Source organism: Helianthus annuus, chromosome 16 (genome assembly GCF_002127325.2).
Source record: "Helianthus annuus cultivar XRQ/B chromosome 16, HanXRQr2.0-SUNRISE, whole genome shotgun sequence".
NCBI classification, from domain to species: domain Eukaryota; kingdom Viridiplantae; phylum Streptophyta; class Magnoliopsida; order Asterales; family Asteraceae; genus Helianthus; species Helianthus annuus.
In genome coordinates this window covers 166,675,189-166,815,875 of record NC_035448.2, presented here as the reverse complement: position 1 = coordinate 166,815,875, position 140,687 = coordinate 166,675,189, and the positions used below count along the sequence as shown (strand labels likewise).

The following is a 140,687-nucleotide window of genomic DNA, read 5'->3' as shown; positions in this document are numbered from 1 at the left end:
TAGATTAGATATCCAAGATCAACCAACTTCCCCCTTTCACAAACCCACCAAAAAAAAATGGCTACAATTTCCATCACCACTTCTTCTTCTTCTTCTGCAACTTCACTAGCTTCAAACCTTCACATCCCACCAAAAACCCCTTCACATCGACCCATCTACCCTTCAAGAACAACCCCAAATCACCGCTTCAAAATCCAAGCAAAACTAGGTCAACAATTTCCGACAAATTACCATCAAATCAATCTTGTTTTTGTCGTTTTAGAAATGGGTTTTTGGTTATTTTGCAGGTGGGGAAGATGCTGAAGTGGGTAAAGATGGGAAGAAGAAGAAGTTCATTACTAAAGAACAAGAACCAGAACAGTACGGAAGCAAATGATTTGATTATTGAGTTTTAGCGACGGATGATGTTATTGTTATTATTGTTTTTTTTAGTGACAGTTGATAATGTGCAGGTACTGGCAATCTGCGGGTGAAAAGGAAGGGGAGAATCCGATGAAGACGCCCCTACCGTACATTATCATATTCGGCATGTCTACACCGTTTATCATCTTGGCTATTGCTTTTCTCAACGGTTGGATCAAGGCGCCCATTAGATGATTATTTGAGCTAGCATTTGAGCTCATACGATACCTTTTTCGATCTTTTGGTTGTATATGTTTGTATTGCCTATTATATACATATTTTGTATGAGAAAGAAATGAGTAAGGCTTAAACGATTGATTGAGTTTGTTGATTGTGATTGAATTTTGCCTTTGGTACGATTATAATTTATAAAAGCCGATTTGAAATGACTAATCTCCGAAAGAAATTAGACGAGAAAGACATCAACTTGGAACATTTTTGCTTTGCTTATATAAGGCTAAGGCTAGCAAGTAGCAAACATGTACCGTGGTTTCTATGTTTTTGGAGACCCTAAGGAAAATAAGAAGTGGAAGCGTTTTGCAAAAATTTCTTTTTGAACGTATTCACTAACAAAACCCCCTCCTTTACCCGGGCTTGCTACTGGTAAATATAAACTAAAAAGTTTCTAGTCGGTGAAGTTAATTTTATGAGTTAAATGTCATTTTAGTCCCTGTGGTTTTGGCCATTTTGCCAGTTTAGTCCAAATGTTTCATTTTTCACCTGTGGGTACAAAAAGGTTTCACCGTTGTCATTTTAGTCCACTAGGTTAACTTCATCCATTATTTCTGTTAACAAGAAGGGCAATTCTATCATTTATATGTGAGGTATAGTTATGGTGGTTGGAGGGGTTTAAGAGATGGAGATGAGGATGTTGACTTTGATTGATATTATTATTTAACAGTAGGGGTATTCTGGTCATTTCACATCCACTTAACACCAAAACTAACCCCTATCCGTGCCAGGGACTATCCGAGAACGAAATTACAAAAATTAGGAACCATAGTTGTAATTTTTGAAAGTTAGAGGTTAAAGGTAAAAAACAAACAACTATCCAAGCATTTTTTTTTTTCTTTCTAATAATATACCTTGTTTCAACTTCAACCCTTCTCCTATGTTATATTATATTTTAAACTAAAGTATTTATTTACTCACTAAACTCATTAAATATATAAATATACACTTTAACCACATATAAATTAGTCAAAATTGATGGTTGTGTGTGGGGGACTATTTGACTCCAACAATAAAGAGGTGGCTGTGTTTGTTGTTGTGTTAGTATTGTTTTAGCAGTGCATTTATTCACAAATGATTTTATTCATCTATTATACATTCTGTTAATATTGTTTTAATGGCGCATCAAATACACAAATTATCTTATTCAACTATTTATAATAACATTAATACTACCTATACTTCAACATAAAAAGGTCAGAACCCTTATAATAAACACATTAATAAACGGGATCATCGTCATAAACCCATTAAAGCATAGGGCCCTAATGATAAAACCAAATAACTACGCTACAACATAACAAGGCATCCAAGAAAGCTTGGATGACCTAGAACACAACATCATGTCGATCCTATGTGATATAGATAATAGATGCATACAACCTTGTTTCGAGCTAATCCAGTTACCCGACACTGAGAAAATCATCCCCGTGTGATATAGATGCATACAACCTCGTTTCGACCTAAATGTTTGAACTTATTATCTTATTATCTATCATAGTTATTATTATTTACATTTTCATTGCATTTAACACCTATAAATACCATATAACTTTCCAAAGGGACAAATTCCAAAAGTTGGGGGTTAACTCAAGATTCTCGTGCGACTTCAAAGACCAAAAAGCCACATCACCATCCAACCGTCCATACCCCTTCCAATCCAACGGCTCACACACCCCCCACATCATCTCCCCTTTATCATCAAACAAACAGCTCTCATTCCGCCACGTGTCACTCTCGATGCATTATTATCCCCAATCCAACGATCACCAATTCACCACACACCTTTCTCCCAATCCAAAACCTTCTCCAACACTACATCCTCCAACCGCTCCGGCAACCCTAATCTCCGCCGTTGATCCACCGATTCGCGCCAATTTTTCAAAATCCTTCGGTCACCGATCGTAACTGTTCAGTAGTTCAAATCCTCCGGAAGCTATGGCGGATTCCGACAACGAATCCGGCGGTCAGAACGCTGGCAGTGGCGAGTTATCGGCGAGAGAACAGGACCGGTTCCTGCCGATTGCTAACGTGAGCCGGATCATGAAAAAGGCGTTACCGGCGAACGCGAAGATCTCGAAGGACGCAAAAGAGACGGTGCAGGAGTGTGTGTCGGAGTTTATTAGTTTTATCACCGGAGAAGCGTCGGATAAGTGTCAGAGAGAGAAGCGGAAGACGATCAACGGTGACGATTTGCTATGGGCGATGACGACGTTAGGGTTTGAAGAGTATGTTGAGCCGTTGAAGGTGTATTTAGCCAAGTATAGAGAGATGGAAGGGGAGAAGACGACGGTTGGGAGGCACGGTGAGAAGGATGGATCGTCTGGTGGCGGTGGTGGCGCCGCCGCGGGCGGCGGAGGGAGTGGCGGCGGTGTGAATTCGAGCGGTTATAGTGACGTCAGCGGTGGTGGAATGTACGGAGGGTTGCAGAGTAACATGATGATGCCACGTCATCACCAGATGTATAATTCCGGTCCGTATATGGGCAGATCGGGCAGTATCGGCGGTTGCTAATATATAATGGGCAGATCGGGCAGCATCGGCAGTTGCTAATATATTTTTATATAATATTTTTAATCAGGCATTGACATGTGGAAAGTTTAAGTGCATTTTTAATCATTGTATTTTATTATAAGAGTAAACTGCTAAAATCGTCCCTGAGGTTTGACTCAAAATGCTAGATCAGTCCAAAATCAACTTTTTTGCTAAAAACAGTCACTGAGCCCAAGTTCTGTTGCTAGATCAGTCCAATTAGTTAACTGAAGTTAGTTTTTAACTTTTATTTTTTACACAAACAGTCCCTGTAGTTATAATTTACTAGTTTTAACTATGAGTTAATAGCCAAAATGGTCCCTGAGGTTTGCACCACCACCACCACCACCACCACACCGCGCCACCACCACCACCGCCACCACAACACCGCCGCCACCACCGCCTGTGTGGTTTCAAAAAAAATGGACGGCACATTAAACCGAATCGCTGCACGCGTTGCGGCGTGCTAAACTGAATCGTCGCCTGTGTGTGATAACTGTTGAATATGGGTTGCATCATAATCCACATTGTTACTTAAGTTTCTTTATTAGACTGATGTATGATCCAAAACTGTTAACTTGGGCTGAAACATAATTCACCTTCTGTTGTTAGTAGTTAAAAGAAAATTATGAGTTGTTGTTCATGTTAATGATATGCTAGAAATGAGGTAAAACATAAAAACAGTTGTGTCATACGACGATACAAAAAAGTGTGAGATCTTTGAACTGGTGTAACAATGGGTACAAAGCAACAGTGGGTGTACAAAGACTATAGTTGATTTTACCAGGCCCCAATTAATCAAAGCTAAACAACTATAAAAAACAACTGGGAAACCCCAACGTGAAAAAATGTAAAACAGGGGGAAACGGGTAACGTAAGGAAAAGACAATTAATCTCATTTTCATGCTTGAGATATGCATGACCGCGAACATATTTGGTTTCGAACCCATGTATGTACACGTCTCCACCTTGATCAAACCGTAGCGTAGCCATGACTACCCAACACCACCATATCAACACCCAGCTTCTCCACCTTCACATACACAAAACAACCCAGCTCACCAACGCCATCTATTAGATTAATGTTTGTTATTGAAATTCAATATTTTTGAAAAAAAGTGTTACTCCCAGATTTTAATAACAAACATGCAACCCACTGTGGCGATGGTGATGGTGACCAGATGATGGTGGTGGTGGTGGCGGCGGTGCTGTGGTGGTGGTGGTGGTGGCGGCGGTGTTGTGGTGGCGGCGGTGGTGTGGTGGCGGTGTGGTGGTGGTGGTGGTGGTGGTGCAAACCTCAGGGACCATTTTGGCTATTAACTCATAGTTAAAACTAGTAAATTATAACTACAGGGACTGTTTGTGTAATAAATAAAAGTTAAAAACTAACTTCAGTTAACTAATTGGACTGATCTAGCAACAGAACTTGGGCTCAGTGACTGTTTTAGCAACAAAAGTTGATTTTGGACTGATCTAGCATTTTAAGTCAAACCTCAGGGACGATTTTAGCAGTTTACTCTTATTATAATTAACTTTTTTAATTGTTGTGTAATGTTAGTAATAATGATATTTAACCTTGTGATGTATGTATGTTAGATGTGAGATTGTTGTAATATTTGGTCTAAACAAAATATCTTAAAGCAAGTGTATTTGGTGATGAGAGATCTAGGAAGCCAAGAAGTTATTTAAGTATTGGTATCATAAGCTAGGTTATTGTGTCGCACGTCACATTGTTACGAACATTGGATTTGTGTCGGTTCGGTTTGTTATATTATAGTACTGTACATACATGCCCACTCCATATAGAAAGCAACACGTATTTTACATCGACCGAGAACGATAAAAACAAACACATGTACCTAACATCGGTGGTGTTTGAACGATATCGATTTTCATTTATCGATACCATAAACCATAAAAATGAATACATGTCGTACCGATATTGTTTGGTATAGTAAGATATCTACATGGTGTCAGCTTATCCTTATTGTAAAAAAAAACAATAAAAATAAATACCAGTACCGAAATCGATTATGTACGTCTAGTTTCAGCTCGATTCAATACTGTAGCGGCATGATATCTTATCCGACAGAAACCATAAAATGAGTACAGGTTCAGTACGATGTGCTCGGCTTGGGTTGTTACGTTATGATAACGAATGGTGCCAGTTAAATGAAGTAAAAACATTAAAAAATAAATATCGGATCGTTACAAATATTGTTCAGTCGTTTTGGTTCGGTTTGGTTATGTTAATGGCAAAATGACCGTTAGCATAATTTTTTTATCGTCACTTTGAAAAAAAATAAACACAAAATGCAAGTTATTAGAAAAAAAATTCAAAAATAAATGATGAATAAATATTTTAAAAAAGTAAATAAGTGCATCATAACAAGCTACAATTCATCGAAGGTTGTGATTTGATTGATACAAGAATGGCATGGTATCCATTTCAATAAACTTATATCGCAATGTTGGAAAAAAAAAAGTATAGTTGCGGATTTAAATTTTTGAAAAATTAATGAAGCAAGTTATTAGAAAAATATTAAATTGAATGATGAATAAAATATATCAATAAAAATAAATAAATGCTTGAAAATATATGTAAAAATAAATAAAAACTCTTAAATTATAAGATATTAGATCACTCTTCATAACAACTAGTTACTTTTTCACCCGCGCGTTGCGGCGGGACCCAATGACTACAAAAGGCGTGTAAGCAACGGAAAACAGATACCAATATCAAAAACATAAATAGAAATGACGTGGTAAGATAGTCACTACCGTCATAAAAAACGATTTTAAATAACCTAATATATAATAATATGACCCACACGTCCTACACGTTGGAAATTCGGTTGTTTTCAGTTCAGTTATTACGGTGCTAACGACGTTAACGAATATGACACGTTAAGATATATCGATGAGCTCGGTACGTAACGGCAGCGAAAGTACCGATCTGGAAAATTATCGAAATTAGGTACCAGCACCGAAATGCTCGTACAATAGGTATGGTATTTGAAGGTAAAAATCAATAAATACAGGTATGGTGCTAGAACCGGTGTCAAACCTAAAGTAACAATCTGAAACGCCAAAAGGTGGATACCAAATTGGTACTGAAAATGATTTGGTACTGATACGATACCGGTTCGTTTACAGGATTTGATACGATTTGCTCATCAATATTCTAAATATCCAAGTTAATTTTACATGATACAATTCATTCATTACAGAAGAAAACAAAAAAAGAAGCAAAATAAGTTGTTGTGTATATAAAACCTCATTCAAACGAAAAACAGTTTACTTACTGTGTGTATGAAAAGTAATCTAAACGGTGCAATTACTTGCATTGCTGCGTTGCACAGGATTTGTGAGCTCGGTACCAACCGGTACCGAGAAAATACCGTTACCGAAATCCCCATAAGTGGGTACCGGTACGAATATACCTAGTATGGTACGGTTCGGTACCGGACGGTACTGGTACGGCACGGTATTTGAGGGTAAGAACCGGTGAATACCTGTGCAGAACCGGTACCCGCGAAAATCACCGGTTTTGGTAAATTTAAGACCGGTACCATATACCCGATACTATTTGTTCATCTCTTAATTCTAATTTTATATAATTCTAATAATTCTAATTCTGTTTTTAGTTTAATAATAACTAGGTTGTTACCCGTGCCGCGCGTTGCGGCGGCAACATCAGTTTGTGATTTCTTTACGGTTTTACCCATAAGATATTTTTGTTAAGAAAAATTAGGGTTCAAGCTATCTTGTCGTGCAGGACATGAATTCTAACTAAAGCAAACAAACTTACTACTTGCAGAAAGAATTACATAGTTGAAAGAACTCACCGTTGACTCCAGAGTATAGGATAACCGCTTGTTGTGCGATCTAATCGTCTCCAAACTTTCAGCGAAAATCAAGTACCTGTGCTTCATTTCCTCACTACTTTGGTACTTCCTCCCGTACCTGTTCGTTCCATAATTCAAGAAGAAAAAGTCAAACATCAATCTATCCATTTTTAAGTGCTAATTAATGGAAAACAGTGCAGATTCATGATTAACAGTAACTAACCTGTTAGCAAATCGAGCAAAGGTGAGATCATGAGATTAGCTTAACGTATTATGTGTTCATTAGATTTCATGAAGCAAAGTCGATTGCATTATATTAACAACTTCAGATCTTTACCTACGACTTATGAGACACCAATAAGTCAACGGACACAAATACTTGGTAAACATACGCATGTCATCTTGGTCATCTAGGACCCAAGTTGCCCTTTTTACCATTTAATTCAGAAAGCTTCCAGTAAAGAAAAGATAACCACAATGTATGTGGACACTGCATAGAGATATGCATAGCAATAAAATTAAATATAAACAATAACAAAAAAGAGACTTTGCCATCACCGATGCTCCGGAATTCATGCATGTGCCACCAACTGCATTGAAAAAATCTAATCTATGAAGTGGTAACCTAGAATTAAAAAGAGGTCCTAACTCCCAAATGTATGTAAGCTCCTTAAATTTAAATTATTCTTCGGCTCACATATTGGTGCATTATTAGACGGAAATGTCAAGAATAAGATACTCAATTTGTCAAATATTAACTACTGTACAACCCATAGTGAGTGAAGGAACCAAATTAATAGAATTTGTTAGACATTATTTCACATTACAGTTTCTATTATAGCAGTTAACCACAATAACCATGTCTCTTATAGCAATTAGTCCATACTGTTGACATAGTTGACTTAATCCATAATACACATTACTTTCTCTAGTTTCTCTTCTAGATTTCGGTTTACTCTGTAGATTAGAGCAGAGTACACGGATAGTCCCTGTGGTTTTTCAAATAAGAAGCATAAACAGAACTAAATCCGAATAGACAACGACAAAATAATACAAATTCCTAACTTACAGAGTAAATACCATGTCATGTACCGTACTTGAATTTTCATCATTACATAATACACATTACTTTCTCTAGTTTCTCTTTCTAGATTTCGGTTTACTCTGTAGATTAGAGTAGAGTACACGGATAGTCCCTGTGGTTTTTGAAATTAGAAGCATAAACAGAACTAAAGCCGAATAGACAACGACAAAATAATACAAATTCCTAACTTACCGACATTGGAGACAACTCAGAGAGGCCAAATTCCAACATGTAAATAACGAACCCAAATGAGCACTGATATAAGCATAAATCAAACAGGGAAGGAACAACAAAAGATGAAAGAAGATAAGAAATACAAATATTGTAAGTAAGAAAGAACGATCAAGGAGCACATAACCATCAACGTAAGCGGTCTCAACTTCCCGTTAGACCATCAGACACCACTTGTCTGATCGGATTTTCATCGGCAAAAGATGGATCCGATCCCTGTTGAAGATTCGCCAACGGCACAGGCTACGACGACTGCTCGATTTGAAGAACAATTGGTGACAAATTAATTAATTGATGAAATTGGAGGTGGATTTACCTGCGTTTGGATTACGCGCGCAACAGTGGCGAGCCGATTGAAGGATTTGAGAACGCTTTGTGAGAGGATTTGAAGGAAATTGAGAGTTGAAATTTGGGGGTTTAATTCGAAACCCTAGATAAGAAAAGAAGTGAAGAAGACTGGAACGTGTATAGTAAAAGAGAAGGGGCAGTTTTGTAATTTGTTGGATGCTTTATCTATTACCACCGACCTTTCATTTTAATGTTATATAAAATTACACTGTTCATTTAGTTTTAAAATTATCATATATGAATTTCAATTCATATGTATAATGGTTAGCTCCCTGATATAATTAGATCACTCTTCATGACCAAATTTAATTCATATGTATAATGATTAGCACTTTTCAAAAAAAATGTATAATGATTAGCTACCTGATGTAATAAGAATATTGCAGAAAGGAAAACGGATTCCAAGATAAAATATATTAACACAGGAAGAAAACGCCATCATCGAGTTCAAATACAACGACATTAAAAGAAGAAAGTGAAGCATGAACTACAAGTTGCTCATTTTTTTTTTGTAAAAACTATCAAAATAGGCACGTTGACCATCAAAATTAGCAAAATAGACGTTATTTTTTCATTAGAAAAGTAGAGAATCCAAACAGAATCAATCAGAGATAAATAAGCAAGGAGTGCGGACATGGGTGAATCATTGACATACTTGTGGGTTAAAAATCGTCGAAAGAGGGACACTAACATGGGAAGAGTGGAGTCGGTTTAGTTTTTTGGCTAATTTCTATGTAATCATGTACTTGTATTATTGGTGAATGTTTGTAAGTATGGCGTGTAGTACCTTGCTATAATGAATAAAATTTTCTGTCGGTCCTTAAAAAAAAGGGTGTACATGGGTGGCAACTATTTTCTGACACTAAAAACAAAAAAAGTACAATGAACCTACAAAATAATTAATCAAATAATTATGTGTAAAGTGCCAGCAGTATTTTAGACGGATGGCTAAAGGAGTCAGCTCTATCTTTGTTGGCACTGAAAAAGAAGGGGCCCAATTCATAGCCAGCGGGCTAAAGGCGTCGACACTATTTTAGCTGACATATAAAAGAAGGGTCCATTAATCAAATAATTACACGTGTAAAGTGTTTGCACTATTTTAGCTGACGGACTAAATAAAACGACATTATCTTAGCCGACACGGAGAAAGAGCTCCCTCTTTTTTTAGTGCTGACAAAGATGAAAGTGGCTCCTTGAGTCCACCGGCTAAAATAGGGCTAACATGTTATACATGTAATTATTTGATTGATTATTTTGTAGACTCATTGTACTTTTATTGAATTTAGTTCCTGCAAAAATTAAAAATATATCCTGGCAGGGTTCGGTTTCGATTCTTAAGAAACCGGGTATAAAATACCCTATTTTCGGGTTTTTCTATACACTATTTCCAAGTTTTTAGTACCATATTTTCAGGATTTTTTAATACGCTATTGTGTTTTTCTTAGACTATTTTCTTGTTTTTTTTGTTTATTAAATATGCATTGTATAAAAAATATAATAAATGCTCTGACATAAATTTTAAAGATAGATAGATATTAGAATCATGTATCGAACATAGACAGGTATAATCGATTCCGGTTCTTGTTCGATTTGGGTATTAATCAGGTATGATAGGTTTCGGTTCCAGGTATTAAGATCAAAATGTATACCCTATCTAAGTATCTATAGGGTCGGTTTCGGATATAGAATACCCGGATATTAAAAGAACCGGTTCCAAGATTTTTTTACCGGATTCAGCTTAAAATACGGTTTTTTTACACCTCTAACTCAAGTTGATAAACAAACTGGCCCACTAAAAACGTTATCTTCAGATCACCCGTACGACATTTAGATCGATTGGGCCTATAACTTTTTAAACGAATTGATCGTTTAACAAACATATGCTACAAAACAACAATAACATAAACATATGCTACAAAACAACAATAACATTTTTTTCTAATTTTTTTTTCTTTAAGAAATCATACAATTTCATACAACTATTTCCTAAGATTTTAAATAAGATCGACACAGGCAAGGATAACACCTGGATTTTTTTTCCTTTTTTTTGTCTTTTTGTATTTATTTTAAATACTTTTGTCCATCAACTTTTAGCACTAACAATTACAATTTTTTTAACTTTCTAAAGACTTTGTAATCGAGTTTTTTTGTTTATTTTTATGTACATGTGGATATAAATTCAAGTTAATTTACATTTTGATTGTAAGATTAAATATGTTATGTATAATATTTAATCTATAGCCATCTTAATCATTTACATTATAGAGATCAAAATATATTAGAACCTATTATTTAATTAGTTGGTAATTGTTGATGGACCATATTACCCTTAGTAACTAATTAGGTTTCCTCCTGGGTGCTTATATAAGGAGAGTTATGTAGAGGTTTAAGGGTTACTCAGTTTCACAATTCACACCCAATAAGTCATAACATCAATAAGGTTTTCGGCCTCCTCTTCTAACCGATACCCTTTTCGGTTTCTAAGTTCCCATCATCAGTCAGCACCCTAAGGAGGAACCAGATCAAGATGACAGGCATGTCGAACTCCCTTACAGGATTCTCCTCTGCACTATCTGCTGTGACAGGTATGATTTATATTGTTTTCCTTCATGCACAAACAGAACTGAACCAACATGTGGTATCAGAGCATATGTTGATTAGTCAGTTCTGTTTTCGTATCCATAATTCTGGGATTGAAACTTGGAAAACGGAATTTTGAAACCTTTAAAACCTTAACAGCCGGTTTCGAGTCATAAGTATCGACTCGAAATCATGATTTTCGATGAAAAAAGATAAATTGTTTGTTCACCGAATTAACTGGATTATAATTTTAGCCGAAATCTGTTTAGTAAAATTATTAAAATTCAGGTTTCGGGTTCCAGAATTTTATTTTTTTATGATTAGGGTTCATCATGTTCATGAGAAAATTCGAAGATTTCTATTATGTTTTGGAATGATTTAGGATTAATGGGTGTTTTTTCCATGTTTGATCTAATTTTATCTTTTAATTTTATTCGAAACTGTTATTAGATAAACAGTTATTATTTCGAAATATGTTGATAAAATTAGATCACTTTAAAACAGGAAATAATATCCCATAATCCCTTAGATTTCGAATTTTCGGTTATGATATCACAATTAACAGCTGTTAACGAGGTTGCTACTCGCAACCACGAGGTTGCTACTCGAGACCACGAGGTTGCTACTCGCAACCATGAGGTTGCTACTCGCAACCATGAGGTTGCTACTCGCAACCATAACATCATCACTCGAGACCATGAGGTTGCTACTCGCAACCATAACGTCATTAGTCGAAACCGTAGTTGCGACTCGCAACCAAAACGTCATTAGTCGAGACCGTAGTTGCGACTCGCAACCATAACGTCATTAGTCGAAACCGTAGTTGCGACTCGCAACCAAAACGTCATTAGTCGAGACCGTAGTTGCGACTCGCAACCGTAACGTCATTAGTCGAGATCGTGGTTGCGACTCGCACGCTGTCCCGCACACCCAGCGAACTCACCGCGGAGTTCGATCCGCGCTAACGGGTAGTTTGCTATTAAATAAATGGTTTTGTAATTTACTTAGTTAACAAATCAGAATCAGATAATGTTTTTGCAAAACCAGAATAGCTTAACTTGAATGAGCTTTTGATATATCATTTCTGGCCAAAGCTGACTTGATAGATCTACTTATCATTCAAGTATTACGAAAGCTATGCTAAGTGTGCATCATAAGCATGAATGTTTTAATATCTGGCCAAAGCTGATTTAATTCTTTCATAGATGGCATACTTAGCAAGTGCATAACTAAAGTGATTGTTTCAATTTCTGGCCAAAGCTGATTTGTTACAACCACTTTGCACATATGCTTAAATGATTACACTTCTGGCCAAAGCTGTTTTGTTTTCGTTTAAGTAGAATTTTTTAGTTAAGTCTATTATTTTGATGTTAGTAATAGACATTATCACAGCTTCATTATGTAAAATGGTCATTATTTTGCCTGCCTTAGTTTAACGTGCCCATAGATCACATTAGAATTTCTTCCTTAGTATCATAACTTGCTCATCTTATTTCCACTATCAGCACCCAACTGCGGGATTCCACCTTTGACTGGTGATAACTTTGCTGCATGGAAGGATGCTCTCATGCTTACTCTCGGATTGCTTGATTTTGATTATGCTCTAAGAGAGAAAAAGCCAGCGGACCTTACCACTCAAAGTACTGCTGCTGAGCAGTTAACTCATGAAAAGTGGACTAGGTGTAACCGCATGTCTCTCATGTTTATGAAGCAATCCATAAGCAATGCAATCAGGGGAGCTATTCCTGATTCTGAAGATGCTAAAACCTACTTGGAACATGTGGAGGCGCAGTTCAAAGGGACGTCTAAGGCGCACGCTAGTACTCTTATTCTCAAGCTGGTGACAACTAAGTATGATGGGAGGAGCGGCATTCGCGAGCACATCATGATGATGAATGACATGGCCAATAAGCTGAAGGGGCTGGAAATGGAAATCAGTGATGGTTTCCTTGTTCATTTCATCATTACTTCGCTTCCTTCATCCTTTGAAGCATTCAAGATCAACTACAACACTCAGAAGGAAAAATGGACGATGAGTGAGCTGGTCGTTATGTGCGTACAGGAGGAGGAGCGCATGAGGATGGATCGCACTACTGATGTTGCCAATTTCACTACCTCCAATCCTAAGAAAAGGAAGCACAATTATCAGAGGAAGGATGCTTCTAAAGTCCATAAGTCTAACCCTAATGCAAGTGCACCTTCCAGCTCTAAGAACTCCTTAGGCAGTATCCGCTGCAAGTTCTGTAAAAAGACAGGACACATGCAGAAGGAATGCCCTGACTTTAAGGAGTGGCTGGCTAAGAAAGGTAACGATTATTTTATGATACTTGAGTCCTATAATTTAAGTGTTCCTGCTAATTCTTGGTGGTTTGATTCTGGTTCTATGGTTCATGTTACCAATTCTACTCAGGGATTCCTTTCAATCCGGAAGCTGAAAAGAAACCAAAGAACGCTTAAGGTTGGGGACGATAGAGAATTAGAAGTGAAGGCCATTGGAACATTACAATTAGTTATGAAAACTGGTTTATGTATTAAACTTTATGATACCTTATATGTTCCTGAGGTAACTCGGAACCTTGTATCAGGACCAAAGTTAGACATGGACGGTTTTATTGTTTCCCATGGTCATCGCCAACTCTCTATCCATTATGATTCTGTTCTTTATGGTACTGGTGTTCTGGATGGAGGTCTCTATTGTCACACCCCAACCGATGGCGGAAACATCGGGATGAGACGAAATAGATTGCAAGAGACTTCATAACGCTATTTGTGTCGAGGATTTAATAATTACTTTTTTTGAATCGATTGAACTAGAATATAACAAAGTTGAATAACGACAAGTGTAAAAGAACTAAAATTTCATTTCATTAATAACGGTTTAATACAAGGCTTGGAAACAAAATACAACATGTTTGAAAATAAAATACAGTACAACAAGTATTAAAGTTTAAATGTGTTTCTAGGCAATCCTACTAGATTCCTTGCATCATCAAAATCCTGCAACATGTATTAAAAACATAGATCAATACAAAAGTACTGGCGAGCATACAAGTTTGAAAAAAAGATATGAGTATAAAAGTTTGTCTCAAATCCAACATGTCAACTTATATTCAAGTTGTAACTAGCATACATAAACAACCTAAGCATAACAAATAGCATGGATATACAAGTTGAAACTAGCATACATAAACAACCTAAGCATAACAAATAACATGGATATACAAGTTGAAACTAGCATACATAAATAGCCTAAGCATAACAAATAACATGTATGATGGATTGAGTGGTTGAATACGTTTGATTGTGTGTATTGTGAATTTTGTTAATTGATACATGTTACACCCAAAAATATATTAAAGCGTAAAAGGGTCAAGTATGCTCACTTTGGTTGCGTATGCGATTTCTTGTAAGTAACACACGAGTAAGATTGGGAAATTCCAAAAGAACGAACAAGAGCGGTTAACCTAGATATGAATTACGTGAACGTCTTAGTTATTTATAAGTTAAATAAATAAATTATTTAGATATTAGACTTTATCTCATATTAACATTTAATGTTATAAAAAGAGTTAAAAATAACTTGATAGTTATTTAAGTTAAAATGAATTTAGAAGTATTAATTAAAACAAGAGAAAAGAATTTAAAAGTAAAGAACAACAATACTTTAAAAAAGTTAAAACAGTAAAAAAATGCCCAATATTCGGACCAAAACCGGCCATAGCGGGACTCGAACGTACGTCATTTAACACATAAAATCCCGCTTATTGAAAATTAAAATGTTAACTAAATTAGGTGACAAAAGAGAATCCAATACCACATTTTAACTTTTATAAGATTATACATTATATTCTACGGTTCTTTCATGGTTATAGAGCTATATGTAAATTCATATATAAAAAAATTAAATATTAAATAAAAAGAAAAACAAAAGTTCACCCATATGTAATCATGCATTTTGCATCTGGGTGTATATTTAGACATTTCTTTTCTTTAGAATTAAAGAAAATAAAAATAAGTATTTTTTTTTCTATTATGTAAAAAAAAATTGAAATAAACATTAACTTTTCTATTATGTATAAAAAATTGAAATAAACATTAACTTTTCTAGCCCTATATTCCTTCCATTCATTCATAACCCACAAATTCACGATGAATGATTTTATTCCCAAAAGGTAACTTACACTAATTCAGGAACAAAACATTAACCCAACACCCCTAGTTTTGAAATTTATCTTTGTGAATTGTTTGATTTACCATTTCATAACAAGGATCTTGTTTTATTAACATGTTGTCATCCTCCTTATTGGAAAATATGAACTCGACAGAAATCCCAAACAGTTAACCATTTTCAGTTACTTGAAATCTTGAATTATTACATACACTAGGTGAAACTTGATTGATTTGGAAGAAATATTATAATACTCTTTTCATTTAACCAAATGGGTACCCCCTTTCTGTGTGTATATACATTGTGACTCCAACTGCCACCTTAAAATTCCTTATCTGTCCATCCATTTTTCTTTACAATGTATATTATTAAAATATATATGAGTTACTTTCTGTTGTAACTATGAAATCGAAAAAGAAAATAATAAAAAAAAGGTTCATTAATTTAGTAAATCCAAGCCTTCTTCTCCAACCAAATAACCCAACGACAACAAATTATAAATGATTTCCAAACACTTCGCCATTAACGTAGAAAAGTATAAATTTTTCGACGGAGGATTTAACGAAAATAAAGAAAGGGTATACCGCAACTGTGGAGTATCAATACTCGTCGTGATGTTGTCGTCGAGCTCCGGTGACGTCTTCGAGTTTTCCGGTAGGTCTTACTTGTTCCGGCTTGTGCTCCGGTGAGTCCCGAGTCTCCGACGATGGATTGCAGTGGCGACACGAGGTTCTTGTGGTGTGTTAAGGGAACTCCGTCGACATCTTCGTACTCCGACGAAGGTGCAAACTTGTGAGAATATTTGAGACAGAGGGAGGAGTGGTGATCAAGATGTAGCTAGAGGAAGTGATGAGGTGTTGTCGTGGTGTGTCTCTTTATGAAACTAGAGTTTCACAATGTTGAAGATAGCAAGGAGTTTGAAAGGGAAAAAGGTGTGGTAGCGGCTGATGTTTACCAAAATGGGATTAGGGTTTTCTTTTTTTTTTCTTTTTTTTTCACTTAACACTACTTGTATATACTAGGTTAGGTTAGTTGGCTTTGGGCCTGGGTCCAAGGCCAACACGTCCAATTCTTGTGTTTAAAGTGGCCCGATAAATTCTGAAAGTTGTCGTAAATTTTTGTTTTAAAAATCGAGAGACGTAAAAATGGCGTCGTTATCGTTTCTAGTCGGTTCTTCGATCCGATTTTCTAAAATTATAAAAATACGAAAATACGAAGCGTTACATCTATAGATTAGAACTAGATGATGGCTTTTCCAAATCTTTGTTGTCATATAACATTAATGAATCACTCACAAAGATGGAAGAGAAACGAGACTTAGAGACTTCATCCATGTTGTGGCATCAGCGTTTAGGCCACATTTCAAAAGAACGATTAAATCGTCTTGTGAAGGATGAAGTCTTACCTCCTCTCGATTTCTCTGACTTTGGAACATGTGTCAAATGTCTTAAAGGTAAAATGACATTAGCGAATAAGAAAGGTGCCACTAGGAGTTCTAATTTATTAGAACTCATTCACACTGACATTAGTGGCCCCTACCAAATCGCTGGCATAACAGGACATACTTCATTTATCACTTTTATTGATGATTATTATCGTTACATGTACTTGTATCTTATTAAGGAGAAATCTGAATCTCTAACAACTTTTAAAGATTATAAGGCTGAAGTTGAAAAGCAATTAGATCGTCAGATTAAAGTTGTGAGATCAGATAGAGGCGGTGAGTATTATGGAAGACATACTGATGTGGGTCAAGCTCCTGGTCCATTTTATGAGTTTTGTAAGGGCCAGGGGATTGTGAACCAATACACCATGCCTGGTACACCTCAGCAGAACGGTGTCGCTGAAAGAAGAAACCGTACCCTTATGAACATGGTGCGCAGTATGTTAGCCAACACTAACTTACCATTATTCCTCTGGACTGAAGCGTTAAAAGCAGCTGTTCATATACTCAATAGAGTTCCTTCTAAGTCTGTCCCTAAAACTCCTTATGAACTTTGGACAGGAAGGAAACCGAGTCTTAAATATATGAAAGTATGGGGCTGCATTGCTGAAGCAAAACTTTACAATCCTTTCCTAAGGAAACTTGACCCTAAGACAGTTACCTGTTTCTTTATCGGGTATCCTGAGAACTCTAAGGGTTATCGTTTCTATTGTCCTTCCCATGTCACCCGTATTGTTGAAACCAAGCGTGCCGCGTTCCTGGAGGATTTCAAGGTCAGTGGGAGCAGTACCAACCCTTACGAAGAATTGCAAGAAGTACAAGACGCGGGGGGGGAGAGACTCGTCGCTTACCATTACTCCGATTACTCCTCTTGTACCCAATGCAATTATTACACCTGAAGCTACTGCACCAACTCCAAATTCACCTCTACACTCAGAACCCATTATACCTCATGACGAAGGCACATCAAACGCTCAAAACCAAGACAACGCTGAACCCGATAATCTACTCAGGAGGTCATCCAGGCAAAGAAGGCCTCCTAATTGGGATGATTATGTTACCTACCTGACTGAAATGGATCCCGGAAAGCTCAATGATCCTATCTCTTACAATGAAGCCATTAGCAGTGATCAGTCTCATGAATGGAATAAAGCAATGATTGATGAGCTTGATTCCATGAAGAAAAATGACGTTTGGGATTTGGTAGAATTACCCAACGGAGTCAAACCCGTAGGATGCAAATGGGTGTTCAAAACAAAACTGGATCCGAATGGAAACGTTGAACGCTACAAAGCGAGATTGGTTGCAAAGGGCTACACTCAGAAAGAGGGAATTGATTATCAAGAGACATTTTCACCTGTCTCTCGTAAAGATTCATTAAGGATCGTCATGGCCCTAGTAGCTCATTTCGATTTAGAGCTGCATCAGATGGACGTTAAAACCGCTTTCCTTAACGGAGATTTGGACGAAGATGTTTACATGAAGCAACCTGAAGGCTTTGAGCCTGAAGGTCAGGAGCATCTAGTCTGTAAGCTGAAGAAATCCATTTACGGGTTAAAACAAGCATCACGTCAATGGTACCTCAAGTTTGATGAAGTCATGAAGAAGCAAGGTTTTATGAAGAATCAAGTGGATCAATGCACCTACCTCAAGATGAGTGGGAGCAACTTTACTATACTTGTCCTTTACGTTGACGACATTCTATTGGCAAGTAATAGTTTAGACATGTTGCATGAGTCGAAGCGGTTACTCTCGCATAACTTCGACATGAAGGATCTCGGAGATGCATCTTACGTCATTGGCATCGAAATTCACCGAGATAGAAACAAAGGGATCTTAGGATTGTCCCAAAGGGCCTACATAGATCGTGTCCTTACACGGTATAACATGCAACAGTGCAAACCCTCCGTCGCTCCAGTAGTTAAGGGAGATGTTTTCGGTTCGTTTCAGTGTCCGACAACAGAGGTTGAGAAGGAGCAAATGAGCCAGATACCTTATGCATCAGTAGTCGGGAGCTTGATGTATGCTCAAGTCTGTACTCGTCCAGATATCGCTTATATTGCTGGAATGCTAGGCCGTTATCAGACTAATCCTGGCCTAGATCACTGGAAAGCAGCTAAGAAGGTACTTCGATATCTGCAAGGGACGAAAGACTATAAGCTGACTTATAGAAGAAGTGATCATCTAGAAGTGGTGGGCTATTCTGATTCTGACTTTGCCAAATGCAAAGATGACAAGAAATCCACTTCGGGCTATATCTTTATGTTAGCAGGCGGCCCTATCTCTTGGAAGAGTCATAAACAACAGTTGACAACTTCCACAATGATGGCAGAGTACATTGCTGTTTATAACGCAACCTGTCATGGAATGTTGATTAGAAACCTGGTCACTGGACTCAAAATCGTTAATTCCATTTCTAGACCATTGAAGCTTTACTGTGATAATTCAGCTGCCTTTCTCGAACAGTAACGTTGGTATCTCGATACGAAATATCTATTTGTACGTGAACGTGTTGAGGAAAATAATCTTTGTATCGAGTATATTAGTACTAAGGATATGCTTGCGGATCCGATGACTAAATCCTCCTAAGGTTTATAACATGTTCGGAATATGGGATTATGTAAAGACCTTATTTGAGCATATTGTACTAGCTTATGTTTTATGATTAATGAAATTTCCTCAAGTTTGATTTTGTATGTCTGTTAGACTATGTTCAACCGGTATAATGGCATATAGACAAATAAAAGTTACAAATCAAACAAAGGGCTTACGCGTATTTTGATCATAACGGCTAGGTTTTAAATTAAGGCTATAGTATGATTAATGGGGGTCCTGAGTCGCATAATGATTCAACGGCTGTATTTTTCTGCTATAGTACTTGTTTAAGGCTAAAATGAGTGTTAACTCCTGATCAGGCTTAGCTAATACTCATAGTAAATGATTACTCGGCTAAGTGGGAGAATGTAAGATTAAATATGTTATGTATAATATTTAATCTATAGCCATCTTAATCATTTACATTATAGAGATCAAAATATATTAGAACCTATTATTTAATTAGTTGGTAATTGTTGATGGACCATATTACCCTTAGTAACTAATTAGGTTTCCTCCTGGGTGCTTATATAAGGAGAGTTATGTGGAGGTTTAAGGGTTACTCAGTTTCACAATTCACACCCAATAAGTCATAACATCAATAAGGTTTTCGGCCTCCTCTTCTAACCGATACCCTTTTCGGTTTTCTAAGTTCCCATCATCAGTCAGCACCCTAAGGAGGAACCAGATCAAGATGACAGGCATGTCGAACTCCCTTACAGGATTCTCCTCTGCACTATCTGCTGTGACAGGTATGATTTATATTGTTTTCCTTCATGCACAAACAGAACTGAACCAACATTGATGTCTACAATTACCAACTTGGCGTGAAGTAGGGATGAGCTCGGTACCAACCCGTATCGAAAATCCCGAAAAATGGGTACTAGTATGATACGCTATTTGAAGGAAAAAACCGGTAAATAAATACCCGTACCAAAAACACACTGAATGTCCATACCGAATGGGTTCCAAAAATCAATCCGGTTCGGGAATTTCGGTATCAGCACCCGGTACCATTTGTTCATCCCTAGCGTGAACAGTGATTTTTTTTATCCTTTTGCTTTTTTTTTGTTTTTTGTATTTTTATACTTTTAAAAAACTTAACTTTCAACATTGACACTTAAACTCCCTTAACTTTCTAAAGATATTGTAATCGAGTTTTATGTGTTTTCAGTTAGCCTACGTTTTGATGTAAATTTTATTCGAAACGACGTGACAGCGCACAGGGCAGTTTGGTAGTTGAATTACAATGACAAAAAAATGTGTATAATCAAGAAACACCGTATTTACCTATAATAATATAAATTCTTAATAAGTAAAAATTTGTTGCACATGTAAAAGCTTTTGGTTGGCTGAAATAATTTCTCAACTAAAATCAAGTTAAACCAAATTATGCTTTAATAGATATGAAAAAAAAAAGTTAAGACTATTTTGTTAAACTCATGGGTCAATTTGGTGAATAAATAAAGAGTTAAGTGTCATTTTCGTCCATGTGATTTGGTGGAAAATGCCACTTCAGTACAAAAAAAAGAAAAAATTACGCCAATTTCGTCCTCAACATTTTTAAAACGTGTCACTTCAGTCAAAAAAGATAATGCATTGTGTGATATACATACTTATATATAAAATCAATTAATAATAGAAATAACAAAAAAAAAAAGAAAAAAATCTTTATGGTTTACATATGCATGTGTTATGTTACGTAAAGGAAAGAAAAAGAAAATTATATACTATTAACTAGGTTAGTAACCCGTGTATTACACGGGTTGAACAACAAAAATAATAAAATTAGGAAAATTGTAACGCAAGTTGAATAGTCATAGCAATAACAAACATAAATTCAAAAGGATCGTACCAATAACAAAGATAAACTAAAAATATTAAATTTTGGGAATGTAAAACAAAATTATGAAATTAGATACAACAAAAAATTGGCATATATAAAAACTTCTATTAAAAAATCAATAAGATAAAATAGTAAAGGTAACACCTATAACTTACAAATCTTGAAAGACTTCTTGAGTTTATAGCTTTCGAGTAACACATCAAGGTTACTGATGAGAGTAACTTTATTCAAAGCCATTGAACTATGGATGTTAAAAAAAAGTGAATTAATGAAGATGTTTAGAATTATTATTGGCCCAATATAGTCTCATATCATAATTACAACTCATCATAATATGATAAACAGACGAAACATAATAATAAAAAGAATAATCAATTTGCGAAGCCATAACTATATAACTTTAAATTTTATGCTTTATTAGTTGCTAGTGAGGGACAGATGATTTTCATGTATGTTTCTATTGTATCTTTGGCTTCTTTACTCTATTGCTAACCATATGTAGGAGTTAAAGAGAGACAGGCTTTCATTATAAAGCCCAGACGCCAATATGGTTAAAGTTAAATTATGAGCATCTACACAAAATTGATGATTTAAACAGCACCGCTAGCATTATTATTTTATTACATTATGCAGTTACTAAGCCATACATGATTTAATATTCTTTGAACTAACTAACAGTGATAACATATCAATGGCATAATATTTTTGCTTAAAAATACCAATGACAATTACTCAAAATAAGAAATTATATGATTGAAATCGTTGTCACGATTTTAATGATTTCGTTTCATCTCTGTTTTCATAGATATATAAATTAAAAACCATATCAATGAAAAACAACCCATAAACAACATATCAAGCACAGTAGTAACATTAAACCTAAAAACAACATCAATGAAAAACAACATCAGTTACCTCACCAACATAAAAAATGAAAGCTGAAACTTACCAATTTCTTAAAATCAGTTACCTCACCAACATCAGTGACAGAAAATCAGAAACTTACCACAGCACAAATAAAAAAATGAAAACTGGCTGATACAATAAAATAAAAAACACTAACTTGAAATGTAAACCGATACTCACAATTGAGAGAAGTCGTATGCAGTAGATGATAAGATAATAACACAGATCACATATATATAGCTCCATTACTGGGATTGAAAGCAAAAATAACGGGGATTCGAAATTGAAATCCAATCTCTATCTATAAACCAAAGCGATGAAAAATAGGAACAGTTAATCCGACGTCATTGAGCGCGCGGGAGATTTAATTAACGAATCAGAAATATTGAAAAGGGATTGTTTACCCTAACTCTCCGATTAAAAAGCATACGAAAGAGAAACACAAAAAACCGGCAGATTCGTAATTGTGGGCGGTTCGTCGGTTCGCCGATTTGTGCGGCTCAACCGGTGAGTTCGTTTTTTCTTTCATTTTTCCCCTAAAATCAAAAACTCCATCTATCTATTGTTCAATCAAGAGTCCACGATCAAACCTTTGATCCTCATTCAACCTAGATTCGATGTGAATTTTGTAAACAACTCAAACATGCAACAATCAGATCTGAAAATGAGAAACAGCAAGATTTGCACAGAACCATAGAGAAGGGTAGGAAGAAGGGTAAAAACTAAAAATGAGTTTGAAACGGTGAAAAAATAAAAAGGAAACTGGAAAATGAAAAGTTTTAGCACATGCTTTTCTTTATTATTTACAAAGAAAAAAATATTATTTATCTTTTTGTAATTATTTTTGTATTAATTTAGTTATAAAAAATATATTATTTTATATTTGTTAACTGTGTCTTTGATTTTATTATATTGTTTACTTATATGTTATTTTTTTACGGAATTATTATTAGATTTAATAAAAAACATTAAATATCCATATATTCATTTTCCGTAACAATGGCACAACTTACCTTACTTTTAGGAACTCATTTAATCAATGTTTAGATGATAATTAGATTATTAAATAAAAAAAGTGAAAATTCTATAAAATTTTCCCTCCAAATTTGTGGATCGTCAAGGGTGCCAGGTGGCAACCCAAGATCTTTATTTATTAGAATAAGATAGATAGATTATACATAAAACAATTTTCAAATCCTTGTTCCGACGTCTTTTGCGGCAAAATTGTTCCTTATCTCTTTGGCCATTCTTTTTTTTTTTTTCATAATGTTAAGTTACTATATATTATCTTTCAAACCAAACTGCCGAACATTTTGGGATACGATTCTAGGATCGCCGTTCCTTATAAACCTTTCATAGTCACTTCTAAATTTGATCTTCATACCGATCATAACTCGGTCGTTGCACCACCGTCGCAATCCTCCGTAAACCTTTGTCCGCCAAGAGTCAGTCGCCACCACAACACGCGACACTTTACCAGCTATCGTTACCTCCGCACAACCGCCGCCGCATACATCCCTCGCGAACTAGACGTTGCGGATTTGAAACCGCCATACCTGTCGCACTCCATCGTCCGTCTAGCTCCGTCCGCGCTACTCCGTCGTGACCGTCGCCACATCGTTCAGGCCGCATCAATTGTTGTTGCTTGATTCGGTTCGTTTGATCATCTGGAGCTCTAGTCTTTTGTCTCCGATTAGCTCCGTTTGGTGACTAAGGTAACCAGTCGACCCTTTGTTCGATTCTAATTTTTGAATGTTTAAATTCTGGTTTGTTAAGTTGATTCCGGCAACTAAAGTTTAGAACATAGTATAATAATTTTGACAACCTCTGTTTCTTTGGACATCATAATTTTAAGAATTACAAATGTATTAGTCCATGTTTGATTTTAAAAGACAAGAGAATTAACTATTTTTGATATTTATAAATCGTGGATTCAAGTAACTTATGGATAATTGCTCTTACAGTCATATTAGGTGATATAGTAAATGGTGGTGTACAAGTTAGTGTTTGGTTTTGTTCAGCTTCTTGGTCTTTGCTTTCTAAACTATTCTTTAAACAATTGGACTTGGGGGTCACTAATTATTAATATGAAGAAACGAATAAAACACACCTTTGTTGGGTTTTTTTACAAAAGTTTGAATATGATAGCCTATAGTTAGCCCTGCTGAACTTAAATTCTTAAAGGTTGGGGTTGTATCATGATACTTGGTTAATTAAGTCTGAATCGGTAATGGACATTATATAATAATTAAATTAAATATTTACTAAATTTTAGAACACAAATGAAGCCGTGTACTTACCATACTAGTTACAGAATTTTTTGCAGAAGTAGGTGGTCTACAAAAATAAAGAGTGCAATTAGGTGCATTTGAAAAATGTTTTCAGATATAGGTAAGTTGTGGAATGAATTCGCGACCTTCTCTCCATTTTTCTGCCAAAGAACATGATTTCCTGCAAAAGCTGACATTCTCTGAAAGGTTTGATTCTGAAACAGCGACCTTGTGAAGGTCGCGAATTGATGTCACAATCTTGTACAAGGTCGCGAATTCATATACCAAGCTTATTAAAGGTCGCTATTTCATGTCCCAACCTTGCTGAAGGTCTCTATTTCAACTCCCAACCTTGTTGAAGGTCGCAGATTGAAGTTCCAAGCATGTATAAGGTCGCGGATCCATGTACAAACCTTGTTAAAGGTCTCTGTTTTGTGTCACAAGCTTATTAAAGGTTGTCAAAGTTTATGATGCTCGCAGAATGATATTAAATGTGTTCTGAAAATCGGAATTTATAACCCAACCACACATAACAGATGCACACCAAATTCATACTGTGTTTGTTTAAAAAATTTACTTTTGAAATTTAATTGTGTCTGTATGATGTTCTTTATTAAAAAATGTCTTCTGATTGGAAATTCGGTCAATGTATGATGATTCTCTTGGATCATTCGTCATGATGTTTTTCTCAGTTTTTAATTTTCGTATACCTGGTGGAAGATGTTGTGTGCATGAGAAGATTATTCTCATCTACCATCTCCTCCCGTAACGTGTACGAGGATAATAAAATATGCTGCTGTGGTTGCGTCAAGGTCTGCTATTGAGTCTTATGAAAGATCTAGCAGACGCTGAGGCGTTTATTCATCTTACCACCTCCTCCCGTAATTACTCTGCAACTTCTGGTGGTGGCGTCAGCCGCATTTTCGGTATGAACTTAAAAAAAATTTGTAATGTGGTTCGCCGAACATCACCGAGGTTGCAGAATTTTTCAGCTCCTTAACCTTATACCTCTTATTTCCTGTCGGCATAAAAAGTTGCATCAGGAAGCTCGATATATGAATAAATGGGTCGGGTTTAAATTCACTGTATTTATGTTCTAATTGGAAGCCCGACAAAAAGTCTTGCAATTAGAAATTATTTATTAAAATAGTACGAAGTGAACATTGTACGAAGTTGATGTCTGTGTCATCTACCACCTCCTCCCGTAAATTATTCTTCCAGTTTTGGTGGGGAATCAGCCCCACGAAGATCCTCCAGCGACCTCTCATTTCCTTCACATAAAAAGTTGCATCAGGAAGCTCGATATAAGAAGAAATGGGACGGGATTCGCTGTATTTTACTTCTAATTGGAAGCCCGACAAGCAGTGTTGCATATAGAAATGATTTGTTAAAATAGTACGAAGTGAACATTGTATGTAATTAAAAATAGTAATACATTTATGTAATTTGAGTGTTTGATGGATCGTAATGTTGTAAACCTTTTTATATTTGGGTTTGTATCATGCTTTGTTGTAACCTTAATTTCATTGATGGTTGAAAAAAAAAAATTAGAACCAAGACTACAAATGAATAATAAAATCCCACTAACTTCAATGTATTAAAAATCGTTATAAGAGAACTGCCACCATTTTTACTTATTAGAATTTTTAAAAAATATTATTATTTGTCTATTCATCCACCAAGATGGTGGGCTCCACCAACTATCTTGTTACTCCAACACTATAAATACTGGTTGTATTAGCTTCTCCACCCACTACACAACCCACTGAGTTCTTAACATTTCCTAACAAACCAAATCCCGCTTACACAACCCACTCATCCTTATCATATCTTAACATTTCACTTTGTTAGTTCATGGATTCTTTTCGGCCGTACCTCGTAAGACTATATTGGGGCGGTGTGTTTTCCTTTGTTAACGGGTCTGTTCAGTTTGACCAATCCATGCTAACAACCTCTTTCCTTATGCGACATAAATCGTCGTATGACGAATTGGTGGATTCAATCTGTAATCATGTTCAACTTCAGAAAGAATCGGTGCGCCTTTCATTGTTACTAGGGTACACGTTTGAGGGCATATCTCAGACAACAAAAATATTCAACGATGATGGAATTGAAACAATGAACTATTTAGCCCAAGTATCGGAAACCAACTTCATTGCCGAGATCTATGTTCAGTGGGAGGCAGTCAATCCTGTCCAACACTTCAGTTTCACAAACCTTCTGCATGACATTACACAACGTAATGTTGTTGACACCCAAGATTCTGATGAGATGACGAGGGATACGGGCAAACAACTCAAGAACACCACTTGATGCCTCTGTTGATAACATAGTAGGACCGTCCTCCCAGTTTCTGGTGGGTGACAACAATAATGACGGTTTTGATGATTCTGAAAGTTGCAGCACCGAAGAAAGTTCTGAAAGTGAAGAGGCACCACCATCCGACGATGGTACTTCTGACGACGAGGCTGCAGTCAACCAACACACTGAGTTGACCCTGGCTCAGCCGCGGCCTATCATTCCAGCGACACATGACGACCCAGACGACGACGAGGAACTTAGGGATTACATGTGTCCGGATTATGAAGATAATGTGATGGACGTATGGAATCCAAAAGTAAAACATATACGTCTCGGCATGTATTTCAAGTCAAAACAGGAGGTGGACCTTGCTATCCGAGAATGGAACATTCGCCGTGGAAGGGAAATATTTGTGATGGATAGCAAACCAACTTTATACAAAGTTAAATGCTACACGAGAAACAAAAAATTTAAAAACCCTTTCCCTCATGCCCCTTTGTGTGAATGGCGTGCAACGGCATCAAAACAGAAACACCAACACCTTTGGCAAATTACAACTGGGCGCCTGCCCACACTTGTTATTCCACGGTGGTACGCAACAACAACAGGTGCCTTAGATCTAAGGATATCGCTGCACACATCCTACCGCAAATTCGTACAGACATTGCGTTGAAGGTGAAACACATCAGGACGCATATAAAGCAAGCGATGTCTGTCGATGTTACGTATACGAAGGCGTGGCGTGGACGAAGAAAAGCAATTGAGAGGATATATGGAACCTGGGAAAGCAACTTTCAGGAGCTGCCAAAGTACGTGTTACGGCTTCAGTCTCGAAACCCTGGAACGGTTGTTTCATGGTTTCATCACCCGCACTCGGCTCCAGGAAATCCAACATTCAAATATGTTTTTTTGGGCATTTGGTCCTTCTATTCGCGCGTTTCATCTTTGCCAACCTGTCATCTCTGTGGACGGCACACACTTGAAAGGAGGGTACCGTGGTAAGCTGTTGGTTGCGGTAACCAAAAACGCCAACAACTACATAATGCCAGTGGCGTACGCGCTAGTTGACGAAGAGACGGTTCATAGTTGGTGTTGGTTTTTTCCAAAATTTGAGAGAATATGTCACCAAAGACTGTAACAGTAGAATTTGTGTTCTATCAGACCGTCATGCAGGGATAATTAATGCGATGGAGAACCTTCTGGATTGGAGGGAACCAAACGCCTACCACCGTTATTGTCTTCGGCATGTCAGAAGCAATTTTAGTGGTAGGTTCAAGACCAAATCTCTTAGGAAGCTGTGTTGGATGATCGGGAGCACAAGTCAGAGAAGAAAGTATCTTTGGGCTGTTAGGGAAATGCAGATGTTAAATCAGGCTGCTTGGAACTACCTGAACGACATCGACAAAAGCAAGTGGACTATTGTTCATGACCGCGGAAACCGTCGTTGGGGTAACCTTACGACGAACATATCTGAGTCTATGAATAATGTCTTACGGGAAGCAAGACTCCTGCCAGTAAAAGCCTTAATTCATTATACGTTCACACAGGACGTATCAGAGTATGCTCGCCACGCGCAGATGGCCCAAAGCTGCAATACCCCTCTACCCCTAGAATTTGGTCCAGGTTTAACAAGTTGCATTCAGTGGCCATGCAACATGAAGTGTCCGTCTACGATGTCAGAGAAGGTCGTTACGCGGTGGTTTCAAGGGAAGAAAACAATGATGACGGTGGAAACGAGTACACCGTTGAATACAGACGCCACCGTGCTCATGCGGGAAATGGCAAATGCTTAGATTCCCCTGTTCCCATGCTATCGCTGTTTGCGCTTGAGGGGTGAGCAACCACATGACGTTACCCACTCCACTCATATTCCACACCACCACCTATCAGGAACAGTATAGCGGTCATTTTTTCACCCTGGGACACAAAGATGAGTGGGAAGAAGCGGACTGGACAATTCAAGGGGACCCTTCGAGGGTCACAACACATCGTGGCAGGGTTCGTTCAAGAAGAATTCAAAACGAGATGGATGTTAACTACCACGATGAACCCCAGGCACGTCGATGTAGCAGATGCGGAGAAACCGGGCACAACAGGAAGACCTGTGGCCGACGTTAAGTTAGTATCTTTTTGTGGTTTTAATGTTAACTGTTAGGTGTATCCTCCTATGTTTTGTGTTTGGTATTTCTGTTTGAATTGTCAATTGGTGGTGTAATTTAACAATTAAGACATGTGTTCCAAAAAAATGAGTTTTTACGACTATTAATTTAAGAAAATTCACAAACACAAAACACTAAATAAAAACATCAAAGTACATTACGTGGTTTATTTTTAATTTAGGAGAATTCACGAACACACAATACATCTACCAATACAGGAACCCCTAAGTCACTAACGACGGCATCATCTGGAATCAAAAGGATGTATCAGAGTCGCTGTCAAAGTTTGTCATATTGTTCCCATGGATCATCACTAACGACGGCATCATCTGATAACGCATTAGAGTCACGATCACTGTCGTATTGGTGGTAGCACATGCTATGGTAGATGCATCCAAACCTACATACGGGTATGGATCTATAACCCTTGGCGATGCAGTGTTAGGGTTCTGCACAATCCAAGGATTTGATGTTCAACATATGGTGGTGGGCGAGGATGTTGGTTGAGGGGTGAAGGTCTGGGAGGGGCATGCAGGTGTTCAGTGGAGGGGAGCACACTGTTAGGGTTTGGTTGTCGACCAATATGGTTACTGTTGGTTTGGGGTGCAAGAAAGTTACGGTTGGGTTGTGGTTGAACAGAGTTAACGTTGGGTTGTGGATGAGCAGTGTTACGGTTCGGTTGTGGCTGAACAGAGTTACGGTTTGGTTGTCGTTCAACATTTGCAGGGTTTGGCTCCCCTTCATGTATATGCAAATGAAAATGAATGTGTAATTCGTTATCACCATCTGCCATCGGAATAAACTAGTGTGGTGAGGTAAAGGTGTGAAGACATATTGGGGTGATAGGTGGTATTTATAGACAGGAGAAGGTATAGGGTGGTGGTTATTATATACTAGTACAATACATTACTGATAACAATATAGTACAATAACTTCTTCACTAAAGAGATAGAAAAGGACAAAAAACTTTCAAGTAAACACCACTACAACAACATCATGTAGAAACGGAGCAACCCTATTCAATGGCAGTCACCTCTAGATGATAGTTCCGAGTCTGACTCTTCTCCAGAATATGGGTTGTGCCAAACACAGGACCAGTCTTTCTTCTTCTTCTCATAGTTCCAAGCTTCCTTCAGGACTTCTGGATCGTAATCCTCCTCCGGGTTAGGGTTGAAATCAAAACTGTTGATTTTGATAGGTCCAAAGTTTTTTGACAAACGGGGATTCTTCAACCTCTTTATTTCTTCCACGAACGTCCTTCTGTTTCGCCAGTTGCTGATTCACAACTGCACCGGAAGACGATCCTCTTGCTCCACAGGTTCCGATTTTGATGATTTCTTTCCTTCATCCAAAACAGTAACCTTTGGGGTAGTTCCCCATTCCAAAATAGCTTTCTTGTCTTCTTCAGTTAGCAATTGTTTTGAAAGTGGGAGAAAGGAGGTAACCGTTTGCCGGCATTGCGCTTATGCATTACTACGAAATGGTATTGCATAGAAGATGATGAGGTAACTAAAATGGAGGGCCTTTTATAGACGAAACAGCGACCTTGTATAACATCTCTGAATGAAAACAGCGACCCTTGTATAACATCACCTGAATGAAACAGCAAACCTTGTATAACATCTCTGAATGAAACAGCGACCTTGTATAACATCCTGAATGAAACAGCGACCTTGTATAACATCTCTGAATGAAACAGCACCTTGTATAACATCTCTGAATGAAACAGCACCTTGTATAACATCTCTGAATGAAACAGCGACCTTGTATAAACATCCCTGAATGAAACAGCGACCTGTATAACAGAACAGTTACTTGTATAAATAGTCACTCATACCCCCATCTCGAATTGCACCAACGACACACAACAAATGGGGGACCCAGAAGACTCGTTATTGGAGCTGAGAAGTCCCTGATACCCCCCCTGAGAAGATCCCCAGAAAGAGACGCTGGTACTATTACCCAACAGAAGAGTCTAGATCGTGGTCAAAAAATGTAATGGCGTTTTATCATAACGGAGATTCTTCTTTCTGTTATAGCGGCTTCCTTGGAAGGAGACAACTCGGGTCCGAGTTTTGGGGTGCCCTACTTGGATACGAGAACTACGGTTACCTGTCGCCACTGGTAAGGATATAAATTATTAAAACCCCCGGAAATTTATTTTAATTCTCATGTTATAAAACTTTCACCGTTGTAGCATGTGTGTGGGTGGGTAACGAGAATGATGAGGTTCAGATGGATTTTAATAAAAAAATCAAAAAGACCAGAACAACTGTTTCCATGGACGATTCTTCCACCTCAATTTCTCGACCTTTTGGAAGAGAATCCTAACCATCGCGCGTTACCTTTTGCTATTGGAATAAAGGAACATTACCCTCCATTATGGGACATCGATACGGTAACACTATCATCCCCCACTGTATATCTTAAACCAAATACGTTTATCTTATTTATTTTTGTCTCAGGTTTATATTCCAATATGTGTTGACCTTGAAGACTGGTTCATGGTTCGTGTTGATATGCGGACACTTCACCTTACTTTGTATTTTACTGGACGTGTACTTCTAGTGTTTCTGATGGTCAAAACTTGATTCAAGTTAGGGTATACCCAACCCTAATAAAATTTGAATCTTTATTCAAAACTTTTTTGGAACAAATTGCATACTGGGAACATTCTGGACGCCCACATGTGGAAAAGACAATGGTGACACATACTGAAGTTTGCCAACATCAAAAGGAAAACCCAGGACCAGATTCAGGGGTGTTAGTTTGTATGTTGTTAAGTAAACTGGTTAACGACGAGGACGTCGGGATTGGGGGAGATGTTGTGGAGGCTTGCGCGAAATACAGAAGAGAGATGGCGGATGAGTTTTATGCAGCTCGTTTTTCACCCCCAAAACGAGAGGATACTACCTCTGGCGAGACAACGCCAACTCCCCTAGTCGTTAATAAAATGTAATTGTTTATCGTACTTGTATTAAATAATTAAATATCAAATTTTGACTTTTTTTGTCAAAAAAACGCATGGTTTGGCGAATGGACATTCGGCCCTGGTTGGCCCTTTCTGGCCCTTTTTACAAAAGGCCAAAAATGCCCTTTTGGCCGTTTTCCACCACTCATAACGAGAAGATACGACCTCCGCGACACGACGCGAAATGCCCCAAGCCCTTATTACCCTAGCAGACGACACGAACAAACCCGGTGATGGCGAAGATGGACACCCGGTGAGATAACGGACCCAAAAAACGCATGGTTTGGCCCTTTCTGGCCCTTTTTCACAAAAAGGCCAAAAATGCCCTTTTGGCCGTTTTCCACCACTCATAACGAGAAAATACGACCTCCGGCGAGACAACGCGAATGCCCCAAGCCCTTATTCACCCTAGCAAGACGACACGAACAACCGGTGATGGCGAAGATGGACACAACCGGTGAGATAACGGGACCCCAAAAAACGCATGGTTGGCCCTTTCTGGCCCTTTTTCCACAAAAGGCCAAAAATGCCCTTTTGGCCGTTTTCCACCACTCATAACGAGAAGATACGACCTCCGGCGAGGACACGCGAATGCCCCAAGCCCTTATTCACCCTAGCAGACGACAACGAACAACACCCGTGATGGCGAAGTTGGACACACCGGTGAGATAACGGACCCAAAAAACGCATGGTTGGCCCTTTTGACAAAAAGCCTAATATGTCGGAATATTACTAAACATTAAATTGTTTATTATAAAGAAACTACGAAACCAAATTCATAAACAACAAAAACATTAATCCTACATACAACGCCATCTATAAAGCTCGTTAGCCATGTGGCGACGATAGTTGGTACAACTCTCCTCTACATCAGTTTCATCAATGAGCGACTTGCCTCTTACAAGGTTGTCCATCATCATACAGACAAGCACCCCTGAATTAGCAATGTTACCATTGTCCTGAGGCACACCGTCTTGAACATAACGAAAAGAAACTTTTTCTTTGTGCAGTATCTCGAGTTTCGCCAATATTGGATTTGGTCCAGAAAATGCTTGAAGAAAATTGGAAAAATGTCCATCACGTGTTCAACCAGCCGTCTTTTATCATTTCCCCATCTTTTATCAGTCCAATATTGTGTTATTTCCATGTTAAACAGATCAACACGGAATAGTAACCAGTCCTCCTCTTAATCCATATCGGAATATACAAATAATCAACCTCCCAAAATGGAGGTACGGTTCCTCTTTCCGCCATGTCTACCGCTCTTAAACAATCCTTCGTATAACACACGTCTTTATAAAATTGCGGAGGTAAAACCGTCCAACGCAATTTCCTTGACGGGTCTTTTAAAAGTTTAGATTGCGAAGCCCGCATCAGCCTTAGCGTCCACGCTTGAACATGATGCCATAAAGAAAATATATATCTAATCATTCATTTGTATAATCAAAAATTTAATAATGGAAGGATTGGGTTTACAATGTCATTTAGGCATGAGCTAGATTCGTAGCCTAGTAGGCTACCCCAAAAGCCTTCTAGGTAGCTGTATTTCCCCTAAAAAGCGAGAATAACAAAAAGGGGAATCCCGTTAGGTAAAACTCAACAGCAATCCCTTGACCAATTTTCGGAAATTTCGGTTGGAAATGGAAAATTTTTCTTTCTGGAGGGCTGCCACCAGGTTTACTCAACTGAGCAGACGACCCCATGGTTATTTTAACCACGACCTCGTCGCTTTGGAAAAAGACGAAGTGCTAGAACCAGCCGTTGGACGTCTTAACTGTTTTAGAATCGAAAATAACTTTCTCTGCACCAATCAGCTACTTGTTTGTCACCTGGGTTAAGCCATGAAGGTGGTTGTGGTTTTGTGAATTCTCACTCACTATGGTAGGGTATTATAGTGGGTAGAAATTGAGTTAAAAATATTTTTTTCTTTTTGAGAAAAATGCTTATCACTTTAAAATTGTGAAATTGTCCTTTATACCTTAATGACATACAAATATAAATACATCATTATGTGTTTTTTAGCATCGCTTACTTTGAAAAAATAATTAATAATAGACATAACAAAAAACAAAAACAAAAAGAACAATATATTTATTTCACAGTTTATTACACAATAATTTAAACTCAACAACGTATTACACTCTATGGGTCATTCGGTGTGGTGGAAACAGGTTCAAGTCGAGACTCCAGTCTAAGGGGTTTGGTTCAACATCTGCATAACGGTTCCGGTGATCTTCGTACTTTGTTTGGGGCCCAATAATGATAGTCTGTTTGGGGTCTCCGCATAAATGTTATCATCTGTGACGCGGGGGTAACAAACCCTGCCAGACTAGTGTTGGGGTCCATCATATGGGACGAGGGGCTAAAGAACCCCGCCTGACTTATTGTTTGGGTCTACAAACTGATTGTTGTCACCCATATCATTCTGTTGGGGGTTTAATAACATACCCACGTCAAAACCCTCGAAGCATGCCGTAGCCAACGCCGACTGCCATGATGCACCCGTATCAGTATTACCCAAGGTTAACCGCAAAGTTTAAATCTTCGTTACCAACCGGATCCTGTCCCCCCCCCTGTTTCGAAGTTTGGGGCCCAATTTGATGCCCGGCCTCTTCAACGTTTCTACACACGAGCACGACGTCGTTGCCTACCTAACCTCTGTGTACGAGATATGAAACAAGGTCCACCGCTCCTGTGACAGATGAGTCGGATATTGTGTGTATTGTGGAACATTAGACATCTCAAGGGCCCGATAAGCCGCACCATGAATAACGTCCACATCTTCAGATCGGTGAATTAGACCCATCGTCTCCGACTGCAAAAAATAAATTAATAATTAATTTTTTAATAAAAATAAGAATGGATGATTTCAATAATTTTACACTTGTAAATACCATCATTTGGACCCTCGCTCCTTCGTCTTGAAATCCGCTCGTAGGGCCAGCTGACAACTGTGGGTTAGACACATATAACACCGTATGTTGCATGTACCACGACATGTAATCGTTGGCAACTCCAACAGATGTCGTGAGTTCCCCCGTCACCAAGTTTTGATGACGTGCCTCCCACTGACTAACATACGGTGCGTGACGACTTAACCAGTTCCAGCCGGTTTTCCCACTCCGGTTCATGGCAATGAAGTCTGGCATGCTCATTATGATCTATGGCAATTGGGTTAGGTATGTACTGGAACATGCCAAACTGTCTCATCACTCGTTGAGGATAGTGATGCTCCACAACCGCGTAGCATAGCAAAGGGCAACAACTCAGCCAAATTCCCATACCACTCCGACATATATCGGGGAGTCTATCGAGAATGTCGTCGTATGGCCTCCAATTAAACTGCAACAAAAAAAAAATTCATTCATTAAAACCTTTTCAAACAAACTTAAATTTTATATGTCAACAACTAACAACCATACCGTTGCCTCGGTCATTGATTGCAGCTGAGATCTATATGTTCTCAGGCAATGTGTGGAAACATCTGTACACGTTAAGCTTCCCTTCCACCTAAAAGGATAAATTAAAAAAATAACATAAGTCAGGTATATATATACAAATAATAAATTTCATTATTTACAATTCACACTACGAGCAGCTAACGGGCATTGTACTGGAACCGGGCAACAGCAGGAGCAAAACAGCGAACCTCTCCCAAGCCCACACTTGTAGAAGCGCAACTGGGCCCAGTAATGGCTATAGCATTAGGTGCTGTAGCATTACAAAGGTTTTGTAAAGGAGAGCTAACACAGCACCTCCCAACTATACCCGAACATGCGGCAAGTCTACCAGAAATCTAAAAATTTGACATCAATCAGGTTTGTTTGCATTATTAGGAAAGATTGTGCACCTATCAAATAAAATATTATTTGACGTGCACGAAAAATGCAATCTTCATCTGATGCTTCATTTTCAGAAAATTGATGACGTTATTTGTGCTAAAACTCGGGCGGACCTAACCCTTTTGCCCTTCACAAAAAGCTTCTCAGGGGTAAACCCAACACCGTTTGGACACTTGTCGCGTACAGTATACATCGACATACCAGTGTCAGCCCCAGAAATAGGCACCCATACTATCGGGTAGCCCCCACAACACGTTGACATCCTGTAATGTCACGGTCGTCTTCTCCAAGGATGGAGGTGAAACGTGATGTAGTTTCTGGCCGTCCACTCTCAACCAACGCAGTTATTAAGCGTGGTCAAGATACTTGTACCCACATTGCAGTATCGCGCGAAACCTGCTGCATGTTATTAAAGCTTCTACCCTTCCACTAACCGGATTTTTGTTTGATATGTTGCCAGAACGTTCGATCTGATCGTCTAACATCTAATGGGTTATCATACGGTGTAGGATTTTTAAAAACCTCAACGCACGTGATTGTTGCCCAAGAACAACACCGATGCATTCATCGACCAGGATGACATTACAAAATTCATCTTCGGCTTATAACACTTGACTGAATTTTTTTCGTTAATGAAAGATTGACTTTGATCATTGAAAATGTAGCTCAACTCCTTGCTTTATGTTCATATGTAAATACTTCACAGCTGCCTCAATTTTCGAATTCATTGTGTTTGCAGAAGTTTTCCTTACACTACAGTTGGATTCTCTTACACACAACTATTCAAATGTGCAGGTTTTATTTCTTATCATGTGAGAGCTAGGGTCAAGTCATATCACCAAAACATTTACCACTCACATTTCATGCAAGAAAGGGACAAAACTCATACATGCACCTATACACTACCATCCGAAAAGCTTAATAAATTCTGCAACTTTTGTCCATATTCAAAAATAATCTGCCATGCTTTATTAAAGTATCGAGACAAAACAATAAGCTTGTGGTTCAAATCTGCGACCTTTAATAAGCTTGGGATATGAATCTGCGACCTTGTATAAGGTCTGGACATCAATTCGCGACCTTTACCAAGGTTTATACATGGATCCGCGACCTTTATACATGATTGGAACTTCAATCTGCGACCTTCAGCAAGGTTGGACATGAAATAGCGACCTTTAATAAGCTTGGTATATGAATTCGCGACCTTGTACAAGATTGTGACATCAATTCGCGACCTTCACAAGGTCGCTGTTTCAGAATCAAACCTTTTCAAAGTGTCAGCTTTTGCAGGAATTCATGTTCTTTTGCAGAAAATGGAGAGAAGGTCACGAATTCATTCCACAACTTACCTATATCTGAAAATATTTTTGAAATTCACCTAATTGCACTCTTTATTTTGTAGACCACCTACTTCTGCAAAAATTCCTAGTTACATAACAACTAAGCTATGTGATGAGGATCCATGTTATTAATGAAAACTTAAAATGTTCTAAACTATTGTTGTTAGTTGGAAGTTACAATCACTTAAGAGTTGAAAAAGTCAACCCTCATAATTTGATACTTGCATCGGTTTCTTTTGTCAAAAATAATTCCTTGAATTTTGTGAAGCAATTCTAATATTAGTATTATGTATACAACAATTTATCTACAACATATGTTATATCATCAGTAGCTTAATAATACTAGTAAAAGTAGTTATAAAAGTAAAGTTAAACTTTATATTAATGGGAAAAGATGCTCATACATTTTTATCAATAAACTAAAAACAAGATATGCCAATTAAATTTAGCAACAGAGGTTTTATGATTTAGTTTTGGTTGTTGGGAATCTCTTGGCAAATGAATTGAGTAAACTGAATAAAATTATCATGAAACTGATTCTGGTTGTACAGGGATTATAGGTTTTTTGATTTTCGAGGTCGACTTGATTAATTGGGTTTTCTTTTGCCTTGCTAATAAGGTACGGTTCTGTTTTCTTTTCATCATAGTATTATTATTCAGGTCCGTTACTTTTGTAGTACGGATGTTTTTCGCTTAGTTGTTTTCCGTTTCGTAATTAGTATATGTTGAAGCATGCAATAGACCTTGGACCTTGTGCTCATTATTGCATGTTCCCTTTAGACTAATGTCAAGATACTTTTATTTTTATACGGCTTTGTACTCTGTCACCCGAGCCGCTTCTGACTTGTCGTTGGGCGCGTCAACGACATGGCACTCATCGTGACGGTGCGTAACTAAAGTTCACGGCGTTTCTAGTTTGTGCTTGTGTAGCACATGGCCCTTAGAGGCGAATAGATCGATCTTAGCTCTGACTTCCTGACTCCTGTTGAGATGGAATAATGTGTGTTGCGCCTACATGCACATCTCGGCGGCATGGACTATACGCCATGCATGCCTCTGTTTAGGCTCGTGGGTGCTTCTATATTACGTGACTTGTTTTATTGTTATATGTTGTCACGTATGTCTTGTCTCTGTTATGATAATGTTTTGATATGTATATGCATCAGGTTATGTTCAGTATCTGTTATCTGTTCAGTATAAGTTTTGGGATTCAAGTTATATACGTATCTGTTTCTGTGCCAAAATCTAGACTGTTTTGACGTCAGTACCATTCATGTTTCTGTTCGCATGTCTGTCTTACTTTTACTGTTGATTTCTTCCGTTACTGGGCAACTTTTGGCTCAGCCGTAGTTTCTTTCTTGTGTTGTTTTGTGTGTGTTTTTGCAGGTAATCAAGGGAAACGGGGATGAGTGAGAGAAAAATGAAGTTTAAGAAGTTTTTGAAGTTTCCGTGTTTATTTATTTTTCAGTAATTGAATAATATAAGACTTAGGTTTTCTGGTGATTTCGAGACTTTGTTTCTTGGTTCTATCGTTTATTGAAACTCTTTGGTTTTTTGATATCTGTAATAGTGACATGCCAGCCTGTCTAGGTTGGGGTGTTACACATTGGCGCCAGTTCCGTCATCAACGTTTTTAAGGGAGCGTTATCTTTTTGGACTGAAGTGGCACGTTTAAAAAATATTGATGACAAAACTGGTGCAATTTTTTTTTTGAACTGAAGTGGCATTTTTCATTAAATCACAGGGCCAAAAATGACAGTTAACTCATAAATAATGAAAGAAGAAGAAACTAAAATTAAAGGATAATCAACATACATACACATAACAAGAAGCTCTAAATTACCTTGTTCAAACACCAAAAAGAAATACAAAGGGAAGAACAAAATCACAAAGAACACTTAGTTGTTGAAAAGCTGGAGACTTGTGTAAAGTTCCCATTACTTACTATTTATTATAATAAGGGAAACCAGTGTTTGGCATGGGATTAGGAGGAGTATTTTTGACAGCAAGTAACCGGAGCGACCGGCGGACAATTTCCGCCCTACAGAAGCTGCTGGAGGTGGTGGTGGAGTGGTGTATATCGCGCTCCCTTTACGCGGCGGTGGTGGTGGTGGTTGAAGGGGTTGAGGGGTGCATGGATATGGAGGACAGTTGTTTGCAGTTTTGACATGCAGCTGGTGGTTGATACAACCATCACCATAATAACCATCTTGTGGTTTTTTAGAGATTGAATCAGAATATAGAAAGTGACCACCAATATGAAACATGCAAACAGGAGGATGATAAGCCTGGTTTAAAGAACACATGATAATGTATAGTTCTGTTAATTAATTAAATTAAAGCTGAAAATGATAGAAAGTGGTATATGCAGTAGTAGTATTTAATGACCTTTGCATGAAAGTACGAAACTATTCGGTCATTTAACACCTCACATGCAAGGTGGCAACCTCAGATGAAGAACATGATTTCACACAAGACTACAAAAGTTGTTTAAAAATATATAAAACAGCTGCAAATTGAAACAAGACCCGGTGATCCGAAATCTTATCCGAAACGGATGCAATTGACCAAAACAAGACACTGAAATTTGTCACTTGTAAACAAACAACAAACAGGTAATCCAAAAAAAAAGAAGAAAAGAAACAATTAAAAATACGGCAAGTAAGCAAAATCGGTTAAGGAGACTTGGGTGGTACGTATTTGTGTTTTAAGAGGTTAAAATGTCTACAGTCTACGGACCACAGACATCTGTAGAAGAAGAGGTGGACCAAATCTCTGCAGTCTGTAAGAAGAAGGTTGTTTATTTTTGTATGTTTGACTTCAAAAATAAACTGGTGGTGGTGTACGAATGGTGATGGTGCTGGACGGTGGTGGTGGAAGGTGGTGGTTTGGTGGTGACGGTGGTGGGTGTGGATGATAGTGGTGGACGGTGTGGTGGTGGTGGTGATGGATCGGTGGTGGTGGGTTGACGTGGTGGTGGGTGGTGGTGTTTAACCTCTGCAGACCTTAGAAGTTGTTGGACAAGTCTGCACCAAGATGAACTCACGCAAGATGTTTTTTTTAATGAAACGTCTTCGGAAAAACAAACGGTCTGTAGACGGCAATGTCTGCGCGTGGTCTGCCACGGCGCAGACAGAAGAGCTGCGCAGATCTTTTTTAGAAAACAAACACCACCTTAAATTTTAGCTGGCACTAAAACAATAAAAAGTAAATCTGGTTCACAAAACAATCAATCTAATAATTACATGCATAAAATGTCGACGCTATTTTAGCAGGCGGTCTAAGAGCGCCCCGGCTAAAATAGAGTAGACACTTTAAAAGTGTAAGTATTAGATTGGTTGGCCCCTCTTTTTCTAATGCCGACTAAGATAGAGTCCCATTCCCTAAGATTTAGCCCCCCTCTTTTTATTTGTCAACTAAGATAGAGCCAACTCCTTTAACTCGCCTACTATAATAGAGATTCACTTCATTTTTATCTTGGTCCTCAACTGATTTGTGAGTTCACATCTGTCACACCCCGATTTCCACGTGTCACCGGTGGGCCCGGTGTGGGGTACAGTGACGTAGTTGGCATCGTCATAGACAATCAACACAATATAATAATGCACAGCGGAAGCAGAAAAGATACATTTCAACTTTTAAATAATTTGCAATAATAAATATCACAGTAGTTGAAACGGATCCACAGGCGGATCAAATAAATAAGAATAGATAGTTCAACAGATATTTGTCGTCCGAGCTTGCGAGACTATAGTGGACGCTCTTAGGAAACAGCCAGCCTATTTTCGTATAGTACCTGCACTTAACCTTTTGGGAAAAATACGTCAGTTTACACTGGTAAATACAAATCGACTGACTCATTTTGAAAATGATTGAAAATTGATTTAAATGCACAAGGCATAAATATTTTTATTAACTTGGGATAATTATATAATATAAACTTGTGAACGATTTACATGCACTCGTATCTTTGGTGGCCCGGGATCTGCTGTCCGGACTAAGAATTAAATGACACACCACATTAAAGAGTTATACACGCCGAGTGTACGCCTACACCCCGTGCTCTGGTCGTGGCCATCTCGTAAGATAATGCCAAGGATATCCGGGACACGGTCAATAACCCCCCAAAGCCTTTAAGTAAGACAAGACTGTTTAAACGAAGTCGCACAAGCTATTCAAGACTGTACACCCATAAGGAGCAGGACTTGTGCGCCCGATCAAGCGGTATTTTAAATACCGTACCCCAAGCCCGTATAGGGAAAATAAGTCAAAATGTATTTACCTGAGCAAGTATGTAACACAAACGGTAAGTGTGGTAGCTTTTACTGGGCCTCCTAATCTCGAACAAAGGTTTATAATTAACCTATTAGATTCCTAACGGGTCTTTTATTTAAGCCTAAGCTTTGACCGGTTAGTTTTAAGAATGATACGGTTTACGCACGATTAAGCGAAAGACCGGATAGAATGTGATTTAGACCCGACAAGTTTGAATACTTGTATAATATGGGTATACTAAATACATTCTGGATTTTGAAATAAAAATGATATCGTTTGACCCGTTTCGGTCAATTTACGCAAACTAGTTACGTAAATCGAACCGAACGCGAAAAGGGCGATACGGGTAGACCAATGATTCAAATGCAAGTTCCCTGATATAATATGCTTTAATTATGATATAACATCAGTAAGTTATGTTCTGTATTGCCCGGAATAAGTTTAAACTCAATTTATGCCTTAGAAGGGCATTTTGGTCATTTAAAAGATTATAAAAGAGTCAAATTAGAAATCTGAGTTTCGGGTCTGGTTCATACAGTAAATATACCTCATTTAACATATTATAACAGTAGGGTATGACCCATATATCAAATTTATCATTTAAAATCAAACTATGCACCGTAGGGGTATTTTAGTAAATTCACAAGGGCTAAAAATGCCAAAACTGGAAATCTGAGATCATATACTTATACTTACTGTTATTATATGAAAATATGCTAATTACATCAGTAGGTATAAGTCTTACATGTTTAAAACAAGTATAACGCTTACTATGCGCTTAAAACGCTAAATATGCGATTTAGAGCCGTTTCCGGGTTTATATATGAAAGCTGAGATTTTTATATTTCCAGAAGGCTCAAAATAATTTATTTAACATTTGAAATCAGTAGAAAAAGGTTTCGGGTCAAAAGGATGTGTAAAACTCATTTTATGGCTTAAACGGTCAAAACCGACATAACCCGAAATAACTAGGCGATCTAGGATCCGTTCAGCCAAAAATTAATTAAAAATCATCAAAATTCCCAGAATATTATAATACATCAGTTGGTAAAAAGTTTTATACCAAAACGTGGCCAGAAATAGGTCATATGCGAAAAGGGCCGTTTATGTAAATTTATAATATAGTTTTACGCTAATGGCCATAACTCACAATCTGGACCACCAACTGATCCGAAATTTTCGGTGCAAGTTTATATACTAGAAATAAAGATTTCTATCCTTTCACTTTTCCAAAAATCACGTTTTATATCAAAAAGGGCAAAATAGTCAACTTTTAAGCATAATCGGAAACATGCATTCGAATCGGCTAAGCATAGACTTAATCAACAAAAATTTCCAGAAAGTTTTACCAAAATAAAAATGGTCAAAAATACTTTCCAATACAGATCTCGAACATGCATGTACGAATCCGAATCGATAGTCTACGAAATAATCGTTTTACAAGACTTTCGGTTCCGATTCGTGTCTATACTATAGATTGTCGAGTTGATGATGATAAAACACATTCTTATATGTATTACAAGTTATTTATGATGATCAATCAGATTGCATGTCTAATATATTAACATTCAAGCTTATTTTTGCAAAAATCACTTTTGTTGACTTTTTAGAAACATGTTTGACTCGACAATTAGCATGCATATAGTGGGATTCAGATAGTACCCTTTAGAGGGTTTGTTTCCCACATAAATACCAACATATATCAGGTTTCAATTCGAGAAATGACTGAAAGAAATCCGTTTAATCAGAAAGTCAAAGCTTATGAACAAACAGTTTGACTTTTAGCAATAATCAAAGCAAGAACGGATTAGAGAACGAATTGAAAGCTTACAAAGGTCCTATAGGTGCTTAGTGAACACTAGGAATCGGCCTTGATGATCGGATTAGCTCCAGGAAGTCTGCCTTGAAGGTTCTTGCAATGAGAGCTTCTTGGTTACTATGAAAATGCCCAAGAATGAGATAAAAATCTGATTTAAAGCTGGAAATTGAGCCTTGGGAGTAGCCTACTGTAGTAATAGCCATGCATGGCATTTAATTGGAGTATTTGGAGGCAAGACCAGCTGTTTACAACTCAATTTCGGACCCAAATCAGCCCCAAATGCGAATTCTGTCGCTGGCAGCCCCACGCGGCCCGCTTGGGTCAGACCAGGCGGGTCGCCTGACCCCTGGTCAGCCAAACTTGATTCCCTTTTGGCAGCTTTAGTCCCTGAACTTGCGCGCGATGATTCGGCTGCTTAATTTGACCCGTAAACCCCCAAACTTGGTTTTTAAGAACCTTAGGACATTTACCAACATGGTAATGTCCTCGGATAACTTTGCGCTCAACCGAAAAGCCATGAAATCCGACGTTGACGCTTTTAGTCCCTTAAGTACGGTTTTGGCCATAACTTTCTCATACGTTGACGAAACTTCATGAAATTTTTACCACATATTCTAGTGAGTATATTTTAGCTTTACAAAGCTTCGGGTCTGCCAAAAGTTCACTCAGAGGTATAAATTAAACATGTTAACACTTTTGGCCCCTATAGTTTGAAATACTTCACTTTTGTGCAATTTCCGCGTCGTATGATCCATGAACCATCCGTTTAAGGTTATAAACATTATGTAGGGTTATCATAGAACCTATTTATCCATTGTTGACACTTTGGACCCTTACGTTCCATAGATTTCACTGTTTGTCACTTTTAGTCCCTCTAAAGTATGTTTTCACATACCGGAACCTTATGACACGTGTCAAGACATTATTGAACGGAATTTTTTCGAGGTGTTACATCCTCACCCCCTTAAAAGAAATCTCGACCCCGAGATTTATTCAAACAAATGGGGATATTTTTCTTTCATCGTGGATTCCACTTCCCACGTGTATTCGGGACCTCTACGGGCATCCCACTTGACCTTAACAATAGGCACATGCTTCCTTCGAAGCTTCTTTACCTGTCGATCCTCAATCGACAAAGGTTTTTCCACAAATTTTAGACTTTCGTCTATGTGTATATCTGTATGCGGTATAACCAGTGAATCGTCAGCGAAACACTTCTTCAAATTACAGATATGGAACACATTATGAATAGCACTAAGCTCTTCAGGCAAGTTTAACTTGTAAGCGACTGACCCGACACGTTCGATAATCTCGAAAGGTCCTATGTATCTCGGGCTCAGCTTGCCTTTCTTTCCAAATCTCATCACACCCTTCCAGGGCGATACTTTAAGCAATACTTTTTCACCTACATCGAAGTGAAAATCTTTGCGCTTAGGATCCGCATAACTTTTCTGCCTATCCCTGGCAGCTTTCAAACGATCGCGAATCTGAACGATCTTGTCTGTCGTTTCAAAGACGATATCTGGTCCTGACAGTTGGACTTCTCCAACTTCTGCCCAACAAATGGGCGATCTACACTTTCTACCGTATAGGGCCTCAAAAGGCGCAGCCTTTATGCTGGAATGGTAGCTATTGTTGTAGGAGAATTCAATCAGTGGTAAGTTCTTATCCCAACTACCACCCAAATCGATCGCACATGCACGAAGCATGTCTTCCAAAGTTTGAATAGTACGCTCACTCTGACCATCGGTCTGAGGATGATAAGCCGTACTAAAATTCAAACGAGTGCCCAACGACTGTTGGAAACTTTTCCAAAAATGTGACGTATATCTAGTATCTCTATCAGAGATAATAGATATGGGTATACCATGTAGCGCTACAATCTTATCGACGTATAATTGTGCTAACATATCTGAGCTATACGTCTCCTTGATGGGTAGAAAAATGGGCTGACTTAGTCAGTCTGTCTACTATGACCCATATGGTATCATTTCCCTTTTTCGTCTTCGGCAACTTGGTGATAAAATCCATTGTCACCATTTCCCATTTCCATTTGGGAATTTCAGGTTGTTGAAGCAAACCTGACGGCTTCTGATGCTGAGCTTTGACTTGCGCACAAGTCAAACACTTTGCTACATGTTCAGCTACTGACTTTTTCAAACCAATCCACCAGTAGTTTGCTTTCAAATCCTGATACATCTTATCTGCTCCAGGATGAACTGAGTATTTAGAGCTGTGGGCTTCCTGGAGGATAACATCCCGAAGTCCTCCATATACTGGAACCCATATTCGTCCGTTTAGGCGTAGCATTCCATCTTTATCGTAGGATAACTGCTCCTCAGTTACTCCTAACTTTTCTGCAGGATAGTTAGCTTCCAGCACAGCTTCCTTCTGTGCAGCTAACACCCTTTCATTCAAATTATTTCTTGTTTCAATGCGCTTGGCATTGATTCTGATCGGTTTAACCCTTTCTTTTCTGCTTAAGGCGTCGGCAACCACATTTGCCTTGCCTGGATGGTATCTTATCTCACAGTCATAATCATTTAGATTTTCCATCCATCGCCTTTGTCGCATGTTCAATTCCTTCTGATTGAACAGATGCTGAAGACTCTTGTGATCCGAATAGATTATACACTTGGTTCCATACAAGTAGTGTCTCCATAGCTTCAAAGCAAATACAACCGCACCCAATTCCAAATCGTGGGTGGTGTAGTTCTTCTCGTGCACCTTGAGCTGTCGAGAAGCGTAGGCAATGACCTTGCCTTTCTGCATGAGTACACAGCCCATGCCAGTATGTGATGCGTCACAGTACACCACAAATTCCTCTATTCCATCGGGCAACGTCAATACTGGCGCATTGCTCAGCTTTTGCTTCAAAACATCGAAGGATTCCTGCTGCTTAGGGCCCCAATCGAACTTAATCTTCTTACGAGTCAACGAAGTTAGGGGCGCAGCAATTCTTGAAAAGTTCTCAATAAATCGCCTATAATATCCTGCCAATCCAAGGAAACTGCGAATTTCCGTAGGAGTCTTCGGCTCCTGCCAATTCATGATTGCTTCTACTTTAGCGGGATCTACTTGGATACCACGCTCGCTTACTACATGTCCAAGGAACTGGACTTCTCGAAGCCAAAATTCACACTTCGAGAATTTGGCATAAAGCTTCTCTTGATGCAAAAGTTTGAGAATACAACGAAGGTGTTTCTCATGGTCAGCTTGGCTCTTCGAATAGATAAGGATGTCGTCAATAAAGACAATGACGAATTTATCTAGATAAGGCTTGCAGACACGGTTCATGAGATCCATGAATGCGGCTGGTGCGTTAGTGAGCCCAAAAGGCATCACTAGGAACTCGTAATGTCCATAACGAGTCCTAAACGCTGTCTTGTGCACATCTTCTTCTTTGACTTTCAACTGATGATAACCTGACCTGAGGTCAATCTTTGAGAAGTAGCTTGCTCCTTGCAGTTGATCGAACAGATCGTCGATTCTGGGTAACGGATACCTATTCTTGATAGTGACCTTATTAAGCTCACGATAATCGATGCACAGACGCATCGAACCATCCTTCTTCTTAACGAACAAGATTGGCGCTCCCCAAGGGGATGAGCTAGGTCTGATAAAACCTTTAGCTAACAAATCATCCAACTGCGTCCTCAACTCCTTCATCTCCGTTGGTGCCAATCTGTATGGTGCTCTTGCTACAGGTGCAGCGCCTGGTATGATATCTATCCGAAACTCTACTTGCCTATCTGGTGGCAAACCAGGTAGCTCTTCAGGGAAAACTTCAGGATATTCCGAAATAACAGGAATATCTTCAATCTTCGGCTTCGGCTCATCAATGGTAACTTGTGCCATATAAATGACACATCCTTTCTGCATGCATCTGGATGCCTTGAGCATGGACACTTGCTCAGGCAATCCATGCTGGGTATCTCCTTGAATAGTAAGTGACTCACCAGACGGAGTCTTCACTATCACCTGCTTTCTATTGCACAGAATCTGGGCTTGGTTGCTCGACAACCAATCCATGCCTATCACTATGTCGAATCCAGCTAGCTTAAAGGGAAGCAAGGATAACGGGAAAGAATGATTCCTAATGGATATAACACATCCATCTAGCACAGTCGAGGCGGTTTCTAAGGTTCCATCGGCTAATTCCACCTCGTATTTCACACTTAAGGTTTTAACAGGAAGGTTCAACAATTTACAAAACTTATTATCTACAAACGACTTATCGGCTCCTGAATCAAACAAGACTCTAGCAAAAACATCATTTACAAGAAACGTACCTGTAATGACGTTGTCGTCAAGAACTGCTTCCTTAGCGTCCATTCTGAAGACTCTCGCATTAGTCTTCTTTCCTTCATCTGCCTTCCTTGCATTCTTTGGGCAATTGGGCCGAATGTGCCCTTTCTCGTTGCAACCAAAACAAGTTGCATCCTTCATTTCCTTGCAATCCACAGCTTTATGATCTGTGGACTTGCAGATCCCACAACGTTTCTCGAAAGACTGGGACTTAGACTCCTGCCTGCATCTCCCAAAATGATGCCTCTTACAAACCTTGCATTTGGGTTTCTCACCCGACTGATCCCCTTTCTTGAACCCCGACCCTTTCCTATGGTCGTTGTTTCCCTTGTGTCGTTTCTCAGATCTTCGTGAGGTGTCATCCTCACGTTTCCTTTTGTTCTCTTCCGAGCTCTTCATAGCTCTAAGTCTGACGACATCTTGAGTGAGGGAGAGGGATAGATCAGCTACTGATCTAAATGTAGTAGGCCTTGAAGCCTTGACACTTGCCTTTATCTCCGGTGCCAGACCCCCAATAAATCGAGCGATCCTACGCGGCTCCGGGGTCACCAAATAAGGCACTAACCGGGATAAGGTGTTGAACGTAGTAAGATACGCTTGACAATCGAGATTCTTCATAACTAGAGACACAAAATCCGACTCAATTCTCTCGACCTCATGTTGCGGACAGAAATTCTCCTTGATCAGTGCTACAAACTGATCCCATGTCATGCTATACAGAGCGGTCTTTCCAGTAGCTTGTAGGAGCGACTTCCACCATGCTAACGCGTCTCCCTTGAACGACTGGGACGCGTACTTCACAACATCCCTATCAGCACACCCGCTGATATCGACCACAGTATCCATCTCATCAATCCACGTCATACAATCGACGGCTCCCTTTTCCCCAGTGAAATCTCTGGGCTTGCAAGATACAAAATACTTGTACGTACAGGACCTGCTGTACGTGTCATGTTTCAGCTTAATCTCCTGCTTTGGGACGCTGCTGTGGTTGGAGGAGTGATTATCATCCTCAGCTTTCTTCGGCTCACTCTTTTTAGAGGGTGGCTTACTATGAGCCTCAGAATGAGTCTTGGGCTTTGCGTGCGGTTCTGTTCGGGTTCTACTCCGAGTACCGCTAGATTCCCTGAATTGCCTATCCATAGCCTTGGCAACAGCGTTATCTATCAGTGCTTGCAACTCTGCACCGGTAACGTGAATCTTTGCATTATCTGAGTGTTCCCCAGAATGACTGTTGGTCTCCTCCGATTTGGCCATTGTAGCTTTAAGCTACAATAAAGGACAAGGTCTAATTTAGAACCTAACAGTATTATCGTTCTAGACGATTTATTAACCATGGTATCAAGAACCTTAGCAGTTAATTTAATAAATTTCATTCAGGCTCTTAGTAGCAATCAAGGAATGAAAATACGTATATTGGCGCCATAGGCCTAGTCACATGGACAATTACTAAATTATAAAATTTAGATTTTTATAGGATTATAAATTGTATAATTAAACAAATAATCCTTTTTCTAGACAGAGAGTCATATACAGTCATATACCACAACTGTCACTATATGACATCGTCATAACCCGTAGGTAACAAGTCATTAATAGACTTGTATACAGATATAATCTGTAGATAATTTATTAAAAAGGGTGGCTTGTGTGATTCTACCGATCACGCTTAGCCAGGAATGTTAACATGTTTTCAGATGTTAACAGGGAGTTGAATCTTTTCAACCAGGTTTTACCATCATGGCCAGGCCTATTAATAAGGCATTCAAGCTAGGTTATACCTTACTAAGATTCTTATAAAATGGCAAATCAAATAAAAATTGATATTTTCCATTATTTTAATATTATATTTATGCATATAAATAAAATGAGAAATTCAAATTAACCATTTCAAATTTCAAATAAAGTACTAGTACATATTTGCCCTAAACGGGACTTTAATTCAAATAACACGAATAACATGCCCGCGCAGGGGCTAAACAACTAACAACAACAACAAATAAAATAAAACAAACCCACGCAGGGGTTAACAGAACCACATACCCACGCAGGGGTAGAATAAGATAGATATACCCACGCAGGGGTAGAATACAAGAATAGATGCCCACGCAGGGACATGAGTAATGAGATAACAATCGAAGGATTCAATGATCCTTCTTGCTCTTACCCTTGAGCAAGTCAAACACCTTCTTGAACATGCCACTGTTGCGTCGGCGATCAGCTCGCATCTCGTGTTGCAACTCACGTCGCATACTGTCAATCCCATGCAGGATTTCCTGAACCTGCGGCGGCGACATCATAGGCGCCGGTGGCGGTGGCTGGTACTGTTGCGGCTGCGGTGGCTGTGGCTGCTGGTAACCCGGAGGGTAACCAAAAGTAGACTGCCCAGCAGTCCAAGTGTCTCCAAAAGGACCACTAGGTGGGAGTGAGCTGTAGTTCACAGCTTGCCAATAAGGGTCTCCTGTGTAATCATAACCCTGAGGGAAAACATGCTCGAACGGGTTAAACTGAGCTGCACTAGCATAAGCCGGAATCGGCTCTCCATAGTTCTGCGGCGGCAGAGGCGGGATCGGTACAGAAGTGACCTCCGATACGGGATGCTGAGACTCCCCCGTCTCGGACTCCTCGGGAAGAGGTGTGTAGCGGCTGCTACCAACATGTGGAGGGGTGCCTATGCGAATCCCTCCGCGCGTAGACATGCGCGCATTCCTCCTTGGCCTCTGAGGCGGAGGAGGTAAAACTGGTGGCGGCGGTGGTGACGGAGTGATCACGTCACGCCATAGGGCCTCAGATAGGTCCTGCGGTAGAGGCGGCTGCTGCTGAAGCTGCTGCTGCTGCGAGTGGTGCTGCGAGTGCACCGGCGAAACCTGGTGAGACTGGAGCATCGGAGAGTTGTGGCTGGGGGTGTGATACCAATCATGCTGCTTAAATCTCTCCTGAAAGTTGTCCCCACCATTGTAGGGTGATCCCCTAAATGGCGACCCATCCGATATCTCGATGGGATGGTTGGGTGTACCTGACGGTGGTAGTGAGGGGTCCGTATCCTCGTCGACGTCCATCTCGTGACCACCAGAAAAGTGGTCCTCCGGTCCGAGTGGGTTATGACCCACTGGCTCATCCACAAAATCATTAGGGTTATATAAACCCTGGTAGACTGGTGCTGGATACTGGTGCGGTGACTGATGCAAAGGTATGTAGGATCCATGCGAACCATGGGGCCCATTCTCCGAGTGGGGCCCAAACGAGTGGGGTAATGACGGTGAAGTGCTCGCGGATACCGAGTGTCTAGCAGGCTCGGCGAAAGACCTCCAAAGGTCGTTGGCGGCTGTGTTGTGCGTGGCGGATGGAGCTCGCCTATGTGAGGGCCCTGCCTCATGGTCGTGAGATGTAGCAAATCCTCCTCGACCTCTCATACGGGGCGGCATAGTGATCCTGTCAAAAGTCAAACAAGTTGCACAACAAATATATAAGACAAGCAAAATAATAAAAATAAATTAAACGAAATGTTGAACATTTCCTAAGTTCTTTGTCTAGACTCGAAAATCGAGGAATGTGCAATTGTGTAACTGAGATTAAACACAAAAGACTAGTGTTTAATTCACTCAGCGTTGGCTCTGATACCAACCTGTCACACCCCCGATTTCCACGTGTCACCGGTGGGCCCGGTGTGGGGTACAGTGACGTAGTTGGCATCGTCATAGACAATCAACACAATATAATAATGCACAGCGGAAGCAGAAAAGATACATTTCAACTTTTAAATAATTTGCAATAATAAATATCACAGTAGTTGAAACGGATCCACAGGCGGATCAAATAAATAAGAATAGATAGTTCAACAGATATTTGTCGTCCGAGCTTGCGAGACTATAGTGGACGCTCTTAGGAAACAGCCAGCCTATTTTCGTATAGTACCTGCACTTAACCTTTTGGGAAAAATACGTCAGTTTACACTGGTAAATACAAATCGACTGACTCATTTTGAAAATGATTGAAAATTGATTTAAATGCACAAGGCATAAATATTTTTATTAACTTGGGATAATTATATAATATAAACTTGTGAACGATTTACATGCACTCGTATCTTTGGTGGCCCGGGATCTGCTGTCCGGGCTAAGAATTAAATGACACACCACATTAAAGAGTTATACATGCCGAGTGTACGCCTACACCCCGTGCTCTGGTCGTGGCCATCTCGTAAGATAATGCCAAGGATATCCGGGACACGGTCAATAACCCCCCAAAGCCTTTAAGTAAGACAAGACTGTTTAAACGAAGTCGCACAAGCTATTCAAGACTGTACACCCATAAGGAGCAGGACTTGTGCGCCCGATCAAGCGGTATTTTAAATACCGTACCCCAAGCCCGTATAGGGAAAATAAGTCAAAATGTATTTACCTGAGCAAGTATGTAACACAAACGGTAAGTGTGGTAGCTTTTACTGGGCCTCCTAATCTGGAACAAAGGTTTATAATTAACCTATTAGATTCCTAACGGGTCTTTTATTTAAGCCTAAGCTTTGACCGGTTAGTTTTAAGAATGATACGGTTTACGCATGATTAAGCGAAAGACCGGATAGAATGTGATTTAGACCCGACAAGTTTGAATACTTGTATAATATGGGTATACTAAATACATTCTGGATTTTGAAATAAAAATCATATCGTTTGACCCGTTTCGGTCAATTTACGCAAACTAGTTACGTAAACCGAACCGAACGCGAAAAGGGCGATACGGGTAGACCAATGATTCAAATGCAAGTTCCCTGATATAATATGCTTTAATTATGATATAACATCAGTAAGTTATGTTATGTATTGCCCGGAATAAGTTTAAACTCAATTTATGCCTTAGAAGGGCATTTTGGTCATTTAAAAGATTATAAAAGAGTCAAATTAGAAATCTGAGTTTCGGGTCTGGTTCATACAGTAAATATACCTCATTTAACATATTATAACAGTAGGGTATGACCCATATATCAAATTTATCGTTTAAAATCAAACTATGCACCGTAGGGGTATTTTAGTAAATTCACAAGGGCTAAAAATGCCAAAACTGGAAATCTGAGATCATATACTTATACTTACTGTTATTATATGAAAATATGCTAATTACATCAGTAGGTATAAGTCTTACATGTTTAAAACAAGTATAACGCTTACTATGCGCTTAAAACGCTAAATATGCGATTTAGAGCCGTTTCCGGGTTTATATATGAAAGCTGAGATTTTTATATTTCCAGAAGGCTCAAAATAATTTATTTAACATTTGAAATCAGTAGAAAAAGGTTTCGGGTCAAAAGGATGTGTAAAACTCATTTTATGGCTTAAACGGTCAAAACCGACATAACCCGAAATAACTAGGCGATCTAGGATCCGTTCAGCCAAAAATTAATTAAAAATCATCAAAATTCCCAGAATATTATAATACATCAGTTGGTAAAAAGTTTTATACCAAAACGTGGCCAGAAATAGGTCATATGCGAAAAGGGCCGTTTATGTAAATTTATAATATAGTTTTACGCTAATGGCCATAACTCACAATCTGGACCACCAACTGATCCGAAATTTTCGGTGCAAGTTTATATACTAGAAATAAAGATTTCTATCCTTTCACTTTTCCAAAAATCACGTTTTATATCAAAAAGGGCAAAATAGTCAACTTTTAAGCATAATCGGAAACATGCATTCGAATCGGCTAAGCATAGACTTAATCAACAAAAATTTCCAGAAAGTTTTACCAAAATAAAAAATGGTCAAAAATACTTTCCAATACAGATCTCGAACATGCATGTACGAATCCGAATCGATAGTCTACGAAATAATCGTTTTACAAGACTTTCGGTTCCGATTCGTGTCTATACTATAGATTGTCGAGTTGATGATGATAAAACACATTCTTATATGTATTACAAGTTATTTATGATGATCAATCAGATTGCATGTCTAATATATTAACATTCAAGCTTATTTTTGCAAAAAATCACTTCTGTTGACTTTTTAGAAACATGTTTGACTCGACAATTAGCATGCATATAGTGGGATTCAGATAGTACCCTTTAGAGGGTTTGTTTCCCACATAAATACCAACATATATCAGGTTTCAATTCGAGAAATGACTGAAAGAAATCTGTTTAATCAGAAAGTCAAAGCTTATGAACAAACAGTTTGACTTTTAGCAATAATCAAAGCAAGAACGGATTAGAGAACGAATTGAAAGCTTACAAAGGTCCTATAGGTGCTTAGTGAACACTAGGAATCGGCCTTGATGATCGGATTAGCTCCAGGAAGTCTGCCTTGAAGGTTCTTGCAATGAGAGCTTCTTGGTTACTATGAAAATGCCCAAGAATGAGATAAAAATCTGATTTAAAGCTGGAAATTGAGCCTTGGGAGTAGCCTACTGTAGTAATAGCCATGCATGGCATTTAATTGGAGTATTTGGAGGCAAGACCAGCTGTTTACAACTCAATTTCGGACCCAAATCAGCCCCAAATGCGAATTCTGTCGCTGGCAGCCCCACGCGGCCCGCTTGGGTCAGACCAGGCGGGTCGCCTGACCCCTGGTCAGCCAAACTTGATTCCCTTTTGGCAGCTTTAGTCCCTGAACTTGCGCGCGATGATTCGGCTGCTTAATTTGACCCGTAAACCCCCAAACTTGGTTTTTAAGAACCTTAGGACATTTACCAACATGGTAATGTCCTCGGATAACTTTGCGCTCAACCGAAAAGCCATGAAATCCGACGTTGACGCTTTTAGTCCCTTAAGTACGGTTTTGGCCATAACTTTCTCATACGTTGACGAAACTTCATGAAATTTTTACCACATATTCTAGTGAGTATATTTTAGCTTTACAAAGCTTCGGGTCTGCCAAAAGTTCACTCAGAGGTATAAATTAAACATGTTGACACTTTTGGCCCCTATAGTTTGAAATACTTCACTTTTGTGCAATTTCCGCGTCGTATGATCCATGAACCATCCGTTTAAGGTTATAAACATTATGTAGGGTTATCATAGAACCTATTTATCCATTGTTGACACTTTGGACCCTTACGTTCCATAGATTTCACTGTTTGTCACTTTTAGTCCCTCTAAAGTATGTTTTCACATACCGGAACCTTATGACACGTGTCAAGACATTATTGGACGAAATTTTTCGAGGTGTTACAACATCAGTTGCCATGGCAGATCTGATAAAACAAGTGAATTTCATGAAGGATTTTGTAAAATGTTTGACAAAAACAGAAGGAAATGTAGAAGAAGATAGATAAAACAGTTGTTTGTGAGCTAAAACTCACTTAGAAATGGCTGAGACAAGCTCCAAGTGATTTGCTCAATGTTAGCTCGAGAGAGAATTTCGGGTGTTGAAGGTTTGGAAGTGAATGAAAAAAATGGTATTTATAGACTAGACGTGGCAGTTTGGGATGAGAGCGCATTCGGACGAATGGGCCAGGGCCATTCGCACGAGAGTGCCAGGCCCAAAAGCCCATTTTCTAATTTTTCTAGATTTGGCCGGTTTTAAGCGTATAAGTGCAATGTATAAGTGTTGTGCAAAAATAAAGGAATGTATAAATGTATTTTGCATGTATAATAAGTATGAATACGCATGAATTTGCATGTAGATGGTATCAACTATGTATGTATCACGAATAATCAACAAGTATTTATGAATAAAGAGTAACACAAGTATATAAAAGATAGAATTTCTATTGTGATTCAAGTTTCGGATTACAACGTTTGGAATGAAATACGAATGCAAGTTTCCATAAATGGAAAGTACAAACAAACTTGCTAAAAGAGGACAGTTACAAAAAGCGAGGCGTTACAAGTGGTGATTGTCTCGTTAGCCCTCGTCGCCTTTGAGACCGCTCAACCAAGTAGTTAACTGTGATCCTAACCACTTCCAAATGAGATCGTCTTCTTCGGAAGAATCAGATGACGAATGATTCCATTCCATTCCAGTTTTTTTTGTGAGAGTAACGGGAGTATTTTTAAAAAGAATGTGCAAACATGGGTTTGTGTCACACACCGATTTCCACGTGTCTCACCGGTGGGCCCGGTGGGGGATTACCGTGACGATGTTGGCAACAATATAGTCAAACCACACAATTATATAATGCACAGCGGAAGCTTAAGATAAATATATAAACTTCAACCTCTGATTGTAATATCAAATGTATTACAGAAGTCGAATGTATCCACAGCGGATCAAAATAAATAAATATTGTTCATTCAGATACGGCATCGAGTTTGCGAGACTATTCGTGATGCTTAGGCAGCTAATACCAGCCAATTTCGCATAGTACCTGCACTTAATCTTTTTGGGGAAAATACGTCAGTTTACACTGGTAAATACATTCAACTGACACATTTGAAAATGTTTATTAAAATTGATTTGAATGCACAAGGCACAAACTCTTTTATAACTTGGGAAAATTATAATAAAATCTTGTAAACGTTTTACATGTTCTTTTATGCGTTCAGTAGCCCGGGTCGTGCCGGGTTAAAGATTTATAGACACACCACATTGCGTAAAACCGTAGTATAAAAACCAACGGCTACGTCTTTTAATTTAATGTCGACACTTTATACCGGGTGTACGCCTACACCGGGATGTCGATGGTCGTGGCTATTTCGTAAAATGATGCCAAGGATATCCGGGACAACGGTCATTAAACCCCCCAAAGGCTTTTAAGAAACAAAACTGTTTAAATGAGCCGATCATATTATTTAATTAACCACCTAAGCGATGGAAGAATATAATGCTCAATCAAGCGGTATTAATATACCGTAACCCAAGCCCATATAGGGGAAATAAGTTAAAGTATTTACCTTTGCAAGTATATTTCCTTAATTTGGATTAAATCACCGATAGCTTTTACTGGGGCTCCTAATCTGGAACGAAGGTTTTAATTAACCTCTTAGAATCCTAACGAGTCTTTATAATGGCCGTAGCCTAGACCGGTTGGTTCCGATATATATAGATATGGTTTAATCGCGCGAAAAGCGAAAACCGAGAATGGAGTGTGATTCTGACCCAACAAGTTCAGAGACTTGTTTTAAATGGGTTTAGGGTTCACACTCTGGAATTTGGGGTTCAAATTATATTATTTGACCCGTATCGGCTAATTTATGAAAACTAGTTTCATAAGCCGAACCGTGCGCGCAATAGGCGAAACGGTTAACCATGAGAGTCGTACGCTTATTTCCTAAGTCAATATGCCTTAAATGGGTTGTGGTATCAGTAGGATACCTCCCGTGACGCCCGTAATGAGTTTAAGTTAATATTATGCCCCGTAGGGGCTTTTCGGTCATTTTAAAGACTTTTAAAGAGCTTTTCGAGTTCTACAGGAAATCTGAGTTTCCCGAACAGCTTATAAAGCTTCAAATACTTTATTTATTATTTAAAACCAGTAGCAACTGGAATCGGGTCAAAAGACCTTGTAGAACTCATGTTTTGGCCGAAAAGGGCATATTCGGTATTTACCGAACCATAGCCATAACCGCAGGTTATGAGCGAGGTAAAAATTATTAAAAATCTTCAAAATTCCCAAAATATTATTTTAATACAGTGGGTAAAAGTTTTTGTGACGAAATCTTGGGTTAGATGAGCGTTATGCTAATTGCGCCGTTAATTACTAAAATTTACTTTAATTTGCGCTAATTAGCATATCTCCCATTCTAGACCTCGGATTGACGTGAAACTTTACGGACATGCTTATAATTTACTAAGCAAGGTTATGGTCCGTTCACGTGTCCGAAATACTCGTTTTATTTTCGAAAGGCCGTTACGGTCAACTTTTAGGCGAATGACGGAAATGCGCAAAAGACTCGGATAACTCATGAACCGATCACAGAGGTTTATTCCAACATGTGACCTGGTTCCAAGAGAGTCCTAAGGTATATCTATACCTCACTAAAACGGGTCAGAACTGAAGTCAAAGCCAAAGTCAAACTTTTGCGACATTCGGCTCCGAACCGGGTCAATATAGCAAATGATCGATTCAAACGAGCGCAAACAAGTTTATATACTTAATATCATGTTTTATAAGTGTCAAAACAGGTTTCATAACATATACTTTACAGATTATGCATAAATCGCTAAAATAGCTTTCTGTTGACTTTTTAACCGCACGTTTGACTCGATATTTGACATGGTTAGAGTGGTGATCAGGGGGAACCCTTTTAGAGGTTTATTACCCACATAAATACCAACTCATAACCACTTTTTATTCGTCATAAGACTGAACCATCACTGAGTTATTTTAAAGTCAAACCGTATTTACGACGGTTTGGTTCTTAGCCATTTACTAAGGAAATGTGAAACCACAAAGGGTTAGATCCCTTACAGAAGTTGAGAGCTGATTATAGAGCAGAGAAAAGGACTTGAGGGCTCTTGCAATGACCAGAGATGTGTGTTTTTGGTGTTGTGAATGTTATGTGCATAATGTGGCTATTTATAGCCAATGCCAAGCATCTATGATCATTACAAACACCTACAACAGTCCAGAGATGATGGGTAGGTGTCCCAGAGGTGTATGGGTCGAGTAGGGGGCGCCCATGCTCCATTAATTATGTGTATGATCGTTCACAAGCTCCAAAAGGCAAGAAACTACAACTTTCTGCATCTGGGCACTTTACGCGACCCGCATGGACATTCCCATGCACTTTAACGCGGGTCGCCTGAGTTTAAGAAATCAGACGCGTAATTGAGGTGGCTCGCGGCCCGCCTCAACTTATCCCATAACACAACGCGGGTCGCGAGAGGTCAGATTTCCAGAAATTTTAAATCTTTTGTAATGATTATCAGAATCCGGTAATTAATAACGAAATCTTTCGTAATGATTTACCTGACCTTTCGGGTTTGAAGGGGTAACTTTGCGGTTTGGCCCTCGGTTATTTACCGATAGGGGCCTCGTGTTATTTACCCGTATTTATTAAGTCCCCGGCCAGTTTATTAATTATTTGGAAAGCCTTAACTTTCACTGTTGACGCTTTTAACCCTTCTCATACGAATTCGAGTATAACTCTCTCGTTTTAAGACGGAACTTCGCGGAGTTTATACATTATTTTCTAGTGAGTGTATAATACTGTTACGAAGCCTTGGGAACGTTAAAGGGTCACTCAGAGGTATAATTAAACATGTTGACACAGTTAACCCCTGTAGTTCGTAATCTCTCACTTTCTTCCGCGTTTCGCCTCCGTACGATCTATGATTTATTCGTTTGAAGGTACAAGCATTATTTAGGGTTACTATACAGTATATTTACCCTTGTTGACATTTATAACCCTCGAATGTATATACTTTCAAGGTTTGTCAAAATTAGTCCTTTATTTATTATCAATGCCACGTGTAACAAATGACACGTGTTAACACATCATTGGACACAAAAATTCGAGGTGTTACAGTTTGAAAGCGTATTTATAGTTTTTAAAAATTAATTTCGATTTTTTTATTAAAGCCTAACAGCTATAACATACAATCCCAAAGCCAATGGTCATATTCTCTCCCGTTACTAGCCTTGCTTTGGCTCATCGCGCTAGCGCCGGCATGTTGCGGCGTTCGCGACCACTTGCGTGCCAACGTGGCTCGCGCCAAGCTGCTAGCGGTACGACAACATGTAGTCTTAAGCATCTGAACACATTAACCAATTCTTTCCAAAAATGACTACATTTTGAAAACAACTTAATTATAATGCATGTCGCATATACTATATTCACTGTATACGGGACAAAGGCGACATGCTTTGTATCTTATCTCGGCTACATATATGCCTCTTACAACATAACACATTGGATGATTCAACTCAACATCTAACTTTTTATCTTAACGTATAACACCAACCGTTCGAGTGGCCCTGGAGGAAGGTCGGGTTGAGCGACTACACAGTGCTCACTCTCCATGTGAGACAGGTTTAAAAAAACTGTGTGTATATATATACATATATTTTTTTATACATATTTTTGTTTTAAAAAACTATATTTTTGGACCAATTTTTCCTACTCGCATCGAGCCATCAAATTTTTGAGAATTTTTGGGGATGGCCCCAATGGGGGTAAGGGTGGGGAGGGGGTCACTGTATTTTGTAAGCAAAAATTTTGATCCTCCCCTGTTAGAGTTTTGATTAAACCCGTCAATCGCCCACCAAATAATATATCCTGGATCCGTTAGCAGACGATCCTGCCAAAGATACACTTCAAGTACCTATGTACTATTTAAAAGGACATCAAGTATAGGCCGTAGGGGTGTGAATTTCTGACACGACACGAACCTAACACGAAATTCGCGGGTTTGGGTTTAGTCTAAACGGGTTCGGGTCAGTTTCAGATTGAATCCGACAACCCGTTTAGCTAAACAGGCAAGTTCAACTTATAGGCGACTGACCCGACCCGTTCAATGACCTCAAAAGGTCCTATGTATCTCGGACTCAGTTTGCCTTTCTTGCCGAAACGCATCACCCCCTTCCAGGGTGATACCTTAAGCAACACTTTTTCACCTACTTCGAAGTGAAGATCCTTACGCTTTGGATCAGCGTAGCTTTTCTGCCTATCGCGGGCAGCCTTGAGACGTTCCCGGATCTGAACAATCTTGTCCGTTGTCTGGAAAACAATCTCTGGTCCTGATAATTGGACCTCTCCTACTTCCGCCCAACAAACAGGCGATCTGCATTTCCTTCCGTATAATGCCTCGAAAGGCGCAGCCTTTATGCTGGTGTGGTAGCTATTATTGTAGGAGAATTCGATTAGGGGTAGGTTCTTATCCCAGTTACCACCTAAATCGATCGCACATGCACGAAGCATGTCTTCTAGCGTTTGGATAGTACGCTCACTTTGACCGTCCGTCTGTGGATGGTAAGCCGTACTAAAGTTTAAACGCGTGCCCAAAGATTGCTGGAAACTCTTCCAGAAGTGAGACGTGTACCTGGTATCCCTGTCGGAGATGATAGTCACAGGTATGCCGTGTAAAGCTACAATCTTATCAACATACAGTTGGGCTAGCATATCGGAGCTATATGTCTCCTTGATGGGTAAGAAGTGAGCTGATTTAGTCAGCCTATCGACTATGACCCATATTGTATCGTTTCCTTTCCTGGTTTTGGGTAACTTGGTTATGAAATCCATAGTTACGCATTCCCATTTCCACTCGGGAAGTTCAGGCTGTTGTAGCAAGCCAGACGGCTTTTGGTGCTCGGCTTTGACTTGAGCACAAGTCAAGCACTTTGCTACATGGGCGGCTACAGACTTTTTCAAGCCTATCCCCCAATAATTTGCCTTTAAGTCTTGATACATCTTATCAGCACCAGGATGGACTGAGTATTTGGAACTATGGGCTTCTTGGAGAATAACATCTCGTAGTCCTCCATAAATCGGAACCCATATACGTCCGTTCAGCCTAAGAATTCCATCCTTGCTAAGAGTCAACTGCTCCTCAGTTACTCCTAACTTTTCATTAGGATAATTATCTTCCAACACAGCCTCTCGCTGTGCAGCCAAAATCCTTTTAATTAAATTGTTCTTGACCTCAATGCTCTTGGCATTGATTCGAATAGGTTTTACCCTTTCTTTTCTGCTCAAGGCATCGGCGACTACATTCGCCTTGCCGGGATGGTACATGATTTCACAATCGTAGTCATTCAAGGTTTCCATCCAACGGCGCTGCCTCATGTTCAATTCCTTCTGGTTGAACAGGTGCTGGAGGCTTTTGTGATCAGAATAAATTACAAATTTAATACCATAGAGATAATGCCTCCACAATTTCAGTGCAAATACAACGGCACCCAACTCCAAATCATGGGTGGTGTAATTCTTTTCATGCACCTTTAATTGCCTTGAAGCATAGGCAATCACCTTGCCCTTCTGCATAAGCACACACCCCATGCCCGTGTGTGATGCATCGCAGTAAACCACGAATTCCTCTGTACCTTCCGGTAATGTTAGCACAGGTGCGTTGCTTAGCTTTTGCTTCAGTATTTCGAAGGACTCTTGCTGCTTTGGGCCCCAAACAAACTTTTCTTTCTTCTTGGTTAGGGAGGTCAAGGGCGCAGCAATCCTTGAAAAATTTTCAATAAACCTCCTGTAGTATCCTGCTAACCCCAGGAAACTACGGATTTCGGTAGGTGTCTTTGGCTCTTGCCAGTTCATGACTGCCTCTACCTTAGCGGGATCCACTTGGATACCACGCTCACTCACAACGTGTCCTAAAAACTGAACCTCTCGTAGCCAGAATTCACACTTCGAGAATTTGGCGTAGAGTTTCTCACGCTGTAGTAATTCGAGAATGCAACGGAGGTGCTTCTCGTGGTCTGCTTGGTTCTTGGAATATATAAGGATATCGTCGATGAAGACTATGACAAATTTGTCCAAATACGGCTTGCAGACGCGATTCATGAGATCCATGAACGCAGCCGGTGCATTTGTGAGCCCAAAAGGCATCACTAGGAACTCGTAATGACCATAGCGAGTTCTAAATGCTGTCTTATGTACATCCTCATCTCTGACCCTTAGTTGATGATAGCCCGACCTTAAGTCGATCTTTGAGAAGTAGCTCGCTCCTTGCAGCTGATCGAACAGATCGTCAATCCTCGGCAAAGGATATCTGTTCTTTATGGTAACTTTATTTAGCTCTCGGTAGTCGATGCACAACCGCATCGATCCGTCCTTCTTCTTTACAAATAGGACTGGTGCTCCCCAGGGAGATGAACTAGGTCTGATAAAACCTTTCGCCAGCAGTTCATCCAACTGGGTCCTCAGTTCTTTCATCTCCGTTGGAGCTAGCCTGTAAGGTGCTCTTGCTATTGGAGCTGCTCCAGGAATGATGTCTATTCTGAACTCCACTTGTCTATCTGGTGGCAAACCAGGTAGTTCTTCAGGAAAAACCTCGGGATATTCAGAAATGACAGGAAGATCCTCGATCTTCGGCTTAGGTTCTTCTATTATCACCTGGGCCATGTAAATTACACAGCCTCTGTTTAAACACCTTGAAGCTTTGAGCATAGATACGTCCTCGGGTAACCCGTACTGCGTATCTCCTCGAATGGTAAGCGATTCACCACTCGGAGTCTTTAAAACTATCTGCCTCTTGCCGCAAATGATTTGGGCCTGGTTATGGGATAACCAGTCCATGCCTAGCACAATGTCAAAACCCCCTAATTTGAAGGGAAGTAGAGATAAAGGAAAAGAATGGTTCCTAATGGACATTTCACATCCTTCTAGAACAGTTGAGACGGTTTCTATCGTGCCGTCCGCTAACTCTACTTCGTATTTCATATCAAGGGTTTTGATAGGCATTTTTAGTAATTGGCAAAATTTCTGGTCTACAAAGGATTTATCAGCGCCAGAATCGAATAGTACTCTTGCAAATATATTATTTACGAGGAAAGTACCTGTAAGCACATTGTCGTTCTGGACCGCTTCCTTTGCATCCATGCGAAAAACTCTCGCATTTGACTTCTTTGTCTCTTCCGCCTTCTTGGCATACTTTGGGCAGTTACTCTTGATGTGCCCTTTTTCATTACAACCATAGCAGGTTGCATCCTTGATTTTCTTGCACTCCACAGTCTTATGATCCTTGGACTTGCATAGTCCACAGGAAGGAGTCTTTGATTGCGACTGTGAGTTTGATGCAAATCTGCATTTCCCAGAGTGGGGTTTCTTGCAGATCTTGCAGTTGGGCCTTTCACCAGTTTGCCCATCTTTCTTCGCCTCCGACCCTCTTTTTCCTTCACCGTTTCCACGGTGCTTCTTCCCTGATCTTCGTGAGGTATCATCCTCACGTTTTCTCTTTTCAGCCTCCTTGTTTCTTAGTGTCCTCAGACGGACATCATCTAAAGTTAGAGACAAGGAGAGGTCAGTAACTGACCTGAAGGTCGTCGGCCGGGAGGCCTTTACACTCGCCTTTATTGCAGGCTCCAAGCCCCCAATAAAACGGGCGATTCTTCGAGGTTCTGGTGTCACAAGGTATGGGACCAGACGAGACATTGTATTGAAGCTCGTCAAATATGCCTGGCAGTCCAGGTTCGTCATCACCAGTGACACAAAGTCAGCCTCGATCTTCTCAACCTCATGCTGAGGGCAGTAGTTTTCCTTAATGAGAGCAATAAATTCCTCCCATGTCATCTTGTACAAAGCAGACTTACCAGATGCCTGCACCAACGCCCTCCACCATGCCAGGGCCTCGCCCTTAAATGATTGGGACACATACTTCACCACATCCCTCGCTGCACACCCGCTGATGTCCACAATAGTGTCCATCTCATCTAGCCAGGTGATACAATCAACAGCACCTTTCTCCCCTGTAAATTCCCGGGGCTTACAAGATACAAAGTATTTGTAGGTGCAACCCTTAGCATTTGATGCATCAGTATATTCTCTATCGCGATGAACGCTGTTCTCAGTGGACGAGTGTTTGTCGTCATCTTTCTTGGGTTCAGAGGGTGGTTTGGAGTGTGTCTTTGGTTTAGAGGGTGGTTTTGACACGGTTCTGCCTTGGGACTCAGTATATTGACGATCAAGAGCTGCCTGAACAGCATTGTCAATCAGAGCCTTCAGTTGTACGCCTGTCAATTGCACTGGTGTATTGTCGTAGTCATCATCATTAGTATGGCTATTCTCTCCGTTGGGATCCGCCATTGTAACTTGAATCTGTTACAGAAGATAACAAAATTTTATTCAGGAGATTATTATATAATTGTCTTTTATGACAATTTGTCAACCATGGTACAGAGACCATATTTGGTTAACTTATTATTTCATTACATATGAGGATTTGAATATATCCTATTTCAGCTATCTAAATAGTATTGGCGGCATAAAGCCTAATCATGATGATGTTTTATAATATTAGCCGAGATTTCAGAGAATCAAAGGCATAGAGAATTGAACCGTAGTTCCTTTATCTCTTTCTGACAGGGAGTCATAGACCACCACTGCCTTTTGTCGTTATAAGACAATTATTACGGCCCATAGGCACTACACCTCTAATGGATGCTTTAATATGGTTGGCCCGTAGGCACTACATCTCTAATGGATGTTTTAATAATAGTGGCCCGTAGGCACTACATCACTAATGGATGTTTCAATAATACTGGCCCGTAGGCACTACATCACTAATGGATGTTTTAATAATATTGGCCCGTAGGCACTACATCACTAACGGATGTTTTAATAATATTGGCCCGTAGGCATTACATCACTAATGGATGTTTTAGTAATACTGGCCCGTAGGCATTACATCACTAATGGATGTTTTTAATAAAGTTGATCACCTTCATTGGTGATTTAACCCATGATTTATAAATCATTTAGTTGGGTTTTGAAATCCTTAAAGGATTATTGTATAAGAATGACGTGCGTGATTTTAACGAATCACATCTGCCATGATTGTTAACATGCGTACAGAGGTTAACAGGGAATCAGAATCTTTTTAATTAGGTCGTACCATCTTGACTGGATCTTAAAAGACACCAAGCTAGGTTTCACCTTTTAAGATTCTTTATTTAGGCAGATCAATTTAAAAGGAATGGTTTTGATTTATTTTACACATATTAAAACAAAACTCATAACATACATTCCAAAATCTCAAATACAATTACATATTGCCCTAAACGGGTCTTTCAAATAGTACATACCTCCATAGAGGTTTAAAAATAAGTGACAAGTCCACGCAGGGACTAATACAAGATAGATGTCCATGCAAGGACTAAAGATAAGTCCACGTAGGGACTGAAATACGATAAGTGTCCACGCAGGGACTTTATTTCAAAGTAGAAATTACATTAGTACAACTATTAAGGCTAGTGGTCACGTTTCTTCTTTTTGCCCTTTAGTAGATTCGCTAAGCCCTTGAGAAATCCTCGGTGGCTCTTTTTCTCTTCTTCGAACTCTCTCTCCACACGATCTAGTCGATGGAGTATCTCTTCCTGTTCAGGAGGAGAAAATCGTGGTTGTGGCGCTTGTTGCGGAACTGGAGGTCTGGGAGGGATTGGATACCCATGAGCTGAGTAGTCCGGTGGTCCCATGTTTCCATGTGCTCCGTCAGGGTAGCGCGCATTATATCTTGCCGACACCACATATGGGTCGCGCTCATAGCCGTAGTTGTATTGTGCTTGTGACGGTTCGAACGGGTTGTAAGCCGTTGGACCCGTGTAAGCAGGTATGGGTTGGTCATACCCAAATGGTGGCGAATTTTGTGCAGCTGGTGCGGAGTTCGCCTCCTGTATAGGACTTGAAGGTCCTTCTTCTCGTAGTGGCGAATAGTGGCTACTACTAGAATGTCGAGGAGTGCTGAAGTGGATACCCCCTCCTCCTCGTGTAGACATACGAGCATTTGTCCTCCTACGCCTTGGCGGATCAGGTATTACTGGTTGTGCCGGTGGCGGAGGTGGTGGCGTAACTGCCTCAAAGCGTGAATCCTCAGAGGGATCCTGTGGATGTCGCGGTTGTTGAGATGTCTGGTGAGGTGGCGTGTAGTACCACTCATGTCGGTCAAATAACGCTTGGAAACTGTCTGGTCCCTGATAGGGTGTGCCATGGAAGGATGACCCATCAGAGACTTCTATCGGATGCGTGGGCGTACCACGCGCAGGTTCAGTTGGATCAGTATCTTCATCCATATGGTCCTCGGAGAAATGATCTTGTGGCCCTAATGGAACAAAACCCGAAGGTTCCTGTATGTAGTCAGCCGGATTAAACTGACCTATGTAGTATGGAGTAGGGTCGTCATAATTCCGGGTCGATACCGAACGTTGTAGAGGTATGAAGGAAGGTTGTGGGTTATTGGGATCATTCTCTGAATTCGGTCCAAAGGAGTGCCGATAAGATGGCGTCGAGCTGTGCGAAGTGGAATGCCTCGCGGGTTCGTAAAGATCTCTTCGTCTTTGTGGCTCTTCGCTCCGTGTCATCGAAGGATGTCTTGTACCTGATGGTCCAGCTTCGTTATCGTGATGTGTCACGATATCTCCTCTGCCTCTTCTTCCTCTTCCTCTTCCTCGGAATATAACAGGTGGCATTTTCCTGCTCCAAAACTTATTAAAAATCGAATTGAAAATAAAGACAAAAAGGAGTATTAATCCGAATTTGTCCTAAGTTATTGTCTAGACTTAAGTATGTGCAATTGTGTCATTGAGATTAAACACAATAGGATAGTGTTTAATTCACTCAATGTTGGCTCTGATACCAACCTGTCACACCCCGATTTCCACGTGTCTCACCGGTGGGCCCGGTGGGGGATTACCGTGACGATGTTGGCAACAATATAGTCAAACCACACAATTATATAATGCACAGCGGAAGCTTAAGATAAATATATAAACTTCAACCTCTGATTGTAATATCAAATGTATTACAGAAGTCGAATGTATCCACAGCGGATCAAAATAAATAAATATTGTTCATTCAGATACGGCATCGAGTTTGCGAGACTATTCGTGATGCTTAGGCAGCTAATACCAGCCAATTTCGCATAGTACCTTCACTTAATCTTTTTGGGGAAAATACGTCAGTTTACACTGGTAAATACATTCAACTGACACATTTGAAAATGTTTATTAAAATTGATTTGAATGCACAAGGCACAAACTCTTTTATAACTTGGGAAAATTATAATAAAATCTTGTGAACGTTTTACATGTTCTTTTATGCGTTCAGTAGCCCGGGTCGTGCCGGGTTAAAGATTTATAGACACACCACATTGCGTAAAACCGTAGTATAAAAACCAACGGCTACGTCTTTTAATTTAATGTCGACACTTTATACCGGGTTTACGCCTACACCGGGATGTCGATGGTCGTGGCCATTTCGTAAAATGATGCCAAGGATATCCGGGACAACGGTCATTAAACCCCCCAAAGGCTTTTAAGAAACAAAACTGTTTAAATGAGCCGATCATATTATTTAATTAACCACCTAAGCGATGGAAGAATATAATGCTCAATCAAGCGGTATTAATATACCGTAACCCAAGCCCATATAGGGGAAATAAGTTAAAGTATTTACCTTTGCAAGTATATTTCCTTAATTTGGATTAAATCACCGATAGCTTTTACTGGGGCTCCTAATCTGGAACGAAGGTTTTAATTAACCTCTTAGAATCCTAACGAGTCTTTATAATGGCCGTAGCCTAGACCGGTTGGTTCCGATATATATAGATATGGTTTAATCGCGCGAAAAGCGAAAACCGAGAATGGAGTGTGATTCTGACCCAACAAGTTCAGAGACTTGTTTTAAATGGGTTTAGGGTTCACACTCTGGAATTTGGGGTTCAAATTATATTATTTGACCCGTATCGGCTAATTTATGAAAACTAGTTTCATAAGCCGAACCGTGCGCGCAATAGGCGAAACGGTTAACCATGAGAGTCGTACGCTTATTTCCTAAGTCAATATGCCTTAAATGGGTTGTGGTATCAGTAGGATACCTCCCGTGACGCCCGTAACGAGTTTAAGTTAATATTATGCCCCGTAGGGGCTTTTCGGTCATTTTAAAGACTTTTAAAGAGCTTTTCGAGTTCTACAGGAAATCTGAGTTTCCCGAACAGCTTATAAAGCTTCAAATACTTTATTTATTATTTAAAACCAGTAGCAACTGGAATCGGGTCAAAAGACCTCGTAGAACTCATGTTTTGGCCGAAAAGGGCATATTCGGTATTTACCGAACCGTAGCCATAACCGCAGGTTATGAGCGAGGTAAAAATTATTAAAAATCTTCAAAATTCCCAAAATATTATTTTAATACAGTGGGTAAAAGTTTTTGTGACGAAATCTTGGGTTAGATGAGCGTTATGCTAATTGCGCCGTTAATTACTAAAATTTACTTTAATTTGCGCTAATTAGCATATCTCCCATTCTAGACCTCGGATTGACGTGAAACTTTACGGACATGCTTATAATTTACTAAGCAAGGTTATGGTCCGTTCACGTGTCCGAAATACTCGTTTTATTTTCGAAAGGCCGTTACGGTCAACTTTTAGGCGAATGACGGAAATGCGCAAAAGACTCGGATAACTCATGAACCGATCACAGAGGTTTATTCCAACATGTGACCTGGTTCCAAGAGAGTCCTAAGGTATATCTATACCTCACTAAAACGGGTCAGAACTGAAGTCAAAGCAAAAGTCAAACTTTTGCGACATTCGGCTCCGAACCGGGTCAATATAGCAAATGATCGATTCAAACGAGCGCAAACAAGTTTATATACTTAATATCATGTTTTATAAGTGTCAAAACAGGTTTCATAACATATACTTTACAGATTATGCATAAATCGCTAAAATAGCTTTCTGTTGACTTTTTAACCGCACGTTTGACTCGATATTTGACATGGTTAGAGTGGTGATCAGGGGGAACCCTTTTAGAGGTTTATTACCCACATAAATACCAACTCATAACCACTTTTTATTCGTCATAAGACTGAACCATCACTGAGTTATTTTAAAGTCAAACCGTATTTACGACGGTTTGGTTCTTAGCCATTTACTAAGGAAATGTGAAACCACAAAGGGTTAGATCCCTTACAGAAGTTGAGAGCTGATTATAGAGCAGAGAAAAGGACTTGAGGGCTCTTGCAATGACCAGAGATGTGTGTTTTTGGTGTTGTGAATGTTATGTGCATAATGTGGCTATTTATAGCCAATGCCAAGCATCTATGATCATTACAAACACCTACAACAGTCCAGAGATGATGGGTAGGTGTCCCAGAGGTGTATGGGTCGAGTAGGGGGCGCCCATGCTCCATTAATTATGTGTATGATCGTTCACAAGCTCCAAAAGGCAAGAAACTACAACTTTCTGCATCTGGGCACTTTACGCGACCCGCATGGACATTCCCATGCACTTTAACGCGGGTCGCCTGAGTTTAAGAAATCAGACACGTAATTGAGGTGGCTCGCGGCCCGCCTCAACTTATCCCATAACACAACGCGGGTCGCGAGAGGTCAGATTTCCAGAAATTTTAAATCTTTTGTAATGATTATCAGAATCCGGTAATTAATAACGAAATCTTTCGTAATGATTTACCTGACCTTTCGGGTTTGAAGGGGTAACTTTGCGGTTTGGTCCTCGGTTATTTACCGATAGGGGCCTCGTGTTATTTACCCGTATTTATTAAGTCCCCGGCCAGTTTATTAATTATTTGGAAAGCCTTAACTTTCACTGTTGACGCTTTTAACCCTTCTCATACGAATTCGAGTATAACTCTCTCGTTTTAAGACGGAACTTCGCGGAGTTTATACATTATTTTCTAGTGAGTGTATAATACTGTTACGAAGCCTTGGGAACGTTAAAGGGTCACTCAAAGGTATAATTAAACATGTTGACACAGTTAACCCCTGTAGTTCGTAATCTCTCACTTTCTTCCGCGTTTCGCCTCCGTACGATCTATGATTTATTCGTTTGAAGGTACAAGCATTATTTAGGGTTACTATACAGTATATTTACCCTTGTTGACATTTATAACCCTCGAATTTATATACTTTCAAGGTTTGTCAAAATTAGTCCTTTATTTATTATCAATGCCACGTGTAACAAATGACACGTGTTAACACATCATTGGACACAAAAATTCGAGGTGTTACAGTTTGAAAGCGTATTTATAGTTTTTAAAAATTAATTTCGATTTTTTTATTAAAGCCTAACAGCTATAACATACAATCCCAAAGCCAATGGTCATATTCTCTCCCGTTACTAGCCTTGCTTTGGCTCATCGCGCTAGCGCCGGCATGTTGCGGCGTTCGCGACCACTTGCGTGCCAACGTGGCTCGCGCCAAGCTGCTAGCGGTACGACAACATGTAGTCTTAAGCATCTGAACACATTAACCAATTCTTTCCAAAAATGACTACATTTTGAAAACAACTTAATTATAATGCATGTCGCATATACTATATTCACTGTATACGGGACAAAGGCGACATGCTTTGTATCTTATCTCGGCTACATATATGCCTCTTACAACATAACACATTGGATGATTCAACTCAACATCTAACTTTTTATCTTAACGTATAACACCAACCGTTCGAGTGGCCCTGGAGGAAGGTCGGGTTGAGCGACTACACAGTGCTCACTCTCCATGTGAGACAGGTTTAAAAAAACTGTGTGTATATATATACATATATTTTTTTATACATATTTTTGTTTTAAAAAACTATATTTTTGGACCAATTTTTCCTACTCGCATCGAGCCATCAAATTTTTGAGAATTTTTGGGGATGGCCCCAATGGGGGTAAGGGTGGGGAGGGGGTCACTGTATTTTGTAAGCAAAAATTTTGATCCTCCCCTGTTAGAGTTTTGATTAAACCCGTCAATCGCCCACCAAATAATATATCCTGGATCCGTTAGCAGACGATCCTGCCAAAGATACACTTCAAGTACCTATGTACTATTTAAAAGGACATCAAGTATAGGCCGTAGGGGTGTGAATTTCTGACACGACACGAACCTAACACGAAATTCGCGGGTTTGGGTTTAGTCTAAACGGGTTCGGGTCAGTTTCAGGTTGAATCCGACAACCCGTTTAGCTAAACAGGTCAGGTTCGGATCAACCCGGTCGGGTTGGCGTGTTAACCCGTTTAACCCATTTCTATAATATTATATTTTTTACAATATGTTTTATGTTATAAATTAAATTTGGTGTGTATTTTATGCTATACTTATAACTTAAATATAGAAATTGGCATAAGATTTTATGATTTTAATATAATTTTATTATCTAATTTGTGTTTTTTTTAGTAGATGTTAATTTTAATATTTAATTTGCTGAAAAAAAATAAAAATATTCAGGTTGAACGGGTCTGGTTCGGGTCAGCCTGTCAATATTCGGGTCAGGTTCGGGTTCATATCTATGAAATGATTTTCGGGTTCGGGTTCGTCTAAAATTTTCGGGTTCGGGTCGGGTTGAACCCGCCAACCCGTTAACACGACCTGTTTAGCACCTCTAAATTAGGTCGTGATGGTAAGGTATTACTACTCTTGAGGTCCGTAAAAAAACGAATTGGTGTAAAAATTGCTTGTTAAAAAAATAATAAATAAATAAAATAAACTAACACATCACAGAAGGTAATCAATAGGGTGGTGATCCATTGGCAAAATCAAAATTTTTTAAACACCTAGGTTGAGTAGAGGAAGTTGGTGGGTTCAAGTCACCAAACAAAAGGCAACTATGCACATGAACCGACATTAGTCTTTTTTAATCATTGATATTGATAATTGATAAAATATGTATATTTGGTAACTTACACACCACGTTTACGAACTTACTACCGACCCATTCGCCCGGATATTCTCCTGAAAACTATATATCTTCACACTACATTACATTCCTAAGTATTATACTTTCAGTTTCATCAAACGTAACGCACACGCCTTTGCCTTTGCTTTCTGAATTGTTGCATACTTATAATTAAATTACTCTATTATTTGATCCTACAGATACGAGTGATTATACATAAATTTGTTAGTTAATCAATCAAGATTGTGTTTCTCGTGAGAATTTGAATTGGATACATGTCCGTTAATCAATCAAGAGGCGACAAAAACGAGCCACCACACTACAGAAGTTCCGGTAGATCCGCTAACTTTTCAGGTGGCGGTGGTGGTCGTGGTGGTCGTGGCGGTGGTACCACTGGTCCTTCATCCTCTGCGTATTATTCCGGCAAAAGGTGAGATAAAGTTGGTGCTTGTTTTTATCTGAGTCAGGGCTTTTTTTTTTTATTTACTTCACTGTTTTCTAATATACATTTGTATTTTGTTTTAATTAATAGCTTTAAGAAAGTGGTTAGTTATGCACAAGGAGGATATTCGAATGCGAATTTGGGACCTTCAAGTTCTTCTTCTAGTGGTGGTAGAGCTCCACTGAATGGTGCACATGTTCAACCGCCATTAAGAGGTATGTTTGCAGTTTGTATTTCGGTGATTATAGAGTTATGAAGTTTTTGTGGAGCTTATGTATGTTGTTGGTTTATATATTATTGTAGGGACACCTGATGCTTCATCTACTGGTGGTGTTGTGAAGCCGGCTGATGCATCGGTCCAGAAAACCACACCGGGCCTGCCCAAGGCTCCACTCGGTTCTGGTTCTTCTACGCCTGTTAAGGGTAATGAGTTTGTTATTTTTTGGAGTTAAATAATATTATTCAATCTGGAATTTAGTCTGTGTTGCTTTAAGAGGACATATTTTGATGCTTTTTTTGTGCTTAGGTCCCGCAGATGCTTCCAAGGTTTTTCCTCTTCAGTTTGGGTCAATAAGTCCTGGTGTTATCAACGGAATGCAGGTATTTATCATCGCTATGTCTAAACAACACTCTTTTGAATTGTGTTAATCTAGATATTAGAGGTGGTAGGATGGGCGGGTCGGGTGACAGGTCAAAGTGACCCATAAACACTTTTTACCCATTTTAATTTGTTCTTTAAATAGCTTATTATTTTGCAGGCTCATATTGATTCCTTAAAGGCTGCATCTTCCCAAAATTCAGATGTTCCAAAACAACACTTACCAAGGAAAGATCCGGGGCCTGTTGAACAGCCAGGTGAGGCCCGTCCAGTCTCAAAAGAGAAAAAAGACGCGCTTTCTTCACCTTCTGGGCCTTTTGCAGCTCATGCTCAGAAAGTATTCCAGGGACTTCCTAAAAAGTATTCCAGAGACTTCCTACTGACATTCTCTGATCACTGTACCGATCTTCCAAAAGGTTTTAAGATTACACATGATATAACTGCAGTGTTGGTAGTAACGGGTGTCGATATTGCTCATGAACCATACCCTAGCCCGGGTAGAGGTGGTGGTGATAGGTCAGTAGTGGGGTCACGGCTAAACCGTCAACCAAGTAACGTTGGTCTTGATGACAAATGGAATAGAGGGTCAGGAGGACCCATGGGTCCAGGATGGGACTCAAGACTTGAGATGGGCTACCCTTCAAGAGGGAACCATGGTGTGATGAGGACCCCACGCGGTCAGCCACCAGTCCCACAGTTGCAACGTAATAACTCTGTGTCAAAGAGGTGGCAACGGGCTACTGGTCATCAAAAGGGGTTAATGTCGTCGCCTCACACTCCGATGATGCATAAAGCCGAAAGGAAGTATGAAGTTGGTAAAGTAACAGATGAGGAACAGGCGAAACAAAGACGATTGAAAAGTATTCTAAACAAGTTGACACCACAAAACTTTGAGAAACTGTTTGATCAAGTCAAACAAGTCAATATTGACAATGTGAATACTCTGTCTGGTGTGATTGGTCAAATATTTGATAAGGCTTTAATGGAACCGACGTTTGTTGAAATGTATGCCAACTTTTGTTCTCATTTAGCCGTAGAGTTGCCTGGTTTGGTTGACGACAACGAGAAGATTACTTTCAAGAGGTTATTATTGAATAAATGTCAGGAGGAATTTGAAAGAGGAGAGAGAGAAGAAGAAGAAGCGAATAGAACTGATGTAGAAGGTGAGATTAAGCAGACGGAAGAAGAACGAGAAGAAAAACGAGTAAAGGCACGTAGACGTATGTTGGGTAATATAAGATTTATCGGTGAATTATACAAGAAAAGAATGCTAACAGAAAGAATCATGCATGAATGCATAATGAAATTGTTGAGTTTTAATCAGAAGAATGCTAACCCTGACGAGGAAGATATAGAGGCGTTGTGCAAGTTAATGAGTACAATCGGGGAGATGATTGATCACCCAAAAGCTAAAGCACACATGGATGCTTATTTTGATATGATGTTTCAGCTATCAAATAATATGGCACTTTCTTCTCGAGTTAGGTTCATGTTGAAAGACGCAATTGACCTTAGAAAGAACAAATGGCAACACAGAAGGAAGGTTGAAGGTCCAAAAAAGATCGAAGAGGTGCACCGGGATGCTGCTCAAGAACGCCAGGCCCAATCCAGCAGACTGGCCCGTGGGCCTAATTCTAACCCGTCACTTAGGAGAGGGGGTCAACCCATGGACTTTGGACCAAGAGGGTCAGCAGGTGTTTTATCTCCCAACCCTCAAATGGGTGGTGGTTTTCGTGGTTATGGCAGTCAAGATTCAAGATTTGACTCTTTTGAGAATAGGACTTTACCGGTTCCGTTGAGACCCATGGGCGATGAGGAGGCTATAACCCTCGGGCCACATGGTGGTCTAGCCAGAGGGATGTCTGTTAGGGGTCAACCTACTAATGGTTATGGTGGTTCCATGATACAAGATAGAGGGGGTCATGGTCCATCACGTGATGATCTAGCTTCAAGATACACGCCTGAAAGGTTCTCACCTCGACCAACTTATGACCGACCCAATATACAACAACACAACAACATGAACCATGGGAACCAAGACACCAGGAGTATAGAGCGTGGTGGGTTTGACCGAGTTTTACCACCTGAACGGGCTCGTGTGTCTACTTCCCCACAAAGTGATTCTTCAGATAAAATCTTGTCTGAAGATCGCTTGCATGATATGTCCATTGAGGCCATTAAAGAATTTTACAGGTACCATCTCATATACTACTTTCTGTATTCAGATTTCTTTAGTTTTTTTCCTCTACAACACTGTTTTGATCGGCTGGATATTGATGAAAGACATTTTTTGTTTTTGTTTTCAGTGCTAGAGATGAAAAGGAGGTTGCTTTGTGCATCAAAGATCTGAATGCACCCGGGTTTCATCCAACAATGATATCCATTTGGGTGACTGATTCTTTTGAGAGGAAAGATATGGACCGTGATTTACTTGCTAAACTTCTCGTCAATCTTACAAAATCTCAAGAAGGAATCCTTACTCGAGAGTCCCTTGTTAGAGGGTAATTTTTTTTTAATAATAAATCACTATTTTGAATTGGTTGGATGACTTATAAGTTATAACTAAATATATTGCGGTTTTTTGTTTGTCCAACAGGTTGGAGTTGGTTTTGTCAACATTGGAGGATGCAGTGAACGATGCACCAAAAGCAGCAGAATTTCTTGGGCGTATGCTTGCAAGATTACTTTTAGAAAATGCGATCCCTTATAAAGAAGTGTGGCGTTTGATATACGCGGGTGGTGAAGAGCAAGGACGGCTGGTGGAAATGGGTCTTGCAGCCGAGGTTGTTGGAGTCGTTCTTGAGATAATTAAATCAGAAAAAGGCGATCCCTTTCTAAACGAAATGCGTGCAGCTTCTAACCTTCGCGTAGAGGTTTTCCGTTCACCAAAAACATCAAGATTAGATAAGTTTATTTAGATCGTAAAGTAAAGATGCTCGTGTTAATCTTTAGGAGGATAGATTGGGTTTGAATAGTACAGCTGTTGGTACATATCATCATTGTTCTAAATTTATCAACTGGAAAGAAGATTTAACTGCATAATCCTTATACTTGCTGGTGTCATTAATCCATCCATTTAGTCAACCAATTTCGCTCGATTAAATCAAATTTATAAATATAATGCAGTTTTCTACTTTACTAATTTATTAAAATTCAAATTTCAAGTGTGCCAACACGTTCTTGGCATCACCAGTTGCTTAACTGCTAAGAAATTTAAGTCCATGATAATATAAGGTACTACTTTTGAGAAGAAGATTATATTGTTCAGGAAAGGGTGTAAATAAGTGTGTATTTAGTTATTGATTTTCTACTTTCAAAAGTCATATTATAATGTTTTCTTATATGAGTTGACTATTCATTTTTTGTTATATAATATTACCATATCATGTGATGAAATTATTGATTTTGCTAAACATTTATGCATAGCCATGTGTTAGTTTGAAATTTGAATTATTCTTTAAATAGTAAATGTTATAACTATGCAAACAAAAGGAAGGAAGTTTCTCAGTTTGAAATTTGAATATGCAACAGCCACCTTTTGTAAGAAATTTGAATATGCAACAACCACTCTTTTGTAATTCTACATAGAGTTAAATATCATTTTAGTCCCTGTGGTTTGGGTTATTTTACCAGTTTAATCTAAAGGTTTCATTTTTCGCATGTGGTACAAAAAGGTTTCACCGTTACCGTTTTAGTCCACTGGATTAAATTCATCATTTTTTATGTTAACGAGAAGGGCAATTCAGTCATTTTATATGGCCGAATTGCCCTTCTCGTTAATATAAAAAATGGATAAAGTTAACCCAGTGGACTAAAATGGCAACAGTGAAACCTTTTTGGACCCACATGCGAAAAATGAAACCTTTGAACTAAACTGGTAAAATAGCCCAAACCACAGAGACTAAAATAACATTTAACTCTTCTACATATTTAAAATTAATTACATAGAATAGTTTATATAATTTCATTGAAATTAGCAGTATTGTTCTTTTAGTAAACTACTGATGAATTACATACAATCTATTGTTCGAATTAAATAATCAAACTATACGTTTTCTTTTTCATTTTTTAAATTGACTTTATGATAATATAACTTAAAAATTGTATACCAACCCATTTTCCTTTTTCTTCGAAAGATACCATCCCACCTTTATTCTTGTAATTAGGTGTGCATATTCGAATATATTAATTAAAAAAGACGAAAAAAAATTAAATAGATAGTGTTTGGTATATAGGAATAGGAGGTGGAATGAAATGGAATATTGAGAGGGAATGAAAAAAAAGAGTGTTTGGTTGGTCGATGGAATGGAATCGCCCATTCCAAAATGCATTCCATTCCCTCAAAATCATTCCATCCATCCCCCTGTTTTTTTTTTTTTCCATTCCATTCCCTCTTTACCCTTCATTAACAACACCACAACCCACTACCGTTGCCACCACCCACCAGCACTGTCAACCGCCGCCATCACCCGCCACCGCCGTCACCCGCCACCGTCGTTGTCTCCACCCACCTCCATCCCCGCCACCGCCGTCGCCGCCATCCATCATCGCCGTTGTCACCTTCGATCACCACCACCACCCACCTTCAATCATCGCTGCCACCTCCGATCACCGCCGCCGTCGACACCCACCTCCGCCATCGCTATAGACCACCACCACCCACCGCCACCACCTGCCACCACCGTCGCCACCGCTACCACCTCTGACCACCGCCGCCACCCACCTCCGCCGTCACCCACCACCACCACCGCTGTCACCACCCGTCGCCGTCTCCAATCGCTGCCGTCTCCACCCACCACCACCGCCGCCACTACAAATGCCACCTATCACCACCCACCATCGCCGCACATCATTAACTATCGTCATCCGATTTTATTCCTTCGTCTTTTCTCGCATACCAAACAGCAAAAAGTAATGGTTCATTCCATTCTCACATGGTAACCAAACAAGACATGGAATGGTAATGATCAATTCCATTACCACATCCATTCCATTACCTCGTTCATTCCATTCCCCTGTCCATTTCATTACCCCATATCAAACAGACCCATAGTTTTTTTTGCCAGCCATGAAGACATTTTATTAAAACCAACACCAAAAAGGACCCTTAGCAAGCTAAGAAACTCATACAGCCAAGCAAGAACAACAAAAAAAGAACAGGAACAAAGGAAACTAGCCAAAGCTCAAACCCTCAAACCTTTTCCTCACCCACCAGAAAGAGCTTTCCTTAATTTCCTCCACCATCATGGACATGGTTAGTTAGATCCTTTCACTTGAATATTTTAGTTGAAAGCGGTGACGAATACAGTTTTTTTTTTTTTTTTTTTGTAAGGGGACAAGATATGGGTTGGCTAAAGATAGGTCAGACAAAAAACAAATAAAAATGATGATAAAATAACATAGTTCGTGAATACCTCGATTAAAATTTGTCCTCTAGGTGTTTTAGGTTTAGATTATGATTTGCAAGGGAGACAGATCGAGTATTTCAATAATAATTCTTTAGCCAAGATTTTGGATAATAAAGCTACATACACTACTAGAAAATTGTCAAGTTTATGACAACCAAATTTGTAGCAAATTTGTCTGAAATTGGCCTTACCCACAAATTTCCTACAAAAAAAATTCATAGGAAATAAACTTGTGGGTAACCGGATTAGCTACAAAAATACGACAAAATCTGCTACAAAATTCCTACAAAATCTCTCGTCGCAAAATTTGCTACAAAATACTGACAAATCGCTCTTCTTGCAAAATTTCGACAATTCTTCCACGTTTTTGCCTTTTTTTGTATATTATTTTATGATATTTTATTTTTAAAATTAATAACATTATTAAAAAAAATATTCATATTTTTTTATTTTCCCGACAAAATTCCTACAAATTATAAAACGTTCTTGCGACAAAATTCCTTCAAATTATAAAATTTTTCTGCGACAAAATTCCTACAAATTATAAAACTTTCTTGCGACAAAAATTCCTACAAATCATAAAACTTTCCACAAGTTTCCTACAAATTTATAAATTTTCTCTAAACAATTTGCTACGAATTATCTACAAAACTAACTGTTTCCAACAAATTTCCTACAAAGTTATCAAAACAGTTTGCGACAAATTTCCTACATATAAAAAATATATTTTTAATGTAGCTACAAATTTCCTACAACTTAAAAATTAAGATTTGCGACAAAATTCCTACAATTTTTTGCGACAGATTTGTGACAAAATAACAGATTCCTACAACTGATGTCAATTTGCTACAAATTTCCGACAAATCTAATATTTTATTTTTCAAAATTATGTTTTCTTCTTAAATTGTTAAATAATAGCCTTTTTAAAGGAAATTTGTAGCAACTGCTGTAAATTTGCTACAAAATTCCCGACAAACTTATCAATTTATTTTTTAAAATTTTCTTTTTTTTCCTAAAATTGATAAATAACAAATAAAATAACTTTTTTTGTAGGAAATTTGTAGCAACTGGTGTAAATTTGGTACAAATTTCCGACAAATTTAATATTTTATATTTTTCAAATTATTTATTTTGTTGTAGTTACAAATAATATACAAATTTTATAGTTTTTGTCGGAAATTTGTCGAAAATGTTATAAATTTTGTGACGAATTTGCTACAAATGCTTATTGTGTGGCAAATTTGTAGGAAATTTGTGGAAAATTTTTGGGTTTTTTTTTTTGTTTTTCTTTTTTTTGTCAAATAATTGTAGGAAAATTGTAAAAAAAAAAATGAGTTGTGGGAAATTTATAGGAAACTTTTGTAGGAAAAAATGTAGTTTTCTAGTAGTGATATCAAAGCAGTCTTTTTCAATTAAATCCCGTTAAATCAATAGTTAAAATGAAAAAAAAACACAAAAATTGAAATTTAATATAAAGAGAATGACTTGTACGGTGGACATATGCTCACCCTTCCATAAGCTTACATCCAAGGTTGGCTCAACCTTTGTGGAGGCCTAATACAAACTCGAAAAATGGAGGGCTTCTCAAATTTTATTATCCTAAACACTACAAATTTCAAACGTTTTAAGTGAAACAATTTGCACAAAATCTACCGAAAAACATCAAAGTGTTCAAGAACGATAAAGCATGGCATTCGTATAATTACATGCAACTTGATTATATATACTTTGAATGGCTAATCAAGAATTAAATTAAAAAATAGCAACAAAAAGCTACAATACATAGTATGCAATCTGAATTACACTTTCATTTAATTTTTTTTTTTTCTCAAAAGTGTGGCCTTTTAGAATTGATGGCCCAAAGCAACATCTTCATTTCACTTACCTAAAAGCGGGCACTGCTTACGTCCGTTATCGGTTGAAAGCAAATAACAAAAATAATAACAAGATCCATAAATAGTTTGCCTAGAAACAATATAAATAGTTTTGAATTTGGATCAAACCATATTAGTATAAACAATTACTCGACAATTTAAGAAAAAACTAGTAATATGCTCCGCGCGCGATGCGTCGCGGGCCCGTTGCAAAATCAAATTGATTAGTTCAAGCGTTATGTTATGCGCTAATCATATGAAAACATGTGTTTCCAGGTATTTGATTTAACTCAATTAACCCGTTGCGGTTAAATCAAAAGGTAAAGTAAATTAAATTTATATTTATATTGTACAATCATAACGTATCATATGTGAGCTGACTCACACATAGGAAAAGTACAAAAAAAAACCATAAAACGTGTGTAAAGGAAAAACCGACATGAGTAATCAAAAGAGATTAATTAGAGCTTTTATAAAAGAAAAAAAAACACCAAATGACAAAAGAAAACATATTGGTTAAACATGAGAGTTTTGCAAAGTTAAAGGACCAAAGTCGTGACTCATGAGGTGTAAGACGTAACATAATATTACTTTTACCCGTCGCGCGTTGCGACAGAGTCAAAACGTAAAGAAACTTTAATTCATACCGTCGTACGAAACGTGGTATATTTGACCCCACTCGGTTTGGAGCAAAATTTACGTCAAAATGTAGACCAACCAAAAACATTTATAAAATAAGTATGAAAACGTATTATATTTAACCTAACTCATTTATAAAAAAAATTACGTTGAAAATTATATTTAACCTGACTCATTTCTAAAAAAAAAAATTACGTTAAAACATTGAAGAACTTGAATTATATACATACGTACCTAAAAATACATACACAATCATGAGCTTATCTAACTAAGATTACGTATAATATAATATATAAATTACGTATCTTATCCCATGCGTAATTCTTTGATACAATATATTGTAAATGTTGAGCACAAATACTATGACCAAACGCCCCTTATACTGAAGTAAAATGCAGAAAAAAGGAGGCATGAAAAAGCAATTGACATTTAACTTTAATATTCCCTTATAGGGTTAACTTTGTACAATAGTAATCAAGTTTAAGAGTGTTCTAATTAGGTCACTCATAAACTTTTTTGTTCCAATTAGGTCATTCTAGTTTCATTTGATGTTTTAATCCTAGATATTTTACCTAAATAGAAGGTCATCCATCCTATATGGCGTTTATTTAGGTTTTTTATTTAGAAAATTTGTTGACATGGCACATAAATGCCAAATGGGTTAGAAAAAAATGCGAAATAGATTTAAAAAAAATTAAAAAAATTGTAGAAAAGTTAAAAAAGGCGAAAAAATTAAAAAATGTGATTTTTTTCAAAATCTCTAAAAAGTTATCAAAATTTTTATAAAACCATAAAAAATAGTTAGATGTCAGTAATTTTTTAATGAAAGAAAGTACTAATTACTCCTACACCAAAAGCATTTATATTATAGTCATAAAAGAAGATAAACAACTAGCCATAAATAAATGTCATGTAGGACTATGACATGCTATTCAGGTAAAATATCTAGCATTAGAACACCAAAATAAAGTAGAATGATCTAATTGGAACAATAAATTTTATTAATGACCTAATTGAAACACTCATAAAACTTCATTACTATTATGTGCACTTAATATGAATATAATTTAATCGTTTGATAAAATTGTTACTTTCTTCATGCGGGTTAATTCAGGCCTGGTTTTTGGGCTGGGCAGTCCGGGCAGACGCCAAGGCCCAAAGGGTTTATAGGGCCCGACAAAATTTCAAGGCCTAGATTTTTAAGTGAGTAACGTTATGTTAAATGTCTAATACATGAGTTCAATATCAAAAAATAAGCTAGTTCAATGGTTAAGACACTCAAATTTAAGAACCAAGGTCACAAGTTCTAATCCCCTCTTGCATATTTTTATTTAAACAATTTTCAACAATTAGTCTCCTGCATTTTTATTAATCAATCCACTTAATTAATTAACAGTTTGATCAAACAATATTAACGTTCTCTAAAGTGAGATTAGGCGACATGGGCATGTTATGCCTAAAAACATCACTAATTTGAATCACATATTTATATATACATGGGTGTATAAACATATTTTATCAAACTACACCACTTTTGGTTTGTTTTGTTTATTTTGTAACAATTATCGTCGTATTGTGATTTCTTGATATATAACTGATGAGTTTATATTATAATAAGTGGGCCCAATTTTTTTGTTTCGCCGAGACCCAAATTTTTTTTTTATCATTCTCGGGACGGCCCTGCGTTAATCAATTATTATACTAATTTAAACATTGGGTTAATCAATTATTATACTAATTTAAACAAAAATAGTATGTGATAACTTACAACGGATAAATTCAAATTTCTAACCGTTACACCATCTTACTCCTTTAAAAGTTAAAACGCAAAAGCTAGGAGCTTATAGGCAACATTTCGAACCTAAAGGGGGTTGACTAAGACTCAAAATCATATAGTCGTATACTCGTTTCATCATCATCACCATCATCAACCAATTACGTCAACGCGCTTATTCTGAAAGCAACCTGCAACATATAAATCAATAAAATCACATATTCACAAAACCAAAACCCTAACCTTCCAACAATGAACATGCTGGTCAACTGCTCCAATTGCCGGACACCGCTGACTCTTCCACCAGGAGCCAAATCAATCAGATGCGCTATATGTCAAGCAATTACTCCGATCGCTGATCCATCCTCTCCCAGGCCTCCTTATTCCGGCCGTGATCAGTCGTATCCGACCGGTTATACAGTGATTAACGGTCCGGCTGCGACGCATGTGACGCCACCGCCGCCGTACAGTTACGCTCCGGCGGGGAGTCCGCCGTCCGTACACGGCAGGAAGAAGGCGGTGATTGTTGGTGTGTCGTATAGGAATACTAATCATGAACTGAAAGGTTGTATTAATGATGCTAAGTATATGAAGCATCTTTTGATTACGAAATTTCAGTTTCCGGAAGCTTCTATTGTTATGCTCACGGGTAAGAATTTGATTTATGAGCGTGGTACTATTACCATACCAAACCGGTATCGGTACCGAAAATACCCATATCAAGATTCGTCAAAACTGGGTATCGGTATCGAAATATTCGATACGGTAGGTATCGGTACGGGGACTAGTACGGTAACGGTATTTGAAGGTAAAATTCGGTATTTTACCATTACCGTACCGAACTGATACCAATACCGAAATGTTAAAAAGTGAATACCGATACCGAAAAAATTCAATACGGAATCGATATAGTATTGGTACCCAGAATGCTCATCCTATATGTGTTTGTATTTTTGCTTGTTAGAAATGTTGACTTTTATGTATGGAGAGTAATAAAGTCAACTCAATTTTGAAGTCAGACATGGTTTAAAAAAATAACCGAGGCCGATTTGAAAATCTGAAACATCTTAGACGTATGCGACATATGCTTGAAATTATAAAAAGAAAAAATAATTGGCCTCTAATAATCCCTAAATTTGTCATTGGCCATTAAACTTATTTTTTTAGTTTTTTTTATTTCCACTTGCAACCGGTCCTCGGTTAAAAAACTTAACGGAGTTAATTTTTATTCCGAATTACAAACTGACGTTTTAAGGATTCTGATCAGAGATACGAGTCGATTGATATAAAACTTACCTCGAAACGGTGTTCCAAACAACGAAAACACAGTAAACGAGCACTATTTCAAGGTAAGTTTTACATCAATCGACTCGTATCTTCGTTCTGATCAATAACCCTAAAACATCAGTTAAATAAATTATGTGAACGTTTAAATGATCAACAAAAGTGCTATTTTGACCTCAAAACTAACCCATGTTAGCCCAATGGTAGTAGAAAGATTGAGATCTCTGGTGATGAATTGCAGAGGAAGAAAAGGATCCTAGCCTGATCCCAACAGGTCGTAACATGAGGAATGCGTTATATTGGCTAATCAATGGATGCCAATCAGGTGACTCGCTTCTTTTTCACTTTTCGGGCCACGGTTCACGCCAGAGGAACCGCAACGGGGACGAGCTTGATGGCTACGACGAAACCTTATGCCCCTTGGATTTTGAAACTGACGGCATGATCATTGACGATGAAATCAATGCTACCATTGTGAGGCCTCTTCCGTATGGGGTCAGACTCCATGCCATTATTGATTCTTGCCATAGTGGAACTGTGCTAGACCTCCCATTCCTTTGCAGAATGAATACGTGAGTCCATGTTACCCACTTTTAAATGTCTTAGTAGTAAAGTGAAGTTAAGTTCGATGCAAAGTTGGTTTTAAGCACAAAACTACCACTTATTTAGTTGGTACATAGTGTTTTAAATGTGATACGTAAGATACAGGTCTTGTTGTTTTGTACGGACTTAGTAAAATGTTTACTTAATGTACATTTCTTATACAAGTTAAAATAATTTTAGAGTAAAATGCCATTTTCGTCCCTAAGGTTTGGCCAGTTTTACGACTTTCGTCCAAAGGTTTGTTTTCCGCAATCATATCCAAAAGGTTTAAAATCTTGCCATTTCATCTGTCTCATTAACTCCATCCATTTTTCTCCGTTAAGTCAAGGGTATTTTCGTATTTTTTGTTAACTTAAGGGCAATTCGGTCTTTTTCACTTAACGGAGAAAGATGGATGGAGTTAACGAGCTGATGAAAATGGCAAGATTTCAAACGTTTTGGATCCAGATGTGGAAAAATAAACCTTTGGACAAAAGTCGCAAAACTAGCCAAACCTCAAGGACGAAAATGGCATTTTACTCATAAATTTATCTTCAATAATATTCATTTAATGAAAAAAAAAACTTTCGTTTTCATGTAACTGACATATTTTTATTTTGTCTTTTATTATGTGACGATTTGGTAGTACTGGGCATTATGAATGGGAGGATCATCGTCCTAAATCAGGCATATGGAAGGGTAGCAGTGGAGGAGAAGTCATTTCGATTAGCGGATGTGATGACGATCAAACATCTGCTGATACATCGGTCAGTCTTGAACTTCTTTTACAAAATGGGCGGGTCGGGTGGATTGGGTCAAAACAGATCAACTTAGGCAAACATTTTTTTTTATTCTTGTTTGTATAACTTCATCAATCATCAACCATACCCAGTAAAATCCCAGGAATAGCAACTTTTGTTTTTATAAAAGGTTTTACTTTTACATTCAAATATATTTCTGATATTGCCACCTCTAATGAGAAGTTTTGATATGCAGGCTTTATCAAAAATCACGTCAACAGGAGCAATGACATATTGTTTTATAGAAGCCATAGAACATGGAAACGCGTCTACATATGGAAGCTTGTTAAGTTCAATGCGTAATGCCATTCGCACACCAAGAGGGACGTTTAGCGGTGGTAGTGGTTCTGTCTTTGATGTGTTGGTGGGTGGTGGACGGAATGGAAGTCGTGGATTCAGTCAGGTATTAATTTATTAACAGGTTTACAATACATATGATAAATATCCTAGGAACATAGGTAAATTGTTATTCTATGTAAATATTGTATCTAATTTTTGTTGACAGGAACCACAATTGACTTCATGCGAGCCTTTCGATATGTATACAAAGCCATTTTCCTTGTGATCCAATTCATAGGATTTCCCGCTCTTCTCACAGTTTGCGATAGTTGCTTGTAGAATTCGGCTTTGAACATATTACTATGATGTGTATTTGACTGTATAGAGGTTAAGTGTCGACGTCTCACGCTTCCCAGACCCTTACGAGTGGGACATTGCTGGGTATGTTTGTTTGTTTATTTGTTTGTTTGTATTTGACTGTATATAGATGGTGATATCTTGGAGATATAACAAGATCCAATAATCGAATCGTTTGTTGTTATTAAGATTATGAAATAAAATGTAAGCTTAACGCATATTGTTAACAAATGATTTTGTCTATGTATTTCTGTTTCTATGTGCAGGGACTTCTATAGTTATCTTCTGAGTGAGGCACTCCATAGCGAGGACCGCTATTATGCAGTTAAAGGGCCACCTCGTTATTGGCACATTACATAGAAGCTTCTTCTGAAGGTACAATCTTGGAGTATGCTTCTAGGCTATGGCCAATGGTTCCACGATCAAAGATATGTTTTGTCGCCTTTATGCATGAAATAATGTCATATTTTTTGTATTGTGATCATAACAAATGTATGTCACTAGGATCCCCTCTCAGCATGTGAGACCAAGTGGAAATCTTTACTTTTGTTCGTGTATCATTGTAGTGTGATTAGATTTGGAAAATAAAACTGAAGGGATTTTAAGTTAAGCTATAATACAATTTAAAAGATGTGGAACTATGTTGTCAAAAGCGCACCAGGTGCGCGCCTAGGCGCAAAGGCGCAGCGCAGCGATTGCGCCTCGTGGTGACCTAGGCGATGATTTGGGCTTTTTTTTGTATAAGCGATGTTCAGGCGCTCGCCTGTGGGAGCATGCACAACCAGGCGAGCTTAATTGGAAAAAAACGACAATGGAAAAAAAAGGGTCGGAATTGAAAGATAGAGAGAGTAGATAGATAGAAACCTGGTTTAGCAACCTGAAAAATACCTTGAAGCTAGAAAAGTTGTAACTATGACGGCTTTTCAAAAGACTGAACCCTAATCATTGTAAATTGGGTTGGGCCATCATTATATTCATGTAACAAAACTGAGAATTTATTTTAATAAAATAGATGGGTGGCCCGATTGATTATTTTTAACTGTTTTTCAATTTTATTGTTATAAGCTGTTACAATTACTAAATATATTTTAATAAAACATTAATTATTATTATCATTCTACATATTCTAAAAAGATATAATAATAATTTTTTATTATATATGTATATCAGTGATAAACTATTAATTTGTTATGTTTATTAAATTATATATTTTTATTATTTTCATCATTACGCCTTAAAAAAATTCTCGTTTTTTTTGCGCCTTGCGCCTAGGCTCCAGGCAAGGCTTTTGCGCCTTGAGTGCGCCTTGCTTTTGACAACATAGATGTGGAGTAGATACTTATATAAACTTAACGAAATTCAAATTTTTTTTTTTTTAAATACGGCTAAATCTTTGAGGAACTGAAGTTTGTACAATGACCGGTAAAAACTCAACATAGCCTTTTTTACTAATCAACCTGGACAAAGGGTCAACATAGACAAAGAGGGTCTCACATTACCTTATAAATGGATTCTCACATGTCAATTCTAAAAGTATAAAATTAGTTCATGCTGAGAATGAAACTTCCTGATGCTAACCTTATGAGTTGGTGAAGAAACACCAAGTTAATCCGAAGGTTAACTTGTGGTTTGTGTCTCATCTAAATAAGGTTAATCTTCTTTCTTTCTCGACTAAAATCTGCAATGATCCTGCAAAACAACTACGACACCGTGAAGCTCGTCACAAGGAGGAGAATAGGGGTTCTCCTTGTAACCCCCCTCCGACGTGAGAATAAGAACTTGTTTTGAAGATAAAAGTGTGTGTATTAAGTGAGAGAGCAAGAGAGTGATCCTTAAACCTGTAGACGAGTTCTCTATTTATCGCCGAAGAGAGTTGTGAAGGAGATGGGCTGATAGGCCTTGGGCCTGATGTCGACAACAAGAAATATCCTATTTGCCTCCTCTATTACGACTGTTAGTGTTCACAGGCGAAAGAGCACTTGGCGCACATTGAATGGATCCACGTGGCCTGGTAGTTGTCTGGTCTGGCATCAACAGATAAGTGGAGATCGTGGAGCAGTGGTCGGCGCACGACGATTGGTGCCACGTATGTGTCCTTCCTGTCTCCTGCAGGATCGCTCATCGTACAACATTGTTGGACACAGCCTGTCGTGCGCCTATTGGCCATCTGTTCGACAATCGTACTGTTTGTACTATCCAATCTGCGCTTCCAGGGCTTGTGCCAAATTAGTTTGCAGAAAGAACTAAAGTATTGAATTTGTTTATTATGGGTATGGCCTCGCGCGCGACTTGAGGTTGTCTCGTGTAGTCGGCGCAGGATTATGATCAAAGGTTGATGAATCAAATCATAAACTATTTACAACATATTAGATACAGATATAGCTGCCATGAAGTGCAGTGATGTTAGTTAGTATTTTTCTATTAGAAAAGAAATGTGTGGTAATTTTTCATGAACATAATGATTATCATTACCCTTCACATATCGTACCCAACAACTTTTCCCTTCTATTTAAATAGTGAGTTCTTTCAAAGTCTTTTTAACAATTTGACAGAAGGTTCAAGGCTGCATAGACGATAAAAGAAAACATCCCTGCATAAATAAATAAATAACAACCAATGAATCAATATGAATCCACTAGTTTGTTGTGTTGATTAGTTCAACATAAAACATGATCCAATAACATAAGACAATATACTAATTGGAAGATTTGATTTCATGTCTGATGATTCCTTAAAGAAAGTACTCTCTAATATCCTCTTATGTCCAATTTATGATGAAGATATTATATATATGGTGCTTTTCCAATTTTATTTGTTGGCCAAAAAAATACATATGGTGTTCTTCCTTGTCTCTCTCAAACTTGAATCATAGAAAAATATGTATTGATTAATGGGAAATTAAGAGGTATCACCAAGGCTCCATATTTATATATTCACAAAAGGCAAAACTATTCATCAAAATATTGTCATGTAGGGGCCATAATGAAATTTATATTATCCAATACTATAATTTTCAATATGTTTACGCATAAAGGCGTTGTAACTTATGCTTTTGGGGTTTTCCAAAAAAAATTGAAGTTTTTACTTTTAACCAAAAACTATTTGATTTTTTTACTTTTAACCCCAGAACTTTTCTTCTTTTGCAATCTAACCTCATAACTTTTTTATTATCAACTTTGGTCCTCTATACTTTTATTTTTCGCAAAATTTTTGTTTTACGTTTCGTTTTAAATTTTGAGAGTTAACACAGCGCAACGTGCGTGTGTGGTTAAACGTTTTTACATCGTCTATTTTTTTCCCGTTTGACAGGTTCATCGTAACGCGCGAGTCATCGACTTAGTTATTCTTTTAAATGTTTCACGTTTTGGTTTAGTCTCTTCACATTAATACGCCGCAACTTCAATGTTGGTGTCAGCGTGTGGCATTGATGTTCGCCCCGCCGCAACGCGTGGGTGCTTAATACTAGTTATATACTATTAATTTACAACATTGTAAGGCTTGGGATGTTAGTACTATAAGTTGTAAAGGTGCATTTTGCATCTAGATGTTGTACATTATGTTCATACCTTTGTACATTAACTTTTCTTTCATAAACATATTTTTGAAGTGTTTTTAGTCCATTGTGTTTTAGGTAAAACACATTTTTATGTGTTTTCAGTCCATTGCGTTTTAGAAAAAATACATTTTTAAGTGTTTTCTGGTCATTGCGTTTTAGAAATAAAACATTTATTTGTGTTTTTGGTGCATGGCGTTATAGGTAAAACACATTTTTATGTGTTTTCAGTCCATTGCGTTTTAGAAAGTACATTTTCTTTTGTGTTTTTAGGTCATTGCATTTTAGAAATAAGACATTTTTATGTGTTTTCTGGCCATTGCGTTTTAGAAATAAGACATTTCTTTGTGTTTTTTGTGTATTGTGTTTTAGGTAAAACACATTTTTATGTGTTTTCAGTCCATTGCGTTTTAGAAAGTACACTTTCTTTCGTGTTTTTAGGCTATTGCGTTTTAGAAATAAGACATTTCTTTGTGTTTTCTGGCAACTGCGTTTTAGAAATAAGACATTTCTGTGTGTTTTTGGTGCATTGCGTGTTAGAAAAAAAAAGCCATTTTTTACGTTTTTTTTTTCATTGCGTTTTACGCAACTGGATCTTTTTCCATTTCGTCAATTTATATACAAGAGTACATTGATTATAATTACTTAATACTCTAACTAAACTAACATATTGACTGTCATAAGGTCATATAATAATAAATGTGACATGTTATTTTTTTCTATTCTATTCAAATAAAGAATGGATCGTGCTAATCACACACAGCCAAAATAATTTTCACACCCCTAAGCGCTCCGCTTTGGCCATAGCGCGGCGCTTAGGGCGACAAAAGGTGATACGAGGTTTCGAATGACTGACTGAGTGACAGACTGATAGACATAAAGCTTCCTAGGTTTCAGTCGCCCCGTGAACCCTAAGCGCCGCGCTTTGGCCATAGCGCGGCGCTTCGATCCCAAATTCTGGCTTTAAATCACTGGCCAGACAACAGATTCATCACTCGAATTGTTTTCTGTCGATCTTCTTTGCTCTATTAGTTAAATTTTTTGAAAAAACGATGTCGTGGTTCAGTAACTATCTTTTCGGTGATTATTCTGACGAGTCGGTTGTTCCTGATTCTTACGAGGGGACCGCTATTTCTGACTCGTTTGAGAAACCGGTGTCGTCCAACTTGAGGGAGACAGAGGTTGTATCTGGCATTCGTTATCGTGATAACACGGTGCAGCTGGATTTGAATACCCCTGTGGAGGACCCTTACGCACAACAAGGTTATTCGAATTTCGGTTACGGTGGCGAGTATAGCTTTGTACAGCAGGAGTGTTATCCAAACGAAAGTTACGGTTGTCAACAAGGTTATTCGAATTTCGGTTACGGTGGCGAGCAAAGCTTTGTACAGCAGGAGTGTTATCCAAACCAGAGTTACGGTTGTGAACAGAGCTTTGAACATCAAGTCTATTCGAATCTCGGTGACGATGGTGAGCCGGAGGATGTGTCTGTTGACGAGGAAGGTTGTTACCCGGTTACATTTTCGTTTGATACAACGCAGACCTTTTCGTCACGTAAAGAGTTGGTGCGTTGGGTACAAGACACGGCAAAAGACAATGGTTACCTCATTGTGACAAAGAGGTCGAATAAAAGAGGAGAGAATTACAAGATTTGGTTTCAATGTACTTTTGGTGGGGAGCATAAGAGTGTAGCTACACAGAGGAAAACGGGTAGCAAGAAAATAGGCTGCCCGTTCGAGATGATCGGGTTTTCGGAATCATCCGGAAGTGTTTGGAGGATCGAGGTGACGAAGGCGAAGCATAACCACACTCCTATTGAAAACTTCGAGGGTCACGCGTATGCGAGAAGGCTTTCTTCGGAGGACAAAAAACTGGTTAAGGAGTTGGCAGAGCAAGATATTCGCAACCAAAGTATTTGGCGAACGCTGACAAAAAACAATCCGGCTAGAAAGCTTATTCCGAAAGATATACACAACGCTGTTCAGAAGATCAACGCCGAAAAAAATGTCGGTAAGTCTCCGATGCAAAAACTTGAAAACATTCTTATCGAAAAAAATTACACTTATTACATGCGCACGAATGAGATATCGAACGAAGTTGAAGACGTCTTCTTTGTTCACGAAAAATCATTCACTATGTGGTGTGCCTTCCCGCATGTGCTAATGATTGACGCCACATACAAAACGAACATGTACAACCTGCCATTTGTTCAGGTCGTAGGCATGACGTCGACAAACAAATCGTTTACGGCTGCTTGTGCTGTAATTTCCGCCGAGAAGTCAGAGAACTACCTATGGGTGTTGCAGAGGATCAAGTCTATGCTGGCAGGATGTATGGAACCGCGCGTGATTTTAACAGACAGGGATTTTGCGCTAATGAACGCGTGTGAACAAGTTTTTCCAAAAGCGCATAAGTATCTTTGTCGGTTCCATATTCAACAAAATATTAATAAGAACAACAAGAAGAAATTCTCTGACAAGGAGTGGAAAGAATTCGTACGTACATTTTGGACATTGTGCGAGTCCACGACCGAGGAAATATACATGTATAACTTGGAAAACTTTGAAGCACAGCTGAAAGAAGCTGACCGTGAACGTGAGTATTTCTTACATAATTATGTTCAAATTTTATATAATAACAAAAACTGACTATTTACGTTTTTTAATTTTAGAGGTTTATGATTATATGAAGAAATCCTGGTTGGATCCGTACCGTGAAAAGTTTGTATCTTGCTGGATTAACCAAACTATCAACTTTCGCCAGACTACGACCAACAGGGTTGAGAGCATGCATGCAACATTAAAAAGTCACTTTCCAAGTCATCGCAACACACTGGATAAACTTGTACTGTATGTTGATCATGTTGTTGCTAAACAATACGCCGAGATTAGAAGTACCTTTGAAACAAGCCTCCGAAAAGTGATGACGCACCACAAGAAGCAGCCCATGCTTGCATATATTCTCAGAAAGGTTTCAATATATGCGATTGAGCTTTTGAGTATGGAACTAAAGCGTAAGGAAGATGGGTTGAGAGCCTACGGTGCAAGCTGTGGTTGCCAACTTTTTACCAGCTGTGGTTTGCCATGTGCCTGTCGTTTGGAAAAGTTGGAAAATAAAGGTAATTATTATTTTTGAACTTTCTCGTTATGATTTTGCCACCTAATTTGTTTTCATCCACAGGTCAGCAAATCCGGATCACACACATAGACGTGTTTTGGAAGAAGCTTGACTTCAAGCCTGCAAGGAATAAAATAGAGGATATTGATGTAGACGCGAAATTTGAAAAATTGAAAAAACAGATCGATCCAACACCCCCTCAAGTGAAAAGGAGCTTCTTTGAAAAGTTTCAGCAAATCCTCAATCCAGGGAACAGTAACAAAAAACCTCCTGCTGTTCTGAAGAAAACTCGTGGTCGACCAACATTGAAAAGGCAGGAAGAAAGAAAGGTTGAAGCTGCTAGACAAAGCTCTTACAATCCGTCAGAAGAAACTTGGGTCGATGCCTCAGACGATCTTCCCCGTCACAGCTCGTACATATCAGCCGAAGATTCTTGCAGAGGAAAGAATACCAAACCGCTCAACCTACACCCTGATTTCCCGAATATCAAGCTCGGTCCTAAGACGGATATAGCGATCCGCAACTACGCATCTCAGATTCCCAACGTGATCCATCCATACATCGTTAAAATAAAGGACGTGAAACCAGATGGTCATTGTGGATTTAGATCGGTGGCTGTTGGGTTAGGATTGAAACAAAATTCATATTTGAAGATCCGGGAACAGCTTCTAAAGGAGTTATGTATGCACGAATCGCTTTGGAGGCAGGTTTTCGATCCGGAAAATGTAGGACATTATGATGCGCTGGTTAAACGGATCGATTTCCAGGGGGTGGGACGAGCAGGTATCGAAAATTACATGTCGATGCCTGAGACGGGGTTTCTTATTGCCCAACGATACGGTGTGATTGTTCACACCTTCGACATTCGTGGGAGCGATACAATTTTCCCTATGCTGGGCGGCCCAAACGAAGCTGAGGAACCTCACCTGGTAGTTGCGGTTGTGTTCGTCGACAAGGGGCATTTCATACATGTAGAGCTTGAAGGTTGTTATCCAATGCCTCCCCCAAACCTACTCTGGACATCGAACAGAACAGAGCGCGCAGCAGGCTGGCATACATTATACAGGGATCAGATCGACACGTACGAAATGCTTACGTATCGTGCCCCCGACCTTAATGCAATCCCATATGTTCACGATGTATCTTAAATGTGTTTAATAATAATCACGTTTGTGTTTGTGTATCTTAAATGTGTTTAATAATAACCACGTTTGTGTTTGTTCAATATACGCGTTACATCACGTTAAAAACCGAATGTCACCGACACGACCCAATCGGATTCAATACGCACTTGTACGACCCGAAATGACAATATACATCATAATACTGCAATTAATGAAAAAATACGTCATGTTCATGTACGGTAGGCGGCTGATACACATAACACTTCTCACAGGAGTACTTGTGATTTCAAACCTAAATGATACGAGATCACGGAATAAGACATCACACGTAACCGATTTGATCCGGAACTTGCCGTATAGTCCATATATATTAAAAAATGATGTATAAAGGAAAAAACGGCAAATTTAGACTATTTATTGACCCGTTTGTTAATTAAATACAATTTTAAAAAATTTAAAAAAAGCCCAAAACGCCCCGCTATGCTCAAAACGGGGCGTTTTGGACCCAAAGCGCCCCGCTTTGGCCATAGCGGGGCGCTTTGGTCCCTCGTTATACACTGAAGCGGGGCATCTTCCCCCCACTTCACCCAAACAACAAACACACACCCAAGGTGCGATTTACACACACTCGAGCCAATTTCGAAGATTATTTGAGCTTTCAACCGCATAAAGGTTAGATCTAAACCCCAGTCACTTTCCTTTATCTTTGCATTCAAAAAACATGGTTGATTGTTGTTGATTTTGACCGGATCAGCTGCTGTTTGGCTTCTGTTCTTCAGAATGAAGAACCAAAGCGCCGCGCCGAGGCCATAGCGGGGCGCTTTGGTTCATGTTTATTTTTTTTAATTTTAATTTGTTTATTAAATAATTTGTTTAACTATTATTATTTGTTTATTTATTATTTGTTTATTAATATTTGTTTAATTATTATTATTTGTTTAATTATTATTAGTTAATTATTATTTGTTTAATTATTATTTGTTTAATTATTATTATTTGTTTAATTATTATTATTTGTTTAATTATTATTTGTTTTATTTATTATTATTTGTTTAATTATTATTTGTTTAATTATTATTTGTTTAATTATTATTTGTTTATTAATATTAGTTTATTTATTATTATTTGTTTATTTATTATTATTTGTTTATTTATTATTATTTGTTTAATTATTATTTGTTTACTTATTATTTGTTTAATTATTATTTGTTTATTAATATTTGTTTATTATTATTATTTGTTTATTTATTATTATTTGTTTATTTATTATTATTTGTTTATTTATTATTATTTGTTTATTTATTATTAGTTTATTAATATTTGTTTAATTATTATTATTTGTTTAATTATTATTTGTTTAATTATTAATATTTGTTTAATTATTATTATTTGTTTAATTATTATTTGTTTAATTATTATTATTTGTTTAATAATATTTGATCAACGTGCAGGGATGGATTTATCCGATGAGGAGATTGAGCATATGGATGAGGGTTTGGTGGGGGACGAGGAGGAGCCGGCATGTCCGTATCTTCAGTTTCCGGTGGGGTCGCGGGCGAGGGGGAGATGCGCTAGGTTGCGCACCATACCGATTGGGGAGCACGTAGGCATAGACTGGGAGCTGCTATCTACCGTGGGGGAGATCGAGCGGGCGCGTGACATAGTAGGGCTAGATACTCCCTGGTCGCGCCTATTTGAGTTAGCGATGGAGGACTCGTACCCTGAGCTTACGGTCGAGTTTTGCTCTACGTTTACATACGCGCCGCATCCGGCGGATTACGTGGAGGACCCTTTATTTCCGGTACACGAGGTTACATTCCGTCTGGCCGGTCAGCAGTTTGAGATGAGTGTGCGGGAGTTTGCTGTCCAAACAGGTTTGTACACTGAGCCTGAGCTTGATACTGATTTATATACGCAGGCTGTTACGATGATGGACAGGCAGACGCTTATTAGTTTCTGGAGGGCCGTTTCCAGGGTTCCCTTTGGGAAATCCTGGCAAAAGGCCACCACCATTATAGATCCCTTGTACCGATACCTGCACCAGGTGATTGCGTCGACTATCGTGCCGCGGGGTTCCAGCAAGGAGAAGGTCAACCTTAGTGACCTTTTCTTTCTTTACTGCCTACTACGCCGCCAGCCCTGCGATCTAGCAGCCAGCCTGGCAGAGTACTTTGCTACTGCATACCACTGGCAGCTCCGCAGGTATCTTCACACTGGCTCGTTTATCACCGCCATTGCACGATCGCTAGGGATCGTGCCCGAGCTAGATCCGCTGCTGTCCGATCCGGTCCCGTCATCCAGGTTGGGCCGCGCGTCAGCATCCGCTATGCAGATCACCCGTACCTTTGATGTCGGTCTGCGGTTCAGGGGTGCTGGCGGGCTGATTTTTCAGCCAGTGGTGTTGCCGGAGGTCATCCCGGTTGTTATTGAGGTGAGGCCTGGGATCTTAGCCCCTCCTGATGTTCAGCAGGCCGCTCTGCGGGCTCAGCGACAGGCTCTGGGCATCGATGAGCCTGAGGATCAGCCTGAGGGTCAGGCTCAGGCTCAGGCTCAGGCTCAGCCTCAGGCTCAGGATGATCCGGCGCAGGAGGACCGGGTCGAGGAGGTCCACGTACCACCAGTTCAGCCAGCTCCTGAGCCGCCACAGTACCCGCAGCACGTTTACGCTGACCTACCTCCGGTAGCGCGTGAGGTGGCTCGGGACTTCGACCGGCGCCTCAGACGTCAGGGCGCACTCATTGAGTGGATGGTCGAGACGCTCGTTGAGCTACGAGAGCTCGCTGCGTTGCCTCCACGTCCCCTCCCACCGTCCCCACCGCACGAGGATTAGTACATTAGTTTGTTTGTTTAGTGTTTTGTTATGTATTATGTACTCAGTTGTACCTTTTTGTTGTGTATTGCATGTACAAACTGATATATATATATATATATATATATATATATATATATATATATATATATATATTGCAGTTAATCTTCTATTTACATCACGTTTAATTCTTATGGCTTTCTGTATATTTTATTTAACGTGTTCGTTTTATTTAACGCTCGTTGAACTTATGTTATACACCTTCTATAAAAATAATGACGTAACGACGTAATTATAACGGCAAATTTAATAAAATAAAATAAACAACGTTTTAATTCAAAAAAGGCAACATTCAATCATTCAAAAACAAATAACGTGTTCGTTTTATTTAACGCTCGTTGAACTTATGTTATACACCTTCTGTAAAAATAATGACGTAACGACGTAATTATAACGGCAAATTTAATAAAATAAAATAAACAACGTTTTAATTCAAAAAAGGCAACATTCAATCATTCAAAAACAAATTCCCATTCACAACGGCAAATCTCACATAAAATTTTTTTACTACAAAAATCTCTACCATACTAATTCAACCAAAAATCCCTACCAAACTAACCCACATCAACCCAAATAAACCCCAACCAAGCTGTTTGTCTTTTTTGCACATCCAAAGCGCCTCGCTATGGCCAAAGCGGGGCGCTTTGGCTTGGTCAACAGACAAGGACTTTGCACATCCAAAGCGCCTCGCTATGGCCAAAGCGGGGCGCTTTGGCTTGGTCAACAGACAAGGACTGACAGAAGTCAGTCCTTGTCTGTTGACCAAAGCCAAAGCGCCCCGCTTTGGCCATAGCGAGGCGCTTTGGATGTGCAAAAAGACAAACAGCGTGTGCGAATAGACCCAGCCTAAAGAATAACTAGAAAAAGATACCGCTGTCTTTGCCGACTGCCGCATGTTGGAGAAACTCTGATGATGCTATTCTAAATCCCATATTCACTTTAATTACTCCACGAGTGTAACATAATTTAAAAAGGTCAAACTACAAAACATCCTGCAAATAAGAATGTTGTCCCAGCCCATGGCCAAAGGGTCAACGAACCTCATGGGTCTTCTAAAAGTTCCACCTATGTTAATGGACTCAGTGTATTTAAGTACTAGGGCTGATAATTTTACACGAATACACGACACGAACCTACACGAAGTTAACAGGTATCGTGTATGGCCTTAACAGGTATCGTGTACCAAACAGGTAGACACGAGATTACCTGTGAATTTTCGTGTATAAACAGGTTAAATACCTGTTTACCTGTTAATACCCGTTAGTACACGATAAGAAATTAAATCAAATGAAACTCATCAGCCATGTGCGTGTGGTTCTTTAATTCCTTTCTATTTTCATTCCCCATTTAATTTAAAAAAAAAAACCATAAACTCCCTCTGTAACTCTCAGATAGCATGTCGTGTTCGTGTTTTTTTTCGTGTTAACAGGTTTTAACAGGTAATTTTTGTGTATAACAGTCGAACAATCGTGTTAACAGGTATTAACATGTAATTTTCGTGTATATCGTGTCGTGTTCGTGTTTGAGAAAAAGGACACGATAAGTTATCGTATCGTGTTCGTGTATGGGATTTCGTGTATCGTGTCTTATCGTGTACGGGTATACACGATATGCCAGCCCTATATTTAACATAACATTGTCGACAACGTTCGACTAAAAATGTTACAATAGGTTGTTCTTACACAAAATCTCATTACAGGGTCAAGTTATTCTACAAAGGCTTCTAATTGTAAGAAGTGTAAGAAGGATTTATAGAGTGACAAGTGTCCAATAACTTAAAACTAAACCCACTACATCACCACCAAAAACCTAAACACCCACCCCCACCCCACCCCACCCCACCACCACCCAAAAACCTAACCCCCCCCCCACCCAAAACCTAAACCCCCCCACCCCCCCCCCCCCCCCCGGCAAAAAAAAAAAAAAAAAAAAAAAAACTATACCTCACCAAAAAACCTAACCCTTCCACCCCCAAAAAACCTAAAAAAAACCTAACCCCCCCCCACTCCCCCACCCCCTAAAAACCTAACCCCCCACCCCCCAAAAACCTAAAAAAAAATCTAAAAAAAACTAAACACCCACCCCCACCACCATCCTAAAACCTAAACCCCCACCCCCTCGGCAATTTTTTTTTTTTTTTTTTTTTGGGTGGGTGATGTGTGTGTGTGTGTGTGTGGGGGGGGGGGGGTTAGGTTTTTGGTGGTGGTGGATGTTTAAATGTTTTTATTTATTTATTTTTTTTTTGTAGTGGGTTTTTTTGTGTAATGGGTTTTTTAAGTTATTGGACACTTATCACTCTATAAATCCTTCTTACACTTCTTATAATTAGGATCATTTGTATTTGATCCTAATCCCCTCATTACATACATTTAAACCCTATCATATTCATGTTACAAGAGATTGTTGGAACTTGGAACAGTGAATAATGTTGGTCTGTTACTCAGAACCTATATTCTATATATCCTAATCAGCTATTCTACAAAATCCAATAAAAAACGCTGACGAGTCACGATTCACGAACATTACAAAATAAAAGGGCCTTTGAAAAGATTGGGTCAAGATTAAAGTTGGACTTAGCTTGTTTGAGTTTATCAATCCGGCCCAACTATAAGCCCAAAACAGTGTCTAGGTTATGCAGTCCACCATATAAACTGTTCCTACAGTCAAAACCTAGGGTTTTCGTTGCTTCTAATCTCAAGAATCCCGTCTCACCCGATTTCAGCAACCTTCACGACATGGTACATACACTCTTTGTTCTTATTGTACATGTTTGTTGATGAATTGCTTGAATTAATTGTTGTTATTGTACGTGTTTGTTGACGAATTGCTTGAATTATATGTGCTTGTAGACTTGTAGGGTTTTTTTTTTCTGCTAATATGATCGGGTTGTCTGATTTTGAACCATAGACAAATCATTGGTGTTGTGAAGGTATAAAAAAGAAAACATTTAGGTAGTGAATGTAATGGAATTGGAATTGGATTTTAAAGAGTTCCTTTGAAATCCTATGATGTGTTTGGTTGGTATAACTATCAATGGAATTGGAATGTAAAGACCTTGATACAATCAAGATCTGATAGTGTGCTATATGATTGTTCTGAAACTTAGTTTCATAGTTTAAAATGTGTGGATAGAGTATATAGGAAGAGAGGGAAATGAACAATGTTCATGGCCTGGGGTTCATTTCATATCATGTTATGTGTTTCTGTATGCTGAACCTGTAAGTGTTTATGTTCTGCGCATGTCCTTTTGCTTCTATTTCCTCTAGGCTTTCTTATGTTTTATTGCTTATAGTATTTTGTTATGCTCAAGTATTGATAAGGTTGTTTTCTTTTACACAGACTAAGAGAACCAAGAAGGCTGGCATTGTCGGGAAATATGGTATGAGATATAAATATGCTTGCTTTGTCATTTCATAGTCAATAAGCATTAAACTTGAAAGGAAAACTTTGCTTCAAACTCAACATAATTTTCATCATAATAACTGTGTTGATCTATTATTTTCTTTGATTTGACTAATCTATGTTTATGATTGTTCATATTCAAAATTAAAGCTTGATAAAAATTCTCACTTCTGAAGAACATTTTGTGTATTGTGATATTTGAAATTTCTAATATCTGTCCGACTTGCAGGCACACGTTATGGTGCCAGTTTGAGGAAGCAGATCAAGAAGATGGAGGTCAGCCAGCACAGCAAATTTTTCTGTGAATTTTGCGGGAAGGTACATTTTTTCGTGTGTGTAAATGTGACGTAGCGCACAATGAACTATAATTAAAACTCTTATTCTTGGCCTATCTTTGCAGTACGCTGTGAAAAGGAAGGCTGTCGGAATCTGGGGCTGCAAAGATTGTGGCAAAGTGAAAGCAGGCGGTGCTTATACATTGAAGTAATTAAAATCTTGTTTCTTTATTATATTGCCATATTTATTTCAGAATTACAACACTAACTTATGTTTTTGTTTTTTTGCAGCACCGCTAGTGCAGTTACTGTCAGGAGTACCATCCGTAGGCTGAGGGAGCAGACCGAGAGTTAGATTTGGTCTTTTTTGATCTATTGTAATTCTCAATTCTCTTATCATATTTCTGAAGGTTTTTTATCTTTATTTAATGTTAAACTAGATTGCAAATGACATTTTTCAAGCAAGGTTTGAACTTCAAATGCCATGTCTCTGCTTACATCATTTAGACCCAACATATATTTGATCTTGATTTCATATCAGACATGCAACACTAGCTTGGTTTCAAACATTAACTAAGTGCTATTGCTAATCTAAGTAACTAAACTTCTATATACCCATGAGTGATGTCATCAAATAACTAGCTTTCAAAATCTGTCACAAGCTAGGCTGTTGGAAACAGTTATGAAGTTTTTGACAGTTGCTCTTGTCAGGTAGGTGTTTTTGTACTGCCTTCACTGCAGCTACTCTAGCAGCATTAGCTGACCTGTTGGCAGCTGCCACTGCCCTGTTAACTCTTTCGTCCACTTTGGTTACATCATACGCCCTTTCTGCTGCCCTCCGGGCTTCCTAAAACATTAGGACAATAGTTAACTTCCATTAGTTTGTAAATCATATTTGATGTAAAGAAGTATCCAGATGTTTTGACTAAAAATGTAAACGAGCAGAGCCACTCGAGCCTAAATTGAAGCACGTTTAATAAACGTATACAAGTTTCATATACAGATCTTGACTAGGCTCATGAGCTCAACAAGTCTATTGTTGACTTGTTTACATCTCTAGTTTTGACCCGAACTTATTTTAACCAATCCGGCTGCCGAATTACCTGGATTGCATTCAGATATTTTGACTAAAAATGTAAACGAGCAGAGCCACCCGAGCCTAAACTGAAGCACGTTTGATAAACGTATACAGGTTTCATATACAAAGTTCTTGACTAGGCTCATGAGCTCAACAAGTTTATTGTTGACTTGTTTACACCTCTAGTTTTGACCCGAACTTATTTTAACCAATCCGGCTGCCGAATTACCTGGATTGCATTCAGAACTCGGGAATGATAGACCCCAACAGGCGACACCGGTTGTGTTGCACAATGAGAACTCGGTATATCAAGAACCCCATTATGCCAATGGCCGGAATGCGTTTCACCGTTCTTGAAAGTGTACATTCCAAGCCCTTGCCGTCTTCCTTCATGCCAAGATCCTTCATATCTATGTCCGTTCGCAAAACTATACACGCCAAAACCATGCAGCTTATCAGCAAAATATTCTCCAGCATATGTATCCCCATTCCTGCAAACAAACATCCATTACAATTTACACATACTCTTCAAGATCAAGAATGAAAAAATCACCACACTACAAGTCTACAATTACAAAGACCAAACTTGTTACCTGAAATGATAATGTCCAAGACCATGTTTACCACCCTGTTTGAACTCTCCAACATACCTACTTCCATCTTCACAAGTATGCACTCCACACCCGTGACTCTGCCCGTTTAACCATTCACCCGCGTAAACATCTCCAGTGTAGAACCTATACACCCCAAACCCATGTCTCAACCCGACCCGATACTGCCCCCGATACCTACTCCCCCTGGCCCACGTCTCCACCCCGTAACCATCGTACTTCCCATCAACCCAATCACCCTCATACCTCCCACTCATACAATAGTAATAAACCCCACACCCGGAACACCTTCCCTTATGAAACTCACCCTCATACACATCCCCATTGTTATATGTCTGCACCCAACACCCTGAATCATACCCATAATCCATTTTCGCTCTCGACCCTATCGACCACAGCACCGGCAATGCTGACCTGGAGAACGGAACATTCTCCGAAAACGTCAGCTTGATCGGGAACGATCTAGCGAAAAACAAACGAATCGAAGGGAGGCGAGGAAGTGCGAGATTAAGCGACAACAACAACGCAGCTGAGAACGCGAGTGCGGATAAAAAATCAAGAACCAACGATCGACTAGGATTCGATACTACGAAGTAAAAAACCGGAACAGACAGTAACAGAATCAACCGGAGGTGAGTTCGCAGTCGCCTGAGGCGACTGAGGCGGTTAACCCAGTAGATTAATGTAAATTTCGGGTTGCAAAACCTAAAGCGGTTAGAATTAACTGTTTTCGACGTAAATGGGTTGTTACAAACAGAATTTGTTTGGGAGAAAACAGAGCGTTTGTGAGGAGTTGATCTAGCAACTGAATCGTGATCATCATCGATGACAATTTGATGTTCATGAAAATGATCAAGTGACTGAATTGTTAGTAAAGATGAAGAAGAAGAGAGTGACGAAGATGAAGAACAAGTTGATTTGAAAAGAGAGAGATTTTGAGGGGATTGGTGAGGAATTGTGGGTGTGGGGTTGAAATCGGAAGAGATTCCGGTGCTATCTGTTCCGATTTGAATGTCTGATTTCTTTTGATGCATTTACAGACATGGGATTAGAACGAATTGAGTGGAAATGTTGTTGTAAAGAGTTGCATGAGTTTTTGAAGAAGATGAGAAAGAGGGAGGGTTGAGTCTTGAATCTGAAGTAAATGAGAAGCAGTGTGGAGGAGTCTTCGTGGCTGTTTCTTTTCTATTTATAGAGGAAGCAATTTTGTTTAAAATAATATTTTTTTAAATGAATTTGAAGTTTTAAAAAGAGTAAATTACAAGTTTTGTCCTTTATGTTTACATCAAATTTTAGGCGCTGTCCTTTAGCGCAAAAGTTGACAAGCGGTGTCCTTTACCTTTCAAAATCTTGCACGTTTTGTCCTTTAGGCCAAACCTAGTTAGATTTTTTTGGTTAAATCTAGTCATGTGCAAGGCACATGAGGGTACTATTGTAATTTCACCATTCAAGTGGCTATTGTGTAAGTAATATATAGATTGGGACTATTTTGTAAAAATAAAAAAGATATTAAATTATAACCTCAGCACTCTCTCTCTCTTAACTTTCTATCCCTCTTTTTCTCTCTCTCTAACACAAGCCACAACCTCTGCACATCGTCCAGACCACCACCACCCCTCTCTGCCATCGTCCAGACCACCACCACCTCTCTCTACCACCGTCAGCGATCCAAACCTTATGCGAGCCCTCCGTCTCGCTGGCCCTCCGTCTCGCTGGACCTCTCCAAACCCCAGCAAGCCCTCCGTCTCGCTGGCCTCATCGACGCCGGCAACCAGTTGTCCGGCGGCTCCTCTACTCTGGTTCAAGTTGGCGGCCTTTCCAATGTACGTCTCCTTCAGGGCTTAAACAATTTGGAAATTGGGCTTATTGGTATACCACAGGTAACAACGTATAGGGTGTTAATGGGCTAAAACCGGTTTATGATCAATGTGGTGGTTGGATCTAAGGCGGTGGTGGGTTTGGATCTGAGACAATGGCATGTTATGATGCTGTATGTGATGGTCGGTGGTGGGTGTTTGGTTAGGCCAATCCTTCAACATTTCTAATCCCGTTTGCAGGTGTACGAACTTCATTACAAATCAACAACCATTGATGCATACGAATTCTTCAATCGATTCGACGAAGGAATAACCGAAGAACGGAAGAACAGAAGAACAGAGTCAGGGACTCTCTCACTCGAAGAACAAAGATCGCTTGAGAGGCTTCTTCATTTTGAGACGCGGCTACGCCGCCGGGCCCGGATTCTATTAGAGGGGCTTGACTATTCACCGACAGAGGAGGATCTCCGGCATGTGGTGGATACCTTCTTATTAGACCGGGAAATCGGTAACTACGCGGATTTTATGTTCGAGTTTATCAGGGCGGACTCCCCTCTTTTTATGGAATTGAAAGCTCTTTGAAATTGAAAGCTATTTTAAATTATTTTGTTTCATTTTTACATAATAGCCTCTTGATATAATTTATCTTACACAATAGTCCCTTGAATGGTGAAATTACAGTAGTACCCTCATGTGCCTTGCACATGACTAGATTTAACAAAAAAATCTAACTGGGTTTGGCCTAAAGGACAAAACGTGCAAGATTTTGAAAGGTAAAGGACACCGCCTGTCAACTTTTGTGCTAAAGGACAGCGCCTGAAATTTGATGTAAACATAAAGGACAAAACTTGTAATTTACTCTTTTAAAAATTTATCATCCACATTTGAAGACTTGGTGCGTTTCAGCGTTTGGTTTGTTTCGCGAAATGTAACATGAGTTAATAATTATATTAAAAAGTAATAAAATGTAAATCCTTATCTAAAAATCAAATGAAGAAGTTGGACATTTATTTATATTTATATTCTATTAATTTGAAATATTTGTGTGCATAGATGGTTGTAAGTTGTGTTTAAATTGTTGTACCTTAATCAAATATAGGTTGTAAGTTGTGCTTAAGTGGTTGTACCATAATCAAATAATAATGGTTTCATTACCTTACCAAATTCAATTTGTTTTGTAAGCATGTATGGTTGTAAATTATGCTTAACTGGTTGTACCCTAATCAAATAATGAGTTCATTATCTTACCATATTCAATCGTTTTAATCCATTCAAAGTTGTGTTGTTTTATTTGTAAATTATTATTATTTATAATAATCTAATTAGTTTAGTCAAAATCTTGTATAAATATAATTTGCAACATATTGATGCAATGGTTGTTGTAATGTATGTGTTATGGTTTGTATAGTGGTAGTGATATATATTATATATAGATTACGATGAACCTGTCAAACGAGAAAAATATGACGCAGTTCATCATAACGCGCGAGTGCTAGATCAACTTAGTTATTTTATTCTATGTTTTACGTTTCAGTTTAATTTCTTTGCATTAACACCACAACTTCAGTGTCGGTGGTCGCTGACAGTAGTGTGGCATTAGTGCTCGCCCCCGCCGCAACACGGGGGGTGCTTAATACTAGTTAAAAACATTTTTTTGGATATGTCTAAGTAATTTTGGATAATTACGTCTTAAGTTTGCTAAATTTGATTTATCGTATGATGCTTGTTGTAGACTTCTTGTGTCTTGAATTTTTTATTAATCATTTTTTTGAATGGTAACGGTTGCTTCTACTCTATTACTCCAATAATCCTAATTCAATCACCCTTGCCCAGATTTGTACTTGGACCTCACCTCTAAGACCATGTGTAGTTGCAAAGGAATTGGATGTTTTTTGCCCCATAATGCCTAACCACGCCTACCACACCGCCCCCTAGGCGTTTTCTTTCAAAAAGTAGCTTGGGCGTTTCATTTAAAATGCCTGTTGATCAAAAAGTTAATTGAATGGGCCAATAAGAAATTAGAAAATAGAAATGGCTAATGACTGAATGGGGCTTAGGGCAGTGGGGGTGGTCCGTGGTGGGCCATTCTCCACGCGTGGAACAAACAAAAAGTCCACCGCCACATAATAGTTCAACGCATGATGGTTTGTACATGATGGGTTTCCATGATTTTTTTCACGCGTGAAAAATGGATGGATGTGAGGGGGTGTAGGGGTTTATTGTTAGGTGTTGTGAGTGATGACCATTGCCACTAAAAAAGGTTGTGAGTGATGGAAAAATGGTTGATGATATGGCGGAACTTGATTGGGTGTTGTGAGTGATGAGTGAGTGATGAGTGATGACCACCCCCACCCTCCTTATGGGGCATTATACCACTACACCCCTTTTTCACTTCACATTCCATAATGACTCATATGCCACATGTCAATTCATTCCCAAGGGTGGGCATTTATTTCACTCACCACTACACATGGTCAAAGAGGCATATGCGTCAACCAAGTTGGCTAACCCCACATTCATGGTTGTATTTGACTAGTTATGTCTGATGTTAAAGGGTAATGGTTCTTTTTTTTTATTTCAAGTTTAATGTTCGTTTGTGTTTGTTTGCGTTTGTTTGTGTTCGTGACCAGTGTTCGCGTACAATTGAAATTCCTTAGTAAACGAACACGAAATAAACATTTGTTCGACATTTGTTCGCGAACAGTTCACGAACAATTGCATTTCCTTAATGAACGAACGCAAACATGACCTTATTCGTGTTAATTCGATTCATTTAGAGTCCTAGTTAAAAGCATTAATGGTGAGTTTGGTTCATAGGAATTCAATAGAATTTAAAGGAATTGGAATCTGAATTTCATCAAGATGTTTGGTTCACGTAATTTGTTGGAATCGGAATCTCGATTCCAATCTTCATGTGTTTGGTTGACAATGGAATTTGAATTGGAATTGAGCATGAATTCCTTCGCTCATCAGCTTCCTTCCCCCTGTGATTCTTCTCATCCCTGCGTTCAGGAATATCCCTCATCGATTTTCTCAATCGCCTCCCTCCTCAATCACACAATCGACTTCATTTAATTGAATTTTGATTCTTCAAGGCACCGATTATGGTATCTTCTTCAACTTAGCTGGATTAAACCTTACCCATGGGTAGGATTTTTCATATGATTACGAATAAATTGTTTTCGTCCAATTATCTATTATGAAAAAATCATATGGTACCTCTCTTAGACTATTCGTAGTGGAGGGGTATATTACGCCAAAGGGTCACATGGCGACCCATGGCGCCTTGAAACACCAATATTGTCGGCGTTATATGCGGCCCAAGGCTCTTCCTCGTGAAAAATATCACGTCGTGATGTTATGTGTGACAACCCTCACTAAACCAGGTATCCGTACAGTTAAATTAATCTTAATTACGTGCTTAATGACTGTGCTCAATTACAACTGATGACGTAAACTGCTTTCTGACTTCTGTAACGTACATACATATGCATCACATTTCATACTGTCACTCCATTCATGACATACAAACTTTAGTGACAAACATGATGTCCAAAGCACAGTTAGCACAGTTAAGCGGATAACTCAGGAATATACTGACAGTGCCAGTACATAGATAAACAGTGTTTTGAGACCCAGTATGGGCCAGGGACAAAGTACTACACTAGTATGGGTGTAGGGAAGTGAGGACCATAAGACCGTGTCACTAGGTGATAGTTTGAGTGCCGGAAAGTGCCTAAAACTCATTCTAAGTATAAAATTCTGCATTCTCAGCAAAAATTCAGCTTTTAACATACTCGTATTGTGCAGAGAATTGACTAAATGGTCCTGAATGTTTTCCTAAGTGTTGGGAATTAATCGTGTTACAAAAAGATGCATAAAAGACACTATACAGTACAATTTAACACTTTAACAGAACGATACTTAACCGAACAACCGGACACTACACGGGACACCAAAATTTTGTCAGAAACATTATTTTATTATTTTTAACTAATTATGTTCTCCAAATATCCCCCCCCTCACTAATTTTCGGCTCACATAGGGGACCCACCCTTAATCATCACAAAATCCCTTATTAAATATTTCTCTTAATTTTGATTGGGAGGTGATCTTGCCAAGAAATCATCATGATGGTATATAGGTTGGGCTAGAGATTAACCACATCATTTCATCTTCACTACAAGCTCACTCCACCATTTCCTTCACTCTCTCTCTCCCTCTCGGTTGCATATAACCGCCACCACCACCATCACTTCAACATTCACTCATCTATTCCATTTTCAAGTTCAAATCAAGTGATAGAAGAAGTCTTGTGAAGCTTGAAGCTTGGAGGTCTTGAAGGAGCATCACACCTTGCATCCTCACGCCATTTTCATCACCATTCTTTGTTCACAAGTTCATCCCTAGCCTTCGTGCTAGTTGTAAGTCTTCGATTTAACTTTTGGTCACTTCTACGTTGATTATTCGAAAGATTGTAGTTGATGTTTAACACAAGAACATAAAAAGAAAATGAACTAAGAATATGAACATAAGTCTACATGAAGATGAAAGAGTAAATTGCCATTTTAGTCCCTGAGTTTTGTCAAAGTTTGCCATTTTAGTCCAAATAGTTTTTTTTTTTTTTTGCCTCTGGGTCACTGACTTTTCCCTTTTGTTGCCATTTTGATCACATACACTAACTCCATCCAAAAACTCCATCTTTAACCAGGGGTATTTTGGGGATTTTCATTTTAAATGTTTTCAATTGCCATTTTGATCCAATTCCAAAAAATCAAAAAAATTTCAAAAAATCAAAAAAATTCCAAAAAATTCTAAAAAATAATAAAAATTCTAAAAAATCATAAAAATTCAAAAAAATACAAAAAATCCGTTTCGGCGCGAACCGTTTCAAACCCGAACCGTTTCGAGCTGAACCGTTTCGACGCGAACCATTTCGACCCGTACCGCTTCGACCCGTACCGTTTCGACCCGAACCGTTTCGAGCTGAGCCGTTTCGACGCGAACCGTTTCGAGCCGTACCGTTTCGAGCTGAACCGTTTCGACGCGAACCGTTTCGAGCCGAACCGTTTCGAGCCGAACTGTTTCGAGCTGAACCGTTTCGAGCCGAACCGTTTCGAGCTGAACCGTTTCGAACCGAACCGTTTCTAGCTGAACCGTTTCGAACCGAACCGTTTCGAGTTGAACCGTTTCAACGCGAACCGTTTCAACCCGTACCGTTTCGAGCCGAACCGTTTCGAGCCGAACCGTATCGAGCTCGAGCCGTTTCGACGCGAAACGGTTCGGGTCGAAACGGTACGGGTCGAAACGGTTCACCTCGAAACGGTTCGGTTCGAAACGGTTCAGCTAGAAACGGTTCGGTTCGAAACGGTTCCGCTCGAAACGGTTCCACTCGAAACGGTTCAGCTCGAAACGGTTCGCGTTGAAACGGTTCAGCTCGAAACGGTTCGGGTCGAAACGGTACGGGTCGAAACGGTTCGCGTCGAAACGGTTTAGCTCGAAACGGTTCGGGTTCGAAACAGTTCGCGCCGAAATGGATTTTTTGTATTTTTTTTTAGAATTTTATTATTTTTTAGAATTTTTTGGAATTTTTTTGTTTTTTTGGAATTTTTTTGATTTTTTGGAATTGGATTAAAATGGCAATTGAAAACATTTAAAATGAAAATCCCCAAAATACCCCTGGTTAAAGATGGAGTTTTTAGATGGAGTTAGTGTATGTGATCAAAATGGCAACAAAAGGGAAAAGTCAGGGACCCAGAGGCAAAAAAAAACTATTTGGACTAAAATGGCAAATTTGGACAAAACTCAAGGACTAAAATGGCAATTTACTCAAGATGAAATCTGGTTGGATTAAGTTTGGTTAAAGCATGCATGTTGTTTGATCGTTGATTTTTTGATAAACCCGTTGTTAGAACAATTGTTGATGCGTTTTAGTAACATTTACACCATAAAAAGCATGCTGATTAGCATTTTCAGCCAACCTCAACTGGCTGTAACTGGATCATTATAAATCGAAAAACTGATTTTCTTCAGCCTAAATTATGTATTTTCGAAAAATGGACCAAATTGTAACATTTCGTATTTTCAAACTTTCCATTTTTGGAAAGTCTACTTGTACTTTCTACCTTTGTAAGTTGTACCTTTGTTGTACTTGATTCAAATTCCAAAATTGTACTCGAGACTTGAAATCATAATGAAATTGCATGATTTTATCCATATTTTGTGTTTGAATACTATGAATCATTGAAACTATGAAACTATGTTAAACACGTTGAAACTATGTTAACACGTTGAAACTATGTTAAACACGTAAAAACAGAGGAATTCCATCTTAATTTCGACTCTTTAATTCATCGTTGCCAAGAGATTACCCTAAACCGTACAAAATTGGGAATTTATACGCTGATTCGGTAAAAATATTGAAGTTTGGGTTAAATTTGATTATTATATTATTTTATTATTATTTTAAATGAATAAAATAACAATTTAAATTAAATAAATAATTATTTCTGAATTTTTATTGATGTTTTAAGCATTTTCGTTAAATAACCTAACCTGGTTAGCTTTTACTAAAGGGCAGCACTAACTGAGTTGGAAAACTCAGTTAGTGGCTAACCCAGTTAGTTAAAACTAACTTATACCAAAAAAAAAAAAAGGATTAAATCCCAAGGATGTGAGCGAACCGGGTTTCGAACCCGCGACCAACAACAACTCAAACAGCGCACAAACCAACTGGTCTACACCAGAACATGTGTTTATCTTGGATCTGTTTTGCATTTAACCAGTCATTAATTGCGTAATTTAAATCTAAAGAAACCGCCAAACCTTTCATCTTCTCCGGCTATTGATTTTCGACCGGACTTTTGCGACCTTCCATTGTTCGTAACTGGCATCTCCATCCCCTATATAGGCAACCTAACCTTCTTGATCTTTCCTTCTCATTTTCGACCATAACCGAAACCGAAGTAAACCACGAACCGAACTCGGTTCGTTGTCGTTCACGCCGCCGGAAGACCACCACCCGCCGTCGCCGGAAACCTGCAAAAGACCGCCGACCATCGCCATCCTTGTCCGGTAACGTATTCCGACCTATATGTTCGTTTCCGATTTACGTATCGATACTATTATACAACTGTTAATATTATTATTATTATTATTATTATTATTATTATTATTATTATTATTATATAATTCAGTATTATAAGATATAAATACATAAAATCAGGTTTATATATTATAAATATTAATATATAATACTGAAAATTTTTATAAAAAAATCAAATATATCTATTTAGAAAACAAATATACTAATATAATTATTACTAAACATATTTAATTATTTTAAATCTGAAATATTTATTTAAAATCAGAAATTTAATAAAACAGATTTATTTATTAAAATAATCAGATTTATAATTATTATCTATTTATTAAAACATATTTATTATTTCGGAATTTTATTTAAATATTTCAGTTTTATAAAATCAAATTTATTAAAAATCAGTTTTTATTTATTTATTTATTTCAGAATTTATTTCTGAAATTTAATAAAATCAGATTTTATTTATTTATTTATTTCAGAATTTATTTCTGAAATTTAATAAAATAAGATTTTATTTATTTTTTTCGGAATTTATTTCTGAAATTTAATAAAATCAGATTTTATCTATTTATTTATTTCAGAATTTACAAATCAGAATTATTATTTAATAATATTTAGAAATCATATTTTTGTATATTTTTTATCAGAATTTTATTTCAGAATTATATTTTAAAATCAGGTTATTTATTTATTTTCAGGATCTATAAATCAGAATTATTTATGTATTTCAGAATTATTATCATAAAAATCAGATATATTGTTTTTATTAATTCAGAATATTTATTTTAAATGTTGTTTAAATTATAAATTAATTCTGAATTACTATTTAATTATTATTTGATCATATTTATTAATTTCAGGATTTATATTCTTTAAATCAGAATTATTGTTTATTTAATAAAAATCTAGAAATTTTATTTATTTTATTTTCAGATTTATTTATTTGTTTCATAAACTAGAAACTTTATAAATAAGTTATTTGTTTATAAGATTATTAACTAATGTTGTGGTAATTATTTTAGATTGTTAAAATAATTATTTATCTATTTAAATTCCTATTTATTTTATTGTTCCAACACTTTAGGAATTTTGTATTATTTATGTCTTATTATCTAAATTATTCTATAAATTCCCAAATAATTAATCAAATCCTCAAATTAATAGGGTAATTCTCTTGTGCACGATCTTCTTGGAAAATCCCTGATTCTATTATCTTTTTCCAATATACGCAACGCAACCTAAGGTGAGTATACTTGACCCATTTTCTTTTTACACGTTTGGGTGTAGTATGCATTTCCTTATCAAAAACACAATGATAAACACTTTCATTGCACAATCTATCCATACTATTGTGAAACTACTTGATCATTGATTATCTATGTTGTGCTGATGTTAACATCTATGGCTATATGTTCATTAACTTTGCAAGCCTCCCCTATCAATGGCAGCGCTGTAGGTTGTAACGCCCCTCCCGTATATACGGGTATTGCTAGGTTCTTTTAACTCTATCACCACCCTTTCGAGGGTTAGGCTATGTTAATTGCGTTAAACTATGGTTTGGACATGTGGATTTCATCGTTACGAGTATAACAGCTAATTAATATCAGTTGTTCACATGGAATAGATTTGATAAACTATTTAACTCTATTATGCTATATTCAAACCTGTATACTCGCCAGCAATTATTTGTTGATTGTATTTTAAATGCATACTGCAGGCTGAGGATTCAAGAAAACAAGAAAAGGCTAGGATGGCTTAGAAACCCATCAACTATTTAAATTTACAATCTATGTTATGTACTTTTTCATTTCCATGTATTGTATGAAACTTATGAATATCAATGAAATAAACTTTAATTATTGTCACAACTAGTGTTATGATGTCTTTGAACAGTTTGTACGTCTCATCTCGATGTTTCCGCCATCGGTTGGGGTGTGACAGATTGGTATCAGAGCCATAACTATAGGGAATTAGGATTGCCTTGCTTACCTAGTCTATAGTTTAAGAGCTTTCTCATTTACTTGCTGTTAAAGACATTATCCTTGCTTTCTTCTTTGCTTCTCTCTATTCTTTTGGACTTCTAATATACAAGCCTTTCCTAAGGCTAACACAATACACACTTGGAAGCTTTGAAGACACTCTTATAACACAATCGAAATGATTCATCAAGATAGGGGTGATTCCCACACTTGGTGATGATTTTCACTCAGCTATACTTTGATTTTGCACGAAATCTACCCTCAAGTTAGGAGTGATATCCAAATCTTGATGGGAGTTTTCCATTTCCTAATCTAGTGGACCCTCATCTTTGGATGGGTACTAACCACGTTAGGGTACGATGTTATCAAGTTAGAGGTGAAACTCGCATCTTGTTAACTAGTCCCATTCCTTGATTTTCGATCTCGCCAAAGTTTCGATTTACCCAATCGATTAAGGACGTGTAGTAACTGGAAGGACAAACATCGTTAGTCGCTCCTCGATGAGAATGTTTGTCTATTAGGCCAAAGCACGTTTCCTTAATTCGAAAAGGACTTCGATTCACTTTGGAATAGTCTATGTTACGTTCCGTGACACTCCATATTTATTGATAAAATCTCTTTTTATGCTATCTCAATTATCATGTGATTTATATTTGAGCGTTATCTTCAATTCAAATTTGGGAACACGAAGCACGTTATTATCGCAATCCAAAACAATTAATAACTACTCTCTTTCGTGAACAAACTAAATTTATATTGCTTTCATTATTCTATGTGAAACATCATTCTATGTGTAATACTATGTTAAACTATGTGAAACTATTTGGTGATCCATGTGAGAAACTATGTGCTATGTGATGCATACATGAAGTCAATTTTCCTAAACAAAAACATTATGATTAAAAGTCTCATCCATTTCTTGTTTTGAATTTCTAGATGTCATCATCTCGTCAGTACTCTCACTCTCCCAGAAAATCCAAGTTCCTTTTTATCAGATGTACACTTTATTATCTTCGATCTTTTATGATGAAACTCTTCCTTGTCAATTTTGAACCATTTTTAGGATTTCACTTTTGCGCATACATCATACGATTATACATCATTAGCATGCATAATTTCACTTAATTTTAATTACACTTTCGTAACAACGAGTGAAGACATATCATCGAGATAGGAGTGATTTCCTTACCTTGACGATTAACTTCGCTTCTTTTCTCATCTTACAACGACCTCACCAACGGATTTGGGGTGATTCCCTTACCTAGGTGATCGTTACCAATACTTTCTTTAATAGATTATATTGCGTAAACACGATCATGTTTATACCTAAATCATTTATCATGTATTTCAAAATGCTTCAGTTATTTAGACGTATCTCCTATTCTATAATCTATTTTCACATCGCTCGCATACACAAAAATTTTCAATGTTACCAAAAACGCGTATTCCTCGATTTCAAAAATTTCACAAAATACTACTGTCACCCTAATCAGTTTAATAAATCTATTGCCCACAAAATTTCGTATTCCACGTAATTACTAAAACGCACTCATCTCGCATCACTATACTAAAGAATTCTAAATTTCCAATTGAGAATCAAACCAACTTTTCATACAGAATATTACAAATATTATCCGATCAGTTATCAAAACTCTTTTCAAGATCAACAAAAACATTTTATTAAGGACACCTTTCACGATCACCAGGTTCATATACCAAAATTCCTTTTCCTAAGGTTAAACCTTTTCACTAGAATCTGTAAACTTCGAAGTTAGTAATACAAAAAAAAAAACTTCTTAAAACGATGCAAACTTTTTAATTCGAAGAACTTTTCAAAACCTCGCTTGATACGTTAATTAAATTCAAAACACGTGGGCAAGGAAACTTTATAAGGACGACAAATTTTCAGCTATGAAAATTTTTTTTTTTTAAAACCATAATAGCACTTCCATTCTTTTACAAAGTATCCTTTCGCATAATCAAAAGATGTTTTCCTTTATATTCTCTTTACAATTCACAAACTAGATTCTACATTCCTGACAACTCAATCTAATTTAACTTCACGTTTTGCACAGACAACTATATATGTATATCATTTTACACGTTTTAGTCAATATCTCACAACAATCTCACGCGTGTCACTCGTTCTCTTTTTCCTTTCATATTCAAAACTTTAAACCTTTTATGCGCATAAACTCATGTATTTTAATTTTATATTATAAACAAAATCATTAATCCCTACGTCCATACTTATACATTTTATGCTTTCACTTATGTTCACACTTACGCATTTATGTTATACTCACGATTCAAAACTCATACGTTTTACGTTTATACACACACTCACAATTATACATTTACGTGATACTTAAATTCATATTCATACACCTTCGTTTTACTTATAATCATATACACATTCATACGTATGCAATTTGCGTATACGCTTATACCGCTATGTTTATACTTGTATTTATATTCAGACACATTCTCACGTCTGTTATGATCCTCGTATTTATATACTCATAACTACCACGACACGTTTCGTGTCTATACTTTGACTCATATTTACACACGTACTCCCCACAATACGTTCGTATGCTTACACTTGTACTCATATTTATACTCATAGTCGCAACAACATACTTGTACTTGTACTTGTACGATCACGTTTACACTCATATATATATATATATATATATATATACTCATACATTCCATTCGTACTTAAACATTCATGTTTTACACTTAATTTTCACATTTACAACCATACTCATGCATCTTATGTTTATACTCATATTTATATATTTATATTTGCTATGCTTATACTTTTGCTCACACTCCTGGCATGCGTTTTATGTTTATGCTCACGTGCGTGTTCAAATTTAAACTTATACTATGCTCATGCTTTTTACTCAAAATTTATACATTCGCACATGTACACGGGCGAAACCCGAAGGATTCGTTTACGTTAGTCTTATACTATTTGGAACGCGAACATGCTTACATGTTACATTTTTATACGCACACAATCTTATTTTCAAATTTATGTATACCTTGATTCATACGCAAATTAGTACAAGCTATGCGGATCATGCGACGATTGGTATAATCGCGGGTGCACACGGGATTATAGTAATAAGCGCATGAGAACCATAGAGTGTACTACTGTGTATGGTAAGACATGGAACGTAACATGACACGAATAACGAAACGGACGTAACATGGTCAAAACATGGTGGATACACCGCTGGTACATCCTATATATAAGTGTTTTCACCACGTTACCAAACTTTCGTGAAACGTGCCATGAGAAATTCAGTGTTTTGCACACCTTTTTGGACCTAATGCAAACTTTAAACAACTTACAAACGCATTATGTCCGATTATCCAAGACGAAACTCCATTCTTACTACGCAACTTTTGTATATCCAATACTTATGCCATTCTTATACTTGCATCCACTTAGAGTCAATCGTTCACTTCCATACTCCCACTATTCTCTATTATTCCATGTCTTTGATATGACTCCCATTCACAATCAAGTTTCATCTATTCCCTCTGTGGAATCCTTGGATGCCATCTTTTCAACAGTCTTCCTCTTAGATTTCGAGGACGAAATCTCCTAAAGTAGGGGAGACTGTAACATTTCGTATTTTCAAACTTTCCATTTTTGGAAAGTCTACTTGTACTTTCTACCTTTGTAAGTTGTACCTTTGTTGTACTTGATTCAAATTCCAAAATTGTACTCGAGACTTGAAATCATAATGAAATTGCATGATTTTATCCATATTTTGTGTTTGAATACTATGAATCATTGAAACTATGAAACTATGTTAAACACGTTGAAACTATGTTAACACGTTGAAACTATGTTAAACACGTAAAAACAGAGGAATTCCATCTTAATTTCGACTCTTTAATTCATCGTTGCCAAGAGATTACCCTAAACCGTACAAAATTGGGAATTTATACGCTGATTCGGTAAAAATATTGAAGTTTGGGTTAAATTTGATTATTATATTATTTTATTATTATTTTAAATGAATAAAATAACAATTTAAATTAAATAAATAATTATTTCTGAATTTTTATTGATGTTTTAAGCATTTTCGTTAAATAACCTAACCTGGTTAGCTTTTACTAAAGGGCAGCACTAACTGAGTTGGAAAACTCAGTTAGTGGCTAACCCAGTTAGTTAAAACTAACTTATACCAAAAAAAAAAAGGGATTAAATCCCAAGGATGTGAGCGAACCGGGTTTCGAACCCGCGACCAACAACAACTCAAACAGCGCACAAACCAACTGGTCTACACCAGAACATGTGTTTATCTTGGATCTGTTTTGCATTTAACCAGTCATTAATTGCGTAATTTAAATCTAAAGAAACCGCCAAACCTTTCATCTTCTCCGGCTATTGATTTTCGACCGGACTTTTGCGACCTTCCATTGTTCGTAACTGGCATCTCCATCCCCTATATAGGCAACCTAACCTTCTTGATCTTTCCTTCTCATTTTCGACCATAACCGAAACCGAAGTAAACCACGAACCGAACTCGGTTCGTTGTCGTTCACGCCGCCGGAAGACCACCACCCGCCGTCGCCGGAAACCTGCAAAAGACCGCCGACCATCGCCATCCTTGTCCGGTAACGTATTCCGACCTATATGTTCGTTTCCGATTTACGTATCGATACTATTATACAACTGTTAATATTATTATTATTATTATTATTATTATTATTATTATTATTATTATTATTATTATTATTATTATTATTATTATTATTATTATTATTATTATTATATAATTCAGTATTATAAGATATAAATACATAAAATCAGGTTTATATATTATAAATATTAATATATAATACTGAAAATTTTTATAAAAAAATCAAATATATCTATTTAGAAAACAAATATACTAATATAATTATTACTAAACATATTTAATTATTTTAAATCTGAAATATTTATTTAAAATCAGAAATTTAATAAAACAGATTTATTTATTAAAATAATCAGATTTATAATTATTATCTATTTATTAAAACATATTTATTATTTCGGAATTTTATTTAAATATTTCAGTTTTATAAAATCAGATTTATTAAAAATCAGTTTTTATTTATTTATTTATTTCAGAATTTATTTCTGAAATTTAATAAAATCAGATTTTATTTATTTATTTATTTCAGAATTTATTTCTGAAATTTAATAAAATAAGATTTTATTTATTTTTTTCGGAATTTATTTCTGAAATTTAATAAAATCAGATTTTATCTATTTATTTATTTCAGAATTTACAAATCAGAATTATTATTTAATAATATTTAGAAATCATATTTTTGTATATTTTTTATCAGAATTTTATTTCAGAATTATATTTTAAAATCAGGTTATTTATTTATTTTCAGGATCTATAAATCAGAATTATTTATGTATTTCAGAATTATTATCATAAAAATCAGATATATTGTTTTTATTAATTCAGAATATTTATTTTAAATGTTGTTTAAATTATAAATTAATTCTGAATTACTATTTAATTATTATTTGATCATATTTATTAATTTCAGGATTTATATTCTTTAAATCAGAATTATTGTTTATTTAATAAAAATCTAGAAATTTTATTTATTTTATTTTCAGATTTATTTATTTGTTTCATAAACTAGAAACTTTATAAATAAGTTATTTGTTTATAAGATTATTAACTAATGTTGTGGTAATTATTTTAGATTGTTAAAATAATTATTTATCTATTTAAATTCCTATTTATTTTATTGTTCCAACACTTTAGGAATTTTGTATTATTTATGTCTTATTATCTAAATTATTCTATAAATTCCCAAATAATTAATCAAATCCTCAAATTAATAGGGTAATTCTCTTGTGCACGATCTTCTTGGAAAATCCCTGATTCTATTATCTTTTTCCAATATACGCAACGCAACCTAAGGTGAGTATACTTGACCCATTTTCTTTTTACACGTTTGGGTGTAGTATGCATTTCCTTATCAAAAACACAATGATAAACACTTTCATTGCACAATCTATCCATACTATTGTGAAACTACTTGATCATTGATTATCTATGTTGTGCTGATGTTAACATCTATGGCTATATGTTCATTAACTTTGCAAGCCTCCCCTATCAATGGCAGCGCTGTAGGTTGTAACGCCCCTCCCGTATATACGGGTATTGCTAGGTTCTTTTAACTCTATCACCACCCTTTCGAGGGTTAGGCTATGTTAATTGCGTTAAACTATGGTTTGGACATGTGGATTTCATCGTTACGAGTATAACAGCTAATTAATATCAGTTGTTCACATGGAATAGATTTGATAAACTATTTAACTCTATTATGCTATATTCAAACCTGTATACTCGCCAGCAATTATTTGTTGATTGTATTTTAAATGCATACTGCAGGCTGAGGATTCAAGAAAACAAGAAAAGGCTAGGATGGCTTAGAAACCCATCATCTATTTAAATTTACAATCTATGTTATTTACTTTTTCATTTCCATGTATTGTATGAAACTTATGAATATCAATGAAATAAACTTTAATTATTGTCACAACTAGTGTTATGATGTCTTTGAACAGTTTGTACGTCTCATCTCGATGTTTCCGCCATCGGTTGGGGTGTGACACAAATGGCACTGGAATCGTAATTTTTCGAGGTCGTTTACTATTTTTAAAGGACTGTTTTAGGACAGCAGCTCAAGCTGCGTTTTTACTGCAGAAAATGCGTGTTGTATTTTTAGTCATAACTTAAAATCTGAGTAGAACCAGCTCATGAAATTTATACTGTAGATGATCATTGATGTCGTCGTGATCCTCCAACTGGAATTTCGTCAATCGGACCTGCGATGAATTTTAAACGAATTATTCCGTAGACTGCAGTCAGAAAGTGACAAATCTGATTGCAGTCTGATAAATGATTTTCTATAAAATATTGATAATGAATTGGACCCTGATATTTTTACACAATAAAACTTGGATCGTATAAGACATTCTGTAAAAATTTGAGAATTTTTGGAATGAGTTAACTATTTTATTAAAATGCTCGAAAACAGTCCAGTTTTGAACATTTAAGCTGAAACGACATAGGTAATATTTTGCATGTCTAAATGTCGGGTTGGTTATTTGAGAACGATCTAACGTGATATATGTTAAAGAAAATGATATGCTATTTAGCATGGACACCTCTATTTACAAAGGAGACTATGGCGAAATTTTCCGAAAATCCTAACACTTAGTAAATATTTTCGAGACAAGTGTTTACTAGTATATTGTAGGACATGTTTTTTCAAACATAAAACTCACCATAATTTTTGTAACAAGAAACAAAGTATCGGAGGTTGGTTTTATACATAAAAATGGTTAAACATATATTCTCTAAAAAGGACCTAAAAAAATATAATTCTGATATGAGCATACATGTGTAAAATATCCCATCATTGGGAAGGAAATGCGTATATAAAATACTTTAGAAGTATTACTACAAGAATATTGAATGAACAAATATTCCAACACGACATATGATTAAGTTGAAATATTAATTATTTTAACACATAATTATCACTCGGAGTAATATAAGAAACGTAACTCAAAACCTTAAACTCTAAGCCAAGGCACGGCCCGTTCATCTAATAGACATTAGTACGTTGTAGGTTGTCGTGTAGCTGACAAAGTTTGAGATACGGTACAAGACGCACTACAGTGAGTTCATGTCCCCCTTTTCTCTTAACTAGTTTTAGTTTTATACTTCAGGGGTGAATACATGTTACAATTTATTACAGACATTTTATACATGGTATCGTTAGTGATGAAGAATCTGGATTGCCAAGCGTACCTTACGAGCTTTAATACAATGTCAAGGTTGGTTCCTTATCTGGTGACCCCGTAACCCAAAAGAATAGCTCGTTTCATAGGGGGCTTAGCTCCGGAGATCAAGGCAAGTGTAAAAGCCTCTCGGCCAGCTACATTCAGGTCAGTAGCTAATATATCCTTATCCCTCACGCTGGACGCGGTCAGACAGAGATCGCTGAGGAACAAGGATGCCGAGAAGAGGAAGCATGATGATGATGACAACTCGCGTCGATCAAATAAGAAGCACCGAGGGAAACATGACCACAAGAAGGGATCTGGTTCAAGGAAAGATGGGCATCAGTCTGGAGATAAGCCCAAATGTAAGACTTGTCAGAAATATCACTATGGGAAGTGCAGACTTGACTCGAGATCCCAATCTCAGACAAAACCTTGTGGGATTTGCAAATCCACGGAACATAAAACCCTAGAGTGCAAGAAGCTGAAAGACGCAACATGCTACAGTTGCAATGAGAAGGGGCACATTAAGACAAATTTCCCAAAGTATGCAAAGAAAGCGGATGAAGGAAAGAAGACCAATGCTAGGGTCTTCAAAATGGATGCAAAGGAAGCTGTGCAGGATGATAACGTGATCACAGGTACCTTTCTTATAAATGATGTGTATGCGAGAGTGCTTTTTGATTCAGGAGCTGATAAATCTTTCGTAGACAATAAATTTTGCAAATTGCTGAATTTACCTGTTAAAACCTTACGTGTGAAGTATGAGGTGGAACTAGCCGATGGCACCTTAGAAACCGCCTCAACCATATTAGAAGGATGTTTCATATCCATTAAGAACCACTCTTTTCCCTTGTCCCTACTTCCTTTGAAGTTAGCCGGATTCGACATAGTTTTGGGTATGGACTGGTTATCTCATAACCAGGCCCAAATTGTCTGCAATAAGAAGCAAGTGGTGATCAAGACTCCGTCTGGTGAGTCACTTACCGTTCAGGGAGATACCCGGTATGGACTGCCGGAGCAAGTATCTATGCTCAAGGCCTCTCAGTGTCTGAAGAAGGGTTGTGTCATCTACATGGCACAAGTAACTATTGATGAGCCGAAACCCAAGATCGAAGATATCCCCGTCATTTCTGAATATTCTGAAGTTTTTCCTGAAGAACTACCTGGTTTACCACCAGATAGGCAAGTAGAGTTCAGGATTGACATTATTCCAGGGGCAGCACCTGTTGCTAGAGCGCCCTACAGATTGGCACCAACAGAGATGAAGGAATTGAGAACCCAACTGGATGAATTGCTAGCCAAAGGTTTTATTAGACCTAGTTCGTCTCCTTGGGGAGCACCAACCTTATTTGTCAAGAAAAAGGATGGATCGATGCGTCTGTGCATCGATTACCGTGAGCTTAACAAAGTCACTATCAAGAATAGATATCCATTACCCAGGATCGACGATCTGTTCGATCAACTTCAAGGGGCAAGCTACTTCTCTAAGATCGATCTGAGGTCAGGTTATCACCAACTGAAGGTTAGAGATGAAGACGTGCACAAGACTGCATTTAGGACTCGTTATGGTCATTACGAGTTCCTAGTGATGCCTTTTGGGCTCACTAATGCACCAGCGGCATTCATGGATCTCATGAACCGTGTCTGCAAGCCATACTTGGACAAATTTGTTATCGTCTTCATTGACGACATTCTGATTTACTCAAAGAACCAAGCTGATCATGAGAAGCATCTTCGCTGTATTCTTTCACTACTTCAACAGGAGAAGCTTTACGCCAAATTCTCTAAATGTGAATTCTGGCTTCGAGAAGTCTAATTCCTTGGACATATGGTTAGTGAGCGTGGTATTCAAGTGGATCCCGCTAAGGTGGAAGCTGTTATGAATTGGCAAGAGCCGAAGACGCCCACAGAAATTCGCAGCTTCTTGGAATTGGCAGGTTATTACAGGCGCTTTATTGAAAGTTTTTCAAGAATTGCTGCGCCCCTAACTTCTTTGACTAGAAAGAATATTAAGTTTAACTGGGGCCCTAAGCAGCAAGAAGCTTTTGATATCCTTAAACAGAAACTGAGCAATGCACCTGTGTTGACATTGCCTGATGGAATAGAAGAGTTTGGTATACTGTGATGCATCACACACCGGGATGGGATGTGTGCTTATGCAGAAAGGCAAGGTTATTGCCTATGCTTCACGTCAGTTAAAGGTGCGTGAAAAGAATTACACCACCCATGACTTGGAGTTGGGTGCCGTTGTATTTGCACTGAAGCTATGGAGGCACTATTTATATGGCATCAAATGCGTGATCTATTGCGATCACAAGAGCCTCCAGCATTTGTTCAACCAAAAGGATTTGAACATGAGGCAGCGACGATGGATGGAGACTTTGAATGATTATGATTGTGAGATAAGATACCATCCTGGCAAGGCGAATGTAGTCGCCGATGCCTTGAGCCAAAAGGAAAGAGTGAAACCTATTAGAATCAATGCCAAGAGCATTGAGATAAAGAATAGTTTGAATGAAAGATTGTTAGCTGCACAGAAGGAAGCTGTGCTAGAAGCTAACTATCCTAATGAAAAGCTAGGAGTAACTGAAGAACAGTTATCCTACAGAAAGGACGGAATTTTAAGGTTAAATGGACGAATATGGGTTCCAGTTTATGGAGGACTACGAGAAGTTATCCTCCAGGAAGCCCACAGTTCCAAATACTCCGTTCATCCTGGAGCTGACAAGATGTACCAGGAAGGCAAACTTTTGGTGGATAGGCTTGAAGAAGTCTATAGCCACCTATGTAGCTAAATGTTTGACTTGTGCGCAAGTTAAAGCTGAACATCAGAAGCCGTCAGGTTTGCTGCAACAGCCTGAACTTCTCACGTGGAATTGGGAGATGGTGACGATGGATTTCATCACCAAGTTGCCGAAGACAAGGAAAGGAAATGATACGATATGGGTAATAGTTGATAGACTGACTAAGTCAGCACATTTCCTACCCATTAAGGAGACTTATAGCTCCGACATGCTAGCCCAATTGTACGTAGATAAGATTGTATCTCTACATGGCGTGCTTATGTCTATTATCTCTGACAGAGATACCAGATACACGTCACATTTTTGGAAAAGTTTCCAGTAATCTTTGGGCACGCGCTTAAATTTCAGTACGGCTTACCATCCTCAAACGGACGGACAGAGTAAGCGTACAATCCAGACCTTGGAAGACATGCTTCGTGCATGTGTGATTGACTTAGGTGGTAGTTGGGATAACCACCTGCCATTAATCGAGTTCTCGTATAACAATAGCTATAATACCAGCATTAAGGCTGCCCCTTTCGAAGCCTTGTATGGTAGAAAGTGCAGAACGCCCGTTTGTTGGGCGGAAGTGGGAGATGTCCAGTTGACAGGACCTGAAATAATCTTTGAAACGACGGACAAGATCGTCCAGATTCGTGACCGTCTGAAAGCTGCCCGAGATAGGCAGAAAAGCTACGTAGACTTGAAGCGTAAACCTTTTAACTTCGAGGTAGGTGACAAGGTATTGCTTAAAGTATCACCCTGGAAGGGAGAGATGCGATTTGGTAAGAAAGACAAGTTAAGCCCGAGATACATTGGACCATTCCAGATCATCGAACGTGTCGGATCAGTTGCCTATAAGTTAAACTTACCTGAAGAGCTCAGTGGTATTCACAATGTTTTCCACATATGCAACCTGAAGAAGTGTTTCGCTGATGAATCACTAGTCATACCGCACACAGATGTACACATAGATGAGAGCTTGAAGTTTGTTGAAAAACCTGTGTCGATCGAGGATCGACAGGTTAAGAAGCTTCGAAGGAAGTATATACCAATTGTAAAGGTAAAATGGGATGCTCGTAGAGGTCCCGAGTATACGTGGGAGGTAGAGTCCACAATGAAAGAAAAGTACCCTCATTTGTTTCAGTAAATCTCGGGGTCGAGATTTCTTTTAAGGGGGTGAGGATGTAACACCTCGAAAATTTACGTCCTATAGTGTATTGACACGTGTCATAAAGCTTGAACGTGTTAAAGAATACTATATAGGGACTAAAGTTGACAAACATAGAAAGTATGTGAATTCAAGGGTTCAAAATGTCAACAAGGGATAAATATACTTTACAGTAACCCTACATGATGCCCGTACCTTCAAACGAATGAATCATGGATCATACGGAACTAAATATGGAAGAAAGTAAGGAATTACAAACTACAGGGGTTAAGTGTGTCAATATGTTTAAGTTATACCTCTGAGTGACCCTTTAGCAAACCGGAGGCTTTGTAACGGTAAATTATGCTCACTAGAATGCACGATATAAATTTCATAGAGTTTCGTTATAAAATGAGAAAGTTACGATCGAATTCGTACATGAGGGGTTGAAAGCGTCAACATTGAAAGTTATGACTTTTTCGGGTAGTAACAAAGTAACCGAGGACTTAACAAAGTGGGTAAAAGTCTCGAGGCCCTTATACGTAAATAAGAAGGGTTCATAATGCAAAGTTACCCCTCCGAAGAGCCAAGAGCCAACTGCAATAATGTAAAAGATTTGAAAAATCTTACAGCAGGTCTCAGGCGGGCCGCGTAAGATTCAACAAGGGCTTACACGGGCCGCGTCAATAGTGCGAAGTTTTGAATTCTGTCATATGGATTCAGGTGGGCCGCGTAAGCCTTGTAAAGGTCTTACGCGGGCCGCGTCAGACTCCCAGATGCAGAAAACACGTACAGCAGCACTGTTTGGTGTTTTAACCGACTCAAAACCATTATTTCTCAGCATGGGCGACCCCTAAAGTGTTCCTAGGCCTTAGGGGCACTTGTAAATGATCTGGGTACACTAGTAGACCTAGTTGTCATGATCTTATGCATCAAAGATCATTATATAAGGCCCTTAAGTTGCAACAATGTGTTCACTCATTCCATCTGCATTCTTGGAGCTTCCTGGAGCTCAAGAGTCTTCACTAAGCCTCTCTGGTCGTGCATAGGACTTCAGTAAGTGTGCTTAACCTTTCTTAGTTAAGTTTTTGCTTAGTTTTAGCTTAAAAGTCAAACCGTCGTAATTAGCGGTTGACTTAGCGATTAATCACTAATGGTCCAGTGATTAGTCGAATCAAAAGTAGTTATATGTTGGTAATTATGTGGGCATTAAACCCTTAAAAGGGCACCCTTTGATTCCCACTCTAACTAGTTCAAATGTCGGGTCAAAGTTGCTTAGAAAAAGTCAATAGAACCTTAATTTTCGGGTAACGCATAATTAACAATGTAGAAGGCTTGTAACCTATTTTATCACTCATATAACTTGATAATAAGTATAAGAACTGGTCTAAGCTTGTTTGATCCGACCATTTTCTGTTTTGACCCGGTTCGGAACCGAAAGTCGCAAAACTTTGACTTTTGCTTTGACTTCAGTTCTGACCCGATTAATATGACTTAGATATGCCTTAGGACTTCCTTAGGACCAGGTTACATGATGGTATGACCCTCTGTGACTGGTTCGTTGTTTGTCCGAGTCATTTGCACATTTCCGTTATACGCTTAAAGGTTGACCATAATGCCCTTTTAACCTTAAAACGAGAATTTTGGATATGTGAAAGAACAATAACCTTAGTTACTGATTTCTAAACATGTCCCTAAAATTTCATGTCAATTCGAGGTCTAGAATAGGAGTTATGCTAAATAGCGCAATTTAGAAAACTTTTGTTAATTAAACGGCGCACTTAGCATAAAGCCTATCTAAACCCAAATTTAGACGCCAAAACTTTTACACACTGATGTAATATACTATTTTGAGATTTTTAAAGATTTTTAATTATTTTTAACCTGCTCATAACCTAAGGTTATGACCTTGATCCGGTAAATACCGAATATACCCTTTTCGTACATAAAACGAGTTCTACATGGTATTTTGATGCCAATCCAATTGCTACTGATTTTAAATAATAAATAAAGTATTTTGAACTATATAACCTGATCAGAAAACTCAGATTTCCTGTATAAACCGGAAATCGCTTAAAACGACTTTATACGCGTATTAAACGCATAGTTTGGGTTTAAAACCATTTCTGTCATAAAGATTTATTACCTACTGATGCAACTTGTTAAAATAAGTGATTTTACTGATTACTTCAGACCCGAACATCAGAAGTATAAATAACCTCTTTTATAATCTTTAAAATGACCAAAATACCCCCACGGGGCGTATTATGAGATTAAACTCGTTATGGGCATAATGGAAGGTATCCTACTGATATCACAACATATTTAGAGCATATTGACTTAGGAAACCTGTATAAGACTCTTACGGTTACCCGTTACACCATTTACGCGTTCGGTTCGGTTTATGTAACTAGTTTACATAAAATCGCTTTTATCTCAAATTCCAGAATGTGGTTGGGTTACCCATATTATACAAGTCTTCAAACTTGTCGGACCTAAATCACATTCTATTCCGGTCTTCGCTTAATCTGCGTTCGAACCGTATCTTTCGTTAAAACTAACCGGTCTAAGTTTAAGCTTAATTAAAGACCCGTTAGGATTCTAATAGGTTATTATAAACCTTCGTTCCAGAATAGGAGACCCGGTAAAAGCTACCCGCACTTGCTATTTGTGAATTGATACTTGCAAAGGTAAATACTTTTAACTTAATTTCCCTTATACGGGCTTGGGGTACGGTATATAAAATACCGCTTGGTCCAGCATTGAATTTTTAACCAAATAAGGTTAAATCATTGATATGCTCTGTTTTGAAATGTTTTGTTTACTTAAAGCCTTTGGGGGATTAATGACCATGTCCCGGATATCCTTGGCATCATCTTACGAGATGGCCACGACTTGAGCACGGGGTGTAGGCGTACACCTGTCAGTGCATAAATGAATAAATAATGTGGTGTGTCTATTGATCTTTAACCCGGTCTACGGATCGGGCTACTGAACGCATAAGAAACATGTAATTCTTTACAAGTATTATATTAAAATAATTATCCCAAGTTATAAAAGTTTGTGCCACGTGCATTCAAATCAATTTTATTAAACCTTTTCAAAAGTGTCGGTTGAATGTATTTACCAGTGTAAACTGACGTATTTTCCCAAAAAGGTTAAGTGCAGGTACTAAGCGAACTAGGCTGGCTTTCTCCTAGCATCCTCAATAAGTCCCGCAAGCTTGGATGTCAAAGTGTTGAACATGTTTCCTATTTATTTTGGATCCCCTGTGGATTAATTTCGACTGTTGTGATACTTGATATTACAATTTATTAAAGTTGAAATATATCTATCTTTTGCTTCCGCTGTGCATTTAAATATTGTGTTGTTTGACTGTAATGTTACCAAGTACGTCACAATAATCCCCCACCGGGCCCACCGGTGAAACGTGTGAATATCGGGGCGTGACAATCCTCATCTTCCATATTCACTCTGAATCAACAACCCTAATAACATCAGCTTCGCCGCATCACCCTAGCTGAACCACTGCCGCTCGCCTCACTCGTCACCTCTTCACCCATCGTTCGCCACCATCACCATTCGGGAACCACCACACACCACCAACCCTCGCCACACACCTCTGAAACACTTCACCACCGTCATTCACCATCTCTGTCAGGTATGTTCTTCTCTCGTTCTCTCCTCTCTACAACGATCTATACCGATTGAAACCCACCACTACTGTCCATCATTATAGTTCCCCTTCGCCCAATTTCAACAGCCAATGAAACCCTTTCAAGCGTTTGAATCAGATCTGTGAAATTGCAGATCCGTTCGGAAAGAGAATGGGGTTAAAATGCTGCAGCCGATGGGGTTTTTGAAGGATTCATGTTGCTGGGTTTGGTTTAGGTTAACATTGAAAATAAAAAGTGTCATCTTTTTTTTTACTCCTTTTGAGTCAAACCTGTACTGATTTATCGGGGTTATTGGGAGCTTTGGTATGGGATGGGGGTTATAAAAGGTCAGAGGATGCATGTTATCAGGTTAATGACGTTATTGCAGATTCAAAGTCAATGAGTTTGACTACAATTAGAAGTTGGATGCTGCTGAATAAAACTCGGATGAGGCAATGGAAGTCCAAAGCTTTGAAATTGGTCAATGTTTCTACAGCAGGAATCCATGTCGAAGATCATGATTATGGAAATGCTTTGAATTTGATCATGAATTTGGGAAGTCAAACTTAATTTTGCAGGATTGATATGGATGTAATATGGGTCAAAATAGAAAATCATCACTTTTATGGGTTCTGGTATAATAGTGTTCCGATTGCTATTGAGAATCAAATGCAACATCATGGGAGTAGGATGTCTTTGGTTTTGGTCAATAATACTATAATGGGGGTCAAAATTAAAAGCTATAAACTTGAAGAATTTGTAATGACGAAATTACCCTGAGGAAAAGGACAAAACATCAGTATTTAATTTAAGGAATTTGAGCTGATTTCACTTTTTGACCAAAATAGCAACAAAACTGAAACCACAGGGACCCAGATGCAAAAGGTTTGAGATTTAGACTAAAGTGGCAAAAATGCCCAAACCTTAGGGACCAAAATGGTAGTTTACTCAAATTGTTAATTTAATAATTTTTTATATCTAGAAATATTTGAACAATTTGGAATTTATAGATCAATAATAATCATATCCGCTGCCAGTAACACAAAAGTTGGGTTCTCTCAAAAGTAAAGAAGAAATTTTGTATTTATATAATGTAATTTCATCATGAGAAACGTGTCACATAAATAGAAATGAAAATAGCTAGATATCGTTGATTAAAAATAATGTTTAGCCTATAATTGGTCGTTGGCTATACTTTGTGTATAATTTGTCGGTTTTTTTGTAGGACGTATACAACCAAACTGAAGGAGGCTGATGTTTAAACCTCACATCGACATTGATACGTGGTTGATTTAACACACACGAATAAAACATTCACAATTAAACTTGCACGAAAAGAAACGAATATGTAGTTTGCTCGATCGATACGATATGATGGCTACACCTAGAAGCAACTAGAATGATGAATCGAATCGAGACAAGCTTAAACAAACTCGACCGTAAATTGAGCTCATATAATAAACGACTTTGAACTCGATTAGACACGTGAGCTTAAATGAACTTACTTTATGTTGGTGATTTTGGTGTTATCAAGTCATTTTGGGTGATCGAGCTAAACTTAAAGCTCAAATGAGAAACTGGTATAAACATTAATATGAGTTAGAATGTATGAAGCACACACTCGATCAAAACTATTTTGAGTTTGGGTACCATGAAACCTCAATAGTTCTAAGGCAAAGCTATATAACAAAATAGCTAAATAGTATATTTGTCCATTTTTTTCGGGGCTCGTATAATGGTTTGAGAAATGTTTTATTTTTGCCTCTTGCTAGTAGTTGGGTCACACCACCATCAGCGACTACCAACACTGAGTCGATCCAGAATCTGTGCGTTGCGACGATCTTATCAAACGAAAAAAATAAATGTAAAACATTGAACCACACATGCATGTTGCGTCGTGTTAACTCGCATAATTTTGAACGAAACAAAAAACATTAAACCACACACGCACGTCGCGCCGTCTTAACACGCAAAATTTAGAACGAAACGTAAAATGAAAATTTGTGAAAGATGAAAAGTATAGGGGACCAAAATTGAAGATAAAAATATTGTGAGGTTAAATTCAAAATAATGAAAACTTTTGAGTTAAAAGTGAAAAAAAAAACAATTTATGTAGGTTAAAATTGCAAAATATAAAAAGCTTTTGGGTTAAAGTTAAAAAATCTAACTTTTTTTTTGTTGAAAATCTCTCAAAACATGATGTATAACAACTTATCCACAAAATTGTTTCTAATTTATAGAATGTAAATAACTCATTTGCTTTTTATTATTTCTCTTGTTTAGCTTTTGAGTTTTGATAAAAAAAAAGTAAAGACTTATAATTGACACCAATATATTCATTTTTCTAAGAAAAAGATAGCTAATATTAATTTTCACCTCATCTCGTTCATGACAAATTGACAATAGTCTTCACTCCACTGACTTTAGGCGTACCGATATTTCTTAGAAAATATACATGATTAATAACTAACAAAATAAAACAACATGTAGGTACCACGAGTGATAACCTAGTTTTATAATATATGTTTCTTTTTAAGCAATTTTTTACCCGTAATGTTAAAAAAAAGTTTTGGTTTAATTATAATGTGATTTTTTGGTCTTTAGTTCTCTTGTCTTTGATCTTTATATTTTTAAATTCAAGAAATCCAAAATTTCAAATAGTTATAGTGAATCTTTAATTTTTTTTCCTTGGATGTTCTATTATAAAATGAACCCTAACCCGAAACAATAGATGAGATTTGTTTTAGTTCCTTGAAGACGAACAACCATTTATTTGCTAAATATATATTCCCCTTTGCTAGATCTTTGTGGATTTAGGTTTGACTCGATCTGTAGGTGACGGTGGGGTAGTGATGGAGAGGGAAATTGGGGAGGTGATGTCGGGTTTGATGATCTTATTGTTGTTGAGCAACTTGAAGACTATGGTGGATATCATGAACATATATGAAGAAACTAGAGAAAATAAGCAATTGACAATTAAAGTTAATAATAGATAAATATTACTAATAAAAGTTATAAATACAATAACAAAATAAAAATTTTTCCTTATGTTAAATTTTATTTATTTTTTGATAAAAATTTATAAATGTCTAATATTCAAGAAACTAGAAATTAGAAAAGAAGAAAAAAAAAATTAAAAAGACAATGGATTAATATATTATTGTATTACCTAAAAACAAAACAAAACAAAAATAAAAAGAAAATGTTTACGCATATAAGAGTAAACGAATATGTATGTTTTGGCTAATTGGATCGTATATCACCCAATACCATAATCCTCATCCTGAGAAAAATTCTAAAAATAATCTCATATCTTTTAGTCTCATACTTAATACTCATTCTGGATATTTCGGGTTTGCTCTGTTGGTTTATGTTTGTTTACATCCCTAGGCACGTCACTCATTTTTTGTTCGCCCTTTAAATGATTTTCATTAAGTATCAAGTTTGATGAGGAAAAAAGAGTCGACGTTCAATATTTTCTTATCAATAGTTTTCTTAATCGAATGAACTTGACAATATGTATCATTAAGTAATAGTTATAACTGTTAAAAAGTAATTTAAAAATTAAAATATTAGTTTAAGTAACTAGAATACATTAATTTTCATTTCACCTCTTCAAATAATAAAAGTTTAATGTCGTAAAATTAAGGAAAGCTCTTACAATAATGAACTATATTTGGGCCACTAAACTTTCATTACTAAACTATTTAAAAACTAAGCTTTCATACCTATTATTTATTATAAAAAACTATTTAAAAACTAAACTTTCATTCCTATTATTTATTATAAAGTTAAGTTTCATTTCTCCAACTGTTTTAACACTTGAACTTTTACTCATTCAAAAAAAGAAGGGAAAGTTAATATACCAAAGTTTTAAAAATTTGTATCTTACAATACCTTTTTAAAAAGTTCCAATAAAAAACAATAAAATCACATCAATAGATCTCGTCACATGGAACCTTTACATCAATTTAAGCTTTTGCATATGATGAATGCGTGGGTACGGGGGCTAACTGTTAAGTCCGATGTTGAAGGGTGTTTTAGTAAAAAGTATTTTTTTTAAAGTTATTGTAGTTTAGCGATACCAAGGTGCGTGATAAAGGTATTCTTTTGTAAATTGTTGAATGTTGTTAGCCGTTTAAAAAAAGTAAAAAGCATTCTATTTCTTGATGTATTGATCATTTTGAGCTAAGGGCAAAATGAACCATTGTAATTCGAGGCTTTCAATTTCTAGCCATACGTGTATGAAAGTAGTATTTTACAAACACATACTCCTGTAGAGATATAACACACGAAAAGAAACGCATGTGTTATGTATCTAACTTAACATCAAAAGACAAGTTTTTTTTAACTATCAAATTGCATTAAAAATAGCATGAAAAACAAAAAAAAAAAAAAACAGACATTACATAAAGAGTAGGGGATTTTGGATCCACTCTACCAACAAAGGTTAACCTTTCTATTCTTATTAACCAACAAAAAAAAACGAGAATTTAAGAACAAAATCTCGTTTCCAAAACCGGCCTTGAGAATTCGTGTACCATGCTCGAGCTTAAAAAAATGTGCCCTTAGACCTTAACGAGTTTTGGTATTAGGCTCACTAAAGGTCTAAACCTAATGTCAATGGGCTAATAACTAATCTAAACCATAAGATAGTTTTGTAAGTGAGCCTATGTTGGTGTTTGTATGTGTATACCCTATTAACTTTTTTTTATATATACATATCGGATTTTTTTTAAATAATGTGCCTTTCAAAATATCGGGCCCTGGCCGGAGGCCCTCCCCACGCACCTCCAGGGCCGCCCTTGCTCATTCCTTCTATCCATGGCGGTGTTGAGTGGCGATAGCGGTGGTAGGTGATGGGTTGTGGTGTTATTAATAAACGGTAAAAAAGAGAATAGATGATTTCATTATATTGACCAACAAAACACACCGTCTCTCATTTTTATATACCAAACACTACCTTATATCTACTCTATATTTTATTAATACGATCAAGAATGTTATGATTAGGGGAGGAGGGGTGGTCACTAGTGATAGATTTCTATCACTCCCACTATCCAATCAAATCATGCCATATTATCACCCAATATTCTATCACTAGTGATAGAATTGTAGTAGGGGTGGTATCACTAGTGATGGAATTCATCACTCCCAAATTTTTTTAATTTTCATTTTAAAATTAACAATAAAACACTAAAATATAAATTTCATTAAACTTAAAAAATAAATTACATAGCAAAATAAAAAAACAACTAAACATTGGGAAAAAAAAAAGCTAAACGGATGGCATCTCCCAACCCCACTTTGCGCAAATCTCGAGCTTTTATTGAATGACAATTGACTTAAACGGTTCGTTGAGATGGTTGTGCTTTTCACACAAGATTTTTAAATCATTTTATCTTTCAACCGTTTTCAAGTGTTCCTTGTACGCCTGCTCGCGTTCAACTTTTGCGGACATAATTATATCTTTTCTTTCTTCGGCCTTCTTGTATCGCGTGATTTTCTCCTCTTCGATTCTAAAGATCGACTCCGCCACCGCTTCCTTCCCTTTGCTTGACGATTCACCACCTCTCCTGCGGCGTGGCCTTGTAGGTGTATCTTCTTCAACGGGGTCGTCAACGGGTTGATCGGGTTCGTCAAGGGGGTCGTCGTTTAAGTTCATTTCCGGCAAGTTATCCGACGCGGAAGTCGTGTAGTTCCCCGAATCGGATGTCTTTGATCTTTTCGAACCTCCTCGTTTTTTTAGAGCCGTAGGACCGCACATGTCAACCAACTCAACGGGGACCCACTTCGGGTGATTTCTCACAACTTCCCATGCCGCCACGTGTGGAAAACTCCTCTTTTGTAGATATCGCAATACATTTCGGTGGCTTGTTGCATGATTGTCGCCTCGCTCGCTCCACTTTGTGGGTTTCGGTTCTACAAAAAATATTAAAGGTTATGTTTTTTTTTTAAATAAACATTTTCTGTTTTTTATAAAAAAAAATTGTTTCTGTTTTTTTTAAACTGTTTTTGTTTTTTTTATAAAAAACTATTTTTTTAAACTGTTCTGTTTTTTTAAACTGTTCTATTTTATTTTTAAAATTGTTTCTGTTTTTTTAAACTGTTCTTTTTTTTAATTGTTTCTGGTTTTTTTTAAACTGTTATGTTTTTTTTAAACTGTTATGTTTTTTTAATAAACAGTTTTCAATGAAAACAGATTTAAACTTCAATAAAAAACATACCTTTTGAATGAGACAAGCGTTGAACTTACTAATTTTCCCGTTCAAATCCGTCCACTTCGACGTCATTTGGTCCATGTTTCGTATCCTTGCACCGGGAAGTTGCCTAAAATGATTAATGACCTGTCTTCAAAACGCATCCTTTCTTTGCTCGTTGCAATGTTTCCTGCTCTCCGAGATGTGCAAATACGCCTGCACCAACGACACCTCCTCCTCGCTCGTCCATGGTTGTCGGACGGTTGGGACGATTTCTTGAACGTCATCATTTTCTTCTTCTTCCTCTTCCTCTTCTTCTTGTTGTTGTTCTTGAACGTAATCATCATCTTCATCGTCGTCAAGACTTTGTTGTGGTTCACGATACGCGTTTGCAAAATGATGGATGACGGTGTTGGTTTCTAGTAGTGAGTCGAACGGTTGGTTTTGATACGTTTGGGGTTGAAATTGGTGAGGTTGAAACGGTGGGACGAACGGTTGGTTTTGATACGTTTGCGATTGAAAGGGTGGATATTGTTGGGTTTGAAAGGGTGGGACTTGGTCGGGTTCGTCTTGCAACCTAAAGCGCGTCGGCTCGCCAAGATTCGCTCGAACCTTGGGTTACGGGATTTTTTTTCGTACCCGAACCTCTTTTTTTCGAACCCCCACCTCTCTTGCTTGAACCTTCCATGTTTCTTGTAAAATTATTTAGATTGAGTTGGAGAGTTTGTTGATTTTTTGTATTGAGTGTGTGAGAATGGTTTAGAGAATTTGTTGTTTTTTTAATTGAGTAGTGAGGGTTTATATATAAAAAAAGGTTCAAACGGTAAAAAAAAAAAAATTCAAACGGTCAAAAATCCTTTCCAAACGGTCGCTTTCAACGTTCGAATTTTCAAAATCAACGCGTGATACTTTCAACGCGTTGATAATATATCGCGTGATACTTAGGGCGGCGGCGGTGTTCCGTTGTTGTTTAACGCGTGATGGGGGTGGTATAACGGACCACCCCGTGTACTCTTATGACAAATTTACCCTTAAAAATAGGAATAGCATAGACCATCAAAAAGAGGTAATGATGTAAACATTTTGATCCTACATGAACCATTCAAGTAAAAAAGCACCCCTTCACATGTAATCTCATCAAAAGTCACTTTTATAATGTTTCAACATAATCTCAAGTAACTCCAAAAGTAACGAATCATTATTTAAAACCTTTGCTATCAAGAAAATAAGTGAATCAAATAAAAAGAACTTTTAACAAGTAATAGATAATTTATTTAAAACTTAACAAATGACTTATTTATTTTCTCTTCTAATATTTATCGTGTTTTTTCATAGCCTGATTCCTTTTTACATTTATGTTTTAGTTTTGTATTCAAAATAATTTGATCATTAATAATTATTAATATTCCAAAATGTTGAAAGTATCTGAATATGGCATGTCATGTTAATTGACTACGTTTTATTTTAAAGCTAAAATATACTATAAAAAACCTAATTTTCGCATATTAAAAAATTCTTAAGCATGTTAAAAAAACACGAAAAGATCCTCCAACCCAATTTTGTTATATTAACATAACCGTAAACTTATCAAGAACACATGTAAATATACATAAAATAATGAATTGTAACCATTTTAAGTTTTTCAAAATTAGATGGTTGAGTTGTTTTTTTATTTTATTTTAATCCTTGTATAAAGAAAATACCAATAAAATGTAACTCAAATCAACAGGTTCGTCTCTGAAAATCACAAAAAAAAAAAAAAAAAAAATTGGCCCTGTTCGAGATAAAAAATCACGTGTGTAGATCAATGGTCAGGATTTGATGTTGAAATATACTATTGTATTTTACGATTTGATGATGAGATCCTGGCCATACATGTGTGTAGATCAACGGCCAAGATTTGTTCATTCAGTCACAAATACACTAGTGTTCACTCTAGAACCCACATATATATATATATATATATATATATATATATATATATATATATATAGAGAGAGAGAGAGAGAGAGAGAGAGAGAGTGAGGATCCTACGAAAAGTGTGTTTTTCCTAAAAAGTGTAAAAAGTCATAAAACACAATAATTTCAGACATAAAACACATCTAAAACTCACAAATAATAGAATGAAACACCATATTCAAACTCTAATAGTCCATAAAAACTTCAAACACACCATCGTAGAACTATGAATATAAAACACACAATGCTAAACAACATAAAACACAATAATATTTGTCATTCCATAATCAGAGCCTTAACATCTAAAACACAACACAAAACCCACATACATGATGTTTTAGTAATCTTCATCATATTATTTGTGGGTTTTTTGTGTGTTTTATGGTTGACATTATGGTGTTTTATTACTTTTTACACTTTTTAGGAAATTTGGACTTTCTGGCCAACTCCTATCCTATATATATATAATTTTTAAAAAATTTTCAGGCCCTATATTGATTTGGGCCCTAATCGCAGGCATCTCCGGCACCCCATGATAGACGGCCCTGCAAATCAACTCACTGTAATATAAATAAAATAAAAGGTTCTTATTTCTTATGTTAATACATAAAGCAAAAAAAGCGTATTTACTTTGATGATAGAACTAATACGAAAAATAATCAATATAAATATATTAAATTTTATTACAAATAACTGAATATTAGTATAATTATAAATGATTAAAATATTGATTTTGGTTTATAGGTTTCTCTGTTCGATGATACGATGTGGTGGCAGGGATGAATATCAGCCAATCAATTTTTTTTTTCTTTATTTTTGTTTCTTGTATTTGTTTAACAAGGGGGCTTAACCCATATTGTGCAAATTAACGATAAAACTTATTGGTTACGTGGTGTATACATGCCTCTGACGTGACACTATAAAACTCATAGAGGCTTTAAATCACACCCCAAACTAAGGGTGATCTGGGCACTTGCGGGGAGGGGTTTCGGTGACCCCATTCCCCGATCGGGAACACCGCCGCCATCACCGCGGGGACCCGATTCGGGGAGGGGTTTCGGCGCTTGTTCACCGCGTTGAACTGGCACAAATATTGAGGAACGGCTATTTTTTAAACGGTCAAATTTAAAAAAAAAAATCAATTTTTAAACAAATATAAATAACCACACCCACCACTAATTTTTTATACTCTCAAACCACACCCACTTCGCTAATTTTTTACAACACCCACTACTCTCAAACTTTTACCACACCCACCACTCTCAAACTTTTATACTCTCAAACCGAGCAATGGAGAACCAACCCTGCGAAGCCAAGAAAAAAAGTAAGGGACGGGGCTCGCAACCGTCTCGTGGTGGTTCGAGCGGTGCAAGTGCACAATCACAACCCCCTTTCGGATATACTTCACAACCCCCGTTTTTTTCCAACAACCTTCACACCCCTCCTTTTACAACACCCAACCTTCAACCCAATTTCGGCTATTTTCAAAATTTGTTATCAATGGATCCTCCTCAATCCCCCGCCTTCGACACATATGGTTTTCGTTCCCCACAAGTTCCATCTACACGAGGAAATGTTGAACGTCCTCTACCTATTTACGATGACGAGGAGGAGGAGGTAGTGCCCGAAACTCAAAATTTGGGCGACGATGAAGATGACACCGGCGACGATGAATATAATGTGGATGAAGACGCCGGCAACGAAGAAGATGACGCTCGGGATAAAAAGGGAAAAATGGAGAGCCAAAAATGGACAAAGGTCCAAGAAGAGGCGTTGGCGAAGGCGTGGGTACATTGCTCTACCAACAAAAAGAAGGGCAATCAACAAAACCGCGATAGTTTTTGGCGTAAGATTTTAGATCATTTTAACGCCACCGTTGGTGGAAGTAACCGGACCGTGCATCAAGTACGGTCTAAATGGGGCCCGATGATGACGAAAATAAACTTTTTCAACGGCCTATACCAACAAGCGGTAAAAATTATATTTTTTAACGTTGTATATTTTTTAATTTTCTTTACTAAGTTCATATATTTTTTTAACACTTATTATTTTATAATATGTAGGATCGCACACGAGGAAGCGGGTGTAACGATCTCAACGTGATGAAAGTCGCTTTAAAGGAATTTAAAGAGAGATATCCGAACGGTTTTCAACATGTCGAGGAATGGGAGGTCGTTCGAAAACACGAAAAATGGGCCCAAGTCCCATTGTTGGGTGAGGAAGGGGAAGGTTCGGCACAAAAAAGAAAGCCCGTTGACGTGGACCCTTCCATACCCGATATGAACGAAGACCCCTCGCCACAAAGAACACAACGGCGAGACAAGCGTCAAGCGACATCGTCCGAGGGAAGCTCGGCCGAGTTGGCGGCACAATTCAAAGAGTACACCGCCATGAAAGAAGCGAAGCACGCGATTGAATTGGAGGCGATTGAATTGAGGAAGAAAAGAGAGTCGGAAGCTCGCGGACTCATATCGGAACAACGCGAGACGATAAGAAACTACAATTACGATCGAGATATGAAAACATTCCTCAAGCCGCACGACGATGCTCCGCCAAATATGTTGTCGTTCATCCTCGCCCGAAAGCGCGACATCACTAACAAGTACGGGTGGCCGTGCAATTTCTAAAATTTTTATTTTCTAGTTTTAATGTAATTTTTATTTTCTAGTTTTAATGTAATTTTTATTTTCTAGTTTGAATGTAATTTTAATTTTCTAGTTTGAATTTAATTTTTATTTTTATTTTCTACTTTGAAATGTCTTTTGTTAAATTTTATTTAATTTTTATTAATATTTTTTTATAAACATGCATAATTACAACAAATAAAAAAAACAAAAAAAAAATAAAAAAACCAAGTCATCTAAGAGGGGAGTGCCGCCATCAAATTAGGGTGTAAGGGAAGTTTAAGAGGGGAATTGACATGGCATAACGTAATTGGGTGTGCGTAAGAGAGGGGACTCCCCTAAGAGGGAAGTGCCCCTCTCACCCTAAGAGGGTGCTTCACATTTAATATTCATTTACCTGAAGAATAAAAGCAAATAAAATATTTGTTTCGTAGTGGGCACCAAATTGAAGGCCAATTATTGAAGACAAAAACATTCCTAGGGTTGGGTAAATGAAAATCCAATTTAATAAAGATATGGACCATTTTACCCACCAACTCAATTCCCAAAAGAGCAATTCATTTAATTCAACATTAATATTGTTTGACCATTCTATTGGTAAAATATTATAATAACTTTATAAAAATATAAAAGAGTAGCATGTATTAAATGGTGAAAATGATCAAACAAAGCGTTCCATCATTGTAAGACCTTTTCCCTCGTTGCCGTGTAACGTCCCAAAAACATTGATGACTCGACAATGACTTGCCTCGTATGATGACGTCGATAACTGTGTTCGAATAGACCAAATAAAAGAATAGACCATCTTGAACACAAAAAAAAATATTAATTTCATGTTACATGAAAATATTAATCCAATAAATGCATGGTATCGATCATCCACTTCTATGATGACCTATGACATGGCAAATAGAGATGCGCATTGAAATGGACTACCCGCACTCTTTGACTGATAGAAAGATGACACGTGCCAACATAAATAGATATTTCAAATATTGTTGAATACAATAGAAAACATGACAACAAATAGCAATTTTAATGTCAAAGTCGTGCAAATGGCAATTATCTATGTCAAAAATGATGTCTTATAACCCAATTTATACTTTCATATAATAATTATTTAAAACATACAAATAGTTTTATTTTTATAAATTTTGTGAAATGACCATCCAGGTAGTAGAATGTATAGTCAAAATGGTCATTTTATGATTTTCATGTCAAACCACCATATATAAATTGGATTAATCCCTAGATTTGCATATGTAGGGTAGGGGAAAGAGGTCTCTATTTTGTTGCGTGTGTTTGGCGATGGCATGGGTTGCCGAAAGGGCAGTGGGGAGAGTACTAGTGTGAGTCTTGGCGGGTTGGGATAGTACTAGCGTTTCGGCTCCTCACATTCCCTTCGTGTGGTGCTTCATTTCGTGAGTCTTCTTTCTTGGGGGTTATACATTTTTATAGTGGTTACAAGTAAGAGGATCACGGTCGAAACAGGTTGCTGTTTGATATCGAAGAGTTCGTTGTAGAAAATAATTATATAAAGAGAGAGCCAAATGGTCTAGAGCGTAATCAAAGGGCCGTCGATTTCAGGCGGTTATAGAGGTCTAGGTAAATAAAGTACATACATGAAATTTATTAATACATTTCATAGCTACAGAATAAAATACGAAAATTCACCTCTTTTTGTCTAGAGCTCAAGTTCTTAAATATAATGTTACTTCATCATTAACAACCAAATATAATGCACCGGAAAGACTCATGAAACATCATGAGTTCATGACAGAATAGCAACACTATA

At 37.8% G+C, this 140,687-nt stretch overlaps 6 protein-coding genes and 1 long non-coding RNA gene across 8 annotated transcripts; 5 read left to right on the top strand and 2 right to left on the bottom strand.

Moving 5' to 3' along the window:
• Nucleotides 1-6: 6 nt before the first annotated feature.
• LOC110889681 lies at nucleotides 7-744 on the top strand. The gene is made up of 3 exons (XM_022137244.2): nucleotides 7-208; nucleotides 288-360; nucleotides 453-744. Exons 1-3 carry the CDS (start codon nucleotides 58-60, stop codon nucleotides 595-597), a joined length of 369 nt encoding a protein of 122 aa, XP_021992936.1. The 5' UTR covers nucleotides 7-57; the 3' UTR covers nucleotides 598-744.
• Nucleotides 745-1,879: 1,135 nt separating this feature from the next.
• Nucleotides 1,880-3,294, top strand: LOC110889680 (nuclear transcription factor Y subunit B-3). The gene has a single exon (XM_035984848.1). The coding sequence runs from the start codon at nucleotides 2,572-2,574 to the stop codon at nucleotides 3,145-3,147; it is 576 nt and encodes a 191-aa protein (XP_035840741.1). The 5' UTR covers nucleotides 1,880-2,571; the 3' UTR covers nucleotides 3,148-3,294.
• A 10,803-nt stretch (nucleotides 3,295-14,097) lies between these two features.
• Nucleotides 14,098-16,393, bottom strand: LOC118487942. The gene is made up of 3 exons (XR_004882921.1): nucleotides 16,009-16,393; nucleotides 14,640-14,720; nucleotides 14,098-14,253 (listed from the first exon to the last, which is right to left on the bottom strand). It is a non-coding gene; the product is annotated as an uncharacterized LOC118487942 (long non-coding RNA).
• Nucleotides 16,394-71,870: 55,477 nt separating this feature from the next.
• LOC110917469 (eukaryotic translation initiation factor 4G) lies at nucleotides 71,871-75,832 on the top strand. Its single transcript, XM_022162015.2, has 8 exons — nucleotides 71,871-72,149; nucleotides 72,252-72,376; nucleotides 72,465-72,584; nucleotides 72,688-72,761; nucleotides 72,920-74,651; nucleotides 74,685-74,952; nucleotides 75,066-75,260; nucleotides 75,356-75,832. Exons 1-8 carry the CDS (start codon nucleotides 71,995-71,997, stop codon nucleotides 75,675-75,677), a joined length of 2,991 nt encoding a protein of 996 aa, XP_022017707.2. The 5' UTR covers nucleotides 71,871-71,994; the 3' UTR covers nucleotides 75,678-75,832.
• Nucleotides 75,833-82,542: 6,710 nt separating this feature from the next.
• On the top strand, nucleotides 82,543-86,385 carry LOC110915359 (metacaspase-1). 2 transcript variants are annotated; one of them, XR_004882920.1, is made up of 6 exons: nucleotides 82,544-83,103; nucleotides 83,980-84,310; nucleotides 84,967-85,087; nucleotides 85,317-85,523; nucleotides 85,626-85,840; nucleotides 86,023-86,385. XR_004882920.1 is itself a non-coding variant. In XM_035984847.1 (5 exons), exons 1-5 carry the CDS (start codon nucleotides 82,707-82,709, stop codon nucleotides 85,683-85,685), a joined length of 1,116 nt encoding a protein of 371 aa, XP_035840740.1. In that variant the 5' UTR covers nucleotides 82,543-82,706; the 3' UTR covers nucleotides 85,686-86,385. The 2 variants fall into 2 exon arrangements, 1 of the variants encoding a protein (XP_035840740.1); XM_035984847.1 differs by having other exon boundaries at nucleotides 82,543-83,103; nucleotides 85,626-86,385.
• Nucleotides 86,386-99,011: 12,626 nt separating this feature from the next.
• Nucleotides 99,012-100,598, top strand: LOC110915896 (60S ribosomal protein L37a). Its single transcript, XM_022160641.1, has 5 exons — nucleotides 99,012-99,157; nucleotides 99,759-99,798; nucleotides 100,051-100,139; nucleotides 100,222-100,304; nucleotides 100,388-100,598. Exons 1-5 carry the CDS (start codon nucleotides 99,155-99,157, stop codon nucleotides 100,449-100,451), a joined length of 279 nt encoding a protein of 92 aa, XP_022016333.1. The 5' UTR covers nucleotides 99,012-99,154; the 3' UTR covers nucleotides 100,452-100,598.
• LOC110915895 lies at nucleotides 100,550-102,955 on the bottom strand. Its single transcript, XM_022160639.2, has 3 exons — nucleotides 101,768-102,955; nucleotides 101,404-101,665; nucleotides 100,550-100,943 (listed from the first exon to the last, which is right to left on the bottom strand). The coding sequence occupies exons 1-3, from the start codon at nucleotides 102,817-102,819 to the stop codon at nucleotides 100,752-100,754; spliced, it is 1,506 nt and encodes a 501-aa protein (XP_022016331.1). The 5' UTR covers nucleotides 102,820-102,955; the 3' UTR covers nucleotides 100,550-100,751.
• Between the last annotated feature and the right edge of the window lie 37,732 nt (nucleotides 102,956-140,687).

Coding starts and splice junctions, on each gene's coding strand:
- LOC110915359 (XM_035984847.1), top strand. CDS start 82,707: ATGAACATGCTGGTCAACTGCTCCAATTGCCGGACACCGCTGACTCTT. Junction 83,104..83,979: donor TTCTATTGTTATGCTCACGG/GTAAGAATTTGA, acceptor GATGAATTGCAG/AGGAAGAAAAGGATCCTAGC. Junction 85,524..85,625: donor GAAGTCGTGGATTCAGTCAG/GTATTAATTTAT, acceptor TTTTGTTGACAG/GAACCACAATTGACTTCATG.
- LOC110917469 (XM_022162015.2), top strand. CDS start 71,995: ATGTCCGTTAATCAATCAAGAGGCGACAAAAACGAGCCACCACACTAC. Junction 74,652..74,684: donor TCAACCTACTAATGGTTATG/GTGGTTCCATGA, acceptor GAGGGGGTCATG/GTCCATCACGTGATGATCTA. Junction 75,261..75,355: donor CGAGAGTCCCTTGTTAGAGG/GTAATTTTTTTT, acceptor TTTGTCCAACAG/GTTGGAGTTGGTTTTGTCAA.
- LOC110915896 (XM_022160641.1), top strand. Junction 99,799..100,050: donor TGGCATTGTCGGGAAATATG/GTATGAGATATA, acceptor TCCGACTTGCAG/GCACACGTTATGGTGCCAGT. Junction 100,305..100,387: donor GGCGGTGCTTATACATTGAA/GTAATTAAAATC, acceptor GTTTTTTTGCAG/CACCGCTAGTGCAGTTACTG.
- LOC110915895 (XM_022160639.2), bottom strand. CDS start 102,819: ATGCATCAAAAGAAATCAGACATTCAAATCGGAACAGATAGCACCGGA. Junction 101,666..101,767: donor CTTGGACATTATCATTTCAG/GTAACAAGTTTG, acceptor GTTTGTTTGCAG/GAATGGGGATACATATGCTG. Junction 100,944..101,403: donor GAGTTCTGAATGCAATCCAG/GTAATTCGGCAG, acceptor CTAATGTTTTAG/GAAGCCCGGAGGGCAGCAGA.
- LOC110889680 (XM_035984848.1), top strand. CDS start 2,572: ATGGCGGATTCCGACAACGAATCCGGCGGTCAGAACGCTGGCAGTGGC.
- LOC110889681 (XM_022137244.2), top strand. CDS start 58: ATGGCTACAATTTCCATCACCACTTCTTCTTCTTCTTCTGCAACTTCA. Junction 209..287: donor CAAAATCCAAGCAAAACTAG/GTCAACAATTTC, acceptor GTTATTTTGCAG/GTGGGGAAGATGCTGAAGTG. Junction 361..452: donor AAAGAACAAGAACCAGAACA/GTACGGAAGCAA, acceptor GATAATGTGCAG/GTACTGGCAATCTGCGGGTG.